General features: G+C 37.7%; 3 protein-coding genes and 1 long non-coding RNA gene across 18 annotated transcripts; 2 read left to right on the top strand and 2 right to left on the bottom strand.

The window, feature by feature from the left end:
- Positions 1–5775: 5775 nt before the first annotated feature.
- On the bottom strand, positions 5776–30461 carry LOC106059644 (toll-like receptor 3). 4 transcript variants are annotated; one of them, XM_056003923.1, is made up of 5 exons: positions 30296–30461; positions 29677–29819; positions 24516–27016; positions 17737–17906; positions 5776–6479 (listed from the first exon to the last, which is right to left on the bottom strand). In XM_056003923.1, exons 3-5 carry the CDS (start codon positions 26577–26579, stop codon positions 5981–5983), a joined length of 2733 nt encoding a protein of 910 aa, XP_055859898.1. In that variant the 5' UTR covers positions 26580–27016; positions 29677–29819; positions 30296–30461; the 3' UTR covers positions 5776–5980. The 4 variants fall into 4 exon arrangements, with proteins under 4 accessions (XP_055859898.1, XP_055859897.1, XP_055859899.1 ...); XM_056003922.1 differs by lacking the exon at positions 29677–29819; XM_056003924.1 differs by lacking the exons at positions 29677–29819; positions 30296–30461 and adding an exon at positions 30033–30236.
- A 2244-nt stretch (positions 30462–32705) lies between these two features.
- On the bottom strand, positions 32706–36014 carry LOC129921797 (uncharacterized). Its single transcript, XR_008773777.1, has 3 exons — positions 35873–36014; positions 33017–33956; positions 32706–32919 (listed from the first exon to the last, which is right to left on the bottom strand). It is a non-coding gene; the product is annotated as an uncharacterized LOC129921797 (long non-coding RNA).
- An 8928-nt stretch (positions 36015–44942) lies between these two features.
- On the top strand, positions 44943–68582 carry LOC106079208 (alpha-L-iduronidase-like). 6 transcript variants are annotated; one of them, XR_008773687.1, is made up of 21 exons: positions 44943–45468; positions 47351–47798; positions 49681–49769; positions 50323–50487; positions 51596–51739; positions 52334–52524; positions 53645–53740; positions 53891–53988; positions 54750–54863; positions 55621–55724; positions 57596–57674; positions 59446–59695; positions 61289–61379; positions 61967–62073; positions 63325–63449; positions 63826–63957; positions 64239–64315; positions 65828–65934; positions 66910–67254; positions 67867–67912; positions 68030–68582. XR_008773687.1 is itself a non-coding variant. In XM_056004190.1 (19 exons), exons 4-19 carry the CDS (start codon positions 50357–50359, stop codon positions 67014–67016), a joined length of 1953 nt encoding a protein of 650 aa, XP_055860165.1. In that variant the 5' UTR covers positions 44943–45468; positions 47351–47798; positions 49681–49769; positions 50323–50356; the 3' UTR covers positions 67017–67462. The 6 variants fall into 6 exon arrangements, 4 of the variants coding, with proteins under 4 accessions (XP_055860165.1, XP_055860167.1, XP_055860166.1 ...); XR_008773688.1 differs by lacking the exon at positions 67867–67912 and having other exon boundaries at positions 68030–68581; XM_056004190.1 differs by lacking the exons at positions 67867–67912; positions 68030–68582 and having other exon boundaries at positions 66910–67462.
- Positions 68583–83498: 14916 nt separating this feature from the next.
- LOC106074612 (beta-1,3-galactosyltransferase 1-like) lies at positions 83499–138779 on the top strand. Of its 7 annotated transcripts, none has more exons than XM_056003869.1 (3): positions 83499–83696; positions 100540–100772; positions 131261–138779. In XM_056003869.1, exons 2-3 carry the CDS (start codon positions 100708–100710, stop codon positions 132423–132425), a joined length of 1230 nt encoding a protein of 409 aa, XP_055859844.1. In that variant the 5' UTR covers positions 83499–83696; positions 100540–100707; the 3' UTR covers positions 132426–138779. The 7 variants fall into 7 exon arrangements, with proteins under 7 accessions (XP_055859844.1, XP_055859842.1, XP_055859845.1 ...); XM_056003867.1 differs by lacking the exon at positions 83499–83696 and adding an exon at positions 94486–94809; XM_056003870.1 differs by lacking the exon at positions 83499–83696 and adding an exon at positions 96147–96688.
- Positions 138780–139067: the final 288 nt, after the last annotated feature.

Here is a 139067-nt window from a genome sequence, read left to right as displayed (position 1 = left end):
ACTCAACTTTCATAGTTCAAAATTCAATTTTCTTAATTCAAAACTCAACTTTCTTAGTTCAAAACTCAACTTTCTTAGTTCAAAACTCAACTTTCTTAGTTCAAAACTCAACTTTCTTAGTTCAAAACTCAACTTCCTTAGTTCAAAATTCAACTTTCTTAGTTCAAAACTCAACTTTTTTAGTTCAAAACTCAACTTTCTTAGTAGAAAGCTCAACTTTCTTAGTTCAAAGCTCAACTTTCTTGGTTCAAAGCTCAACTTTCTTAGTTCAAAACTCAACTTTCTTAGTTCAAAACTCAAATTTCTTAGTTCAAAACGCAACTTCCTTAGTTCAAAACTCAACTTTCTTAGTTCAAAACTCAACTTTTTTAGTTCAAAACTCAACTTCCTTAGTTGAAAGCTCAACTTTCTTAGTTCAAAGCTCAACTTTCTTAGTTCAAAGCTCAACTTTCTTAGTTCAAAACTTTCTTTGCTCAAAACTCCACTTTCTTAATTGAAAATTCAACTTTCTTTTTGCTCAAAACTCAACTTTCTTAATTGAAAATTCAACTTTCTTTGCTCAAAACTCAACTTTCTTTGCTCAAAACTTTCTTTGCTCAAAACTCCACTTTCTTAATTGAAAATTCAACTTTCTTTTTGCTCAAAACTCAACTTTCTTAATTGAAAATTCAACTTTCTTTGCTCAAAACTCAACTTTCTTAATTGAAAATTCAACTTTCTTTGCTCAAAACTCAACTTTCTTTGCTCAAAAACTCAACTTTCTCTGCTCAAAACTCAACTTTCTTTGCTCAAAACTCAACTTTCTCTGCTCAAAACTCAACTTTCTTTGCTCAAAACTCAACTTCTCTGCTCAAAACTCAACTTTCTCTGCTCAAAACTCAACTTTCTCTGCTCAAAAGGCTAAAACGTACTGGAGAAAAGATTGACGTTTTCACCACCTGATGTTCCTCCTCCGCCAGCGATCCACATACCGGCACATTGCTAGGTACGCCTCTGAGATCAAGTTTCTGGAAAATCTAAACCAATGGAAACTCCACTAGTCTATCTAAAAAATTGTCCTGTCTGGGATGAATCCAAGCAATTTGTTTCATCTCTATTACCAATGGCTCATATCCCTAGACACAAGCTAGAGGTGAAACCAAAGGCTGAGCACACCAGGGAAAATCTTTCATTTTCTTTCTCTATACCTTATCTACCGTGTGAATATCCGCTATAATATGGCTCCTAAGGAAACGATTTGTGGATTGTGACTAGTGTTCTGGGGGTCTCTCTTCTATCACCGCCAGTGAAATTAATTCGATTCCATTTGACAACTTTTGTTTTGGTTCCCCATTTGGTTTGACATTGTTTCCTGCAACTAAACGTCAAGCTCAGCAGGAGATTGTTTTGAGACTTCAACATTTAAAGGTAGATAAATGCAATTACAAATTAACTGTAGGTTAGTGAATTAAAACCCGATTACCTCCCTTACCCAGCACGGCGGTTCTTATTTCACATTAAAAGTCACATGATGTCTTCCAAAATTACATTAGCCTTGTTTTATCAAAAGAAATCGCTCGTGCAAAAGATTTGCCGGGCATGTCCTTTGAAAGATGAAATCCCACATACCAAGAGATGAAATGACATGAAAGCCGATACGAGGAAAGCTCAAACAGGGATGCTTTATTATAACTTGGCGACACACCTTCATGGAGGACATCAGAGCACTGGACACCAGGTTGCCAGCGACAGATTTTACCGCCCAATGCTTCGAACGTCACGGGGGTATCTACGTAGAGTAAGTAACCTTCCTGTTTACTAGCTTTCCATTCTTTCAAAAGTTATTTTGAACATTTCCGCCAATAACAGAATGTAAGTGTGTTTCTCTAATGAGAGAGTAGTCTATCAATTACTTATGTAAGAGATGTCCTTAGTGAAGGTACACATTAATTATGTTCACTATCAAAGAAATGATTCAACAACATATTTCTTTTCGAAAAAAAAACACAAGGGAAAAAGAAAAGAAACAATTAAAAAGCATACTAGAACTTGAGTAGCCAATAACATTCATCCAAGGAGATACAAAAAAATAACCAGGCCATACTGGTTAGACCAGCGGTTCTCAACCGTTTAGGCTCGGCGACCCCTTTTTACAATCCCCCACTCTGTCGCGAACCCCCCCCCCCCCCGCAAACACATATACAGCAATAGAAGAATGGACAAAAACAATCCATTTTTTCGATGGTCTTAGGCTACCCCTGGCAAATCGTCGATCGACCCCCAAAGGGATCGCGACCAACAGGTTGAGAACCCCTGGGTTAGACTTTTTAGGTCATACCGAGAAAATGTCAAAATCCAGTACGTATAATGTCTCAAGAAAAGCGTAAAGTTTAATTATACACTACCTTCTAGAAGATTCCACGATGTGAAGGGATTTAATAAGAAAGAGACGTTTTTTTTAATTTTTTTACTGGTTCCAGATGTTTTTATTTGAAATCCTATTTATAGCGAGACAGGCTTATATCAGGGGGGTTATCCAGTGGCGTAGCTAGGGTGGGGGTAGGGAGGGTCCAAATTAGAAAATTCCTCTGGGTCCGCACTTGAAGGGTCCCCCAAATAAGTGTCTGAAATATTTTTTTACAATAAATATTAAACCATTGCCTTTCATATTGTTATGCAAATTAGATAACATTCTGCATGTATTCCACTTATTAGGCTTATATATTTACTAAGTACATTATCTCATGTCATGGTGTCGAATGTCAAAATGCAGGGGCCACAAAAAAAGAGGCCAAGCCCTCCAGGCCCCCCAGATCCTATTTCACGTGGATAAGCAGACCGAGTTGTGACCTAGATATTTTGCCACAACCATTAAGTTGTACTTATCAAACAAAGGTTTCACTTGTAGTGTTTTAGTTCCTCCATGACTGAAAATCAATTGAAGGTCACGACTTAAAAAATCTGGGACATGCGTTACATAATGACAAGATGTTAAAAAGAACAACAATGTATCCAATGATTTGAAGTAGTCTCACCCAAGTAGCCACTTCACTCAGACATCTAGACCTATGTGAGAGGTAAACAAACTGGGCTTAATACCATGGGACGAACATTTCTGCACTGATACTGATAAGTTTTGTTAAATTTGTGGGGAAAAAAAAGGCTCTAAATAAACGTTTACTGTCGATCGAACGGAAAAAGAGTGCGGCCCTAAAGGGCTGTTAAAGCAAAGCAAGGTTCGTCAAATTCAAACAACAACTCTTTGTTACACATTATCTATAGATACACTTCTAAACCACGTTTTAAGCATAACATGTGTATCATACGGAGTACGGAGTTAGCACACACCTACAAGCTCAAATAGGTACAGAAAGGAGGACAAAGACTTACAAAGGAGGACAAAGACTTAAGAAAGAGAAACTTAAAACAAGCCAAATATAAAAATACGTTACTCATATACGGGAAATAACTGCAAATTTACAGCCATATCTCTCAGTACTGTAAAACTTATTTCCAATTTTCTATATCAACAAAATTTATTAATTACCACTAATTCATTAATTAATTCGTTTTTCTATGTATTCATTTTTTTTTCGGTCATCGACAATGCAAAGTTTCAAGTTGATCCGAGACTCGAAGTGGGAGAAAGAACGTGTCTACCGAGAAGACAAGAGAGTGACTTTATATAAACTTCGACTAAACAAACAATGCCGTGATTAATATAAGGAAAAACAATTGATAGAATTCCGTAAATACTTGACATTTCTCATTTTCAATAATAAAGTTAGATTCTACGTTATAATATAACAGCAACCAGCCATCTAGTTGTCTGATAGGTCTAGAACCGAGACCAATATTCCCAGAAGGCCTGAACACTGACCTGCAACGTCACAATCTGTGGGCGGTTTAGGCCAATAGCTCGCCGCCACGTGACAGGTCTGTACGGCGTGTCAACAAGCTATTGGTCTCCCAGCCTTCTATGAGGATTGGTCTCGAACTAACTCCTCACCAAATTAGCGCTGTCCCACTGAGCCCAATGCAATGTACTCAGTGGGACTTTTGTTTGACCTCATTTATTGCGCCACAAATACAGTCGTTCTAGATAGCAAACTAAAACACCGAAATTCTATTAAAATCTCAACAAAACGAACATGAAATAGGCGGTGGATCAACAATACAATTTAATTCAAATAATCAAAATCTAAAAAAAAAACATACAGTATTTACAATTGCAATTAATAGGGGTAAGACTAATAATGCTGTAGAGCATGGTAATAATATTTTATCTAAAAATGTATAAAAATATAAACTTTCTTAAAATATGTAAATGTAAAGGGAATTTTCAGAATAAAATTAATCACAGCAATGTATCCTTTCTTTGCATTGTTATAAAGCATGTCGTGTACACACAAAGGTCATTTCTGTAAACAAGACAAGATATTAAAAGAGAACAAAGAAGAGAAAGCGTTATGGAGAAACAAAATAAAACAAATATGAAGATTTTGAGACATTTTGAAACGAAATGAAAACTTTCCAAGGACGCCTTATTGAAAGATCACAGCTGCATAATACAAATTAGAAATTATATTCTATAGAGCAATATATATACATACTTCTTAAAACGAGATAGTTTAATCAATGCTTCTATATATTGTACACCGGATACACCAACAAGTCTTTTGATTCAATAGAAGCTACATCATAGGATAACAAAATCCCACCCTCATAAAATAAAAGTCCAGATAGAGATTCAACAGTATTTTTTACCTTAAACCAAAAAAAAAAACAAACAAAAAAAAAAAAACAATGCCATTTTGGTTACATGTCAGACATACAGTGTACTGCTTGGTAAACTATGATATATCAATCTATTGTTTTTAGTCCCTGATTCCTGGCGTTGTAGGTTGCCATGGCAACTGCTGGCAGTCAGAGCTCTGAGATACAAGTCGTCAACAGTAGTCAAGTATGTTGACAGAAGGCCAAACCCCTTTCTATAATTATCACACCAGCGCCATATTTTGTTTGATCCCTATCTTCATGTCTCATAGTGGGTTCAGACCACTGTCTATTTCAACAAAGTAAGCAAACTGATTTGTTTTTACGCTTATTATTTGATTGGCACCTCAATTCGACCATGTTAGTATCAACCTCAACGGATGGGCAACATTTCCTCTAAAAGTCTGGGAAATCTTAAATCTGATTTCACAAGCTGGCAGGTCTAAAGACTATCTCGAAATTGGGCTATCAACAGTTATCTATTCTGCTGTGATGACGTCATTTCGATGATTTACTAAATTGAGTATACTCTCTAATCATTGCTCCCTATGTATTGGATTAAGCAAGTTCCCAGACAGCTTAGCAACACTTAAAGAGAGTAGGGATACTATAAATTAGGATTTAAATGAATGACTAGTGACTAGGTCATAGAACAAACATGGTGGACATTGTGGTCCTACTTTTGAAGGAGCTCTTTGTTTAGAAGTGACTTCAACAAGCAGCTGGTGTGTGATAGGTGTAGCTGTGAGTTTGAACTTTTTTATCATGTTAGTCATCCAATACACAACATCATTACAGTGATTCAAGTGGACATGTTTTAGACATCATTTCATGTGTGTTAAGTGCTAGGTGAAGAAATATTGGATGGTTATGTTTCACTCTAGAGCTCAACAAATAACAACCCCAGATCAGGGCCGACTTACGGATATACAACAAAACTGTGCGGCTGCCCAGGGCTTCAGCCTTGAAGGCTTTTTAGGGGGGACTCCAGATTTGCAATATACATATATATATATATATATATATATATATATATTTAAAAACAAAACATGCCAACAAAATATTAGAAAATAAGTGAAAGAATTTATAATCAATTGCCAAGTCCTTCATTTCTTTCTTCTCACATACTACGGTGAAGAGAGGTCCCCCCACAAAAATCCTGCCAGGGCATACATTCTAGCCCCATCCCTGATGTTTGTATCTATTAACAATACACTAACACAGTTTAAAGCCGCATAACAGACGTCTGCTCGTCCAGTTCGTCTGATTCTAAGATTGGAACCCTTTCCCTCTGGTCTTCTCTCACAAATTCCAAATTGCTGCTGCCATAAGCCGTGGACGGCATTTCGCTTTGCAGACGCCTGAAATTCCTGGCGTTGGTAGCTTGATTTGTTTTAGGCACCTGTTCGCTCATCTGGCGAGCTAGAGGTCGCCGGTTTGGTGGTCCTGCCTGAATTGACCCTTGAACCGAAGTCTGCGTCGCGATCTGGCGAAAGTTTTTTTGTTCTTCCGGCATCAAGTTTTTCAAACTGTCGTGCAGACGTTTCCAGAATTCCTCCATTTGTTGGTTGATATACTTTTCATCTGCGCATGCGTAAGGATCAGGAAGCATGAGGAACGTGTGGGAGTTATGCAGTGCGTACATGGCTGAACGCATATCACGTGACTCAATCTCGTCCATTTGAACCACCAGTAGCGACGGCAGATCATGGGTTATGACATGCCTGAGGATGAGAGGAAGAAATAGCAAACAGAGGTAATTAAAAAACAGTAATAACAAACACAATAAATACAATGTCGTGAACAAACTTTTTGATTTGTTTATTTTATATATAGCTATATACAAATAGGCTACCAATTATCAAAAATGTGTTATTATGTTGTTGTTGGGTTGTTGTTGTTTTTTTTGTCATAGTTACAGTTACCAGACGTTCGACAGATGTGTCCTCCTTTTTAGGGTCGTATTCTTCGTCCATCTATCTATCCATCTATCGATCTATCTATCTATCTATCTATCAATCTATCTATCCATCTAACTATAGTTTGTATTTTTATTTATCAATCAACCCATCTGTCTATCTTTCTATTCTATCACATTCTGTAACAAACGCGATTATTTCGATGCAGTCCTAAATCATTTCTATTATACGAACGTGAAGTCGGTCCTTCTATTATACAAACGTGAAGTCGGTCCTTCTATTATACAAACGTGAAGTCGGTCCTTCTATTATACAAACATGAAGTCGGTCCTTCTATTATACAAACGTGAAGTCGGTCCTTCTATTATACAAACGTGAAGTCGGTCCTTCTATTATACAAACGTGAAGTCGGTCCTTCTATTATACAAACATGAAGTCGGTCCTTCTATTATACAAACGTGAAATCGGTCTTTCTGTTATACAAACGTGAAGTCGGTCCTTCTATTATACAAACGTGAAGTCGGTCCTTCTATTATACAAACGTGAAGTCGGTCCTTCTATTATACAAACGTGAAGTCGGTGTGACGAATAACCTAATTTTAATGCACCACAAAACATTAAAGTAACAAACTCGACTAGCTTTCTTCTCTATGAATACAGCACTTTTATTTCCTCTCTAGTTTCTACCTCACAACCTACACTAACAGGCCTAGCCGCTCTACTGACTTCTGCATTCCTGACCTCTCGCTACCCGCTAGGCTGACCCATTCAACCGCTGGACAGGTACAGAACAGGGGCGTAACTTAAGGGTGACACTCATGCTCCGCGACATACACACACACACACCAAGATCCTTTCACAACATTCCCCCCACCTTTCAGAAGCTGTTGGTACAACAGCACATCAAACTATCCTAAAACTAACATTTTAACTATCCTATGAAAGTGATTTATAAAATAGGAACAAATTTCAGATAAAGTATGAATCACACAATAAAGGAGAATAAGGATACAAGAAAAGATACGCATAAAAATTAAAGGACATAGAACATAAGGAAGCAATTCATGAAAGAGTAATAAGAAATAAATGTAATAATAAGAATTAGAATAATCATAATAACATCAATGAAATCAGCTCTTGACGACATTCATGTTTTTCGTTCAGAGCGACTTCCATGTGAATATGTGCGGGTCGTCCATGAAAGTTAATGCACATTGAAAATCCCCGTCAATGTTGTTATACACAATGTACCTATGGAGTCTTGACGTTCAAGTTGGAAGTCATAGAGTTTTCATTTGTTGCTGTCTGGGTTATCAGGAGATACTGTTCAACAATAGTTAAAATGAAATTTGTTGTTGTTAAAGTCATTGTTTATATGTAGAGTTGTGTGTAAGTTGACATGGAATGATATAGCAAAATTAAGCAGTTACCTTTCCTCTTTATAAAAAAAAGTGAACTTTTATTTTATTTCTCCCACCCAGAGTTGAACATTCAGACACTTACCGTGGACATCATGAACTTATTTAGTTACACTTAGACTTTGGAGGGTGGAGAAGAACACGAACTTACCGTCCAGGGACTGTTCTAGACATTCCGCGACAATGTGTCTGCAATAACGTTTCCCTTGCCAGGCACCGGTACCACTTGAAACGTAAAGCCCTGAAGACTCAGAGCCCAACGTGTCAGTTTTGCACTGGTCATCTTCTTAGTATTTAATGCTATAAGAGGTGCATGGTCAGTGTGCAGAACAAATGGTGCCCCTGCTAAGTATTTGGAAAACTTATTGATGGCCCACACAATTGCCAAACATTCCCTTTCTATTACTGCATACCTTTTTTCTGTTTCCGACAGTTTTCTGCTGGAATATAATACTGGATGTAAATCACCATGTACTTCCTGCATAAGGCAGGCTCCTAAGCCAATGGATGAGGCATCAGTAAAAAGGGTGAAAGGCTTTGATACATCAGGCAATTTCAAAATAGGTTCCATCTGAAAGGCCTGTCTCAAGTTCTGCAAGGCCTGCTCACATTCATCATTCCATGTGAGCTTCTTGGATGTCCTGAGCTCTGTGTCTGTGTTTCTCCCGTAAGTCTTTGTTCTCGTTAAAGAAGTGATAGGTTCCAACAAAGACGCGAAATTTGGGATAAACTTCCTATAATAGTTGCAAAGACCTATCAAAGCTCGCACTTCTTTAAGTGATGTAGGCGTCTTCAGCTCTAAAATTTTCTGCACCGTTCCATGGACAGGTTTTAATTGACCTTTACCAACGACGTGCCCTAAAAATTGGATTTCGCCCATTCCAACCTCTGTCTTACTGGGTCTGGCCGTCAAACCATGCTGTCTCAATAACAATAGCAGGGATTGTATGCCCTCTACATGCTCCTCCCAACTGTTGTGGAATAAGCAGATGTCATCCAAATAAGCTACAACATCTGTACGACCCTCAAGCACTCTTCGAACTAGTTTGTTGAAAGTGGACGGTGCATTGGAGAGGCCAAAGCTCATGTAGTTCCAATGGTAGAGTCCAAACGGCGTGATGAAGGCGGTGAGTAGCTTCGCTCTTTCTGTAAGGGGTATCTGATAATATCCCCGAGACAAATCTAACTTGCTGAAAATTCTTGCTTGTGCTAACTTAACAAACAAATCTTCTGGATTTGGCATGGGTTCACAATCTGGCACTGTTACTTTGTTGAGGTGACGGTAATCTACGCATAATCTTATCTCGTCCTTATTTTTTTTTCTTACAATAATAATTGGTGCTGAGTAGGGTGAGTCCGATCTCTCGATGATTCCTTCTTCCAGTAGCTCATGTATTTCCTTTAGCACTGCATCTCTGTGATGTAATGGGATGTCATATGGCCGCAACTTAATCGGTTTTGTCGACGTTAACTTTATGTCATGTCTAATTGTCGTTGTTCTTCCTGGTGTAGGAGTTAATATGTCTTTAAAAGACTCTAACACCTCCAGTATTTTCATTCTAACTCCATGTGGTGCAGCTCCTATTTTGACATCATGCCAGTCTTCTTTTTCTCTTGGGAGTAGCGGTAATTCTGGACCTACGTCATCTCCATCATTTTCTTCACAAAGAAATGCACACGCTATTTGAGCTATGCCACTTGTCAATGCCGATTCAGTTGTACCATTGTCGTTGGCCAGTTCTAATTCGCAAGGTCGTAGGTGAAAATCACTAAGAATATTTGAGTGAAAAATTTTTCTTTTCCCTCTAATTTCAACTTCATAATCCACATTGGATATCCTTTTCGTGACTGCAAAAGGCCCTTGCCATGCTAGTTGCAATTTATTTGTTTTTGAAGGGAGAAGAACCCTAACTTGTTGCCCGGCTTTAAAAGGTCTTAATTTTCGACCTCTGTTGACTCTTTGTCTAACTAGTTCCCCCCTTTCTTCTAGGGCCGCTCTCGCTGCCTGACATGCAGTGACGATTCTGCTTCGGAGATCTATCACTTTCTCGTACGTGGTGCGGCTGTCGGGGTCAATGTTCTGTTTGTACACCAAAGTTTTCAGAATGTCTATAGGGCCCCTAGGCTTTGCTCCATATACTAGCTCAAAGGGTGAAAATCCTGTGGAAGTTTGCGGTATTTCTCGATACGCAAACAAAACGCAAGGAAGAAGTAGATCCCAGTTTTCTGGTTTCTCGGACGACACCTTACTCAGTATACTTTTGATTGTTCCATTCAGTCTTTCACAGATCCCATTGCTCTGAGGGCAATATGGTGAGGTAAATACTTGATGAATTCCTAGTGTGCCAGTTATTTGCTTGGTTAGTTCTGCTACGAACTGGGGTCCTCTGTCTGAGAGAATGGTATCTGGGAGCCCCGTTCTAGCGAACAACATAATCAATGCCGACGTGATATCATCAGCAGTTGTGGACTTCAGAGGAATAACTTCTGGCCACCTGGTAGCGAGATCAACTACTGTGAGAATGTATCGATGGCCCCTGGCTGACATTGGGTTCATTGGTCCCACTATATCAATGGCTATTTTCTCAAAGGGTTTCTCCGCTAGATCTGTTCGCTGTAATGGAGCCTGTCTTGGTGGTCGTTTGTCTTTGAGCATACAAACCTGACATGACCTAACATAATTTGTTACATCCTTAGTCATATTGGGCCAGTAGAAGGCTGTCTGGATTCTTTGTTTTGTCTTTAATATACCCAAATGACCTGCGACTGACAAGTCATGGGCTTGATGCAAAATTTGGGGTCTATATTTTTGTGGCGCCACAAGCTGTATTAGCTCCCCCTTTGTATCTGTATATTTCCGTACCAACGTGTTGTTCTTGATCAGAAAGGAATGTTCCGTTTTTTTCGACTTCACCACTGATTTCTCTATGGCAAATTTAAATATTTTCTCTAGTGACAGATCGGACCTCTGCCCTTCTTGAAACTCCTCTGGCGACCACATTTGACCCTCACTATGAGACTCCCGAATCACACTGCCATTTTCTTCTAGAGACATATCTGTTGCGTTCTCCATTATGCCGTGGTCACTAATCAAAGTTTTTGCTTCAGTCTCCTCTCTCTGTCTTTGTCTAGCTTGTTGTATGGTCTCCATTAATAGGACTTCTTCTCTGCACCATTTGTTGATTTCACCTTTTCCCAAATGTGGCATTCGTGAATGTATGTTACCTATGATCAAATCATATGGGCCATCTTTAAAAACTACAGCCATCACCTCTCCTTTCACATACGGTGTATTTACAATCACTTTAGCCACCGGCCAGCTGTACCTTTGTCCTCCAAAGACCTCAACCTGCTTCCAGGTCCCTGTATATTGGTCTTTCTCGACAAATGTATCTCTGACTGCGATTAGTGTTGCTCCCGTATCCCTGATAGTCAAGGCTCTCTTCTCTCCTACAAGCGTAGTGAAACAAGTAACTTCCCCATCACCCTTGTTAAGCACTGCAACATAGGCTCTGTTATTGTAATCTGATCTGTACCCCGCTTGTTGATGCAGGCCTCCTCTTCCTCCCCTATTTCTCTGTCGACTATTGTTACAGTTTCTGGCTATATGTCCGTACGTGCCACATTCAAAACAGCGCCTTGATTCTATAGTGGACAGACTCCTAGGCCTCATGCCATCATTCTGTTGCCTAAGTGTGGGTCGAGAACGCTGCCCCACTTGTATATTCGATACATTTCTAGTGGCAAATACAATGTCAGGTTGCTCAGTCTGGCAAGTTACTCGTTTGTCCGGATGAGCAGCCATATACCTTTGACACAGTTCTGTCAAACTTTTGAGATCTCGGGGTTGTCTTTCTTGTATAAATCCAAATAATTGTCCGTCACACAAAGTTAGTACTCTGTCTATTAAGAGGAACTCTTTGAGCTTACTAAAAGTTTTGTCTAGACCGGTCGCGTCAAACCATTTATCGAATGTCGTTGTCAGATCATTAACAAAAACTTTAAAATCCTGTCCGTCTTTGGGTTTCGTAGCGTAGTATCTTCGTCTGTAACCGTCTTCTGTAAAGTCGTAGAATTCCAGTAAAGTCTTTTTTAATGTCTTATAATCTTTCATGCCTGATTCAGTCAGGGTCTGACATGCATCTAGCCCTTTACCCCCTATTAATGTCAGTAGTTGCGGTCCCCAAAGTTCCTGTCGGGTGTCTGTGGATATCGCTATGGTCTCAAATCTACGTATATAAGAATCTAGGTTATCTATTTGTTCGTCAAATTTGGGAATTTTTTCAAATAGTCGGCTACTACGTCCTAGCATGTCCGTCTTATTTCTTTCTTCTCCTGGCATGTCTGTATTACTTCCCTCTTTACTTACTGTTTTTTCACTAGTTCCTTGTTGGCCTTTTAGTTTTTCTAAATTCAGTTTATGCTCATTTTCCAATTTAATTTTTTCTAACTGCTGCTTCCTATCCGCCTCTGCTTCTCTTTCTTTTCTATCCGCCTCTGCTTCTCTTTCTTTTCTTTCCGCCTCTGCTTCTCTTTCTTTTCTATCCGCCTCTGCTTCTCTTTCTTTTCTTTCCGCCTCTGCTTGCTTATCTTTCCTATCTGCCTCACGTTTTGCTCGTTCACTTTCCTGGTCTAGGCAATTCTGCACCCACTGGTCAAGCTCTGTTCCCGATAACCCTCTTCTCTCTCCCAACGCATAATATCTTTCTACTTACTCAACTTCACTAATAGTTTTCTCCATGTCAACACCGCCACACACCTCAAAGCTAAAATAAAAATGATTGAACTAGTAACCTGGCAATGGAAATACTTACCCACTACAAGGGCTACAGCAATACGTCCTTTACACTATTCTACAGCTAATTGGGAGTTGATTTTTTTAGATGAAATAAGGAACGATAAAATAGGTACTGTCAAACTTTCATCCATATAGACACAGGGCAAAAATAAACAGATTTTATGTTAGCGATCTAGAAGATTAGAGTAAACAGAATGTATGCACAACCCTGTCACATCTAATATATAAGTATTTATGATCAAAAGAGAGTCTTGCGCTTGATACGACAATGCGCCCTTTACCCTAGGACACTCTCTACTGACAATAAACACACACTAGAACAAGCTATACAATAAAACAATCAACATCTACACATCATACATTAAAACTATTAGCTGAATGTTCAACTCAATACTCAAAACCCCCAAATATTAACGTTAATTTTGAAAACGAGGAAAGGTAAGCTACTTAGCTGCTGGATGTTTCAATGTTGCTGTCTCTCCTCCTTGAACACACACACACAGTTGTCAATGTGTCCGAGGAACTCACACTGGTCTAAATGGTTGCAGCTTGAATCTGTCTACGTTTCACCCACACGGAAATGGAAATATTGTCTTAGATGTCAGACACTGCTTTAGTTAAAGTGTCTTCTAGGTTGCATTGATGACGTCACTATGCAGTCCAATGTTAACGATGTACGATGTACTACAATTGCAACTCTAAGAGGTAGACTAATGTAGACTAATGCTTTTTTCTGCTATATATCATTGAAACTATACCGAACTCCTGCCACAAGATAGGCCTATTCGTTAGTCAGATACGTATGGATATGAGATACAGTGTATTCAAAGTACCGGTATGTCACAGGCAGGTATCAAGACTTGCTAGAATGGGTGTGACAACTAGCGGTGTAATAAAGCCAGATATTAATTCCTGACGTGCCGAACAAGGCGACCGTTATACACTATAAATACCAACAGTGGACACTGTAGGGCTGAATCGAACTGCTGCTCCACCAAACATGTGACGACTAACCTAATTTTAATGCACCACAAAACATTAAAGTAACAAACTCGACTAGCTTTCTTCTCTATGAATACAGCACCTTTATTTCCTCTCTAGTTTCTACCTCACAACCTACACTAACAGGCCTAGCCGCTCTACTGACTTCTGCATTCCTGACCTCTCGCTACCCGCTAGGCTGACCCATTCAACCGCTGGACAGGTACAGAACAGGGGCGTAACTTAAGGGTGACACTCATGCTCCGCGACATACACACACACACCAAGATCCTTTCACAACAGTCGGTCCTTCTATTATACAAACGTGAAGTCGGTCCTTCTATTATACAAACGTGAAGTCGGTCCTTCTATTATACAAACGTGAAGTCGGTCCTTCTATTATACAAACGTGAAGTCGGTCCTTCTATTATACAAACGTGAAGTCGGTCCTTCTATTATACAAACGTGAAGTCGGTCCTTCTATTATACAAACGTGAAGTCGGTCCTTCTATTATACAAACGTTAAGTCGGTCCTTCTATTATACAAACGTTAAGTCGGTCCTTCTATTATAAAAACGTGAAGTCGGTCCTTCTATTATACAAACGTGAAGTCGGTCCTTCTATTATACAAACGTGAAGTCGGTCCTTCTATTATACAAACGTGAAGTCAGTCCTTTTATTATACAAACGTGAAGTCGGTCCTTCTATTATACAAACGTGAAGTCGGTCCTTCTATTATACAAACGTGAAGTCGGTCCTTCTATTATACAAACGTGAAGTCGGTCCTTCTATTATACAAATGTGAAGTCGGTCCTTCTATTATACAAACGTGAAGTCGGTCCTTCTATTATACAAACGTGAAGTCGGTCCTTCTATAAATTCAGAGACATGGAGAGTCACCAAAACAAATATGGAAAAGCTCCAGACATTTGTTAACAGATGCCTACGCCAGATACTTGGAATCAGGTGGCCAGAAAAGATTACTGTCAATTTGTGGGGGAGAACTAGACAAAAGCCCATAGCCCAAGACATCAAAAAGCGAAAGTGGAGCTGGATAAGACACACCCTACGAAAACTAGCTACAAATGTTGCAAGGCAGGCACTTGATTGGAATCCACAAGGAAAGAGGAAAGTGGGCAGACCCAAGCAAACCTGAAAGAGGTCAGTCATCAGTCAAGCTGATACTGGAATGACATGGGAGCAGATGAAGAAAGCTGCTCAGAACTGAGTTGGGTGGAGAGCTGTGGTTGCGGTCCTATGCTCCTCTGGGAGTGCACAGGATTAAGAAGAAGACATATATCGTTTTCTCTAACGACACTCAACAGCTACGAGGCTACTATATAAAACAAATATCAGAACAACGTAATCCTTTCCCATTTGAAGTGCTAGAGGGATATATGATGGTATTATAATGTCCAGGTAACTTTAACTATTGCCTAACAAGGAGAGGGTATGGAATTAACAAATGGAACAAATCATTTAAAAATAAATTTAAAAAAACAATCATTTCGTACTTTATGTTCGAATATATAGTAATAAGACATTTCTACCATTGCATGTGGGGGCGGATATATGAAAAAGGGACACTACCAACATTCAGTTCTAAGAAACGTGCAATATAATTGTTATTTCCTCTAAGTTCCAACTATAAGACATATACCTATAAAGATACATTTTTAAAATAATAATAATAAATACAATAATCAGTGAGGCGATATTTAGCAAATATTTACAAATGTTAATGTCACGCAGCAAGAGTCAATGTCTCGCAGCAAGAGTCAATGTCTCGCAGCAAGAGTCATTGTGCCCAATTCCTGCTAGATTAATTAGATAAGGAAAATTCAAAAGAAATGATGACTCGTGGTTGGAGATTCGGTGTGTTGAAGTGCTACCTTGAACCATGACCCATTAATGCCAAACTAGGTCAAGTACGTCATTTCAACAAAAATACTACCATAACGTGAAGAATCCAAAGATAAGTCGCGAGTGAAGTGGAGGTCAAAGGTCTTGTTACATGAAGACCGAAAGACAAAGGAGAGGCTGCCGGCAGGAAGTTATCAGTCCATCGAGTTTTATTCCCCCCCTTGCCAACGATATGAAAAACAAAATCAAACGATATCTACATTGTGAGCTCAAAATAAATTGCTTAATCCGGATTAACTTGGAACGGGTCTGTCCGGATAGCCGAATGCAGAATATTATAAACGGTCCATTTCAACAACAATAGATACTGTCGCATATTTTGTACGAGTTTCCCCAACTTCGAGTTAAAAGGGGCGTGTCTGGATGTCCACTCAAACTGTATCTGGGTTACACTGAAGGAGTGCACCACGCTAAAGGAGTGCACCACGCTGAAGGAGGGCATCACGCTGAAGAAATGAAGGAGTGCACCACGCTGAAGAAATGAAGGAGTGCACCACGCTGAAGGAATGAAGGAGGGCACCACACTGAAGGAGTGCACCACGCTGAAGGAAGGCACCACACTGAAGGAGTGCACCACGCTGAAGGAGGGCACCACGCTGAAGGAGTGCACCACGCTGAAGGAAGGCACCACACTGAAGGAGTGCACCACGCTGAAGGAGGGCACCACACTGAAGGAGTGCACCACGCTGAAGGAAGGCACCACACTGAAGGAGTGCACCACGCTGAAGGAGGGCACCACGCTGAAGGAGTGCACCACGCTGAAGGAAGGTACCACACTGAAGGAGTGCACCACGCTGAAGGAGGGCACCACGCTGAAGGAGTGCACCACGCTGAAGGAGGGCACCACGCTGAAGGAGGGCACCACGCTGAAGGAAGGCACCACACTGAAGGAGTGCACCACTCTGAAGGAGGGCACCACGCTGAAGGAGTGCACCACGCTGAAGGAGTGCACCACGCTGAAGGAAGGCACCACGCTGAAGGAGTGCACCACGCTGAAGGAGTGCACCACGCTGAAGGAGTGCACCACGCTGAAGGAGGGCACCACGCTGAAGGAAGGCACCACACTGAAGGAAGGCACCACGCTGAAGGAGGGCACCACGCTGATACAGTGAGCTACGTAACGCACTGGTCAGCTTGTACTCTACAATATTCTTCACAGGTTGCCGTCTCCTCCTAGTAACTCTTGTTTCTTTGAGCCAAGGTTTACAAGGAGGGCACATTTCTGTCATGCACTCATTAGAATTGGGTTCACTCAGTGAAATAAAGAGAATCATTTAGCTGGAATGTGTGGCTGAGAGGCCAAAACCGCTTGGCTACAACCGTGTCATCTAACAAGGGGGCTCGAGTTCGAATCCCGACTCGTGCAGAGTTGATACCCCCTTCCCCCACCGATCCAAAAAGAGATTGGACCATAGCGCAGAGAGAAAGCTTTAAGCACCTAGAGATGCGCTATATCAAAGCACGAGACCACTAGGTCACCTAGGTCCTTGTACTAGACTTAGAGTATATTAGTTTTAGGTCCTTTTTTTCATAAACCTTCTCCTCAAGGTAGCATCCATTTGAATATGTAGTAGCCAAATCGAGATACTGGTCCCCAGGATACTCTTTAAAGACAAATGGTTTAAAGGGCCGCCTGCTTCGGAAACCACTGCGCAATTCATCTGATATATAGGACGGACTGGTTATATGAACCCTCCAGTATTAACAATGAAAAAGACAAATAATTCTGCCACTGTCTAGACTAAGTAATCTTACAATTAACTGACGTCCCATCCACAAACACACACACAAAATAGGTGTATGTCCTAATCCTTTCAATTCTTTAAAAGCTAGAACTTCGGCAACAGTCCAACAGTCAGCAATTTTAAACCTTGTCAAGGGCAGTAACAAGGAAATGCTAATGTTAACAATGTAAATTAATGACACAAATGTCCTCTCTTACGATTGGCATAACTTGAGTTCGAAATTGCACCATGAACTTTTGGCAAACTCCGAGCTGATGACCGCCATGATTCGTTTGCTGCTGTTCATGCAGTCCACCATGTTGTCCACTATGAACGCACCAGGCCGGAAGTCTCGCCCGTGGATGCAGGCCTTAAGTTTCCATTTTGTCTGTGGACAGAGAGAGTGCTGAGTCAATTGGGATAATATAAACAGTTAATATAGTTTTGAGTCATATTGGAAGATAATAGATAGACGGATGGAGATTTGCCTTTATCTTTGTGTCTTTCAGAGTAATTTATTAATTTGTGTTTTTTTTGACAATTTTGTATTTGAAGATTATGGTTCAGTGTTTTATGTATTATTGCTACTTTACTTTTGAGTCTTCTGTCCTGAAGTGTCTCTTAGTTCAGTGTTTTCTTGAGTTGAGGGGTCACAAACAGAGGATGCGTATTGGTCTAACCAAAGTTAAACAACATTTTACTTTTATGTTCCTGTTTCATTTGTAAACATTTCTTAATATCAACCTTGATGCTTTGTGTACACTTTTAAATGATGGGAGTTTGCTATTTATCATAGGATGGGTGGATGTTGATAGTTTGCTATTTATCATAGGATGATTGGATGTTTACAGTTTGCTATTTATCATAGGATGGGTGGATGTTGATAGTTTGCTATTTATCATAGGATGGGTGGATATTTACAGTTTGCTATTTATCATAGGATGGGTGGATGTTGATAGTTTGCTATTTATCATAGGATGGGTGGATATTGATAGTTTGCTATTTATCATAGGATGGGTGGATGTTTACAGTTTGCTATTTATCATAGGATGGGTGGATATTGATAGTTTGCTATTTATCATAGGATGGGTGGATGTTGATAGTTTGCTATTTATCATAGGATGGGTGGATGTTGATAGTTTGCTATTTATCATAGGATGGGTGGATATTGATAGTTTGCTATTTATCATAGGATGGGTGGATGTTGATAGTTTGCTATTTATCATAGGATGGGTGGATATTGATAGTTTGCTATTTATCATAGGATGGGTGGATGTTTACAGTTTGCTATTTATCATAGGATGGGTGGATATTGATAGTTTGCTATTTATCATAGGATGGGTGGATGTTGATAGTTTGCTATTTATCATAGGATGGGTGGATATTGATAGTTTGCTATTTATCACAGGATGGGTGGATATTGATAGTTTGCTATTTATCATAGAATGGGTGGATGTTGATAGTTTGCTATTTATCATAGGATGGGTGGATGTTGATAGTTTGCTATTTATCATAGGATGATTGGATGTTTACAGTTTGCTATTTATCATAGGATGGGTGGATGTTGATAGTTTGCTATTTATCATAGGATGGGTGGATATTTACAGTTTGCTATTTATCATAGGATGGGTGGATGTTGATAGTTTGCTATTTATCATAGGATGGGTGGATATTGATAGTTTGCTATTTATCATAGGATGGGTGGATGTTTACAGTTTGCTATTTATCATAGGATGGGTGGATGTTTACAGTTTGCTATTTATCATAGGATGGGTGGATATTGATAGTTTGCTATTTATCATAGGATGGGTGGATGTTGATAGTTTGCTATTTATCATAGGATGGGTGGATGTTGATAGTTTGCTATTTATCATAGGATGGGTGGATATTGATAGTTTGCTATTTATCATAGGATGGGTGGATATTGATAGTTTGCTATTTATCATATGATGGGTGGATGTTTACAGTTTGCTATTTATCATAGGATGGGTGGATATTGATAGTTTGCTATTTATCATAGGATGGGTGGATGTTGATAGTTTGCTATTTATCATAGGATGGGTGGATATTGATAGTTTGCTATTTATCACAGGATGGGTGGATATTGATAGTTTGCTATTTATCATAGAATGGGTGGATGTTGATAGTTTGCTATTTATCATAGGATGGGTGGATGTTGATAGTTTGCTATTTATCATAGGATGGGTGGATATTGATAGTTTGCTATTTATCATAGGATGGGTGGATATTGATAGTTTGCTATTTATCATAGGATGGGTGGATATTGATAGTTTGCTATTTATCATAGGATGGGTGGATATTGATAGTTTGCTATTTATCATAGGATGGGTGGATATTGATAGTTTGCTATTTATCATAGGATGGGTGGATGTTTACAGTTTGCTATTTATCATAGGATGGGTGGATATTGATAGTTTGCTATTTATCATAGGATGGGTGGATGTTGATAGTTTGCTATTTATCATAGGATGGGTGGATGTTTACAGTTTGCTATTTATCATAGGATGGGTGGATATTGATAGTTTGCTATTTATCATAGGATGGGTGGATATTGATAGTTTACTATTTATCATAGGATGGGTGGATGGATGAATAGGGAAAAAAGGAAAGAATGAGAGACTGAAGGAGAAGAGTGAAAATATTCCTTGTGTCTGGTGTTTTTAGTGTTAGAGATGTTATTGTCTAAGAGTTCTCTATCTGTCACCTGTACAGCTCAACACACATACAGACACACACACACACACATAGTGATGTTATTGAAATTAGATTTTTGTTTTAAAAGAGTGCCCGTATGTGTTATTAATAAGTTATGCTTAGAATTATAACTTCTGGAGATAGTCCATGCAATCTCCACTTCTATGAAGAGATGTCGCGGGTAAATGGAGTAGACGACATGTTGCTGGGTGTTATGATGTAACCATGGTTAAATGTGCTCGGATGGTTTGGTTGCGTATTATTATTATAGCTTTTATATAGCGCTACTTTCATACTTATAGCATGCTCAGGGCGCTTTGGTCCAATCTCATTTGTGAACCAGGGGGGGGGGGAAGGGGTATCTAGGAGTTGGTTTTCCGTGCTGCCTTGAGGCGCTCAGTAAACACAACTCTGCCCGAGTCGGGTGTCGAACCTCGAGCCCCTTTCTAGGTAGCCAAGACAAGCCAAGTTCAAGCGCACTTAGTCTCTCGACCACGCGTAGGCTGAATAGTGTTTCTGGTGTAACCATGAGGAAAGAAGGGCGGATGTTTTCGGTTGTGTAGGCTGAAGAGTTTCACGAAGTGGTCTGTCATAGTTCAAGCTATAGTTTTAACTAGCTGGTTGGAGCTATAGTTGTACTAGCTGGTTGGAGCTATAGTTGTACTAGCTGGTTGGAGCTATAGTTGTACTAGCTGGTTGGAGCTATAGTTGTACTAGCTGGTTGGAGCTATAGTTGTACTAGCTGGTTGGAGCTATAGTTGTACTAGCTGATTGGAGCTACAGTTGTACTAGCTGATTGGAGCTACAGTTGTACTAGCTGGTTGGAGCTACAGTTCTACTAGCTGGTTGGAGTTATAGTTGTACTAGCTGGTTGGAGCTACAGTTGTACTAGCTGGTTGGAGCTATAGTTGTACTAGCTGGTTGGAGCTATAGTTGTACTAGCTGATTGGAGCTACAGTTGTACTAGCTGGTTGGAGCTACAGTTGTACTAGCTGGTTGGAGCTATAGTTGTACTAGCTGGTTGGAGCTACAGTTGTACTAGCTGGTTGGAGCTACAGTTGTACTAGCTGGTTGGAGCTATAGTTGTACTAGCTGGTTGGAGCTACAGTTGTACTAGCTGGTTGGAGCTATAGTTGTACTAGCTGGTTGAAGCTACAGTTGTACTAGCTGGTTGGAGCTATAGTAGTACTAGCTGGTTGGAGCTACAGTTGTACTAGCTGGTTGGAGCTATAGTAGTACTAGCTGGTTGGAGTTATAGTTGTACTAGCTGGTTGCAGCTACAAACCAAAGACTGAATAATGAACACACTAAACTGTAAGACGTTTATTCTATTTTTACAAAGCTTAGATCAACTCTGTCTGGCAGTGTATTGTACACATTTTGTACACGTTATTTCTCCACTTCCCATTTTCGGATCGAGTTGAAACTTTGCACAATTATTCATCGTTCTTAAAAAAAACAACATGAACCCTTTTTTAAAAAAAATTAAACAATTATTTAATTAAATAGTGGGAGTAAATTAATTTTTGTATGATAAAAAAGAAGAAAATCTTACAATATTGAGAGATTCTGCTGTAAATGTGTAGTTTTTCTCGTTAGTTTTTTTAATAGTATTTGTATATTTTGCTTGTTTGTTTCTTTTGCCTCCTGACAATGGTAAAAAGAGATGCACGTTTTCAAGGGGGGAATTACTTTGTAGGTGTGTTTGTGTGTGACTGTGAGTGTGTTTGTGTGTGACTGTGAGTGTGTTTGTGTATGTACAAAACCAACGCCGGATTTTTGTAAACCAGATCTTCTCAACTAGATCTCAATGTCAAGCTTAAACTGTGCCAAATGTACGCACGAATAAATCACACTTTAGACATATGTAACATTAGAATGTCATAGTTCATCTGTGTGTCTAAATTTAGAAAAACGAAGTCACGTGGAACCTAAACACAAACTTTGTATCCTAAAAATAGGCCGTTAAGAGACAGTCTCTCTCTCGATTACAGGTTCTCCGCAGATGTGCGGTACATTCACTTTGGCTCTTGTCTCATTAGTCATAAGGCCAATGTGACATAATACGAACTAAGGACACAGTCTATGTACTTAGTAGTACAGATGTTTTATAATCTTTAGTCACTGGCTAACTGTACTGCCATCAAATGATCAAGAAATGTTTCGAAACTAACTTTGAACAAGTTGTGTTGTATGCTCTGCCTAACGTATGACATTGTTGGGTAACTATCTACTATCTACACATTGGGACACGCCAGACACAGTAGGTCTGAGAATGGACACGACATTAACACTGGACATTAGTGAAAATTATGCACATGAAAATTTCAAGGCTAAATATGAATTAATTATTATAGCTTTTATATAGCGCTACTTTCATGCTTATAGCATGCTCAGAGCGCTTTGGTCCAATCTCATTTGTGGACCGGTGGGGGGGGGGGAGGGGGTATCTAGGAGTTGGTTTTCCGTGCTGCCTTTAGGCGCTCAGTAAACGCAACTCTGCCCGAGTCGGGTGTCGAACCTCGAGCCCCCTTCTAGGTAGCCAAGACAAGCTAAGGTCAAGCGCACTTAGCCTCTCGACCACGCTTCCCACGCTTCAGATTGTTGTGGCTCTTCCGCCGTGTCAAATGCAAACAATGAAATAAACAGGAGGTATCCTTCAAACACCGGCGAAATGCCAAAACAATCAAGATAGGTAGTCGACACTAGTGTTAAAATAGGAAACACTTTTTAATCCTCAATAAGGGACCCGTCAAATGTCCTTGGTTACTAGCCGTCTGCATATAACTTCTTATTGTCACTACCCTAATGAAAAGCGTCTTGTTGATAGAGCGTTCTTACTTTTTAACAAACTTTACGTCATTTGTAACTAAGTAAAACTTTCCCCTTTTCCCCGAAACAAATACCTAATTCCTAATCATGTCATAACAATATACATTAATTCTTTAATTGTAGATATAGACTAGTATTCTAGTCTATCCTAGACAATAAACTAAATTTTACTGCAAATACTGATTATATCAGCAAAAAAGGGCAGCAAAGATTACGATTACTAAGAAAACTATCCTCGTTTAATGTTAGAGTAAAGGCCTTGGCTATGTTTTATCACGCTCACATCTGCAATATTTTAAGTTTCAATATCACTGCCTGGTATGGCAATCTGAGCATTAAAAATAAACTTTATAGAATCCTAAATGCTGCTGGTAAAATCATTAGCAAAAAACAAATCCCATTTGGGCAGTTGTTTGAGACAAACATCTATAAAAAAGCTAACAAGATTCTCGATATAAAAAATCACCCTTTGTGTCAGGATTTTTTTTATTTTACCATCACAAAAGAGATACAAGACACCGATAACAAAGACAAACAGACACAAACACTCTTTTGTTCCCCTAGCAATCAAATCATTAAACAGGAACAATCTGATATAAACATTGTCACATGTAAATTATGAGTGAGTCTGGTGTGAATGTACACTTTGGTTTCTTATAGTTATAATGTTTTTTGTTTGGTGTAATGCACAAATTGTAAGACAAATTATATGGTCATATAGACTAGACCTAAATTTCTGATTTAGAACTATTTAAGATCTAGTCTAGTCTCTAGATCTACTTCTAGATCTAGAATCTAGATGTAATCTATAGTAGATTTACGTAAAAATATAAGCAAAGCATATAAAGTTCAATAAAATAGAAGCAACTTTTAATTTACTCAAATATTGCATAATATCGGTATGAAATAAAATACACAGAAAGACACAAAGATAAACTCGTCCCATATGCTAGGACAAATTTGTACAAATACTCCTTCTTCCCTAGTGCTATTAGAGCATGGAATGGGTTGCCTGAGCTAGCCAGGAAAACCAGTGACTTGGCAGAATTTAGGTCATTGGTTAATATGCATGCCTAAATTTATGACGCGTAGTACGTAATCATCTTCTTTTTTGAAGTAACGTCTGTATTATATAAGATAAGATCGGTACACTACGCCATGTTTTTTTTAATTAAATAATTTTAATGATAGGCCTTAGAAGACGATGCGCAAAATTGTCCTAAACATTAATGCCCTACAATCGGACATTCCCGAACGCGATAGTCCTTTCAAGAACGCGATAGTCCTTTCAAAACCGATGTTGGCAGTATAGTTATCAATGTGGTCAAGCTAAATTTAATTATTTTATTTTTTTACTTTGACAAATGTGACCAACGAGCTAGTATTTTTTTCCCACTCGGAAAACAACAACAACAACAACAGAAGTTACTCTCAGTAACGCCCAACTTACCTCAACAACACTCAAAAGACATTTCTCCACCCAGTCACTGTCTTCGTTAGAGTAAATAATAAAGATGTCAAACTTGAATTCTCCCTGCATCCTGACATTGTCCCTGAGAGACGCCTTTCTTTCATACAGCATCAGCCTGATTTGCCATCGGTAGCGGAAGAGAGCAGCGAATAGGAGGAACGCGAATAGGAAAATGGAGAGGCAGACCACAAAGATGATGTATGTTGAGCGGCTGAAGTAGCACGCCTGAAGGCTCTCCTTGTAGTCCTGCACTCGCACGTTGTGGATGTCTGAGCAGATGTACGAATCGTTGTGATCGAAAACGCGGGAGCCGTTGGACTTGAGCCACGACTGGAACCACAGAAGGTCACAGTTGCAGAGGAACATATTGTGGCTGAGGTCAATTTCGATCAACCGGGCGATGGTTTCCGGGGAAAAAGAAGTTTCCCTGACCAACGATATTTGATTGTTCTGGAGGTTCAGTCTTCGAAGGGAGATCATTCTGTCGAAAGCAGCATCGGGGATAGCCTGGATTTTATTGTTGTATATAAACAAACTTTGAAGTTTGGTCAATTTATTTAAGGCTGACACCGGGATGGCGGTCAGGCCACTGTCACTCATGTACAGATGCTCTACGTTGGCTGTGAAATTGAAGATCTCCTCAAGAACTTCCACAGGAGTCGATCCGATTCTATTGTGATCGATGTAAAGATCTCTGAGCTTGTGAGCGCCTTCAAACATACTCCTGCTAATGTTGCCATGCCCAAAGCTGATGTTGTTTCTATTCAGGTAGAGAGTTGACAAGCTCGGGGCACCGAACGAGCCGCTTTCTATTATTTGAATCGGGTTCGCCATTTTCTTCATGTCTATTCGTGTAAGCCTCGTCAGCGAGGCAAAAATCTTGCTCGGGATTCGAGTGATGTTGTTCTGCGCAAAGGACAAGACATTCATTTGAGATACACAGAGATCCACACTTTCGGGAAGTTGCACTATTTGATTGCTGTCTAGATACAACTGAGACAGCGAAGGAAAAAAGGACGGACTGGAGCCCTCGTTCTCCTCAATTCGAGGCTCGCGGGTCATGGAGATAGTTGAATTTGCGCGGCAAGTCTTTGGGAAGTCGGTGATGTTGTTGTTTCGCAGGTCCAGCTGGGTCAAGGTCGGGATGTACGCAGAAGTGATGCCGTTGATGTTACAACACCTGCAACTTAGAAGCTGGATGTTTTTCAGTGTAGACATCTCTCCCAGATCCAGCTGCTGGAGGAAATTAAAGTCCATCACAATTTGTTTCGTGGTTATGTTGGTGAAGGTTTTGAAAACGCTCAGTCCGTCCAGGTGAACGCCGATGAGGTCTAGTCGATAGTAGGGGGCGAATCTCAAGATGTTTATCAAGTTTCGTGAGTTCAGAGAGTTTGAATTGAGAATGAGATACTCGAGATTTTTCAACTTTGAAAACGTTTGAGCAGAGACTGTAGTCAGAGCGTTGTTTGAGAAATCCAACACACGAATGTTAGAAACATTAGCAAAGAAGCTTTCCTGCAGGAACTTAGCGTTATTGTTTGCAAAGTACAAACACACGCTCCCTGCAGGCAGTTTTGGAATATATGCTAAGTTTGGAATGTTCTTCTTTCCGGAACAATTAACTAGACCCCCGGAGCAGTAACACTTAGAATTTCCAATTTGGACGCAGGGTGTTTTGTTGTAAGGTTTGAGGTCGCAGTATTTCTTGAGAATGTTAGCGCTGCTCGGGGGGTTAATTTTTAAGTCACAAGGGGCCGTGCTGGGCAATCGTTTGGCGGTAACGCCTTCCAAATCTGGGACAAAGTTTTGAGTTGAAGATGACATGCTTTCGTTTCTGTTTGACTCACTCACCGGCTCATCCGACGCAAGCGTGTTTCCTGTCCTAGACATCTTCGAGTCAGAGTGGATGTCGACTAATGCCGCCGCTCGCCTTGACGTGTTTGCACGATCGATCTCAGTCTGATCAAGAATAGACATATGGATCGAACCGCTGGCCTCCAGGCTATGCAGTAATAAATGCATAACAACTAAGACTGAATACATACTTAAAACTAACGTGACTTGCACAGATCCATTAAGAACAGCACAGAATCCTTCACAATGAATTAGAATTCACAACTTATAACGTGAACCAAACATTCGAATCTGTGAACCATGCTGTGTATCTCCAACATGGTCCTGCGTATTGTACTTTTAAGTTCACAGTTCGTCACGGACAGCAGACTTGTGTTAATCACCGCAACCTCCCACGCTGTCTGTTAAAAGCCATGCTGCGTACAGTGATGGGGCGTGCTGGGACAAGAAAGAAAGCCATCCTCGGTTTTCCCGCTACGTTTTTCCCCCCTCCTCTGCAGTTCAACTTTGCTTTAAAAACGTGTGTCTGACGAAGTTAAAAGTAGATTGAAATCTAGATCTAGATCTAGTGCTGAAGAAGTCGAGTCACTGCTCTGATAACGGGTTGTTGCCTGATAGACATTCACCTGTAGTGAAAGGAGAGAAACATAATCTTTAACTTACATCTACATCTATTCAAAACTATCTCTACTTCAAGCTCCCGTGGGGGTTGGGGTATCAAAACATGGCGGAATGGGGGATGTTAGCTCTACTAAGAAAAAGGGAGGGAGCTCTAGTTATGACGGTTTACTTCAGCGGTTCTGTAGAGCGTCCCCAGCCCCCTTTTTTTTTTTTTACAAATATAACCTTTGGATGATGCGACGTTCCGACTAAGGGAAGTCATTCTTGTTTTTTTTTATCAAGGACAAAAAAATAATAATATTTGCATTGTAATTATACTTTATGACTGGCATTAATTAATTAATGCAATCAGGGAGATAACCCAAAAAAAGGGGAGGGGGAGAGATGGCAAATTTTATTTTTAAGGAGTCAATTGAAAAATTGTAATGTTTGTTTTTTTTAAATCCATCTTTGACTATCACTCGGTTGAAATGACATCATTATTACTTATTCTCACATCTGTCACTTGACTTTCGTCGTAGTGGGTGCCGTGACAGTTCGTCGTATTGGGTGCTGTGACAGTTCGTCGTATAGAGAGGGGGGCGGCCCATTTTTGTGTGTAGAAATCACAGGTTTTTTTTTATACGTAATTAGTTACATGTCTATATGATAAAAGTTAATTATTGAAATATATTTAAACCAATCTTTATATTATATTGTTCCCCTTCTGGTATCTTGGCCGCTTCTGTGGCGGGGGGGGGGGGGAATAGCATCTAGTGCCCTCCCCGCTCTAGACTTTTAGAAAAGGTGGGGGGCGGTCCAATATTTAAGCAAAAATCATAGTGCGTGAACAAAATTAGTTGAGAATCTTTATAATAGCTAGATTAGATTTTTCGTCAAAAAAAAATTTTTTTTTTTTACAAATTTATTGCTACGTTATGTAAATTCTGTCATACTGACTACAACAATTGCAAAAATAATGCTTACTTTTTTAGCGGCCCAGAAAGGGGAAAAGAAGCTATTAGTTTTGTGTGAAATGTCTGTCCGTCTGTCCATCCGTCCCGTTTAGATCTCGTAAACTAGATAAGATAGTGAAAATCCGACATCATGATATTTTAGACTATTCAAAGTTCTGATGCAACGGCTTTTTTTTTTCTGAAAGCGAAAAATCTAATTTTTTAAATCACTTATGCAAGCAGTTTTTTTTCATAAAATTACACCACTTTTACAACTATTCACTATTAAACACTCACACTTTAGGCTGTTTAATAGGAGAGACAGATGTCGTTCATATTCTTAACACATTTATGCAAACGGTTGTAGATTTTTTGTCAACATTTTTTTAAATATTTGTATGGTTAAATTATGAAAGTTCTGTTATACTAAGTACAAAACTTCTAATATACATATACTTACACTACTTGTATCTCTATTGTCACTCACACTTCAGTATCGTCCAATGCTCCCCCAGACAGAGTGAGTTGATATAAGCTTTGTAAATATATCTTATCGCACAGAAATTATTGTTGTTGGCCTAGATGTACTACAAACTAAATTACATGACTGATCCGAAACTAATTGACTTACCTGCCTACACTTCTTATAAGCTTTATTTTTTTTTTTTTTATATTTTTTGTTTTTTGTTTTTCTTGTTTTTAAATGATATTTCAAATTTTGCTTGTTTGATATTTTGAATTTCCGGACTATATGTTATAGCGGAAGGAGCGTGTTTGCTGATCAACGCACTGCGGCCATAGACTCTTCAGAGGGAGACAATTTTGTTTTTTTTTAAAGTACTATTGGGTAGACAAAATGTCCAGCATGGAGTATGCTTTAAGTAAAAAGCTCCCCTTTCAGACCTTTTGATCTGTAGGGCAGATGATGTAAGTATGATGTAAAGGTCATCTGTTTCTGTGGCTGACGGTTAACGAGGATGTCATGTAGCCAGCACAACGACCAACCGCCTTTACTTTTCCCCAACTAATGTCAGGTACCCAGTAGAGCTGGGTGGACCCAGTAACTTATTTTCTTATTAATTAATTTAAATCTTTATTGCATTTCCTGCTTTTTTTTTTTTTACAAAGCTTAAACTCGTCTGTCTGTTTAGTCAAAAGTTTGTACATTTCTCCGACACCCAATCTCGACTGAGTATGCTGATAAAAGTCTTTGTGTGTTAGAAATACAACGCTTCATATAGTTCAGTTTTACAACCTCGGCTTTTCTGTTTTGTTTCATTAAAAAAAGTTTAGGCCCATAGACATATCTATATATCTGTGTCTATGTTTAGGTCCTAGATTAACTTTTTAAGTTTATTTTGTTTTGTTTTCTTCTCTCCCCCCCCCCCCCCAATTTTTGTCCTTCTATACATGCGCAAGTGCATAGATAGCCCTACGACTCAAGATATATTTGAATAGATACGAATAAAGTGACACTGTAGCTTTGTCCACAATTTGTTTTTACGCTAGGCTTAGGATTAGACTCAGTTTATTTACATGTCTATTTCTCTATAGTTAGCTCACCTGAAGTGTAGAAACATTTCTTTTTCTAGAAAGAATCGAAGTTCCCATTCTTTTAGTTCTACTTACATTTAAAATCTTTAATTTAATTTATAAAAGAAAAGTTTTTAAAAGGTTCATAATTACAGATGTATGTATCGAAAGATACAATGTAATACTTTTGTACTTACAGAAGAATGGCTGCCTGGTCGTGCGGTTTGCTCGCTGGACTGTCGTTCGGATTTATCGACGGTCGAGGGTTCAAACCCTGCCCGCTCCCATCCCCCCGTCGTCCTGCGGGAGGTTTGGACTAGGAAGTAAACTATCTTCAACTCTGAAGGAACATCCGAATTATGTAAAACATTTTACAAACATTTTTTTTTACAAGAAGTGTTATCATTCTAACATACACTTTCATGCAGATAATAATATATTCTGTATGTTAATCATTGACAATCTCTAGTTCTTATAATTTTCTTTCTGTTTCTCTCAAACCCTTTTAAGGTTGTGAAATCATATAACAGATGAATGAAGCAAGCTGACAGACCTAATACTTGAACGGTGAAATCATATAACAGAAGAATGAAAAAAGCTGATAGACCTATTTCTTGAACGACAACCTCTTGACTATCTATGGAAATTCTTTTTCTCTTACAGGTCTATCATTAGTCATTTTTTTTTATTCCGAAAATTTTGAACATATAACATATCTGTCTGTCTGTCTGTCAGTCAGTCACTGTCTGTCTGTCTGTCTATAATTATTTATATGTCACGCATTAAAAAATACAGGTATAAAGTATATACACGTACATAAGCTTATTTTTTTTATCCACAGGTCACATTTTTATTCCAACGTTTTGAATGTTACAAACTTTCTGCTGCAGCTAATGAAAAACAACGCCCAGCCAGCGATTAAACCAAAATCGTTTTCTAAAAGAAATAGTTTGGCTGTAACACATTTGTACACTATTCACACGAGCGCCCTTGACAACAGCTGTGCTTTACTGTTTTTTTTCACAAGCACACCTTTGTCGAGTGGTTCTCAAAGTTGTCGTTTTATTATGCTTGATTTATTCAAGAGAAAAGTTACAGCCAGGGCTTCGGTTTAAAGAATTAGTAAACGCCCATATTAATCTTCTGAATTGGGCATAATTGGGGTTGTTATGTATGAACTAATATAAATGTATAAATACCGGTACTTAAAAAAAAAATCTTGGTAGTGTGGTAGAAGACTATATGCATTAACCTTGGTCGTGTGGTAGAAGACTATATGCATTAACCTTGGTAGTGTGGTAGAAGACTATATGCATTAACCTTGGTCGTGTGGTAGAAGACTATATGCATTAACCTTGGTAGTGTGGTAGAAGACTATATGCATTAACCTTGGTAGTGTGGTAGAAGACTATATGCATTAACCTTGGTAGTGTGGTAGAAGACTATATGCATTAACCTTGGTAGTGTGGTAGAAGACTATATGCATTAACCTTGGTAGTGTGGTAGAAGACTATATGCGTTAACCTTGGTAGTGTGGTAGAAGACTATATGCGTTAACCTTGGTCGTGTGGTAGAAGACTATATGCGTTAACCTTGGTAGTGTGGTAGAAGACTATATGCGTTAACCTTGGTAGTGTGGTAGAAGACTATATGCGTTAACCTTGGTAGTGTGGTAGAAGACTATACGCATTAACCTTGGTCGTGTGGTATGTGCACTAGACTGTCCCATCGAACCCTGCCATCCAGCCGTCCTTTGGGAGGTTTTTGCTACTATATAATAATATTCAAACTGAAGTAACATCATTTAAAAAAAAAAACCAACAACTTCAGGCTGTCGTCTTGATGGTTTCTCTGCCGTTTTTCAGGAGATTAGGATTCTATTAGACCAATGTAGATCTAGGAATGTCTGAAGATTACATGACATTGGACATTGCTTAATCAGGACTATGAAATCCGTACAAAAAGTTGTACTTTCTTCGCCCCCAGATTTGTTGAGCACTATTTACTAAGTTCTGAGAACAGCAGAGAACATTACAAGACAGGCTCTAGACTGGAACCCACGGGGGAAGAAGAGAAACGATGGGAGAACAAAACAAACATGAAGGACATCGGTAGACCAAAGATGACAGGATGGACATTGACCCAGCTGAAGGGAATTGCCCAGTACATGACATTGACCCATCTGAAGGGAATTGCCCAGTACAGGACATTGACCCAGCTGAAGGGAATTGCCCAGTACAGGACATTGACCCATCTGAAGGGAATTGCCCAGTACAGGACATTGACCCACGTTAAGGGAATTGCCTGAAACAGGACATTGACCCATCTTAAGAGAATTGCACAGATTCTAATGTGCTCTATTGCAAGTCAAAAGGATTCAGTCATGTCAAATCTGACCTCTTCAGAACTAAAAGATTTCCAGTTCCAACCAATCATATCATCTTGTGTTCTGTCTTCTCCTTACCACCAGAGATATGCATGCTGTATCTTTTATTGTCAACAATTTCACGATGTTGAACAATGCAATCGAATGAATTACAATGATCAATGTTTTGCAGAAATTCCGTTTATCATAAACAGTTTTTAATACAGCGAGGTTTTACTTTCTGCTGTATTGGATACTGATCTGAAATTAGTCTACAACTTAGAGATCTACATCTATAGCTTGAGCAGCATACTTTGGAAAGCTTTTGTCTTATATATCGCAGATGTAAGTGTAGACCCGCCTTAAATTGTGTTTTATAGCTTTAGGGCGTAGTGGCTGATGGGACCGTGGTGGCTGATGGCGCCGTGGTGGCTGATGGGATCGTGGTGGCTAATGGCGCCATGGTGGCTGATGGGACAGTGGTGGCTGATGGGACCGTGGTGGCTGATGGCGCCGTTGTGGCTGATGGCGCCGTTGTGGCTGACGGGACTGTGGTGGCTGATGGGACATTGGTGGCCGATGGGACCGTGGTGGCTGACGGGACCGTGGTGGCTGATGACGCCGTAGTGGCTGATGAATCCGTGGTGGCTGATGGCGACGTGGTGGCTGATGGGACCGTAGTGGATGATGGGACCGTGGTGGCTGATGGCGCCGTGGTGGCTGAAGGGACTGTGGTGGCTGATGGGACATTGATGGCTGATGGGACCTGTCAGGGTTATGTTAAGGCCTTAGCTCGTTTGCCCGGGCCCCTGACATTTAACCAGGCACCTTCGTGCTTACAATAAATAAATGACTCACTGGTAACAATGTAAATATTTAATGATATAAATATAAGTATGATGACAAACTAATGGAGTAATGACATTGAACATTTTAAGACTGTGAATTTATTAATTAAATAATAATTCTACCCCTTGCTGTCCCACAACGTACACATTAATGTTCGAAAACACAACACACTCTGACACTGCTGTCTTTAGTCACCAGCGTAGACTTCCAATCCCAAGCTAACTCCCTGTAAAGACAAAGTAAAGACAAACTAGAAAGGTCTAGTAGACTATCACTATGGCATCGAAACAACTGCGAAACGCAGTTGTGCCTTAGATACTCACCCTAAACAGGGGAACACAGAAAAATCTCAACAAACGTTACACCAGCAGAACAAAAACACTCCATTAACTTACAAGCAAGGCAACAAAAAGAAAGTGCGTTCAAAAATAGTGCACTTAATACACATTGGTGCTAGAATGCCATAATCTACGCACCGACATTCCCCCTCTCCCCCCAAACTGGTTCTTACAAAGTATGGACCAGTTTCCGTACCTCAAACTGAAAGAAAAGTAAGAAGATATCATTGCAGCTACAAGGTAAGCACATCCATCTAGGAAAATTCATCCGCATTAACATCACTCTTCCAAACATAACAACTTAGAAGAAAAATTACCAATAACACTTTTTACCAAAGTATCCACATTACACTATGAACCATTCACAAAATCACAATCTACCAAACAATCAAATTTAAAATGCATAATCAGCAAATTAATGTCAATAATACTAAATGCAACATAATATCATCTAACATAAAGTGCAAACATTTTCAAACAACAATGTATACATTGGAACCATAAAATGCATAAGACATGTATAAAAACAATACATAAGTATGAAGCTCATGTAGCTGCGTATTTGAAAGTCTATAGCAATCTTGAACACAGATCAGCAAGCAGATTGTCCTCCCCTTTGACATGAACAACATCAAAGGAATAATCCTGCAACATCAGCGCCCATCTTGTAATACGTGCATTGGTAAAGTTAGTGCTTCCAAGGTAAGATAAAGCCTTGTGGTCAGTCTGGAGATGAAATTTTTTTCCGGCCAGATACCTGTCCAATTGTTTTTATTGCATATACAATGGCCAATCCTTCCCGTTCAATGATAGAATACTTCTGCTCCCGAGGCAACAACTTACGGCTCACAAATTTTATAGGATGCAACATACCATTCACACACTGGCTAAGAATGCCAGAGATCCCTTTGTCTGAGGCATCAGTCTGGAGATAAAACGGTAGAGAAAAATCATGCAATCGAAGAATAGGATACTTACACAGACAGGCCTGCACTCTCTTCAATGCCTTCGCACACTCACAGCTCCAGTCTACTCTCGTGGATTTTAAACGACGTAAGAATGCCTTAAAAGGAAAAACTAAATCCACGTATCTACCAATAAACTTTTACTCCCATAACTAACAGATATGGTTCCGATACTTTAAATAACAAAGTATATACTCAACTTACTTTAAGTATATATAAAGATATAAGTGGAATGGAAAAAAAAATTTCGTCTAGAATATTGATTACATCAACATCTAAATATACCAACACCATTCATCCATAGGTCTCGATATTTAAACAACCCAATATGGATTTACCAGAGTACCCTAGTTATCATCACGTTATCCCCGCGTGCTTATACGATGAGGAACAACCACAATATTCCTACCTCCAAATTTTGACTTGTCCAAATATTTAACTGCTCTCGCAACGTCTGCCAGATTCCTGAACCTAACATGACCTACACCCATTGACTTCCCATTCGCCATCAAAACCTCCACAAATCCCACCAAACCAACATCTCTAAACCTATCCTTTAACTTCTGCCAGTTAACATTATATGGTAAATTTCTAACTGTCACTGTGTAACGATCCGGAATCAGCTTATAGTCACGACGACTCTTGGACTCGCGACGGCCCTCTAGTCATCTATCACTTGGCCTCTGCTCATGTGCTCTGACCACAGTATTACAATCGTCTTCCCTATCAGTTGAATTAATCGGGTAAGTGTTTGGAACCCTATCCCCACAACTGAAGCAAGCGATCTCCATCCTTTTGCCCCCAGGACTCCGATTCATCACAGGCTCACTACACGCTGCCGCAACATACACTTTGTCTTCCTTAGCAAGCGACACGCCCGCACTAGCAACCTTAAAACCTTCAATAACATCAATCATATCATCAACGGTGCCTTTCTTACTTATTATAAGTTGCTTGTACACATCACCGGACACATTCTCAAGTATTCTATCTTTCACCAGCAACTCTTTCACTTCTTCCACAGTCTTGCCTACTTCAGCCATTTTCAACCAATTGTCCAACGCATTTCGCAGCTCTGTGACAAAACCCCTAAAATCATTCTGTCGTGGTTTTACCCGGTGGAACCTCTTGCGGCAGGTTTCCGCGTTTATATCCGCATGTCGGAGTAATACGGTCCTCACTTCCTCATAATTTTCATTCAAAAACAGACTGTCACGCAGCATACAGTTTCTTAGAAAGGTAGTTAGTTTATAGGACAGGAGCAATGACCATTCCTTTCTATCGATCTTGCATCTTGTTGCGACGGCCTCAAAGTGTGTTAAATATGCCATCAGGTCATCGTCTTCCTTCATTCCCTGGAAGCTCTTGTCAAGTTTATCTAAAACATTTCTAGGCCGCACCTCTGCCTGTGTTGCCGTCCCAGCCGCTGTTGCTGACTTTTCCTTCATTCTTTCTAGTTCCATCTCCTCTTTCCTCTTGAGTTCCTCCCTGGCATCTCTTTCTTTCCACCTCTCGTGTTCCTCACGCTTGGCCTTCTCCTCACGTTCAAATCTGGCCTTCTCCTCTGCCTTCAATCTTTCCTCTCTCTCAAATCTAGCCTTTTCTCGTTCAAAATCCTCTTTCTTGGCTTTTTCATAATCTTCTTTCTGCTCAGCCACATACCTCTCTAACCTTTCACCTTCGTATCCCAGAGAACGACCATCACTTATAAACTGGGCAGTAATTGTCAACCTAGTTTCCATGGTAAATACAATGTACACTACTTGGCTGTATTATATTTAAATTATATACAATATGGGAACCAAAAAAATTCTACTAATTGTACAAGAGATCAACTAAAGCCTAGAGCCTGCGGTTAAATGGCAAAGAAAGAAACCTATCTGTGCAGTATCCCACGTCGGAGGAAAGTGCCTCACTCAGGCCACAGCGTCGAAATATAGTTGCCACAGGACAATCCAACACAATACTAGTAGCCTCAGACTTCAGTAGTTACCAACAGCCACTTTACACTCACGTTCGCTTGTTGCCGGGAGCGAGAAGACACTCGTTCGAAGGTGAAGCACAATATAGAAAACAAGAAAATACAAATGTGTTTCAATCTTGCAATACAATAGTTATATAGTATATAGTACAGTATAGTTATAGTGTTATATCACTTATATCACAAAGGATGTATTTATTGTATTTATCTGCTACTTTCGATATACATCGTTGCCAATGGTACACAATTCAATATTAGTACAGTAGATTGTGATGCAATACTATGTAAACAATTATTAGATTGTAGACACTGCTGCTACATAATCAAGTAACTAAAACTTATATAATGATTGAAATTATAGTTCTGTGACTGGTAGTCACAGCCGGACTCGAGCCCCCAACTGTCAGGGTTATGTTAAGGCCTTAGCTCGTTTGCCCGGGCCCCTGACATTTAACCAGGCACCTTCGTGCTTACAATAAATAAATGACTCACTGGTAACAATGTAAATATTTAATGATATAAATATAAGTATGATGACAAACTAATGGAGTAATGACATTGAACATTTTAAGACTGTGAATTTATTAATTAAATAATAATTCTACCCCTTGCTGTCCCACAACGTACACATTAATGTTCGAAAACACAACACACTCTGACACTGCTGTCTTTAGTCACCAGCGTAGACTTCCAATCCCAAGCTAACTCCCTGTAAAGACAAAGTAAAGACAAACTAGAAAGGTCTAGTAGACTATCACTATGGCATCGAAACAACTGCGAAACGCAGTTGTGCCTTAGATACTCACCCTAAACAGGGGAACACAGAAAAATCTCAACAAACGTTACACCAGCAGAACAAAAACACTCCATTAACTTACAAGCAAGGCAACAAAAAGAAAGTGCGTTCAAAAATAGTGCACTTAATACACATTGGTGCTAGAATGCCATAATCTACGCACCGACAGGACCGTGGTGGCTGATGACGCCGTAGTGGCTGATGAAGCCGTGTTGGGACCGTAGTGGCTGATGAAGCCGTGTTGGGACCGTAGTGGCTGATGAAGCCGTGTTGGGACCGTAGTGGCTGATGGGACAGTGGTGGCTGATAACGCCGTAGTGGCTGATGGCGCCGTGGTGGCTGACGGGATCGTGGTGGCTGATGGACGGTGTTGTCTGATGGCGCCGTGGTGGCTGGTGAGACATTGGTGGCTGATGGGACCGTGGGTGGCTGATGGCGCTGTGGTGGCTAAGTGGTAAAGCGCTTGGCTTCCGAAGCGAGAGGCCTCGGATTCGAATTTCAGTGAAGCTTTGATTCCTCAATTCGGGTACCTGACTTTGCTTTGGGGAAAGTAAGGTGGTTGGGGTTAGAGTTAAGGTTGTGCTGGCCACATGACACGCTCGTTAACCGCCGGCCATTGGGGTCTTACGTTGACTTTTTTGTAAGAACCACCTATTGCATCACGTGAACGACAGATGGAGATGGCTCAGTTAATTACCTGACTTGACCTTGAGATGAAACGAAGTGCAGGTGGGTTCGCCCTCTCTCTCTCTCTCTCTCAGTCTCTCTGTCTCTCTCTCTCTCTGTCTCTCTCTCGCTCTGTCTCTCTCTTTCTGTCTCTCTCTCGCTCTGTCTCTCTCTTTCTGTCTCTCTATCTCTCTCTCTCTCTGTCTCTGAGTCTCTCTCTGTCTGAACCCAAATATTATTTTCCTAGTCGCTTTTTTCCAACCTTTACTCAATCGGATATTTTTCTAGTTAAATAAATTTGGGACTATAACTAACAATTTATGCCTGAATCCTACAAATGCAAATTTAAGTCATTGGTTAATATGCATGACTAAATGCATGACGCGTAGGACGTAATCATCTTCTTTTTTGAAGTAACGTCTGTGTTATATAAGATAAGATAAGAGTAGAATCTAATTGTTCCGCTTAATTTCTTCTCCCACTTCCGAAATTATTTGTTTAGAGCTTTGAGTTATACTTCTGTAACAAAACAAAGTTACAAACACGCCTATTGAACAAAATGTATCACTTACAAATAAGCTTTTTTTAAATTATTATTTTTCGAATTTTTTTTTTTTTTTTTTTTGGCTTTTTCCTCAAAGCCTTAATCTAAATCTGTGGGGTATCTTATCTTTTCAAGGAACAAATCGGTTGTATTTGCAATGTAGTAAGGGCCTATAAATTCATATTAGAATATTTTTCAAGTAAAACATTATTCAAATGGTTCTTAAAAATTAGATATTTTTAGAGCGTTTAAACATCTTTTTGTTGATGTCTTATGCTGACCAAAACAAGCCGACTACAAGATAATATTACGATAAACACACCTAATAAAGATATACTTAATTTACTTGTGTCTCGATACAAACAAACGATACACGAACTGCAAATAAACACTACATCTATAGAACAAGTGAAGGCATAGAAATAAACACTACATCTATAGAACAAGTGAAGGCATAGAAATAAACACTACATCAATAGAACAAGTGAAGGCATAGAAATAAACACTACATCAATAGAACAAGTGAAGGCATAGAAATAAACACTACATCAATAGAACAAGTGAAGGCATAGAAATAAACACTACATCAATAGAACAAGTGAAGGCATAGAAATAAACACTACATCAATAGAACAAGTGAAGGCATAGAAATAAACACTACATCAATAGAACAAGTGAAGGCATAGAAATAAACACTACATCAATAGAACAAGTGAAGGCATAGAAATAAACACTACATCAATAGAACAAGTAAAGGCATAGAAATAAACACTACATCTATAGAACAAGTGAAGGCATAGAAATAAACACTACATCAATAGAACAAGTGAAGGCATATAAATAAACACAACATCTATAGAACAAGTGAAGGCATATAAATAAACACTACATCTATAGAACAAGTGAAGGCATAGAAATAAACACTACATCAATAGAACAAGTGAAGGCATAGAAATAAACACTACATCAATAGAACAAGTGAAGGCATATAAATAAACACTACATCAATAGAACAAGTGAAGGCATAGAAATAAACACTACATCAATAGAACAAGTGAAGGCATAGAAATAAACACAACATCTATAGAACAAGTGAAGGCATAGAAATAAACACTACATCAATAGAACAAGTGAAGGCATCTAAATAAACACTACATCTATAGAACAAGTGAAGGCATCTAAATAAACACTACATCTATAGAACAAGTGAAGGCATCTAAAGGCGTTATCATTGATAACAAGCTATCGTGGAGAAAAGCCCAGTGACTTTTTTTTCTATACAAACTCAATAACTTTAAACTAAACAAGAAGATCCTTGAGACATTTTACGTCGCGACTATATAAAATCTGCTAACGTACGGAATAACTTGTTGGCAAGGCAACGCTTCATCTAAACTATTGCTCCTTCTAGAAAAATCATTAAAAGGGCATCAAAAATTACACTCACAACATTACCACATTTAAAGGAATTTTTTGGAACAAAAGTGTCCAAGAAAAATCGAAAAAATCTTGGAAGACAACGGCCACCCGCTCCATCAGAACTACGTCAGGTCGTCGCGAAGGGGCGACTGCTGTCAATCAAAACAAGAACAGAGCGGTACAAAAACTCGTTCGTACCTCACTCGGTCAGACTATATCAAAGCCACTCGTTCATCAGGAAACATGAAAAGTACCAAGTTGCCTGTGTGTAGTCGCTGAATGAACTCTTTATGTTGTGTTGTCTGTATATGAGAAAAGAGTCCTTGTAATCACAATAAATTCCCATAAGGATCAATAAAGCAGTCTTAGTCTTATTGTCATCAGGATCGGCATTCGCCCACGTTACTTTATGTTACTTAATTTGACCTGCCTTTTTAATAGGATGAATAATGAGCTGTAGATGTCATAAGAATGCGTTTCTGAAAGTGAAGTATGCACTAAAATATATAAAGTGCTTTTTGTAAAAAAAAAAATAGGTGCCGGTAGTCAGTGATGGATTGCCTAACTTTCAACTGCTTATAAATCAATAATAAACGTTAAAAAAAAAAACAAGAAAAGTAATAACAATATATGCTGTATGCGCTTTTATGCATAGTGTTAGGAGTTACTGGCCGTTAGGGTTAAGGTTTGGAAAGAAAATCGCCCCCCACCCCTCCAAAGCTCTGGATCGCTAGTGTCTCTATCTGTAGACTGATGCTTACGTCACTGCATCACATTGCCGTGCGTGTGGTAGCTCTATGGCGTGCAACTACAGAAGTCTTACAACGCTTATACCAACTCTGTCTGTCTGGTACAAAGTTTGTTAACGTTATCTCGCCCACACCCAATCTCTTAATCAAGCTGAACTTTTGCACAAAACAAGAATCAATAAAATAAAAATAACCAATTAGTTAACTAACAATTGGTAATCAATTATTTTGATTGGTATCGAACAAGGGAAAGAAATTGTACCTGACAGATGTGGTGGTATAAGTTAAATTAGTCCCCTTTATACTTCGCTTTAAAGTTTGAAACTAACACTAGGTAACTATAAAATCTTCTAATTTCATAACTAATTCTCTGGTACAATGATTAGTGCACTGACTTGAGGAGGCTTTAGCCTTCAAGTTCAAATCCAGGTCGTTCAACTTTTTTTTTTTAAATGCATTTAATAAGCGATCACGGAAACATTCACACAGATAACCCCTTAGTTCTCCCCAACCTATTTTCCAACTGATCCAGACAAGTAATAGGATCATAGCGTATGAAATTGCGCTAAACAAAAAACAATTGGTACAAATATTTATTTACAGATTTATTATTGTTAGTCTAGATCTATTACAAATTTAATACATGGCTGATCCAAACTCATTGATACAACTATGCTTAATATAAGCTTTGTATTTTTTTTAAAGTATTTTTTGCATTTTCTCAACACATTAATTTTTAATAATATTGTGAAAAATTGCACGAACAAAAGAAATGTGATATTACTTGTGATATTATTGATGTTATGGAGTGTTTAGATTTGGTTGTGTGGGCCTGAGAGTTTCTGATGAACCCACGAGGTAGTCTGTCGTAATTCAAGTACGGTTAATGAATGATGGTGTGAAAGTTGAAGAGAGGAAGTAGAACTACAAGCAAGAGACATGAGACAGAAAAGATCTGTGTATTTTTAGTGAGTTGTTTCTTGTTTAAATTATCATTCCATTTGTCATGATACAAATAACTACTTTCAAGTTGAAATTTATAAATAAAAGTTATAGTTTTATTTTAAAACAAGCATGTTTGTGTTTATTTCAATTTCTAGAGTAAGTATTTAATACGCCTACATCTGTGGAGTTGCACTAGCTCTTTGGAGCTACTAACCAACAAGCGAGTAGGCCTATCAATAGGTGAGTATGGTGGCCTTCAGTCTTAGAATGACTATGATCATGTTTTGTCACGTGACTATAGAGCCCTACTTCGGAGAGATATTTCCATCCATATGTAACACATGTTAAGGTGACATTAGCTTTGGTGGTAGTCAGTGGTAGAAGAGCCAAGACATTTTTCGTTTGTCACGCTTTTCTTCCAGAGCAGACGCCAATGCTTTTTCGCTGTCCATAGATTTCTTGGTCAGCATCTCTCTCCAATTAGTGCGGCTATATCTTCCCTGTGTGGTGTATAACTATTTAATACGCAGGGAAACCCTGTCATAGGGTGTTGTGTGTGTTATCATAGATGAAATAAAACTGCTATTTATAGCAGTCTGAACGTAAGCCTGCAATAATTCAAATACTGACATTAGCTATTGCAACTTATAGTCAAGTTGAAGACAACTTTATGACTGGATCAATTCTCAATTGTGTATAAGCCCACTTGATCTCTCGACTTGTAAAATAAAGTTGGAATATTGTGATGTGAATGGCTTCAAGCTTTGTTCGTTGACACGCAAACGAGAAACGATCAGAGGGTCTCAAACTCTACATTTTTGTTTCTATTGTTTGTCCACTAATTTGATTTGACACAATGGACATGTTTGTTGATTCTCTCAGAACCCCTGGGAATGTTTCCCGTTTTTTTAATTACCAAGCTTAGATTAACTCATTCCGCCTGTTTGCATGGTTCAAATCTTTGAGCCTACATGTTATTTCTCCCACTTCTCTTTCTCGGATCAAGTTAAAACTTTGCACAAGTCTCAACATAGCAGAACTCTAAAACTCGTCCATTAGCCTAACTCGAAGTCTTTACTATGATTCAAGAGGTTATACAGTCAAACGAAACGCTACGGAAATCGCGCTATATGAATTTATTTTATTTGTTGATTTAGATATAGATACAGTAAGGTGTTAATTCCTTGCGTTTTTTTTTTTGTTGTCTTTTTCTATTTTATTTGGGTGGGGGCACCTAATTCACTTGCCTAGGGCCTCCAATTACCTCATCCATCCCTGACTAAACACAGACGTCTTGGTTCTTCTAGGTATTCCATGGCATGCAAATATACTCTTCATTGCATCGATGATATCTGATGTAGTTTCCTGTGACACTTCTTTGACATCAATAAACTTTGAGAAGTAGTCAACTAGAAGAACGTACCCTTTCCCCTCAAAGTTAAACAGATCACACCCAACCATGCTGTATGGAAGGTCTGATGTCTTGGTAGGCATTAGCGGTTCTGACACATTTTGATTCTGATGTTCAGCACGCCTGCTACACTCCCTACCTGTCACTTCAACGTCTGCCTGGCCAAAACATATGGCCTGACTTCAAGTGGAGTCTCGCTTCTTGTGTCTGGCCAAAACATATGGCCTGACTTCCATTGGAGTCTCGCTTCTTGTGTCTGGCCAAAACATATGGCCTGACTTCCATTGGAGTCTCGCTTCTTGTGTCTGGCCAAAACATATGGCTTGACTTCAAGTGGAGTCTCGCTTCTTGTGTCTGGCCAAAACATATGGCCTGACTTCAAGTGGAGTCTCGCTTCTTGTGTCTGGCCAAAACATATGGCCTGACTTCAAGTGGAGTCTCGCTTCTTGTGTCTGGCCAAAACATATGGCCTGACTTCCATTGGAGTCTCGCTTCTTGTGTCTGGCCAAAACATATGGCTTGACTTCAAGTGGAGTCTCGCTTCTTGTGTCTGGCCAAAACATATGGCCTGACTTCAAGTGGAGTCTCGCTTCTTGTGTCTGGCCAAAACATATGGCCTGACTTCAAGTGGAGTCTCGCTTCTTGTGTCTGGCCAAAACATATGGCCTGACTTCAAGTGGAGTCTCGCTTCTTGTGTCTGGCCAAAACATATGGCCTGACTTCCATTGGAGTCTCGCTTCTTGTTTCTGGCCAAAACATATGGCCTGACTTCCATTGGAGTCTCGCTTCTTGTGTCTGGCCAAAACATATGGCTTGACTTCAAGTGGAGTCTCGCTTCTTGTGTCTGGCCAAAACATATGGCCTGACTTCAAGTGGAGTCTCGCTTCTTGTGTCTGGCCAAAACATATGGCCTGACTTCCATTGGAGTCTCGCTTCTTGTGTCTGGCCAACCAGTCATAATTACTTCTCGCTTGTACAGTCTTGAATTTCACTGTTTTTCGAATCACTTACAGAGTAACAAAGATCATATGTGTAAATTTGTCTGAGTATCAGTTCCTTGTAGTAGTCCTAAGCATTCTGCTGTGTCACCACTCAAAATGTTCTTTTGATCAAGGTCTACAACCTCAAAACTTGCTTTCACTTTCTTGTGTATTAATTCTTCAAAGGTAGCACCACTGCTCCCAAAGTGTTAATGACGTAATTAGAGTAAGACTTGAGTGACTGCTGAGTAAGAAAGTTTTACTTTGTCTTTGAGCTTTTCAAACTCTGACTTGACAAGAATGTTACATCTTGCACCAGTGTCGATACGAAAAATTAATGTCTTGCCATGCACGACTAGTTTTACAGTCTACTTGTCTTCAACGACATTGATGTTCTCAATATTACCCTTTTTATACTGGCTACTAGCAGTGCTAACAGGTATAATATTTTCATCACTGTGGCTGTCACTTTCTACCAGATTAACGTTGTCTTTTTCTGCACATTTGAAACCAGTGGTTTTTCTTTTTTTGCAGAAATTGCATGTTGTTCCTAGTGCTGGACATTTTGCTTTTTCGTGGGACTCACCGCATTTATTACATAATTGATCTGAGTTGTCTTTAACATTAAGACTTCCGATTGAGTACATTGTGTGACTGTCTCTTGATTTGCTAGAACTTCTTGGCCCCTAAACATTTTCACTTGGCTTTGCGACATCTCATATTGTCCAATTTCTATAGTCTTGCTAAGGGTCAACTTCTGTCCCTGATCAAGTAGTCTTTAATTGTACCTTTTCGTGTATGACTCCACTAATGATCAAATCAATGAGCATATCGTCTGGATTGTCATACTCACAGTCCATAATGAGAAGCTTTAGGTCTTTAACAAAGTTGTCAAAACTTTCTCCTTCCACCTGCTTGCTCTGCTGTGCTCTAAATCTAGACACTCTTTTATTTTGTCTTGGCCTTATGTAGTCTTCTATTTTCTTTAATAGTAATTGCGGTTCTCCATCTTCACTCTCGGTAATATTTAGAGTTTTGTAAACTTCACGGCCTTGTTGACCTATCCACATTCCCAGCCATCCGGCTTTTTGTTTACTATCGGCACCAGATAACGGTCCTTTTGAAACATAGTTCACCTGCTGTTGAAACCTTTAAAAACTTTTAATTGGCCTATAGATCTAGATCTTTTAGATTCCAATTCAAGATTGGTTGCTCAGAATAAAAAGAAGCCATTATTAGATTAATAAAAAAAACTTTGTCTGGACAGCTTTTTAAGTTTTACTCTGACACCATGTAGAATATTAATGTTACACAAATAACAAACTAGTGTTTAAGAGGGAAGACATATTAGGAACTCCATTTATTACGTAAACACAAGCGGTGTTGCACTGACGCGCTAGTGTGCAAATGTACATATAATACCAATATCTTACAGTGAGCGAGGTTTTTAAAAAGTTTTTTTTTACTTTCGTGATGGCGACTGTGGTTCTTCAGGTCTCTAGCTTGTAGTGGCTTCACAATTCTGAAAAGTCCGATCTTGCTGGTAATGCGTATTCTGCTAGATCCCCAGTTGTTATTCAGCTGATGGAAGGCTACCCTAGCTTTATTGATCTGCACGTTCCTCCAAGGTTGTCCATTCTACTGTCAAGCTTAATGAAGTTTCCCCACCTCTCACGTTTCCAAAATGTGCAGGTCTGAGTATAACAGAGACAGACATCATCAAGTAAAGATGGAACTTCAGTGGTTTCGAATGAGCGCATTGGAGAAGTACAAAATGCCTTCTAAAATGTAGATCTATACCCATATTCGAAGAAGCATTGTTAACATTAATTCAAGAGTACACAACCAGTGTTATTATTTTACGAAATCTATGTTATGTATTGTTGGAGTAATCTCCTCTGATTGTTTTTGTTTTGATTTCGTCCAGAGTTTAAGAGGTCGGCCAATTAACCGTGACCGTGTTCTACGTTTTAATCTAGAAGTAGTAAAAGTGTACCGTGTTTCACTGTTTGCTTGCTTTTCTTGTTATTAACAACCAGGCACAGTTATCTAGAATAGAATAAATTCGAAATGATTAATATTCTTTTGTCAATCTAAAATACTGGTCTGAACACAATCACTTTGAATCACAAACAATCTCTGGCATTTTTTTTAGTAATTTACGTCTCCAGAGTCCAGAGACGATATTTTTAAAATATAAAATAGATTTAAATAGTTCTATCATCTACTACTTTACTAGATTCTACTACTAGACTCTAATACTACTAATAGTAATACTCTATGTCTATATTCGTATAATATAAATATATCTTTTCTTTTCCCTTCGAGGCCTTTGCAATGCAACTTCTTGTGGGACTAAAGAGTAAATAAAAGAGGCCAATCCTTGATAAAGTAGGCCTATTTGATTCAATATCTAGTTGACATTACAACATAAAATTACTCACTAAATCTAGATCTATATTATAATATAATTGTATAATAGATGAGGTATCACCACAAACACAAAGCTAGAGATCTATCGAGCTGTCATCCTCCCTACATTGCTCTATGCCTCAGAAACGAGGACAGTGTACAGAAAAACATAAATAAACTGAACTACTTCCACATGACATGTCTAAGAAAAATACTGAATTCTGAATGTCAAATGGCAAGACAAAATACCAGATACTGAAGTCCTTTGAAGAGCGGGTCTGCAAAGCATCCACACAATCCTGATGCAGTCCCAGCTGCGATGGGCAGGACACGTCTGCAGAATGGAAGGCGCCGCATTAATAAACGACTCTTGTAAGGCCAACTAAGCAAAGGAAAGCGCTCACAAGGCGGTCAAAGAAAGCACTTCAGGTACACCCTCAAAGCTTCTCTGAAGACGTTCAGCATAGACCCAGCCACCTGGGAGACAGATGCACATGACAGAGCATCATGGTGTCCTGCTGTGAAAACTGGCGCACAGGTTGCTGAGGAAAAGACAACAACGCCAGAGAAGAAAAGCAAGGCCATTGACACTAGCTCCAGCTGGAATAACATTCCAGGCTCACATAGTTCTCACCAGCCACATGAGGAGGCATAAAACCCCAGTGCAAAGCCCCCCCCCCCCCCGATGACAAAGTGGTCATCATCAATCCACGATAGACAAACTATATAAATAGAATCTAGACTATAAATATAAGTAATATAGGCTATATACTATATACTTATACTAGATTGGAGGGGTGGTAAATCGCTTGGCTTCTGAACTGGGGGTCCTTTGGGGAGTTTCTTTTTGCGCCAAACTGAGGTTTTTACATAGCATTTAAGCCTTACATTTTAAGGCTAAGAACAGGGCCGTATTTAAGGGAGGGCAGTCAGGGCTATTGCCCCAGAGCCTCTACAACAGAGGGGCCTCCACAAAAAATATCAGAATTTTGGGGTCAGAAATTTTTAAATTTTTGATATTTTGAAACATTTGTTTAGCATTTTTACTGACAACACTTTAAATGTTACCGTTAGCAACACTGTTGTGATTAAGAAGTGTCAACTTGTAGCATGCTCATAATATATAAATGCAGCTCTGGATTTATGGCAGTGCATCAACCCAGGGCCTTACCCTCCAAAAACTCAAAAATATACATTTTGTAACTAAAATAATCATTTTAATATTTTGTAAAAGAATTATAATGAAATTATATATAAAAGTACTATATTTATTTTCTTCTAGAGTATGGTATACTTTCAGATATAAGTATTATTAATAATACATGGATTTTTATTAAACTTTCTAAAAATGTTTAGGGGCCTCCTCAAAACTTCTACCCCTGGGCCTCTACCTACTTAAATCTGGCCCTGGCTAACAATATACATAAACAGTAATTTCTACCTATTTACAGGGGTCATAAAATTTAGTCATACTGGATGTGATTCTTCTATCAGAGGAAATACTGCACTTTCTAAACATGAACAAAGTTCCTCTTGCAGTGTGGACGTACACTGGTAACTTCGATAGGACAAACAGTTCATTGAGATTCTTAATCATCGAAAAGGAGGAAATTTTGGGATATGCAAATTGGAATTTTTAAAAACTCAGGAAGCACTGGGGCCCCTTAATGTCCATACGAAGTCTATGAAATGAATGATTTGCTGAAATCATTTCTCAGCTGATCAACATTTGTTCATCATCAGTTCCAGCTAACATCTTTTGTTATCAACCAGTTTAAGCCAATAAATGTTGTTACCAAACAATAGACACACTTGTCGTTCAGCTGAATCAGCACGTGGTTGTTTCAGATCATCAGTTTAAGAAAAATGCATGAATACAGTAGTATTATATATTTTAAGGTAAATATTTAATTTATAATCTGTATTGCATATGTTTTAGTAGATGTTTTGTTTTATTAATATTGACATAATGAAATGCTAATTTATAGAATGTACATAGTTTTTAAGATAATTTTTTTCTTAAATATAAGTTTTATTTTTTTATTACTTTGTGACGGTCATTTGTATTTGAGTGTTTTGATGTGAAGATGTCTTAATGTTGCGATGAGATTGTGTTGATCAGACATTGGGTTTCTGATATTTTAATTTAGTGTAGATTTCTATTTTTTTAAATTACTGAACACTCAAATAAGATCGTTATGCTGGAGATTCAAATACAAACTATTAATTCAAACAATGAAGATCCTTCAACAATAAATACAAAGCTTTAATTCTGGAACTAGGAATCACTTGAATAAAATACACACTGTACAATAAAATGAAACAAGTTAACTATCTTCATTCAAGCTCATAACTACAACTAGATCTAACTATGGTTCTGGTTCTAAAACTCAAAATACAACTGACATTTCTTTGTCCTTCTCAAACTGATTTTTATTTTATTAACCTCTCTCTGCATTTGGGAACAAACCACGCCTATCACCTGCTAAATCTTGGCTGCTCCTTTTATGGTCATTGAATTTCCAAGAAAGCATGCTTGCTGCAAGAGCTTGTCGACAATCAATCTTGACCTTGCTATGGAGATGATTGTAGAGAACTAAAAATAAACTTAGCCTCTTTATTCACATTCTTTTCTTATTCCTTTGTTTTCCTATTACTTTGTTTTCTCCTTACTTTGATTTTCCAATTTAATGTTGTTATTTTGTACATATTGGAACTCTAACGCAATGAATTCCAGTTGACAACTTCTCTTTATTTCCAAGTTGCATGCAAATTTGAAGTGGTCACATGCTTAATGTTATATTCAGTTAGACATGTCTATGAAAGTAAAAATTTACAAATAGTTATTTTTTTTAATTTATCTCAATCTACTTTTACCATTTACTCCCCTGGTTAAACAACAGTGATGTGTCAAAATGTTTATTTACTACAATTCATCTTTTAAGAATGTCAATCATCATTTGAATGCTAAAAATAATGGATTTAAGTATAATTAATATTCATGACAACTCCGTGTAATATATTATGTCAGTAGTAAACCACTCATAATGATGCAATCTACAATTTTCAAAAGGTTTGAATTACATTGGTAAATTAGTTCTCCTCAAGAGCAGTTGGTCTGTAGTGACAGATAGTGAAACATTCACCTTTTCTTTTCTTAGAAAAGTTACTAGTTTTTAAACATACAAATCATTAAATAAACATTCCAACCTTCACCAAGAATAGAACTTGAGATTAAATTCAATTTGTGAAGTTAAGGAAATGAATCTAAAATTAGTCTTGCCATTTCAAAACCTTTACAGATTTTGTATTTCATTCTCTCCATTTATTTAGTAAAGACAAAGTCTGATTCAACCTAACAGTCAAATAATTATACATTATATTGTGTTACATTCGTGTTACCTTTAAATACTTTTGCTAAATTTTAAAAAATATTTGCTCTTCATTGTTTCAACTGAGTAATAATGTTTGGCTCTTTGTTTTCTTTAATATTACTTTAATTTTGCTTCAATTTAAAGTCTTTTCAATTTAGAGACTCTTCAAGATTAGAGTCTCTTGTATTAAGAGACTCTTCTATTCAGAAGCTAAACAGTTTTCATTCTGGCATTCATTTGCATTAACCTAAGATGAAATGAATGAAAGTTGGCGTACATGTTATCTTTAAAAAAGCAGATACAAAATTGGGTTATGGCAACTTGAGATGTTGTACTAATAACTTGTTCCCATTTCATTTGCAGTAGGACTAAAAATAAAGTCTAATTGTGTTTATCTTTCTCTAAAGCATGTGATAACAAAGGTCAGTTGAAAGTTTTGGCCCAGGTACCAGATGCAGAACTCAAGTGTTTGATAGCTCATATGGAATCTTTTATCGTAAGTTTTAAGTATAAAAAACATCAACAGCTTTGACCATTTGTAAGTTGTTGTTTTTTTGCCAAGTCTATTGATAATATAAGGATAAGAATGACATACTTTGTGTTAATGTAATAAAAGAACTTGCAATGTTAGGCTCACTATATCCAGAACTTTACTTTGTGTATTCTATTCATGAAATTGTTGACACTTATTACAAATGTCATTATAATAAATTATAAAGTTTAAAAATAAATATCTCAGCTCTCTTTAAGTCCACAGTATGAAATGTGTCAATTGAAAATAAAAGTAAGTAGAGTACTGGGTACCCTTCCCATTCCTATAGGGCAGATGTTAGTTAAGAAAAAGAAATTCTTCTCAGGACTTTAATTAAGCAACAAAGTTTATTTTTTTAAATTCTAATTTGACAATGTTTTAAATAATTATTTTCAAAATAAATCAATTTAAAAAAATGTATATATATAAATGTATTTTTTTATCTTTACACATATATTTCTCATGTGTTACATATAAAATGTAACTCATGTTTATAGTTTTTTTTCTAATTATTTAGGTGTGTTAAAATAAGGTTTCTGATAACAACTGAAATGGCACCTACAGTTTTTTTTCTGATGCTTCAACTTTGTTTGGTAATGACCCAGTCTGAGTTGAACATCTTTATCAACTCTTCTGATGTAAGAGGTCAGCTGACACAGTTTTGGAGGAATACTGGCTTCTGGTAAGTTACATAAGACTAAACTTTGTCATTTTTAAATAATCCTTTCACCAGTAGTCTCACAGACTTGCTGATCTCCGTCTCGACAGGTCTGGGAAACCACAAATTCTCGACCTGTATGGCAACATTTATGCACTACACAAGACAGCAGGGTTTCTGTCCAGGGCTTTTGCAAGAGAGGATTTGAGCCTCTCAAGCCCTCACTCAAATGGAGTTTGATGATGATGATAGTCTCACAGTTAAACTTTCTTCTAGTAGCCTCACAGTTAAACTTTCTTCTAGTAGTCTCACAGCTAAACTTTCTTCTAGTAGTCTCACAGTTAAACTTTCTTCTAGTAGTCTCACAGTTAAACTTTCTTCTAGTAGTCTCACAGTTAAACATTCCTCTAGTAGTCTCATGGCTAAAGACATTATGCTAGCCTGAAAAAGTCTAATTATTTTTTCATTGCAGTAGACACAGGTAACATTATTATCTCCCCAAATGGTTCAAAATCACAACACCTCAGAAACTTTCATTTTTTTCAATATAGAAATATAACAGGACTTCTAAACTTTTTTTCTCTGTGTACAGTCTTTGAAAAATAAAATAATCTTCACATAGAGTAATTTTTTTCTATTTAATTAATTTATGCATTCATTGCATTTCCTGCTTTTTTTTTTTTTACAAAGCTTTAATCAACTCACTCTGTCTATTTGTCTGTCTGTCTGGCCAAAAGTTTGTACACATTATTTCTCTGAGACCCAATCTCGGAACATGCTGAAATTTTGCACATTATTTCTTTTTTCTGACAACACAAGAATTAATATAAAAAAACAACAATTAGTTACTTAACTATTGGTAATAAATTACTTTATTTGCTATCTCAAACATGGGAAAGAAGTGGGTTATAAGCTGAATTAGCCCCCTTTCCAAGAGAAATCAATAGTACTTGACTGAAGTGGTGATATAAGCTGAATTAGTCCCCTTTATGGATTGTTTTATTACAAATATAATTCTATGACTTATCCAAACTAATTGATACACTTTATCTTTGTTTATTAAAAAAAAAGTATTTTTTTGTGTATTTTGGTTGTTTTAGTCCTAGATTGACTTATTATTTTTCCATTCTAGTCCTCCTGCACCTCATTCAGAGGCAGCCAACTATGACTTAAGTTTTGACATGCAACAGAACTTAGCCTATATAGGGGCTGTTCCATTTAGTGGAATCACTCATGTCAGAGTCCACTGGCTTTTCGAACTTGTTCATGTTGAAAGGTAAGAAACTGAGAGGTTTACACTCAAATCCATTGCAGCCAAAAAAAAAAAGAATAAAAAATTTGTTATCTTTTAATTAACAAATAATTAAAATATTATATATCAATATGGAGATTCCATAAAAACTTTTCATTTACTATAAGACCTAGGTTTAGTCAATGTTATTTTAAGTTACAAATTTATTTGAGACATACAACAATGAGGATAGTAATTTGAATCTGCAAGTTCTTAGTAAGGTTTGATTTGGAAGTATTGTTTTATTATGTCCATGGGACAAGGATAAACAATTGGCTTGTTTAAGTTACTGCCTGGTCGTGCGGTTTGTGCGCTGGACTGTCGTTTGGATTTATCGACGGTGAAGGGTTCAAACCCTGCCCGCTCCCATCCCCTGTCGTCCTGCGGGAGGTTTGGACTAGGAAGTAAACTATCTTCAACTCTGAAGGAACATCCGAAACATGTAAAACAAAAATTTTACTACTGGTGATCATGTTTTTACATTTCACTGACATATTATGTATGTATCTTTGACTTATTGTTAATAAACTTTCTCCCTTGCTTACTTGAAGTAAAAAAAATTTTTTTATTTATCTTCAGTATTGCAGTCAATGGCCCAGTTTATAATTTCACTGAACTAGATAAATTTGTGTCACTTATCCATGAGAATGAGCTGTACTTGATTTTTGAACTGATGGGGAATCCATCTGGTGTCTACACTGATATGGAAAATAAAACCCAAGTCTATTGGTGGAGAGATCTAGTAGCACAGACTGCTCAAAGATATATCAGTAAGTCTTTGGCTGAAGTTTATTTTGTAAATACCTTTTTTTTTTCCAAATCCTGTTCATTTGATATAGCAAAGTTTTTGAACTCTTTTCTAAACCTTTAATAAAACTTTTCAATTGATTTTAAACTCTTCAATCTGTTTCAAACTGTTCCATCTGTTTTAAACTCTTCCATCAAAGTGATGTCAAAGTGATGTGTTAAAGAGTTGTCTAATTTGACAAATACTTCATTGTTTAATTTCTTTAGTCAATTGTTAACTTCTCCTGCAAATCTTGCAAAAGGTCATGCTGAGCTAGCCTGTTCCTATAGTTGATAGTTGTTGTTTTTTTTATTTAAGTAGCAAAATAACAGGCTGACATTAATGCCCTTAAATTTTGAGTGAAACATCCCATTCACAAGATTTATATCTAGAGCTATTGGCTTGGTAAGCTTGGCCCTCTACTACTCAATTATCCTCATGTCCTTTTTTTGCTAGAAATGTACACAAAATGGAAGATGTAGGGCTTGCATACAGGAATTTATTGCCCATTATTTTATATGATAGAAAAAGTGTATATTTTCTATTAATAGTGTAAGATACCCATTTATGTTTGTGTCGACTTTCTGTTTTGACTTACTATTGTAGTATGCTAACAAAATTAAAAATTGTGATCATCTTGAAATTTGATTTGTATCTTTAAGCTGGTAATTGTACACACATCGTCTTCTTTTTTGAAGTAACGTCTGTATTATATAAGATAAGAAGGTAAGACATCTAACTGTCTGTCCTCTATTCAAATTCAGAAAAGTCCAATTCACATTTTAAACTTGTAGCATCTCTGGTGGATACCTAACACTAGTTCTACAGTTGGAGAAAGTAAAGACAGTTTGTTGTGGTGCTGGCACATCATGTGGTGCTGGCCACATCACACCCTTTTTAATATATAGCCATTGAAATGGATGACCTTTACATCATCTGCCTCATAAATCACAAGGTCGGAAAGGGCAACTTTACTTTCTTTCCCCATTGGTTTGAGTAATCTAATTAATTACAACACTGTTTTTTTAATATTTGTATTGATATTTAATTTTAAAAAAAAACAACACAAAAACTTGATATGCTAAAATTATGTTAATGTCAAGCTCAGTATGGTGTTGACTATGTCAGAGAGTGGAAGTTTGAGACTTGGAATGAGCCTGACTGTCATGACTTTGATCAACTGACTATGACAGTCCAAGGTAAAATATGTTTTTTTGTTGTTAATTTGTTGTTTACATTTAGATTAACTTCTCACTTATGTTGGTTGAATATGTGATCAGAAAGTACAATAAGTTTAATCTATTGCAATCAATACCATGACAATACAAGTTGTTTAATGAATGTCCCAGGTTTCCTGAACTACTATGATGCTTGCTCTGAAGGATTGAAACTTGCAGACTCATCACTAGTATTTGGAGGACCAGGAGATGGCTGTGGCTTGTTAAGAGTTTGTTCAAACCATTACTTTCCTCCAAACCATTACTTTCCTCCAAACCCTTACTTTCCTCCAAACCCTTACTTTCGTTCAAACTGTTACTTTCATTCAAACCATTACTTTTGTTCAAATTGTTACTTGAAATAATATATTGCAATCTTATTGTTGTTACCTTCTCAGTAAGTTTGTTTTTTTCAAGTCAAATAGCCTTTGAGAGCACACAAACCATCTTAATATAATACTGTCAGATAGATACTGTAAATGGGGTGTGTGGTGGCTGAGTGGTAAAGAGTTTAGCTTCAGAATCGAGTAGTCTCAAGTTTGAATCAGAGATTTTGAACTTAGGGGTACCTGACAAGCGCTGGGGGACGTACATAAGCATAACCCTAACCCTGTTTCCATAGATCACAAGTTTTGAAAAGGATACTTTAACTTTACTTTAACTAGATACAATAAGACCCACACTATTGGAAACACTGCACTCATCCTTAATTTCCAGAATCAAAGACATTGCCTATATATAGTAAAACCCACACTAATGTAATCATGTCACAAATAATGTCCTTATTGCAATCATATTGTTGAGAAAACTCAGCTCAAAATGAATTTTACTATTTTTTACTCTTTAATATCTTATCTATTTCCCATAACAATTAATATAAAAATTATTACATTTGGCTAACCTTACATCGCTTCCATACTATACAATTTTAATTGAAATAGTTAAAAGGTGTGGTGTTGAAATATTATACTGTCTTTTTTCTGTCCTACAGGACTCCAGAGATGCTCTGTATGCAGAAGCTTTATTTAACCACACAGTTCGAGGAATAAATTACTTTACTGGAGAAACTAAAGTTAGAATAGATTTCATTTCATTACATGAAAAAGTAAGAAGCTTATTTATTTTTTTAAAAAACGTAACTAAATAGTTTGTGGAGGCATTATGGCTGCCCCATAGATCGCCAGGTTTAAAAGAGAAACATTACTTTTTTTTATACTCTTAGATAGTTTCAAACCAGTGGGAATAAGCTTTTGCTGTCTATAAAAGTTGTCCTAACTGGCATGCATCTCAAATAGTTTCTGACAACCAAATTCAACAACAATCTAATCTATTGGCTTTAAGCCCAGCCACATGGTCTTTACTTTCAGGTGTAGGGTTGAATATTTAATGCTTCAAAAACTGATAATCTAGGAAATGGGTGGTCACTCTGATTCCATGTTTCTGTGTGGTGCTTAGGCTTCAGGAATCAACTGAGTTAAAATCACTTTGGCATTGAGACAACCAACTATGGTTTTATTCTGCCAGCTCCTGCAACAACTTAGGTGCAAAATGTAATTCTAAATATTTCAGAGAGGGACTTTTGCATATCAGCAGCTCATGGTCCCTTTAAAACCTTGGAATGCTATTTAGAGAGAAAACTTTCTAGGTGCAGCCATGTGCATCTGCTGTCGTGAGCTATACATATATTTTATTATATTTATTATTTGTAATATTCATGTTAGATTTGTTAAAAGTGCTTATAAAATAAATTACAATAAAGAAAGATAAATTATAATGCAATAGGCATCAAAGATAATGGTACTGGTACTAAGTTATATCTGACAAAAACGTTTATATTTTATTTATTTAAAACAATTATTTAGGGACAAGGTGGCACAGCATTGTCTATCTTAACTGAAGAGATTGTTGCTGTTGATGCTATAAATTTGAAGTATCCAGAACTGAATGGCAAACCTTTTTATAATGAGTGAGTGTTTGATCTTTTACCAACTTTATTGTTCTTGTTGTCTCCCTTATTAATGATGCTATTGTTAAAAAAAAAGTCTTATTCAAAATTGTTGGTGAAGCTCTTGGACACTTTTATTAATTTACTAGCAGCTTAATTTTTAGGCAATGTGTGTGAGCTCTTAGCTTCAGGATCTTTTTTAGCCTTAGATATGATGCACTTTTGCCCTGTGATCCACATTTGCCCTGTGATCTACTTTTGCCCTGTGATCTACATTTACCCTGTGATCCACATTTGCCCTGTGATCTACTTTTGCCCTGTGATCTACTTTTGCCCTGTGATCCACATTTGCCCTGTGATCTACTTTTGCCCTGTGATCTACATTTTCCAATGCATGTGTGTATGAACCTCTGAGATGTAGATTTCCCCTTTGAAAGGAAGGACCCAAGTTAGATGGATTTAGTAGAAAAAGACTATTGCTTAGATTTTCTGGCATTTTTTGTGGCCTTTTTTTTTAAATACCAAGAAATTAAAAAAAAAAAAACTTTGAGCAAATGTTGCTAGAAATTTTCAATGATAATATATGTTTGTATGATTGATACTGAATCTAAAAAATTATTGTATTTTCATAAAACTTAATGAAAGTCATAGAAATTGAAATGATGGATATAAAAAAACAACAACTTAAGGAATTGAAATACTTACTTTTGAGACTTGTGCAGTGCTCTTGCCACTGGGTATTAATGGTATTATTAAGGAATGAATATTTAGTATTTATTTATTACATTTTAAAATCAAATTAATGGACTTCTAATTGCAAAAATGCCTGTTTTAATTCTTAACAAATTGCCAGCTACATTTAAAACTTGTTGCATAGATTTGCTGGTATTGTCAAAAGTATAACTTGCATAGAACTGCTCGCTATATATTAAACATGCTTAAAATCTATTTGTATGGCTTTATATTAATAATCCTTTAGTTTATATTTTGTACAAAGAAATGATCGCGACAAAAAACTGGACAGTATTAATTTCCTCCCCCTCTTAGAGCAAAATACAATCTTCCAGCTAGTAACAGGACCTATGTCTTATAATTAAGATAAGATAATTTTTATTGGTCCAATCAAATTCAGTTTGACTACAGATGATCACCTCAGCAAATAAATATGACACACCCATACCCTCTGTAGAAACTGCGCCCATCCCTATGAAACTGTCAATCATATCCTATTTGAATAGTGCATTTCAGTCCTCGTTAAGTACTCTGTATGACAGTGCTGAACAACTGAAGAAAACAGCATGTTTTTTTTTTCTGGCGCAGACTGCAAAAGGGGCAAAACGCTGGCTAGAAGAAGAAGAATATTTTGAATAATTCACTTTGTAACTCAGTAGAATGAATGGAAGACTTTATTTTATTTAGTTTCATACGTAACATTAGGCCTCCTTTCTTTGACTAAATTTTGAAATAGTTAATTTAACATTCAGGAGGTGTTGTGGCTGAGTGGTAAAGTACTTCGCTTCCAAACTGGGAGTACCAGGTTTGAATCCTGGTTAAGACTGGGGTTTTTAATTTCGGGATCTTTGGTTTTCCCTGAGTCCGCCCAGTTCTAATGAATACCTGACATTAGTTGAGAAAAAGTAAAGGCTGCTTGTCATTGTGCTGGCCACATGACACCCTTGTTAACCGTGAACCGCAGAAACAGATGACCTTTACTTCATCTGCCCTACAGATCACAAGGTCTGAGAGGGGAACTTTGACTAATATAAAATTGATTTTAGTTTTGGTAGAACTTCAATTTTCTATTAACCCTGCAAAAGAGTGCATTGGTTATGTATTTTAGTTTTAGGATGTTGTAGACATTTGACTTACATAAATATGTTGCATATTCCCAGTGAAGCAGATCCTTTGGTTGGTTGGAACAAATCTTTTACATGGAGGGCAGACGTGACTTATGCAGCCCTAGTGGTGAAGGTTAGGTTATACATTTTATTTAGACAGTCATCATAAAAACCAAACTTGTTCATCAATTTTAAAAAAACAAAACAAAAAGAACTTACTAATACTAAAAAAAACTAACCTTATGTGACAAAATAGCTAAAAAAAAAAAACTAACCTTGTGTGACAAAATAGCTAAAAAAAAACTAACCTTATGTGACAAAATAGCTAAAAAAAAACTAACCTTATGTGACAAAATAGCTAAAAAAAATAAAAAAAAACTAACCTTGTGTGACAAAATAGCTAAAAAAAAACTAACCTTGTGTGACAAAATAGCTAAAAAAAAAACTAACCTTATGTGACAAAATAGCTAAAAAAAAAACAACTAACCTTGTGTGACAAAATAGCTAAAAAAAAACAACTAACCTTGTGTGACAAAAAGAACTTACTAATAGCTAAATAATCCTAACCTTGTGTGACCTTGTGTCTAGATGGTCAACATATGTTTAAATTTTACCAACATGGCCAGTGCCTCCATCTTTGTTCTCATAGATGATAAATAGAAATTTGAGGCTGTGTCTGTGATCAGGGTAATTAAAAACAAAGAAGTACATAGAAGACACTTATGTTTAGTCTAGTACATAGAAGACACTTATGTTTAGTCTAGCTCTAGCTCCATCAGAGGCACATTGAAGAAATGAAGACAATAACATAGTTAATGAATGAAAATTAACAAACATCTTTTTAAAGATCTTTACTTATTTTTAGCCACCTTGGAAAGAGGAATATTAGTTTTTGCATGGTCTTTCTGTCTGTAGGCCTGTATGTGATCACATAAAGTAGGAAAGATTTTCTTTTCTGAAAGCAAAACATTTAATTTTGAAAATTACATATGCTAGCAGTTTTTTTCATAAAATTACACCATTTTTACAACTATTTTTCACTTTTAGTAGTAGAAAATAACTATATGAGACTCTGTTGATAAGGGAGGTAATTTTCCTGTACATCGAAAAAAAATCTATGCAAATGGTTTTGTTGTTTTCTAAAATAATGTAATAAAAAATTGTGTATTACTATTAAAAGACAGGCATTCATTTTATACAAGTGGATGCAATGCACAATACATAAAATATACATAGACATTTAACCAAAAGGAAAAGTTTCTTCCTTTAGACCTTGAATGAGAGATTAGCTCATTTAGATTATCATTCAGTTACATCAGTTTTTGTAATTTATAAGATAAGATAATAGTAGTATTAAATCTCTAAATCTTGTGGTATCATGTCATCAGTCTGCATAACAATACAATAGTATTGGCAACACTTTTTGATACATCCATGTCTCTTCTTTTTTGTATATTGAAACCTGGCTAAGTGGACCACTTCATGGGGCCGATTTTGAGTTTGTATTTCCACGCAAACTATCTTTGTAACCTTGTTTAACTATGTCATACTTTATAAACATACTTTGTTTTTCAGGAGCTGAAATGCCATCTTAACATATGTTTTAATTTGTTTTCTTCCATGGGTACTGGCTAATTTTAGTATAATGGTCTATGATTTAGATGCATTAATGATGCATCAATGAGTCTTACCTTTTGAAAACTTTGAGAAGCATTGTCACTCTAAAGTATGCTACTAGCACAACCTTTTTTAGTAGTCCATGACTGAGATGTTATCTGTCCATTTCAATTTAGGAAAAGCTCTTATTGAGACTATAAGTCTATGTCAGTAATAGCTCAGGATAAATATGTAAGCCAATAAATACATTATTATTTAAGATCTTTACTCTTGACAATCCTCTCTAGATCATCAGCCAACATCAAAATATGTTGAAGGCTCGTGACAACCCACTGATAGCAAACTATGCATTGCTTAGTAACGACAACGGGTTTCTCAGTTACTTTCCCAATCAGTTCACACAGCGTACTCTACTGGCAAGGTTTCAGATGAACCTCACTCAGCCTCACTATGTGACATTTGTCAGGAAACCTGTTTACATGGTGATGGGCATGTTGGCACTGCTCGGGGAAAGACAGCTCCATGTGGATATTTCAAGTATGATTACTTTATTCAGTAGTTAAGGCTATAAGGTAATTTTTTTTTATCTTTGAAAAGTAAAGAACTAATATGTAGGCTTCTTTGAAGCTGAAACTACTGACCTGTATAGGCTGTTATTGATGCCAGGGGAAACAACACTGTCTTTAGTGAGTTTTTTTTTTCCTGTTACTTCTTCATACTGTTACGAATCTCCCTATCCAGGCTCGCTGCAAATGGTACCAAACGACACCACCAACTTAAAGAACTTGACAACTCTGGGCTTCGAAATAACGTAATAGTTTAATGTCAATAAATAACAGCCAAACACTGTACAATTGGCAGCACGTAACACAAGACTGTACAAATATCTCTCCGCCGTATCAACTCTTGCCTGGTTTCTCTGTCTTGTCTCGGACTTGTACTGAGCCGTTGTAACGAACTGTAGATCGGAAAGTTGTGTCTCTCTCGTCTCTGATACCTTCACTCTTTATATAGGGTCCCTACTGGCCTTCTCGAACCGGACAGAACGCCGCTCGACGTTTCCAGGTGGTCAGATGACTAAAACTCTCGTGACGCTCCTGAGCTCTGTTCACGAACCGCCGTGTTGACACTCGACTCGGCTGACCATCGTAACTCGTCACGGTTGACCGCTCGTCTAGCGCTGGCCTGGGGCGATTTGCGTCGGCTGACTACACTCACACCACTACCCCCATCTGTGCCACCACCAGGTTTATAACAATACACTCTGTTTGCCTCTAACACTTTGGTCTATACTTTTCTTCACCTATCCCTTAGTCTGTTGAACCGTTGGGGCACCTCACAAGATCTGTTGACCGTCTTTCTCCATTCCTCACTTTACCTTCGATAGAATTTTATTCAATGACAGGCCTGTACATTCTTTTGTCTAAAATTGCTAATTGAGTAACTAGTAAATTTGTGCGCACAATTTCATGGAAACATGAAATATTATTGACAGGTTTAATTTTTTACAAAGCTTATATCAACTCACTCTGTCTGGTAAAAAGTTTGAACATGTTTTTTTTCTCCCATTCCCATTCTTCGAACAAGTTAAAACTTTGCACAATTATTTATTGAACCTGACAAGACATGAATCAATCAGAAAAATTAAACAATCCATTAATTAATTGTTGGTGATTAATTACTTTGTTTCATTTTAAAATAAGGGTAATAAATACTACTTTATGAGCAATGCAGATATATATTAGGACAACCATATATATATGGATTTAGTCCCATTATTATATTTTGACTTTTTTTTCTCCCACTTCCAATTCTCGAATCAAGTTGAAATTTTGCATAATTATTCAGTCTATAACAATGCATGAATCAATCCAAAAATTAACCAATTAGTTATTCATTTAGTACTAATTTATTAATATGGCAGTACTTAGCGGTTCCTTCCCTTAGATAAGCTTTGCTTTTAAAAAGTATTCTTTTATCTATTAATTGCGTGTTCAAAAATAAAAATGTTAAAAAAATAATAGTAAATCACTATTTTTAATTTAATGTTTTACCTATTTTAATCACAAATTGTGAGCTAAATTTATGTGATACAGTTTTTTTTTTATGTTTTCTTTTTCCTTTTTCAAGTGACTCCTTCCACAACTGTTAGTAATACCAGTGACTATGGATGCATTTCTACTGTCCATGAGCCAAATATCACAGTGAATTCATCTGACAGGTCAGATCTCTGCAAACTTAAATGTTCCTTTTTATGCTATACTTCAGTCACTGTAAACATGCTTTTCCTTGAGATTAAATAAAATTTGTCAAGTTAAGGAAATAAATCTAAATATTAGTCTTGTTAGTTTCTCAACCTTAACTAATTTTGTATTTCATTTTCTCCAATTATTTAGCCTATACAAAGTCTGATTCAACCTAACAATTAGATAGTTATACATTATATTGTTTTTGTAAAAAAAAATTACATGTTTCGGATATTCCTTCAGATTCTGAATTTAATTACATCCTAGTCCAAACCTCCAGCAGGGCAATTGAGGATGGTAGGGGGAAAGGTTGGAATCAGGGACATTTGTGACCACCGAACATCAGTCCAGAGCACATACCACTCAACCAGGCATTCATGTTACCTTTGTTTTTTTTTACTACATATTAGATATTTGTACACTATTTGCACTCCATAGTTTTAACTGAGTGATAATGTTTGTCTTTTTTTTTTTTTAACATTAGTTTAATTTTGCTTTTTGTTGGTTTTAATTTAGCTGTGTCAAAATATACTTTTCAAAACAAATCATATACCATCTGCAGTTGGCAACAAACTGTTTTGATCTATGGAGCTCCAGATATCAATGCAACTGTCACTTACGCTGATTTAAATTTACAGTGGTACTTGATCCCACCACCAGGAGTTACAAGTAATCTCTCTTCTTAGTCAAAATAATTATTTTCAAGTCTTAAAGGGAAATACAATGGTTTTTTAAATTTGAGTTATTGACATATTTAAATTCTGCGTAAAAAGTTGTAATAGTTAACATTTTTTATTTAAATGCTTAGAAACATTTTTTATTTAAATGCTTAGAAACATTTTTTATTTAAATGCTTAGAAACATTTTTTATTTAAATGCTTAGAAACATTTTTTATTTAAATGCTTAGAAACATTTTTTATTTAAATGCTTAGAAACATTAATAAATTAATCAGTAAATTCTTGACATCTCAAAAAAAACGGGGTTCTTTGAGATTTTGTTTTTAGGTTAGGCATACATCACTTCCCTCAACAATACTGAAAGGGAAACTAGATTTGACCAATCGTATCGCTTCATTCTTACAGTAGCTGTTAGGCTTAGTGACGGCCTAGTCAAGCGCTATTGTACAGTTATATATAGATAGATAGATTTAAAAGCATTAGGACAACCAACTCGAGAAAAAAAGTAACATTTTCATCTAAGCCCCTCCCTGTCCAAAGAAGTAAATAGATCACAGGTCTGACTGATTTGAACAAAATGGTCAGTGTAAGCCTAGTCTAGACTATGTGTAGTCAGTCATGACAAGACAACCAAGCGATAGTGTTTGTTGTGTGTTGAGTGGTCAGGCGAGAAGATACACACTGCCGTGGTTAGTCTAGCATGTTAATCTCCTTTAACACGCATTTTTTTCTTTGATTACAAGATCTAGATCTAACTGCTTAGACAAAGATATATTTCTTTTACAAGAATGTAAACGTTACTGTATGGTTTTCCTTATACAGTAAGTCAATAGATTAAATTAATAGGCATGTGTGACGTTACATAGAAACCCGGTGAAATAAAACCTGAAATCACTTGAATAACTTCTTTGTGAACAAAACTAAATATAATTTTTATTTCAATGTATAAACAAATTCATCTTGAGGTGAAATGAAATAAACTGAGTATATTAAACAAATCTGACAATAAAAATATGTCTGTACACTCTGGCCTCCTGGAGTTGTCTGGCCTGCTTTACCCAGCTTACGACAGTGCCACTTATCTTGCATCATTGTACATGACTTATTTTAAATTAATGTTTTCTCTATATACAACTAACTAAAGTATATAAAGTTCTTTATATTACCCTTTTATTCGTTTGTTTATATGTCATATTTTAAAATGATTTTGCTCTACATCCATCAATATTTTCTCTATTTAGGTTTAAAACTCAAGTTTTACTACCTCTACAATGGTGGATCTAATCCATATGATGCTTGGGTTGGCCTGTTCAACAGCACTGCTTATCCAACATTAAAACAATTTGCTTATCTCAGAGATCTGGAGGTGAGTATCACTGTTGTTTTACCTACAAGTCTGAACTAGTCCCTAGGCAGATTAGTTCTTTATTTAGTTTCAAGTCATATTCTTACTGATTGATTTGAAGTTTACAAATTAAATGACATTGAAAAATTAATTTCATAAAATAATATAAAAAAGAAATGTCTGTATAAATATTGTGCATTAAATACTAGACTATTGGTATTTCAACTAACTTTATTTTGAATGTTAATTAAATGTCTCTATAAATATTGTGCATTAAATGTATTGCAACTAACTTTTAAAAAAATGTTAATTGCAATGCTAATAGAGGTGTTTTGGCTTTGGGTTAAGTAAATTAACTATTTGATTTCTAAATGTTTCCTTTATATTTGCTTTACAGGATCCCTATGACTCTATCATGGATGTTAAAGTAACTGCTGGCTATATTCTACTTCCACCCAGATTTCAAGTCTTGGAGCCACATATTATATTGATGCATCTTTGTTCTAAACCTCTTCTTCCACCAGAAAAGGTCAATTATTGATACTCACATCAAATCCAAAACATTAATGTTTAAAACAAATATATTTGTGTTTTTTCCTAAAGTGGGGAGCACTTATCTGTTGACAACTTTGACCCTGAGCTGAAAAATTTGAAATAATTGGATGTTTTATATTAAGTATGCTGAATAGAGCAGCTTTTGATTGGAGAAATGATGATCATTGTATTTGCTTTTATTTTAATATGTACTTAAGATAATATCAAATAATTATTGCTTACATTTAAAAAAAAGAACCCTGTTTACTGTCACAGGTCATCAAGTTGAAGTGTATGAACATCACACAAGGACAAGTTCTTATTGTATGGAGTGACTCAAACATTCACACAAAGTAGGTCTTAGTTTGCTTTGATCTTAACATTCATACAAGGTCTTAGTCTGGTGTGATCTTAACATTCACACAAAGTCTTAGTCTGGTGTGATCTTTACATTCACACAAAGTCTTAGTTTAGTGTGATCTTAACATTCATACAAAATCTTAGTCTGGTGTGATCTTAACATTCACACAAAGTCGTAGTCTAGTGTGATCTTAACATTCATACAAAATCTTAGTCTGGTGTGATCTTAACATTCACACAAAGTCGTAGTCTAGTGTGATCTTAACATTCATACAAAATCTTAGTCTGGTGTGATGTTAACATTCACACAAAGTCGTAGTCTAGTGTGATCTTAACATTCATACAAAATCTTAGTCTGGTGTGATCTTGACATTCATACAAAGTTTTAGACTGGTGTGATCTTAACATTCATACCAAGTAAGTCCCTATTTGGTGTGATCTTAACATTCATAAAAAGCCTTTGACTGGTGTGATCTTAACATTCCTACAAAGTCTTAGGCTGGTGTGATCTTAACATTTCTACAGTCTTAGTCTGATGTGATCTTAACATTCATACAAAGTCTTAGGTGTGATCTTAACATTCATACCAATTTTTTTTAATTCAAAGTGGTAGGAAATATGGGGTCACTCATTCAAAGAGTTAGAATTACACTTCATTGGCCTTCCTGTTTCGAACACAACATTGTGCTGTGAAGAAAGTTTGTGCCTTAGAGTATTAACCTTTTTTTTTTTATTCTAGAAAAAACATCAAACGAACATACCATAGCAATCTAAGGGAGAGAAACTTAGGCGAGTTAAAGGAAAACCAAAATAGATTGATAGAAGGTTCAAACTCATGCCTTCAGGCACTGTTATTGTATCTCAATTGCATACAGATTTTCTGAGTTTTTTTTTTTGAAATGGCTGGAAAATGTTTTACTGGATATTTATCTTATAGAGCTTCTCCTTCGTGTTGGAAGATGAGCACATTTCTCATTTCCTATGGGCTCGAAGATGACTGTAGTCCAATCCTTGCTTTAAAAAGCTGGCCGCATACGTGGCATGGGTGGGTTAGGTCAGTTACAGATAGGCCTGCTTCTTCTATCAACTTTTTGTTGGTTCAGCGCTCTTTCGCCCAGGCCACTCTTCTTGTTTCAAATCTTGAGACTCCGAGACTCACAGCTTCATGCCATGTGGAGCGATCGAGAGCTAGTGCTTCCCAGCCATGAATGTCTGTGTCTGGTATGTGGTCGGACAACACACCTTATGGATACTCCTTAGACAGCGTAGATGGAAGGAGTTTAACTTTTTGGTGTGGCGGGAATATAGGGTCCAGGACTCTGATGCATATAGGAGTGACGGGAGAACTACAGCACTGTAGACTTTCGGTTTTGTGAATATGCTGAGTCCTCTCCGTTGCCACACTTGTTATTGAAGTCTGCCAAAAGCAGCACTGGCACGAGCAACACGGAAGTCAACCTCATTATTTCATGTTTCATTTTATCTTTATGTTCTTCTTATCTCAGGTGTCTAGCTAGGTATGATGTTGAACTTTCACTGAATGGACCCTCAGGTCCTTTTACAAAAATCAATCCCAGACATTCAGTCGTCACTGCATTTATTTATGAAACAGGTAAGAATTTGATCCCCTGTTGTACACTAAGGCTGCAGAGTTAGCAACAATGTTACCATTAACATACTCAACAAAGAATCAGTACCCTAAATATTTCATTTTATCTACATATACAACTACTCCAACTTAGCCTGTGTCTTGAATCTCAACAAAAAAAACATTCCTGATCTACATCAAGTTTCTAACTGAAGGCATAAAACTGTTTGCTACCTTTCAAGAGGGTCTTGAGTTTGAATCTTGATATAGATCAGGAATTTTTTTTATTGAGATTTGAGTTGATCTGTGTTTGCTGAGTACCCAAAGGCAGCATGGAAACCTCCTTCCATAGACCCTAGTACCCAAAGGCAGCATGAAAGCCTTTTTCTATAGACCCTAGTACCCAAAGGCAGCATGAAAGCCTTCTTCCATAGACCCTAGTACCCAAAGGCAGCATGGAAACCTCCTTCAAAGACCCTAGTATCCAAAGGCAGCATGAAAGCCTTCTTCCATAGACCCTAGTACCCAAAGGCAGCATGGAAGCCTTCTTTCATAGACCCTAGTACCCAAAGGCAGCATGGAAGCCTTCTTTCATAGACCCTAGTACCCAAAGGCAGCATGGAAGCCTTGACCCTATTTCCCCAAATAGCACTACATCATGTAAGATGCACTATTTAAAAAAAAAAATCTAATTTGTGAAATGTAAAAAAAAAACAAAGAAGAACAAAAAAAACAACACAGCACTAAAAATTGGGAACAACTCTATAAAAAAAAACAACCCAATAATACATATTTATAATCTGTTCTGTTTTTGGAGGGAATGATGTCCACCTAATTTTTATTTCTACTTTTAAAAGAAATACCAGACCATATTTTGGGTGCTTCGAAGATGATACTTATCTTTAAACACAACCAAAAGTTATTACTAAAGGGACATAAGATACTTATCTTAAACACAACCAAAAGTTATTACTAAAGGGACATAAATCTATTCTCCAGACTCTGAAAGTAAAGTTGAAGGTTATTACAGAGTGAGAGCAGTAGATTATTGGAACAGAGGGGGAGACTACTCTGACCCTGTACAGTACAAAGTACAGAAAAGATGAGATTACTTCCTGATATGTTTTTAGATGGAATATGAATTGATGTTTGTTACAAAGACACAATTATTTGTTTATATATTTATCATTTGTACATAACTAAAACATTTCCAATCCAGTATTTCTAATTTATATTGTTATTTTAAAATGGGCTCAACTGTCAAAAGTTCCTCTGACTGGAAGAGATACAAAAGGCAGATGGAGTATTAAGCTCACCCATTCCATTGGACCAGTAGGTTCATAAGTATGTTATATAACTAATACAATTACCATATCATAACAATGTTCATATGACATGTTTAACTTGTAGGGAGATTTAATTAGATGATTTAGTAAGATTCCAATATTTCTTAATGTTAACCTAATTTAAAGATGAGGCTGCTGAGTGATTCATGATTTGTACAGCTTCATAATTATAAATGTAAAATGTAATAAAAAAAAAAAAAAACATATTTTTAAAACATTCTTGTTGTATTTTTACAAAACTTGTATCAACTCACTCTGTGTATTTGTCTGTCTGGTCAAAAGTTTGTACATGTTATTTATCCCACACCCTTTCTTTGATGAGGTTGAAACTTTAAACAATTATTTATTGTACCTAACAAAACATGAATCAAATTTTAAATAATGTACCAATTAGTCAATTAATTATATTCTGCTTGTTTTAAAATGTGTTTCACATAAGGTCAAGGTCTTATTTTTCTCATTTTGATACATTTTCAAAAAAAGTAAATAAATTTAAAAATGGTAACAAAAGCTGATAAGGAGATCAAAGTCAGGTTTTGAGGACTTGTAATTTAAACACACACACACACACACAATGATGCCATTGTAATTCTGTATACTCCTTGACCAGATTTGTCACTATGGTGCTGTGAGACGGACTGGCTTCTTACACCAAAGTAATAGAATATTGACATTTAAAAGTCATATTATTTGTAGATGTTTGCATAATACATAGAGCAATAAAAACAACACAATATACAGAAATTTTACAAAGAGAATTAAATGTATTGCAGGAATGGGAATCAAATTGGAGCATGTCTTTCCACCCAGAAAGTGGCAACTATTAAGAGTAACAAAGAAAAAACAAACTCAGACTAAAAACTCAAAAATACCTAGGTGTTGAAAGAAATGAAAAACTATCATGGAATCAACTGTGACTCGTCAAAATAGCGCGAAATTTCCCGACAAAAAAGCGCAAGACAAAATAGCGCGGACTTGTATATGATGTGTACATGATTTTTAGTAATTTAATTTCCTGGGCATCATTTTTGTTGATGTCTTTATCTTTTCAATATTAATAGATCTGAAAGTAGGCCATATTTGCAGAGAACGAGAGTACTTTAAATTTTATATCATTCCCCTTTTTCACCTTTTATTAAAATGCATACCTATATTGTCAATGTACGGAAGCAAGTCTGTGATGGAATGTCTACGTGACATTTCCTACAATTTAACTTTGTGAAAGTTTGTGTGTATGTGCGTAAATTTGACAAGTATCTTTGCATGTTTTCGAAGTACACTTTTATAATGTAAATAAATGCTATATTTTGAAATTATTCATTTTTACCTTATTATGATTTTTGCTTATTTATGTTTTAAGATATTTAAAGTGTTTCCTGCAAAATGACTGAAAAAAATATGATAACATTAAAACAAAAAAAAAATATTGGCTCTATTCATATTTTACGATATCTAAAGTTTTTCTTTCAAAATGACTAAAATATTTTTTTTTCTGCGCTGTTTTGTCGGCGCTATTTTGTTCGCGCTATTTTGACGGGGTACCGGAATCAACATATTGATGAAATTATTTAAAAAATCAAACAAGGCATTAAGGTTGATTTAATTTGGAATGATCAAAGTAAATGATGTTCAGTTATCAACTATTCACATTTGTAGAGTGATCTATTCTGTAGAGTTGTGTATTGTTAAACAAGAGACAATGGTTTCGTGGCTTCATTTTCAATTTTAATATTTAGTGAATTCTAGTTAGTTCAAGATATCTGTCATTTGAAACGATTGTGAACAGCGTTTGACCAAAATTTAGTTCAAGAAATTCTCTTAAATTACATTCACTTCTAATAGCCCGACAGTCGATTCTAAAAGACTTCTTATAAATTACTCTTAATTACAGATAGTTCTTAGAAGAATAAGAAAATTGCATTCACTTTTAACTCTTTCTCTCCTAATTGATGATATCATCGTCGATTTGACCTCATTAAACTAAATTAATGTTTAATTTTATAAACTTCATTTTGTATTATATAAAAAGCATGCATTCTACTTTAATTCTAGACCAAATAAAACATTTTCTGATAACAAACGACAAAGCTATTGAAACTTAATCATAACAGGGGAGTGAAATGGTAATGGGCAAAATGACGAATTCCATCGAAACGTGGAAAAATAATTAAGCCTACGGAGAGAAAGAGTTAATGGCTCCCATTCGATTTTAAAATCTTATAAATTACAGATGGTCCTTCAAAGTAGAAAATTACATCCTTCGTGTATCTATGTCATGTGTCAATCTATCGTGCATGTTAATTAAAGACTTAAACTATGCTAAGTCATTGGTTTTCCTGGCTGATTCAGGCAACCCGTTCCAAGCCCTAATAGCTCTAGAGAAAAAGTGGGCACTAATAGGATCGTATGATTAGCATTTTTTAAAAGATCAATTTAGGTTTGTAGTGCCCTAGACACAGTGACTAAAGTTCTGTGCTGATAAACGGCGATATTGAGAAAAAGATATCACTGGAAAGTAGGCCAGTCTATCAAATTAGATAAATCATTGAAACTACGTAAAATTTCAGCTTGATCCGAGATTGGGTGTCGGAGAAATAACATGTACACATTTTTTGTCCAGACCAACAGACAGAGTGAGCTATTTATAGATTCCCCCCCCCCAACCTAGGTCATGAAATGTACTTTCGTTTTCTATGCACTGATGTATGTAAACCATGTAAGGGCAGTCACTGCTGCGTATTCAATATTTGGTTTTTGGCAATATAGTGTAGCATCCATAACATCGTGGTGGTCCATATTCAGTGGCGTAGCAAGCTACCCGTGGGCCCGGGTTCAAGAATATCTTGGTGGCCCCCCCCCCTCCAACCAATAAGACAAATTTAGTGTGTGATAAATTTAATGGGTAATCTAAATGTAAAGACATTCCAATGTAAAGATCGTACCTTTTAAAATAAAAAAAAAGTAATAATGTCATAACGTTTGATTCAGTTAGGACTGCATAAAAGTAATAATGTTTTAAAAGTCAATGTTTTTACAACTTCTTAACAGAGTTAAACGACTTTAAAATGTCTCAAATGAACAAACAAATGTTCTACCTAAGTTGTGGGCCCCAACTGGCCATGAGTCATGGGCCCAAGTGTAATGAATTCCTTCGTGCCATGGTTGCTACGCCACAGCTGTGGGCTCCTATTGGTCGTGGGCCCTGATTCATTTAAACCCCTTCGCGCCATGGTTGCTACGCCACAGCTGTGGGCTCCTATTGGTCGAGGGCCCTGATTCATTAAACCCCTTCGCGCCATGGTTGCTACCACACAGCTGTGGGCTCCTATTGGTCGAGGGCCCTGGTTCATTAAACCCCTTCGCGCCATGGATGCTACGCTACTGACTAGGAGGCTACTGCGCAGACTGTGACGTTGGTCTCCAGGATCCGTGCAGGAGAAAGAGACAGGGGCAGAAAAAGAAAGTCCATAGTAGCCAAGTATTAATGTCTCAGGATTTACTATATTCTAGTTCTGGAATCACATAGGTTAAAGAAAACACCTTATAATATTGTAATAACTTAAGTGAGGCAACTCAACGAGGCACATATATCTTTATTTACAGGAAATCACAAGTTCATAAAACATCATCTTTCTTAGGCACAGTCTTTTCACTTCGGCTCTCAACTTGGGCGGAAATCGTTCTCCTCTTCTCTTCCTAATGTTGACATCCTTCTCAGTCTAGTTTATCACAGTGCGTACCTTCTAGCTTAGATGGCGGTGCGCATGGCGGAGTTATAACATTGCCCCCTTCTTAGAGCTTTTCGTCCCGAAAAGAAACAGTGCAGTGGAGCTTTGACAGTTCAGGTGGAGGTCGATCCGTGGGAACCACAGACGTTAGGGTGTCTGTTGCCCACAAAGCCATCTGCACAGTTTCCCGTGGTCGTCGCTTCCTCTTCTTCCAGTTGGCAAGTCTACGCTTGAGGCGATATCGTGGTCGCTGCTTCGACCTCATGACGATAGTCGCTGATGCCAGCCAGTTGACACATGGAGAGTTAGTGGAGATCAGGGTTGCCAGCCACGTAACACAAATGGATGTTGTGGCGATCACCGTAGATTCCAGGGTTGTTGTTCTAAGACGCTGAGTCAGCGGACCTTTTCCATGGACGTGTCGTGACACAGTTGTAGGCCCACAGCTAGCCACTGTTTCAAGCACATAGTCTTTCTCAGCTTCATCTGTAAGGTATGCCCATGAAGCATCCTTGTAATGTTCATCCACCACTACATCAGGTTTCGCTGGGATTAATTCACCACCGTTCAAGTCACTCTCACTGATGTTGGCAGAAGTACACATTTCTGTCAAGTTCAGATCTTGTAGCTGGGTTTCTTGGCATGGGCACTGTCCCCGCAGGACGCCGCATATACAGTTCATGTCAATCGTCTGGATGCAATTGCCAAGTATGGAGTTCTCTCTTATGCCGCTGCCAAAGTCAAATTCGTTGTTTCTGCCTCGGCCATTGTTGGAGCCCGTATTCGCAATTTCACCCGACGACATCCAAGGCAAGGAATCAGAAACGGTCTTGAGGCTTTCATGGTTTGAGTTCTTATCAAAGGTACTGACAGATAAACAGAGGTTTTTAAGGTCCTTAGCAGCCAGCTTGGACGCAGACCCAACGTTGTCTTGATCTGTCCGGCTCGTTGCAGGTATACCAGGAACAAAAGTTTCAGGCTCATAACAGACTTCTCTAGTTTCTTCATTTGTTTCTTTTCTTTCAATTCTATATATCCCATTGATATCGCCGCAGCATTCGTTGTCACGTTTCTCGCCATGAAAGTCATCCCCGCCAGACTAGCCCACAACACAGTCACAGACAGCGCTCCAATCCCCAGCGCCTCCATCACCACTGTTTCTGCAGCCACAGTCCTGACCAGGTAACTACTCCTTCCCTAACGAGTTTATTCCTCCTTTTGCTTGCGATACAATTTTATCACTTTGGTCTATTTGGCCTTCTACTTGCAATACACTTTCATCAGCTTTGTTCAACATTATGTTCCTGTTCATGTTCAGTTGTTCATCAAATGCATCCAAAAGTTCTGGATCTTGCCAATGAACTCAATAATCCCAAGTTCAATTTCAAATGTGTAGGTCTCCGGATCTTCTTCTTCATTGATCAGAGCTTGCCTCAGACGAGCCGTGAGCGTTTCCCTGCTACCGAGGGATTTTAAACCTCGGTCCCGAAGCTCTTGTCTTAGCTCTTTAATTGAGAGCTGATGTAATAGCTTCAAATATGTCATTGTAATCAAAGCCTACCTCCTCTCGTTGAGTTACACTTCTGACACCAATTGTAATAACTTAAGTGAGGCAACTCAACGAGGCACATATATCTTTATTTACACGACATCACGAGTTCATAAAACATCATCTTTCTTAGGCACAGTCTTTTCACTTCGGCTCTCAACTTGGGCGGAAATCGTTCTCACTTCTCTTCCTAATGTTGACATCCTTCTCAGTCTAGTTTATCACAGTGCGCACCTTCTAGCTTAGATGTCGGTGCGCTTGGCATGGTTATAACAATATTATTATTATTATTTTTGTTTACATATTATAGTCCCTACTTTGCTAACTTGATATATTAATAAACATCAACTAACTTCTATTTAATCATTTTCAATTTTGGTAGTTAAAACCTAGTTCTAGATCAATATATCAATTTCAAATATGTGTCCGGAGTGTGAGATAAGAGTTGATACAATTATTGACTATTGTGTTTCTTTACTTTATCGTCCTCTCTGATATTAGCTTTATATCTTATGCTATAAAGTAGAAGTAAGGCGTCTGTATGTATATCCCGCATACATAGAAATCTAAACCGTTTGACCAATCTTCATAAAAATTGACATAAATGTTCCTTGGTACTAACAGGAACCGTATGTATTGTAGCCCTAAAACAAACCTAAGACCCTCAAAAAAAAAAGTTGCCAACTCTAAGAAAGTGTTACTATTTTATGGATCAAGGCCATGTTTACCATGTTTAGATCGAAAGGATCTAGATCTAGATCTAATTTTTAAAAGCACAGATAGTTTTTTTTTTACTTTGACACATTAAAATATAAAATATAGTCTATTGATTTCATTATTTATTGAAATTAGCCTTCAAATTTGTGTTTCAAAAGCATTTTTACCTACATTCGTTCCTTATATCTGCGAATTTAGACGTCCTGACGTACTTTATAATCCCACTCGTTTAACAAATCGGGTAAACCCGTTTAAATTGTACTTTATATCCTATTCATCTCGCGCTCCTTTCGTTTTTAATAGATAACGGGTAAACCCATTTTCGCAAAACTACTTTTATTTTCGTGGCGAAAGAGAAAAACTTGAAAGGATCATTAGCTATGTTTAACATAAATCTAAATGCAACCAATCCAATAGATTAGTAAACACAAACTAAGGCCCGCATGTCCGGCTAGTACATTATATTAGTCGAAGTAGTGAGAACCACTGTAACCAACAAGAGATGGTATCAAGGTCTTGACAGCAAACACAAACTCTATTATGTTATCTTGTAGGTTAGACTTTCAAACAAACTTCGAATGTATGGTATTGAGGTCATACGATGAGAATGAGTGGGCATTGGCATCGTATTGATTTGAAAATCAACCACCGCAAGAAAAGAAACAAACACACTTCGAATGGAAGGTTTTTAGGGCATACGATGAGAATGAGTGGGCATTGGCATCGTATTGGTTTGAAAATCAACCACCGCAAGAAAAGAAACAAACACACTTCGAATGGAAGGTTTTTAGGGCATACGATGAGAATGAGTGGGCATTGGCATCGTATTGATTTGAAAATCAACCACCGCAAGAAAAGAAACAAACAAACAAACTTCGAATGGATGGTTTTGAGGTCATGCGATGAGAATGAATGGGCATTGGCATCGTATTAGTTTCAAAATCAACCACCGCAAGAAAAGAAACTAACAAACTTCTAATGGATGGTTTTGAGGTCATACGATGAGAATGAGTAGGCATTGGCATCGTATTGATCTGAAAATCAACCACCGCAAGAAAAGAAACAAACAAAAAACAAACAAACTTCGAATGGATGGTTTTGAGGTCATACGATGAGAATGAGTGGGCATTGGCATCGTATTAATTTTAAAAATCAACCACCGCTGGAATCCGCTGTCAGAATAATTTAAATCGGCACACTCTGAACCTCCAAGAAAACATTTAACATAGTGCTGTAACTCAGCCAACAGCGAGCCCAAAGAACCTTAACGAAAGGGATATATCCAGTTTAATAATAGAGCAATAGTAATGCGATAACAAATGTACCACTAGAGTAACCAATAATAGCAGCACTTCTTTCTTGTTTACATCCTAGATCTCATTATCGGCCATCTTTGACTTCCTCTGTCTTTTAGCGTGTCTCTGTCCTGTGTCTCATGGGGCATAGTCTCACACCTAATGACAGTGCGCAATGTAGAGACATAACACTATATATTTGATTTGTCCTTGACAAAAAGTGTTTAGTATAAGGATCGAACCTAGGACTTGTGTGTCATTAGCGAGATCATCAACAACCAGTCATTCAAATAAGTGCAGCATTTTATTTTGAAATAAATGATTCAGTCTTTAGTCTTTTACAATACCTAGATCTGCATGGGGCTAAAATGTTGTTTCTATAATCTATTTTATTTCTTTTCTCTTCTGAAGCATATAGTCAAATTTGAGTTAGTGATTTTGCAGATTTTCACCTTATGACCTCATGACCAATCTACCCGCTGTCTCGCGCCTCCCAGCCCCATCCCACCCCCTAGGTGGTGTCGGTGATAACGTTTAGGAGCTTAGCGTGTAGGACAAAAGTATGGTTGCAACCTAAAGCTAACGAGTTACTCCTGCCCGAGGAAGAAGGACAACTCAGAATTCAAACCTCTGCTGCTTCCAGATAAATATGATTTTTAGATCAAGGCATATTTGATATGAGACACTGTCCGCGCTTTTTTTTTTCCTCGGCGCTATTTTAAAGACATCATTTTGTCAGCGCTACTTTGTTGCACGAAACTTTGGCATGTAACCTCATTTCAGTTATGTGTGCTTCTTAAAACAAGATTAATTCTAGGCAGTGCTATTTATTATACAAGTCTATCTTTGTTCGTCCAACCTCGGTATGAGCATAAAAAGAAACACATAATGTTGCTGTCTCTTTGTTTCAAGTCTAAAACTATAAAATCATAGAGGTCATGTTCACGTCGGATCTATTCAGACAAGAGTTAGCAGGCAGGATCTTTTGCTTTGATTGTAAACTATCGCAGCAGGGCCGGATTTAAGGGAAGGCAGAATAGAGACTCTTTGCGTAGAAGACTCGACGACCATTGTCCCTGTAATTAAACGTTTTAACGGTTTACTACAGCGATATCCAGGTCTTTCGAGAGCGTCTGAAAAGCTGTGCGGACTCGCATGTGTGTTATTACACTTGATTGGAGCATAACAATTTATCCAATGTGAAAGCAGCCTGGGTGATAGCACAAGAATTAGAGAATGAATTAGACATAGCTTAGGCGACCATAAAGGCAGGCTACACAAGTAAATATCGATATCACACTAGTAGTGAGCCAGTGGCGTAGCAAGGTACCCGTGGGCCTGGGTTCAAGAACATCTTGTTGGGCCTGCCTCCAACCAATAAAACAAATTTAGTTTGAGAATGAAAGAATAATCTTAATGTAAAGACATTCCCATGTAAAGATCGTACTTTTTTTTTTTAAATAAGTAATTATGTCCTGATTCAGTTAGGACTGCATAAAAGTAATAATGTCTTAAAGTTAATGTTTTTACAACTTCTTAACAGAGTTAAACGACAAAAAAGTGTTTCTTAAGAACTAACAAATGCTCTTCCTAAGTTCTAATGTGGGACCCAACCCCCATCTGGCCAAGAATCATTGGGCCAAGTGTATTGATCTCCTTCGCGCCATGGATGCTACGCCACTTTCCATATTGCAAGCCTCTCCCCCTATATATGTTTTAATAAAATATACATTATAAATATAAGAAAATAAAAAAAATGAAATCAATAATTAAATAATAATAATTAAATTAACAATCTATTTCTTTCTTTACAATATGTTAAGGGTATTTATAGTGAAGACTAAAGCTGGTAGAGGCCAGCCTACTACCTCCACTTACTAACATCCGACACTAACATACATTCTATAAAGAATTTCAAATAGATGTAGAATACATCATGCACATAGACGGTCTCATAGACCTATCTATATATTATATCTAGACTGGAAACCGGAAACAAATTCTTATCCGCGATTGATCGATTCATAGATATCGATATATAGATTTTTATGTACGTAACTCTTTTTCAAGTTCTAAAGGAAGTCGCCCCAATCAATCTTTTCTGTCTTAGAAGGGTAATGATCTTTAGTTTTCAAAGTTTAGAAATAATGCAAAATCATTTCTCGGATTTTCTTTAGAATGGGTTATAAATCACAGAACTATATATTCACACTAATATATGAAACAAAGCCATTTCCTGTTAGTTTCCATTGTGTGGTGAAATAGTTACTATTTGTTTATGTTTGTGTAACGTCGTGAGAATGTGTTCACAACATTGATCTAGTGTGCTACTGTCCAAGTCTCTTTCGTCAGTTCATGTGTCGTTCTAGTTTAATAAAGCCTTGTTTTAGGTTACTCTTCAGTGTTCCTTTATTTCTTATTACAATTTATTAAACTAGAAATTTTCAATTCCATGGATCTATGTGCCTCACGTATCTTTTTTGGATTTTCGTTCAACACTATTCTCAGTCTGTAAGTAAAAGTAGTAATACAAATGGAACGTCTATTTAGGCCAAAAGAGCTGGACATAGAGCCTAGCTCGCCATCGGCTGCCGAGAAGTGGCTGCACTGGCTCAGAACATTTGAGAATTTCATCTCCTCAGTCTCTCACTGCGAGATTGACAAAAAGAAATTACTGGAAAACTACGTTTCTTCGAGCGTATTTCAGTACATAAGTGAGTGTACCACGTTCGATGAATCAATCAAAGTTCTACAAAATGTCTACGTGAAGCCTAAAAGCGAAATTTTTGCACGGCACATGATAACTCTTTGTCGACAAGAGAACGGACAAACCGTTGACTCCTTCCTACTTAAGCTTAAAAGTATGGCCAAAGACTGTGACTTCAAAGCGGTCACCGCTGAAGAACACAGAGATATCTTCGTAAGAGACGCCTTCATTACTGGACTGGCTTCAAACAGCATTAGGCTGCGACTCTTAGAGAAATCTACTCTAACTCTACAGTGCGCCTATGAAGAGGCAAGACAACTTGAATATGCCCATAACCATGCCATGGCGTATAACATCCACTCTGAAATTCCCTGTGGAGCTAGCGCCGACGAGGAGAGCCTTTCTCCAACGACAAAAGTAGAACACGAGGTGAGTGCGGCGACTAGTAAAAGATGTTTCTTTTGTGGAAACAGCCCACATCAACGCTTTAGATGTCCGGCCCGTGACGCTACATGCAACCTGTGCGGTAAGAGGGGCCATTTCCAGAAAGTCTGTAGATCGACCAGACAGACACTCAAATCTATAACCTCAGCCATAGTGAAAGCAGATGATGAGACGTCTCGGACTACAACTGTTGGATCTTCCTGGGCATCGACACCAGTGTCCGGTCTTACTAAATCTACTATTTCAATACTCGTCAATGGAGTACCATTGAAGGCTCTCGTAGATACGGGGAGCAGTGAAAGCTATATATCTTCTTCAATTGCTAAAAGGTACAAATGGAAATTAGAAACGTCCAGAAACAGAATCTACATGGCCTCTACACATCTTTCTCGCACTACTCACGGCCATATTTTCGCTAAAATAAAGTACAAAGATGAACAATATGAAAGTGTTAAGCTCTCACTACTAGATGGACTAGTATCTGATGTAATCTTAGGGCTAGATTTCATCAGCCAGCACGAAAAACTGATGATCCCATTTGAAGGAAAACGAAGCACTCTCCAGGTCTGTACGCTGAAAGCTGCACGAGTTGAAGCCCCTCGCCTCTTCGCTAATCTGGCTCCTAACTGCCATCCCATAGCCACTAAATCTAGAAAATATTCTATGCCTGACTCCAAATTCATTCAAACTGAAATCAAGAGACTTCTATCTGACAAAATTATTGAGCCTTCCACGTCCCCGTGGCGAGCCCAGATAATTGTAACAACGAATGAAAGGCACAAAAAGAGAATGGTTATCGACTATAGCCAAACCATCAATCGATTCACTTACCTCGACGCGTATCCCGTGCCAAAAGTTGATGAACTGGTGCAGGAAATATCTAAATACTCAATGTACAGTACATTTGACCTCAAAAGCGCTTACCACCAGATACCTATCAGGGATGATGAAAAGCAGTACACGGCGTTCGAGGCTGGCGGAAAGCTTTATCAGTTTTGCCGCATTCCTTTTGGAGTGACAAACGGAGTCGCCGCATTTCAAAGGACGATCAACACAATAATTGAGGAGGCAGGGCTACAGGACACGTTCGCTTACGTGGATAACGTTACCATCTGCGGACTTGACTCCATTAGCCACGACCAGAATCTACAGAGATTTGTCAATGCCGCTAAAAAGTACGGTATCACCTTCAACAATGATAAAAGTGCTATTGCGACTAATAAAGTATGCCTCCTAGGCTACGAAATCTCACAAGGGCAATTAAGACCAGATCCCGAAAGATTTCAAGCATTGAGAAATCTACCTCCACCACAAGACATGAAATCACAAAAGCGGGTGATTGGACTACTGTCCTATTATTCTCAATGGATCCCAAATTTCTCCAACAAGATCCATTTATTGGTAAACAACAAAGCCTTTCCTCCCCCTGAACAAGTACAACAAGCTTTTAAACAGCTAAAACACGAGCTTGAAAACGCTGCTGTGTCGACGATAGACTACAATCGACCACTAACAGTCGAAACAGATGCCTCTGACATCGCGATTGCCGCCACTCTTAATCAAGACGGCCGTCCTGTCGCCTTCTTTTCAAGAACACTCAACAATAGTGAACGCAGACACTCAGCAGTCGAAAAGGAAGCATACGCTATCGTAGAAGCCCTGAGAAAATGGCAACATTACCTTATCAGTAGACCCTTCACATTGGTTACAGATCAACGCTCAGTGTCTTTTATGTTTGACCAGCAGAACAAGGGCAAGATCAAAAACGAAAAGATTCAAAGATGGCGACTGGAGCTTAGTTGTTTCCAATATGACGTCGTATATCGACCCGGGAAACAAAACGCTGCGGCGGATACCTTTTCAAGGAACCACTTTGCGTCAGCAATGACTGGAGAAGACCTCAAACTGTTACACAACAACCTCTGTCACCCAGGGGTCACGAGACTCCTCCATTACGTTCGGACTAAGAACTTACCTTTTTCCTGCGAGGACGTCCGCAAAGTGGTAAACCAATGTAAAACTTGCGCTGAACTGAAGCCTAGATTCTTCAAACAGTTTTCAGGCACCCTCATCAAGGCTACCCAACCATTTCAGAGAGTAAGCATTGATTTTAAGGGGCCACTCCCATCTGCTACTCACAACAAATACTTATTAACAATGGTCGATGAGTACTCACGCTTCCCATTTGCCTACCCATGTCCCGATATGTCCTCATCTACTGTCATAAAGTGTTTAAATCAGCTGTTTTCCTTAGTTGGGATGCCAGAGTACGTCCATTCTGACAGAGGTACGTCCTTTATGTCGAGGGAGGTGCAATCCTTTCTGCACGAGAGGGGAATAGCTACAAGTAGAACAACAGCTTTTAATCTTTCAGGCAACGGACAAATTGAACGACTAAACAAAACTCTATGGAACGCTGTTACTTTAGCACTGAAAGACCTCGATCTCCCGATCTCGAGATGGGAGCTTGTCTTGAACCAGGCCCTATACTCGATTAGATCATTACTATCTACGGCAACAAACGAAACTCCACATGAGAGAGTTTTCCGGTTCAACCGGAAATCCTCCTTCGGGATATCTATCCCCACTTGGCTATCTAGCCCAGGTCGAGTGTTGCTGAGAAGAGAGAACCGATCTTCAAAGTATGATCCTCTCACGGAGGAAGTCGACCTGCTGATGTGTAACCCCCAATATGCCGTCGTGCGGTTGCCCAGCGGTAAAGAGGAGACGGTCTCTCTAAGACGCTTGGCTCCCACCCCCTCCCCATCCACAACAACAAGTGAACCTTCGTTCTTCCCTCTGGGCGAGGATAATGAATATCCTCCAGAAACTCAAAACACGGAAGTACCAGTAAACACCCCTACGGTGATACAAGAAAGGAAAGAACCCCTGGTAGGCTCTGAGGACCTCCGAGCGCTTCCTCTTGAAAATACTCCACTTGACGCTCAGGAACTCACTAGTGACTCCCAAACTGTAGAACAGGATAGTCAACCCCGTTACAACTTAAGAGAGAGAAGAACCAGACCGAACTATAGAGTCTATTGTTGTTTCTCTATTGTTCTACCTATGTTCTACATAAACTGGCATTGTTCATCTCTTGCTACTGATACTAGAGTTTACTTTTCACTTACTTACGTGCATGTTTACTTACTACTCTATTTGTTAATATTTAAAACAGAAACTAGTAATTGTTTATAAGTCATACAACAGATACTGGTTTTTAGGTTTCTTTGTATCACCATTTATTAATGTTTACAAGAGAAATTAATATTTCGACACTGTTTATTGATCTATTGTATTACATGCACTGGCATTCTCTTTTTATTTATGCTATTGGCCTACTATATTACTATACTTGCTATTTTAATTCTAGGCGGGGTGAATGTGGTGAAATAGTTACTATTTGTTTATGTTTGTGTAACGTCGTGAGAATGTGTTCACAACATTGATCTAGTGTGCTACTGTCCAAGTCTCTTTCGTCAGTTCATGTGTCGTTCTAGTTTAATAAAGCCTTGTTTTAGGTTACTCTTCAGTGTTCCTTTATTTCTTATTACACATTGAGATAATGTTTCCAAAATCCTAGATCGAAATAATTCATGTCTAATGATTTTAATCATCGTATGCACATTTAAATAGATTGATTACCTAGAACTTTCTAGATTATGTTTCTAAAAATTGCAAAATAATAATTATGAGACGAGAGTACTCTTATTCTTTGTTCAATTATTAGATCTAGAAATTAAATTATATGTTACATAGGTCAGGGTTAAAAAAAACTTATAGCTACTTTACAAAACAACGCCTTGTTTCAACTTTAAAAAAATAATTTATAACATTTTTTGTAGTTTTAAAAGATCTCCATGTCCAGTCTAGATACAATATATACAAGGCTATGGTCATGCACATCCTTAAAAAAAAAAAGCTTTAGGGCCTGTAAACTCAAGTAACGTATACTTATAATGCTGAGAGAGTAGTGCACCTTGGACCAAAGTGTTTTCTTTTGCGGCATTTTACGCGTTCTTCTTCAAAGATATGCTTTGCGTATATGCAAGTCAGCGGCGTCACTAAAGGGATGCGTGCCGCACCGAGTGATTCCGACTCTAGTGACGCCACTGGGGCAAGCCTCTAGTTTAACGTTTAAAATTGTTTTGATTTATGTTTGTGTTTTTTAAATTTTTTTAAATATTTTTTTTTGCAATTGTAAACATGTTCTTTTACCGCTTAACCCTTTCCTCCCTAAAATACTCAAGACTCGATACTCACTGAGCACCTCTGACACCGAGTTTAGTAACCCATCTCTTATCACATTGACCTGTTTAAACATAGATTACACACAGCTAGGATGGTTTAAACAAGATAACATATATCCACCCAGAGAGATATGAATAAATCATACTGTTGGGTCTAATAAATAATCTTTTTCAGAGTCGGCACATGGCATAGGCGAGGGGCTACGCGCTTCGAAGTTACGCTAGGCAATAATTTCAACATTTTGTAAACTTTACTTTTGAAAAGCTCCTTTCAGCGGAGGTTGTAATAACCTATATTTATTAACAAAATTCCAGGTTGCATCTGGGTTTGCGTAGTCACGTGAAACACTGCACTCATCCTCAATCTTTGGAGTTGTTTAAGTTCCTAGTAGATATCAATCTTAAGACATTTAAAAGGAGGGATGTGATAACTATAAAAGGAAGGATGTGATAACAACTTTAAAAGGAAGGATGTGCTAATATGTTTATATTGCGTCATTGTTTGTTGTTAATGTTTTTGTGAGAAAGTACTTGAACGGATGTGACGTACTAAAAGGGTAGTCTTCAATGTCTACTTGTATCAACACAAAGTCTCTGTTTATTAATTATTATTTTTAATGTCTACAGTAATTTTTTTTTATTTCTCTGGGACAACAGAACACTTACTTTTATTACATGACATTTTTAAAATATAAATTTGACAGTTTTGTGTCCATTTTTTTTATACAAAACTTACATCAACTCATTCTTCCTGTCTGTCTGGTAAAAAGTTTGTACACGTTATTTCTCCCACACCTAATCTTGGATCAAGGTGAGATTTCGCACACTTATTTCTTTTACTTGACAAAACAAGAATCAATAATAAAAAAAAAATTAGCCAATTAATTAATTAACTATTGGTAATAAATTATTTTGTTTGGCATCTCGAACAAGAGAGAGAAGCTTTACTTGAATGATGTGGTAGTATAAGTTGAATTAGTCCTCTTTATACTTTGTAGAGAGAAAAGTTTGAAACTAGCAATATTTTTGTTTTTACCTAAGCACTTGCCTGGCACATTGATTAGTATATAGAGTTGAGGAGGATTTAGCCATTGATTTCGAATTCAGGTCGTTCAATTTTTTTTATTAATGTATTTAAAAAGCGATCACGGTAACATTCACAGCGATGTCCCCTTCTCTCTCCCCCACCCTTTCCCAATTGGTCCAGACAAGTGCTAGGATCATAACGTATTAAGAAAACTAAATGCAAGCAATTGTGCTAAACAAAAACAATTGGTAAAAATATCTCTAATCGCACAGATTTATTATTGTTAGTCTAGATTCTAGATCTATTACGAATTTATCTACATGACTGATCCAAAATAATTGATATATCTACTTTTTAAAGTATTTCTTTTATATTTTTTGATGTTTATAGAATATAAGAGGGCCTCGCAAAATATACTTAGCTCATATAAAATTTAGATCTTGCGCCGCCACCGTTCTTGTTGATAACTTGGTTAGAAGTGGTACCGTAAATAGTTTATTACTGGTGTTATCACTTAGACATTGATGTAGTGTCAATCCCAATAACATAATCCGTTGCTTTAAACGTGAATAAATCAACAAATATTTCAAATGCAAATAAACACCTTGCTGACACCTGGATAAAATCTGAATGCTTACTGAAGACGGCTTAGGAAGTCCTATGTGGATTATACCAGTGCTGCTTGACTGAACCACAGAGTGTCTGGGAACGAATTACTTCAAGGTAAGGAACAGTGCCAGAATAAAAGCACTACAGCGACAGCGCAGTTGTCTAGTGCCTCATCCTCACAGGGGCCACAACAAACTAAAATTTAATACTTTAATAATGATTATTATCATCTCATCTCTGCCTGTGGTCCCGTCTGGTGGGGCATAGGCCACCAAGCATCTTCCTCCATAGTGTCCAGAGAGCCAGACGTCTCAGTTCTGTGGGAGTCTCCCCTACTGTCTTGCCCATCTGCATGGCATCTGCTTCCAAATCCCGGCGCCATGTATTCCTGGGCCGTCCCCTCTTCCTCTTTCCTTGGGAGTTCCAGGTTAGGGCTTGCCTTGTTGTGTTGGAGGCAGACTTGCAAAGGGTGTGACCTATACATATCCAGCGTCTCTGAAGGATATCTACTTCAATGGGCTAATAGATAGATAGATAGAGATAGATATATATTCATTCAAATGAGACAAAGACAGTGATAGTGTCCAAATAAAGCACAATAAATAATGGAACCCGAATTTTCAGTTTTGTTCCCTTTCTTTCATTTTGTCATCCTAAAATAGTGTCCAGTAGTGTCCAGTGGCATCTCGATTGTCCATGTCATTGTCATGAGTGGTAGAAGCTTTTTTCTTTTTATCACTCTTGAGCTTTCCTATCTATTTTTAGCTCTCCTACACGCTTCCACCGACTTTTATATTAAATGCTGTAGGGCCTAAAAGCGTAGCAGACACTTAGAATATATTGACCTTGACATATTTTATTTTCGTGACCATTTAGTAACAGAAGCTAATGAATAGACCTACCACAGACCTAGATCTAGATCTCTAATCTACCACAGACTTAGATCTCTAATCTACCACAGACCTACCTCTAGATCTTTAACCTACCACAGACCTAGATCTTTAAACCTACCACAGACCTAGATCTCTAACCCTACCACAGACCTAGATCTCTAACCCTACCACAGACCTAGATCTAGATCTCTAATCTACCACAGACCTAGATCTCTAATCTACCACAGACCTAGATCTCTAACCCTACCACAGATCTAGATCTCTAACCCTACCACAGACCTAGATCTCTAGCCTACCACAGACCTAGATCTCTAACCCTACCACAGACCTAGATCTCTAACCCTACCACAGACCTAGATCTCTAAACCTACCACAGACCTAGATCTCTAACCCTACCACAGATCTAGATCTCTAACCCTACCACAAACCTAGATCTCTAGCCTACCACAGACCTAGATCTCTAACCCTACTACAGACCTAGATCTCTAACCCTACCACAGACCTAGATCTCTAACCCTACCACAGACCCAGATCTCTAACCCTACCACAGACGAGACCTAGATCTCTAACCCTACCACAGACCTAGATCTCTAACCTACCACAGACCTAGATCTCTAACCCTACCACAGACCTAGATCTCTAACCCTACCACAGACCTAGATCTCTAACCTACCACAGACCTAGATCTCTAACCCTACCACAGACCTAGATCTCTAACCCTACCACAGACCTAGATCTTTAACCCAAACCTAAACCAAAGTATATGACGTCTATGAAAGATGTAATAGAAGAGCGCACCAGATGTTTTTTCGGTCACTATGACCTTAATTGTTGTGACTAATGACTAACCTCGCCATGTGTTAATGAACAGTTAAACGCCAACACTTCCAATTTGTTCTGTTTTTTGTTTTTTTTTTTTGAGAGAGAGTTTATGGCATTCTTATTGCTTACTACAGCTATTTGTTCCCGTATAAGAAATAAAGTAGGCTATATTAAAAAAAAAAAAAAAGAATTCACTAATATTTCCAGATTGACAATAAAATATAGATAAACCCAGATTAATAAATATTCATAACCTTTAATACTTACTTTAGGCCTATTCATGGTCTTCAGAACCGATTTTTTATAGGCCTACGTAATGTATATAGGCTATATCAATTAATTCTGAACAATATACAAATGTAACATAAATTCCATGATTATGATTAGGGGCGGACTGGGTATCAAAATCGGCCCGAGCATAACCATATTAACGCGGCCCACAAATGAATGGCGTCATATCATGGGCGTTTTTCGGTGGGGGGATTTTTTCTACCCCCCCCCCTCTGCAATATATATGTATGTAATTAATCTTCATTACATTCTGACTTTTCATTCTTTCGGGCTTTTTGTTTAGCCTAGAGTAGGTTCTTCTTTTAATTAGTGGAAAGACAGTACACACCACCAAGATCAGCTAGGCAGTCTGCTCCCCCAGCTGGGTCCGAAGCATTTTTTCCGTTATTTTAAGCTTTAAAAAAATGCATATTTTGAGGTAGCCTATCTACAGTGCAATAAGCTTGCTACTCTTCCGCAAAAAATTCATAAACCAAATCTGCTATTCACTGCACTTAATTAATGGAGTCCAGCGACTGGTAGAAAATGTGTAACTAGTTTTGCTTTAGTTTTTGTATTGGAGGGGGGGGGGATAACCACAAAACTCCTTGTGGCTACGCTTAGGAAATTCGGTGATTGTAGTTTACTTAAGTTGGCTGGACTGGGGCATTAAGTAAAGTGTCCTTTTCAGACTATGAGATCTGAGGCAAGTGATGATTTGAATTCCCCCCCCCTTTCTCCCGGCTACGCCCAGGTGTTATATTATAGGTGTAAGCCTAATTCTCTTCAAAATATATACAGTTTGATAACTCATCGAAAACTGGATGTATGCTTGCGTAGGATTAAATAATGTATTTATATTTTATTTTTTATTTCATTTTACATTGCATGTAGTCTGAAAACTATAAACACTACAATAGCAGCCTTAATGAATTTGAAACTTTTTTGGTATTACTTATAGACTACAGACGTTTCTTCGAAAAATAAGATAGTTACGTCCTACGCATTTCATGTGTCAATCTAGTCATGCATGTTGATCTGTGACATAAAATATGCTAAGTCATTGGTTTTCCTGGCTGACTCAGGCAACCCATTCCATTAAAAGAAGAGAATGCAGAACGGTTAGAGAGGCACTTACAAGTACATTCTCAAAAACGCGAATTGTATATGAATATATCATGACCCTTTATTGAAAATATAAATCTCCTTTCATTAAATATCGGATGTGACAGCGCTATAAGCCTATAAATTATCATAATTATTATAAGAATTTCCATCATTAATGACTTCATACTAAGCATACTAAGCATAAGTTTGCCATTAATTATAATAGTAAAAAAGAAATGATTTAGATCTAGATTTGTCTTTTTCTGTCTTCAAAATCTTATGAATCACAGACGCTCCTTCAAAAGAGAAGTTATTTACGTCCGTTGCGTATTCTCGTGTCCTTGAGTGCGTGATAGAATTGTTCAGTAGTGGGAACCTAGTGATTATGAGCCTAGTGTTCGGTCTGTCAGTCTTCTGTCTTCTACCTGTCCGTCTGTCTTCTACCTGTCTGTCTGTTTTCCAACTGTCCGTCTGTCTTCTACCTGTCTGTCTGTTTTCCAACTGTCTGTCTGTCTTTTACCTGTTTTTCTGTCTGTGGCTACTACTGTCTGTCTGTCTTCTGCCTGTTCGTCTGTCTTCTACCTGTCTGTCTGTTTTCCAACTGTCTGTCTTCTACCTGTTTTTCTGTCTGTGGCTACTACTGTCTGTCTGTCTTCTACCTTTCTGTCTGTGTCTTTCTTCTACCTGTCTGTCTATGTCTTCTACTATCTGTCTTCTAGATGTCTGTCTTCTACCTGTCTGTCTGTCTGTGTCTTCTACTGTCTGTCTTCTACCTGTCTGTCTGTCTTCTTCCTGTCTGTCTTCTACCTGTCTGTCTTCTACCTGTCCGTCTGTCTTCTTCCTGTCTGTCTTCTACCTATCTGTCTGTCTGTCTTCTACCTGTCTGTCTTCTACCTGTCTGTCTGTCTTCTTCCTGTCTTCTACCTATCTGTCTGTCTTTTCTTCTACCTGTCTGTCTTCTACCTGTCTGTCTGTCTTCTACCTGTCTGTCTTCTACCTGTCTGTCTGTCTTCTACCTGTCTGTCTTCTACCTGTCTGTCTTCTACCTGTCTGTCTGTCTTCTACCTGTCTGTCTGTCTTCTGTCTGTCTGTCTTCTACCTGTCTGTCTTCTACCTGTCTGTCTTCTTCCTGTCTGTCTTCTACCTATCTTTCTACCTGTCTGTCTTCTACCTGTCTGTCTGTTCAAATAAGGGGCCTAGGATGTTGTATTGACGCATGCGTGGAACCCTAAGTTGTGGACGTGTTTTGCGTGCATGTGCATGGCCTGTCTGAAGCTGGACTCTGTTTTTATAATTGATGCATGTCGTTGTAGTCTGTGGGTGGTGAGTGTCAGTCCCCTCCCCCTCTACACTTAAGATTCATGTTTGGACTCAAAATAGATTCACGAGAACCTCCGAGAAAACGTTCATAAAATAAAAATGCTTTAAATTAACATACATTTTTTTTCTGCCCACCCCTATTGTTATTCATTTAGTGCGCACTATAGGCCAGGGCAGATATACATATACCATAGACTGGCCAAGAAAAAAAAGGTTTATTGTTTGTTTGTATTTAAAATTCATATTGTAAAAGTAAAACATTTTTTTTGTCCGTGAGGATGTAACCGTAGAACACCGAAATCGGAGAATGTCGACTTACCTTGTCGCTTGGTGTCTACATTACTCTCTACCTACATGAATATTAATGTTCGATAAGTTGACGTACTGAAAGTCATTATGTTCATCCTAGATAGAACTTTGGTGATACATCTGTCACTTTCTGTGGTGCATTAATGAGTAGCCTATAATTATAACAAAGTCTACCAATACAGTATGTAAATTTTCAAATTAAGCATAAATCTCTATTAATAGATTAGAAAGTGTTGTCAAACTTTTTAAGTGAGTAGAGAAGCCGAACCGAATTAGCTTCTATATGTGGATCCTTTCATTAAATATCGGATGGGACAGCGATGTAAGCCTATAAATTATCAATGACTTCATACTAAGCATAAGTTTGCCATTAATTATAATAGTAAAAAAAAATGATTTAGATCTAGATTTGTCTTTTTAAAATTAAATAATATTTTTTTTTGTAAGCCTCAAGTGTAGTATTTTTAGATCGATGTTATTAAAATAAACAAAAAGGAAACTTACTTTTTCTGTACAAATCTCATATTGAGCTGTGAATAAGTTGAGTGGTTTGCAATTTCGTGGCTGTGTGTGTTAAAGTTAATTCCCGTTAAGTAGGGACCTAGTGTTGAAGAGCTTCTTTTTCCTCGTTCTCATTTTTATGTTGGAACCTTTAGATGACTATAGACCAATACATGAGATGAATTGCACAGTGGTTTCCAAATCAGGAAGCTCTCCGTATAGTTTTCTTTCTATTGGGGTGTTTTGGGGTCAGTGTATTGTACGGGCCTCTTGGTAATGAGAGCAGTTTTGAAGGACATGTTGTCTCATTCTGTTGTGTCCGGTTCTGAGTCGTAAGATTAGAGTATATAATGGGCATCATCTTTCTTGTGATTCGCATGAGAGCGTGTCCATTTCTCATTTATGTTATTTACTATTAGTTTCTTCATTTCTTCTGGATAGAGTGCAATTTAATTGTAAATTTGTTCTCCCACTCTTGGCGAGTGTGTCAGCCTTCTCATTTCCTTGTAGTTCTATATGTGTTGGTATCTGTTGTATCCGTTAAAGAGCTAATTGTCGCCCCAATTGTTTTTCTGCGTTGTATCAATGTTTTCTAACTTAACCTCTCTCATCCCTCTTTTTCGTTAACTGCCAATGGAACGATGAAAAGACGGAGGAGGGAAGGCGCAAAAACAAAATGGAGTGTCATCAAACGTATATGCTGACCAGCAAAATAATTAGGCCAAACACAACCTCGAAGACACCAAAGAAGTGTTGAAGTTAATGCCTCTCGTGCATAGCAAAAAGTAGGGTCTAACGTTTTGCAAATGATAATACGTAGGCTACAGTGTATAGTGTACATTTTTTTTATTCTTGTTGAATTTCAAACAAAATTAGGAGTAATAAATAATTTTTTTTAAAAAAAGGAAACGTGTTCTGGCATCTGTGTCTCGCTGCTGTATTTTTTTTTTAAAGTTGTCTGCATTGAAAAAAAATATTTTTTTCTTTGGTCGCGACCAGACCGGCCCATTTGGTACACGCCCACCGGGCATTTGCCCGTATAGCCAGTCCGCCCCTGGATATAATATTTGATATTTTAAGTTTTTGGCACACCGGCACAATTTAGGCCATGTCGTTCCCATAGTCCCTCAAGGGTTATCCCCCCTTCAGATCTCAAGATCTATATTTTTTGTTACAGTTAATTCCATGGACAATAGTCTATGTTCCTATATTTGGGACGATGAATTCAACTGTCATGAAGTGCGGTGAGCAATCTAAAGGATCATGAACAATATACAATTTCTTGATAATGTTGACCGCTTGACCTTGCTGTACAGTTTAATTTAAAGCTACATTATCAGCTAGACAGATACACAGATCTTTGTTATTGATAAAATTCAAATTTAAACCAATAAAAATAATAATTAATATGTATTGCTGGAACACGCTGGAAATGTTGTTGTTGTTGTTTTGCGTGTTCCTCGTCTCTTACTACGGATCTGATGTTTCATATAGGAATTTGTTGTTCTATGAAGTAGTCCCTCAAACATTAAATATTAGTTAATTTGCCTTAAGTATCATTGTAAAAGATTTTGGCGAAGAGCAGTTTCTCGTGTATTTCTTGATCTTTCATGTGTTGCTCAAATATTGGGTTCGCGAACTGTTTTCACCAACAGGAGAAGGGGCGAAGGTGAGTAACTGGTGGCTTAAGGTTTGCAGCCCACCTAGCCAAAGGAAAACAGAATTCAAACCTCTGCTGCCATGCATGCAAGGTTTGGTGGGTCAACCCTGGGGAAAAATATGGAGCCGACGACCATTATATGCAGTTTTCAGCTTTAATGCTACATCTCATCCCATTGATGTGCCCTTGAACTGTAGTGTTACTTAAAAAATTCGTTTCATAATATCAGATGTAGATTATTGTGAAATAGTTTTAACACTACTTCAACAGCTGGTAAAATCAATGTTTTTTCTATAGTGTTTTACGTATTTTGTTATAAGTAAAGAGATATTGTAAGACGCTCACAAACCATCATCTTCTCTATATGATGTCGAAGAGAGATGTTGTGGATCTATTCTGAACTTTATCTTTGAGTTTTCGAAATTTTTTCACACCTTTATCTTTTTATCAGGGTAGCCTCGTCTCAAATAATCCTCCAGTGTAATTAGTTTCATATGGTCATAAAAAGGCACTTAGACAGCCCCTGTTTGACAAGGAAAGAAGGAATCCCAATTTTAAGTAATGAACGCTGTACAGTATAGATTATTGTGTTCAACATTAGTTACATATTGAAGGATTTAAGCTATTTAAAGTATTTATTTATTATCTATTTATAAGTGTATGAAATAGTTAAATTAACGGGGTGTGAAAATTAAAGTCATGACTTGCTTAAATGAAATCCACTATCGTAGACCCCCATGGACATCTCATAGACCCCCAATTTATTTTTTCACTTTCGTAGACCCCTTGGAAGTCTTCGTAGACCCCTGGGGGTCTATATAGACCACTTTGGGAATCACTGGCGTAGATGATACATGAATCAAGGAAAAAAACAACAATGACTCAATGAACTACTGGTAATTCATTATTTGGTTTTATATCAACAAAGTGGATTAATCCTTCGTTATTCTCGGATGTGAATAAATATGAAGTATTTTGTACCCTAAGATAGCTGCACATGTTACTTCTCCGCGAGGGTTGTGGCCGTCTGCGTGCGAAATTAAAACATGTCGCCCCTATTTTTTTAGAAAAAAAAAACTCATTAAGACTGAGCTGGACGCTGTGACCTAAAACGCTCTTTGATTTAAATCCATTTTGTTCCATCCCTTTTTCCGATCCTATTTGCATCGTTGTCGTAACCCCATGACCTCTAAGATGTTTTTTTGTTGTTTTTTTTTCAATTTTAACTTTGCATTTTTTAAAAAGAATGTAATGAAAAAGAAAAGAAACTTAGTCTTAATTATAACACAATTTTTAGGTTTCATTTATTTTTTTAACACTATGTAAAGAATCCAAATTTAGGTAATGAAATATCACTAAAATGATTCAGTTTCTATGGACAGTTGTTTTATTCCGAAATAGTGTTGCGTACATAAATTTTGAGCGCTGTAAAAGTTTCTTCCTGGAGATAGAATTGAAAATGCGGCAGGTTTTCGTTCAAGTCGGCAAAGGGTTTGATTCCGGGCAAGACTCGGCGTTAAGCGTCTTCTGGCCTTTTTCTCTTAGTAAGAAGAGAGAATGAAAAAAAAAGAAAGGCTAATATTGATGTGTTTTCTTTCAGAACGCATTATTCATCCTAATAAAAAAGTCGAGGGTCATATTAAATCTAATTATAAAGAGGCAGCCCTGGCCAATAGTAGGCCTATTATGCGAGGGAATTCTATGTAGGCCTACATATTGCGCACGGACGTCTGTAATGGGCTAGATCTTTTAAAATATATTCTTCCTGTTAAGTAAGAAGTCTCTGCCGTGGAGGTTTGTTTTTTTTCCACACCAAAGTCGTCCCTATAAAGAAGTGCAATAGACAGAAGAAACTCGACCATTCTGAGACCAAAAAAAACCAGAAGAATCACACTAGCGGAGACATTTTAAAATGTTTTCTTCAAAACGTTTTCACCCATATTTTTGCATACGCGCCTCGCAAAAAGCGGTCTATATTTAACAAGGTTCTTATAAGAAGATAAAACAGCGTCTCCTACTTAAAGATATTCTAATTTCTATACATGTAATTTAATATTATTTAGATAAATTACACTGAAAATAAAAAAACATTTTTTCACACACCCCCTTTCCTTGTTGGTCGTTGGCTTGTCGCTCCAAACAGCTAGTACAACTGAACCAATGTAGGCTTTTTATATTTTTAATAAATACACTTTAAATAACTTTAAAAAACTTCTTATGTGAACATAAACTCAATATAGCCTAACTGTTATTACAATATTCACAGATTTTACTTGAGCTAGAGACCTAATATTTATGAAATAAACTGATATTTAAACGAAATCTAGTTAACCACAAAACAACGTCTTTACTCTTTCATGTCTCAAGATTGTCTGTCGTTTCACTAATTTAATCCTCCTCAATGCATAACCACCAATCAATCGCTTAACCTCTTCTTACCGTCGCCTAGGAAACACACACACTTTATAACACCCCTTTTTGTCAAGAAGTTGCTCCCCCCTCCCCCCATGGGGGACCCAAAGTTTTAGAAACGCTGCATTAAAGATACAGATGATCAATAATGCAAAACAGAATAATCTAAATAATAATCAAATACGGAATACTTGCACAATTTAAAAAAAAAAATTAAATACTGTTAATTATAATTAAATGGTTAAGTCGTTCTAATATTAGATATTTATAAAAAAAAAACTGATTTTACTACGAAAAGAAGATAATTAAAATGTATTTTAAACTAGAACACAAAAGAACTTAATGTAGATCTACATCTACACTCTATAATCGGCCAAAAATATTCCACTCTCAACAAACAGCCATTTCAAATAAAAGTGACAATGTTTTAAAATTGACTTTCTAATTACTAGATCTACTTCCATGGAGGGCTATTCGACTCGAATTTTCCCGGGTTGTTTGTAATATTTGTTTCAAGGCCAGGAGAGAGTTGGCGCCAATGGAAGAACCCGTGGGAATCCCTGGCGCGCTTTTTTTTTTTTTTAAGTTTCCAAAATAACTTTTTATTGTACGAATATATTCCACTTTTTCAAAGAATAATGAAATCATTAAAATTGTTAAAAATATATAAGTAATTTTTGTTATTATTAAACCAAAAATCTATTTTAAAAAAAAGGAATAGAATAATGATTTGGCCGCACCTTACATTCGGCCGCCTGCGTGCAATGCACAAATGGTAGCGGCGGCCCTGCTTCTCCCACACTCAGTATCGGATCAAGTTGAAAGTTTAAACAATTATTTATTGTATATACATATTGTACATAGACTTACTTAGACTTAGATCCTTCGACTTACTTAAGATGACCAGACAGGCGGGGCAGTCCCGTTTCGGACCGTCTGTCACGCTTTTCATATAAAGTCCGGGCGGGACAGTCAATGTCCCGCTTTCATCCAAAACGATGATCAATGTCATGCTTTTGATTTAAAGTCTTTCTTAGTCTTTGGACTAACAACTTAAAAGTACCACCTTTCAGCGTTTCCTTCTTGGTCCTTATTTCATGTCCCCTACTTCGCAGACTTTATTTTGCACCATCCTGCCTTCTGCTTGGAAACTGGCGTCAGGACGTTTTCTTTTGACTTCTGATGTGTTGCTGATTCTGTTAATCAAACCTCTCTCGATCCTGAGCAGTTTTGAGGTTAAAACCTCAATTCAATAATATGGTTTTGAGGTTAACCCCCCCCCCCCCCCCCAAATATTCCAATAAAAAAATTATTATTAGTCAACATTAAAAATAGATCTAGATCAAGACCTATAGACATTTATTGTATAATAATCACACTAGGCCATGTTAACTCTTTTTTTTTTTTAATGACGCGAGTCCGGTCCTCCATCATAGAGATAGAGATCTAGCTAGACTGCTAGACTGACGACCTACATTGCATAATTATCAAGACGACCTTGCCATACTGAATCTATACTCCTATCTTGTCAGGCACGCTTAGTGTGTGGAGGCAGACCAAAAAAAAAAACCTGGACAACTCTTGGCATCGGTCCTTGTTCGCGAGGTCTCTCACCCTTCTTCACACTATCGAGCGTGCTTCGGCCTACACACTGATGGCGTGCTATTCTTGGCATCGCATGCCAGTGTTAGAAAACAAAAACAAAACACAGAAGGCTCTTGTCTCCTTCCAAAAAAAAGAGAAAGTGGATTGTATGATGCTAGGTTATGGCTAGAATTTAGAGATGAACAATATAAAATGTTATAATTAGGCCTATACTATGTGAATGTGTGCAGACATTTCGATGTCAGGATTTAATTACTTTTTTGACTGTATTGATTATTGTAACTTGTTCTTAGCACACTGCGGGGATATTTACTGTTCAAATTTTGGTGTAAGTGATGATGTTAATAAATTTTAATCTAGTCACTCAAAAATATAGATTTTAGAGAGGCCTCTAGTCTAGTAGATCTAGATCTAGACCTTTTCTAATTCTTCTAGAGCTTAGATCTATTCCAGATTATTATTTATAATAGATTATTAGATAGATCTAGTATTCTAGATCTGTATAATTATATAGAGAGAATATATTCTTTAGTTTTAGTAATAATACCCATGGCCATGTCTCATTGTCTAAGTCTAAGATTCTAAAGATCTGTATAGAATCTAGTCTGGCATTTTACGTCTCGAGACTCGAGAGACGAATGTTTCCCTATAAAAATAATAATATTATATTATTATTAATTATATATTATTAATAAATAAATAATATATATTAGATCTGTATAATATAATATATAGAATTACTAGATTTAACTATAATAGATCTAGTCTAATATACTATGCATAGAGAGACTAGATCTAGATCTAGTAGCATATTAGACTAATCAGAGTATTAGAGTCTAGTATTAGTTTAGATTATAATAAAGTCAATCTAGATCTAGAGTCTAGAATATATTGACTATAGGTCTAGTGTTATCTAGATTATTCCAGATTCTCTACAGTCTAGATCTAGAATCTAGTAGACCTAGAATAACTAGATCTAGAATTCTAGATTGAAATATAAATATATACAATTATATAATCAAGACCTATATTATATTTAGATAAATAAAATATATCAAGATCTAAACCGAGGCCTAGGAAATGTTTTATGGTGTGTAGGCCCTATACGTAGGCCTAGAATTCACTTATATACTTATTTATTTATTATTCTACTATCTAGATCTCTACTATATTATTCTATGTAGAATGTATAGTAGGATAGTATGCACACCAACATTTTCAACAACAACAAAAAATCAGTCGTTGAGGTAGATTACATATATATAGATCTATATAGATCTACCATTTAAAAATAAAATTTTAAAGCCACACAGTGGAAGGTAATACGGTAATAACAGGGACAGATTATTACTTTCTTTTTTTAACGTGGTTAAATTATGGGTAGATCAAATCTCTTTATAGATCTATACGTAGTATTATCTAGATTTCTTTTTTTAAATATACTTTAATATTAAGACTCCAGAATCAAACTTCTATGAGTCTTTAGTAGATTTAAATCTATATTTTTTGAAGAGCAGTCCCACACAGTCACAGTGAAAATTGTTTATATGTAGGCCTACAATGTTTAGGGCAGTTTTTTTCAAGTAGGGCCTAGTTCTTGTAACACACAATCAGGCCTAGCCGAATACAGTTTGGGAAACACTGGTTTAGGACAATACACTATTGTCAGTGAAATTGATATGTTAAGCCCATAGTACGCATAGTCTTTAGATCTATCTAAATTCGCGTTGATTAGTTGTGAGTGGCTTTCTATCTACACACTTGCATTTACTTGCAATGCTGCTGACAGCTGAGCCGGCCTTTGATAATGGACCTCATTCACCAAAACAACGGTCACGTGATAATATTGATAAAACAACGAAAAAAAAATTGTCACGTGATAATCATTGTTGATTAAAATTAGATCGTACTTTGTAATACTTGTATAGAGGAGATAGAGAAGCACGTGACTCTATGTTGTTTGTTTACGATTGGTGAATGAGGTCCATATAGTAATGTGAATTTGGTGTTCCCAAATGAATTAGAAAAAATAAAAAATAGCGAAATAAATAAAATAATAACATTTTTTTTAAATCTAGTGTACTTCAACAATAACATTGAGGACAAGTTTCGCTATTTCTTTAAATCGGAGGCCATAGGCGACTGCCTAGTTTGCCTATGCCTAAGGCCGGTCCTGCTAGCAACGGTATTGACTCATATGGATATAGGTATATTTAATCTGATGAAGGTAAAAAAAAAAATAGTTGGTACCATCATCATAATCGATGGCGACGATTTTACGGTGTGTGTATTTACTGCGGAATTTGTATTCAGGATTTAAATATACTTTGTGTAAGTGATAAGAAAATAGGCCTGTCTAAGAACAGCAGGATTTGCCTCTGACTAAACAAGGCTAGCTGATTGGCCCAAACGATGCAGCCTGACTATGTAAACAACTCTACTGTAGCAAGAAGGAAGGTTTATCCTCAAAACGAAAGTGAGACAGTGTTTCTCAAACAATTTCATTCGCACTCACCTTAGCTAGCTAGGGCTAGTGTACTTAAGAAGCGCTGTAGGCTCTCAGTGTGAGGTCCGGAAGGGCTTTTAGAAATCTTAATGTACCGGTACTGAAAAAGAAAAGAAACACAATTGACCGGTTATATATTGGATTATTTTTACAATATGTTTCGAATGCACATTTACATATAATGCTCATTAATGCTTGTCCATTTATTCAATTTTTTTCTCCGCGAAATATTGTTTTGTAGATTATTTTATAGTGTTAAGAATTCCTGCGGTCTGAGCGAACGTTTTCTTTAGTGAAGAACGAAATAAGTAAAAAAAAAAAAGGTTTTAAAAAGTAAAAAAGAATGGGGGCGGCCTGATGTTGGAGTGTTTTCTTCCACGCTATGCATTCTAGTAAAAAAAAAAAAATCAGAACAATTTATAAATAAAAAGAAGAAGATAGCACTGGGCAATACTATTATATATTCAAGTTACATACAGCGTACGTACGTCTGTAATGGGGGGAGGGGGGGTGATCGTTTTAAGATCGTCTTCAAGACGTTTTGTCGCGGGACTTTTTATTTTTGGTTGTCAACATAACGATGCACAATAGTTGGCAGAAGTTCGAACATTCTAACATAGGAAAGTCTAACATAGGAAAGTCTAACACAGGAAAGTCTAACATAGGAAAGTCTTACACAGGAGAGTCTAACACAGGAAAATCTAACATAGGAAAGTCTTACACAGGAGAGTCTAACATAGGAAAGTCTAACATAGGAAAGTCTAACACAGGAAAGTCTAACATAGGAAAGTCTTACACAGGAGAGTCTAACACAGGAAAATCTAACATAGGAAAGTCTTACACAGGAGAGTCTAACATAGGAAAGTCTTACACAGGAAAGTCTAACACAGGAAAGTCTTACACAGGAGAGTCTAAACAGGAAAGTCTAACATAGGAAAGTCTAACACAGGAAAGTCTTACACAGGAGAGTCTAAACAGGAAAGTCTTACACAGGAAAGTCTAACACAGGAAAGTCTTACATAGGAAAGTCGAGACGTTTTGAAATCTATACATTTTTTAAAGTCCTTGTAATATTTCCGTCTGTTAATTATTATTATTTATGCCTTTTTACTAGGTTATCATCAAACATGGATGGATGAATACAATAAAATTAAAACTTTTTCGTTAGTCGCCCAGCTCCCCCCCCCCCCCCCATTTTTTTTTGTTGAGAGGCTCATAGTTTGAGAAACGCTGGATAAGAGAAAGTAATTGGCGTGTTTGGGTCAGCAGAGTTTCGCGTGTTGTGTGCTGCCGGTGTGTTCCTCATTATTCAAGTACTGTCAGAGACACTGTTTAACTGCGTTCTCCACTTGCCTGTTCGTAATGAAAACATTTCCTTTGGATGGTGAGAAACTAAGTCTGTGCTAGATCTACGTGTAGGGATTACTTTCAAAACAAGCCAGTGAAATGACAGTCTGATTATTGGGAAGCGAAGACAATTGGCTTTCTAATTTATACGTTTTCTATCCATTGGCTATAGGGGCCTACTTTATTATTGTTTCTTTATTTACACTCGTCACCAAATAATATCGTATGCACTTTCTAGCTAGATCCATTATAGATAATTTGGTTGGGATAGTCGGGTGGAATGTGTGTGTGGGGGGGGGGGGGACGAACGAAACCATTTTGCCTTTTTCGGTTTAAAAAACAACAAAGAGTTAAATAATAATACATTTAAAACTTTGAAAGTTGATCAGGCATGTTGTGTTTTAGAAAATCTTTCTTACAATTCTCATAAGGTGAACAAAAGTAATTTATATCGAAACTGATGAAGTCGTTTTAATGTTTGTCATTGGTTCAGTATGGCTTGTATGATGCGAACAAACAAACAAAAGATCTAGATTCTAGAACAAAGAATTATATGTACTATAAATATATCAAATTTTGCGTAGGTATGTTCAATATCTACAGCAATTATGTTCTAATCATTACAGCAATTATGGTGTAATCAATACAGCAATGGACCTCATTCACCAATCGTAAACAAACAACATTTAGCCACGTGATTCTCTATCTCTTCTATACAAATTACGTAATCCATAAAGGCTGTCACGTGAAACGATATTTTCATTGTTTTATCAATATTATCACATGGTTAAATGTTGTTTGTCTACGATTGGTGAATGAGGTCCATTATGGTCTTTAATCAATACATGTAAGCATACAGATGAATCCCACGTGGGGATCGACATCCGGTCTTGGGAATCCAATTGTGGGTTAAGGAGCCCATGGATGTGATTAATTGGTTAATTTTTTTTAATTGATTCGTGCTTTGCTAGGGACAATGAATAATTGTGCACAGTTTAAACTTGACCATAAATGGGAAGTGGGATAAATAACATGTACAAAATTTGCATTAGACTGATAGACGGAGTGAGTTGATATAAGTTTTTTTATTTCGGGATCTTTTGGGCGCCTCTGAGTCCACCCAGCTCTATTGGGTACCAGTCATTAGTTGTGGGAAAAGTAAAGGTGGCCACATGACACCCTCGTTAACCGTTGGCCACATAAACAGATGGCATTTACATCATCTGAAATATAGACCCCCATTGTCTGAAAGGGGAACTTTACTTTTTCTATTATATGTGCTCATTACAATCAGAACTATTAATTCGATCGTTGAATCACTTCTATGTCCACTGCTGCTTGTAAAGCTCTTCGCCTATCGAGACGCCGTGCTGTGTTGTTAAAAATAAAACTATTTTAAATTAAATGCAAGCAGTCTGTGGGCCGTTTCTTCAAAATTATACTTTTAATTTATCCAGTTCGAATTCACTGTGTACTGGGATTTTGAGTCAGGGTTTTTTAGGAAGCCCCAGACACCCAACTCCAATTGGTACCTTACATATGTTGGGAAGTAATTCGGTTGGTCCTTTTGCTGGCCCCTTGGCACCTTAGTTAACCTTCGGCCATATAGACAAATGAGGTTTCCCCATAGATCGCAAGGTCTGAAAGGGGGATCTTTACTTTACTAACCGTGTAACAATGTTGACAGGAGGCGAGGTGGCTGACCTGGGGTCCTGGCTTCGAATCTCGGTGAAGACTGGGATTTTGAATTTCGGGATTTTTAGGGCGCCCCTGGGTCCACCCAACTCTAATGGGTACCTGACTTTCATTTGGGGAAAGTAAAGGCGGTTGGTCGTTGTACTGGCCACATAACACCCTGCTTGTTAACCGTTGGCCATAGAAACAGTTGACCTTAACATCATCTGCCCTATAGATCGCAAGATCTGAAAGGGGAACTTGACTTTTAACAATGTTGACATGTACTTTAAACTTTATTATGTAACTATGATGTCGTTAGGGTAATAATCATATCCTTTACATTGTAACAGTCGTATATGGTGGACATTTATACTGTTTACCTGTAACAACCATACCATTGAATGTAACAGCCCCCCAAGGTTTACCTTTTGTAGTGTTCAAGCGCCGAGTCATCGAGTTTCGTTTGTTTACGTTTCAGAGTCAAAGTTAAAAGTCACGTGACGTTATTTATCTATTTCTTGTATACAGGTCGCACTGGAGAGTCCAGACGAGCATCTGTGTAAGAAGTCAAAGTTGGACTAGAACTACATGGTGTCTGGTGCTGGTCTGTGTGTTCGAGGTGGTCGTGTAGGGTAGATATCGATCTATTAACAGTGAGTGGTGGAGACTCTTTCCTGGATTATTTCTGTCCTCACAATGGATATTGCAGGCTCCAAACAGAGTTTGATAGATGTCGAGATTACTACTGTGAATAAAACAAAGTGAGTGGTTGTTTTTTTTAATTGTTGCTATTTTTAGAGACCCAAAGAATAGGAAGTTAAAACTTTACATGCGTTGCCACCTATTGCTCAAAACAGGCAAAGTAAAGGTACAACATGTTGTGTATAACATGCTGCCACATAAATAGACGTGTTACACTCGAGGACTGCATGGGAAAGGGGGGGGGGGATTGGGAGTAAAAAAAATATGATTGATTTGGACTCTTCCCTTCTTGACAAAGTTGGCCAACTTAATGGAGGGAGGACAGATAGGCGTTGTTGAATGTGGTTTCCATTGAATATGGCGCTCATTGAATGGTGTGACTATTGTACTACGTGGTGTCCTGGTCTCTACGTGAAAGAGTCGGGGAGCCTCAATGGGAGAAACAATACATTGAATTCGCGCTGATCATGTGGTTAGGCCAATAATAGAATATGCATCCTCTGTTTGGTACCCCTCAACTCAAGAAAACATTAAGAAGCTCAAACAGACACAACATAGAGCAGTGAGATTCATAACAAATATATATATATATTCTATTATTGGCCTAACTAAGGTTAAATAACATTTTTAGTTTTATGTTCTTATTTGATTTATAGAAATTTCTTTCAATAAACCCTAATGCTTTGTTTGATTTTTTGATAGCTTCATCAATATGGGGATTCCATGACAGTTTTTCATTTATTATAACACCTAGGTATTTTGCGTTTTTAGTCTGTGTTACTGGTTTGCCATGAATAAGATAAGTGGAATTAATTTGTTTTAGTTTTTTTGTTACTCTTAACAACTGACATTTTTCTGGGTGGAAAGACATGCTCCAATTTGATTCCCATTTCTGTAATTCATCTAATTCTCTTTGTAAAATTTCTGTATCTTGTGTTGTTTTTATTGTTCTATATATTATGCAACTATCTGCAAATAATCTGACTTTTGTTCCTGAACTAATGCAATTTGGTAAATCGTTTACTGTATCGGTGTTGATTTAGAGCCATTTATTATTACAGTTTGTTCTCTCCCTATCAGAAAATCTTTAATCCACTGATGCAATGGACCATCAATGCCAAAATATTTTAATTTTTTAAGCAAACTATGGTGGTGAACTTTATCAAAAGCTTTGGAAAAATCTAGTAAGATAGCATCTATTTGTTCACTGTTGTCTAAACCTTTTGAAAAATCATTAATTAGTCCTATTAGTTGTGTTTCACATGATCTATATTTCCTAAAGCCATGTTGGTATGGAGTAAGGACATTATGTTTGTCTAAGTGGCTTATGATATTGCTACATATTATGTGTTCTAGGATTTTACATGTGATGCTGGTAAGTGATACTGATCTGTAGTTTCCTGGGTCCGATGTTTCTCCTTTTTTAAATAGAGGGGTGACATTAGCTTCTTTGCAGTCCCTTGGTACTCTGCCCTGGTTAAGAGATGCCTGAAAAAGTATTTTGAACACTGGTGCTAGCTCATTGCTTAGTTCTTTGAGTAATCTAGCTGGAATACCATCAGGTCCAGACGCTTTATTAGGTTTGATGTTGGCTAATAGTTTTTGGATTCCCTTTGATTTGATTTGATATTAGCTATAGTTTATATATCATAATTATACATTGGAGAATGGTTTAGTTTATCATTTGATAACTGTTGGATCCCCAGATCTTGTCGTTTGCTGGTTTTTACATAGCTGTTACGCGCGCACCGTAGTGTAAATGTGAAATGGTGCGAATGCCTGTTGAAAGAAGTGAGTGGACCAAATGGATGGCTGCCTGGTCGTGGGGTTTGCACGCTGGACTGTCGTTCAGATTTATCTATGGTCCCGGGTTCAAACGCTGCCCGCTCCCATCCCCCGTCGTCCTGCGGGAGGTTTGGACTAGGAAGTAAACTATCTTCAACTCTGAAGGAACATCCGAAACATGTAAAACATTTTACAAAACATTTTACAAAACAAAAATGGAGGACTAGAAACTAAATAGTGTTGACAGTGTTCATGAAGAATATATTAATTATAAACTATGACGTTTTGTGTTGGTGTAGTGTTCAAAGAGTCTCATCCTAGAACAAAACGTAACAATAGCTAATATCAAATCACTCGGTCTGTCTGGTAAAAAAAATTTGTACACGCTATTTCTTCCACACCCAATCTCGGATCAAGCTGACATTTTGCATAATTATTTCTTTTATCTGACAACACAAGTATCAATTTAAAAAAATAATCAGTTAGTTAACTATTGGTAATTAATTATTTTATTGGCCTAAATTCTACCGATGTGCCTAAACTCAAACTCAAACTCAAACTCTGGTATCTCAAACAACGGAAAGAATTAGTATTCGACGGAAGTGGTAGTTTAAGCTGAATTAGTCCCCTTTGTAGGTCGTCGCTTGAGTCTTAGCGAACACAACATGAAAAATAGGATGAGACTATAGAAACTTAGCCTCCCCACTAGCAGAGGGGTTACCGTGTTGGCTTGAGAAGCCTGAGAAAGCTTTAGCCATGAGTTCGCATTCAAATTATTTCCCATTTCTTTTTTTTTTTTGTTTGTATGAATGCATTTTATTGTTAGTGTAGGTATATTACACATTTAATGACATGACTGATCCACACTAATGGTACAACTACGCTTAGTAAAAGCTTGTTTTTTAAGTATATTTTATATTTTCTTATTTCTGCTGTTTACACATAATTTGTTTCAAAAGCGTTTTTATATAAATGATCTTTAATTTTACTATGCAATCTTAATTCTGTATGTAATTGCTGGCCTCCCTCAGTCGTAGGCCGACTATGGTTCATCTCATCTCGAACACTTATTCATTTGACTGTGGAGCCCTATTTTGGAGAGACACTCCCGTGGCTGTCGCTTTGGTGGTAGAGGAGCCGGCCATAACTGCCACTTCCCGTGTTTGGCCGACGCCAAAGGCGAAGCTGGAGTGTCCTCTCCAGTTTTTTTGGGGTTAGGGATTTGAATAAGCGAGATGAAAGCCTGGGCATTGTTTAGGGGCGACATCGTCCTGTGCGTAATCATTCCTTTCAAAACGCCCTACTCCTTTTCCCCCTCTTCTTTGAAAGTGGAGTGAAACTCAACTCATGTGGTGGGGGTATGCAGACGTGGGGTAGGGAGTGCAGACCCCAACAGTTGACACCCATCAAAGTGATAAAAGGGCAGGGAAAGAATAAAAAATCGGCTCTTATCTTACAGCTGTGTATTATACAAGAATGTAGGTAGTTAGTGCTTTCTATTATCTTTAGGGCTTGACTTCCAAACTGATAGGACTTGAGTTTGAGTCCCCGGTGAACCGAGGGGGTCTCGAGTTCGAATCCCACTGAAAACTGGGACTTAGATCTTAGGGAATTTGAGACGCCCTGAGTTCAAACAACTCCAATGGGTAACGTTGGGAACAAGTAAAGGCGGTTGGTCGTTGTGCTGGCCTCATAAAAACAGTCAACCAAAGAAACAGATGAGCTTTACATCTACAATGAGGTCCGGTAGGGAAACGGCGCCGGTGAACGTTGGAAAGGATTTTAGTCAACGAACAGGCGTGGACAGGTAGCTCTTCACCCGTAGTCCTGTTTCCAGCACTATGATCACGGGCGAATCGTACCTTATGTCACTGCGCCTTGGTCCTGGATCCGCTCGCTATAAGCGGCTGAAGGGAACGCTAACCACGGGTATTGACCTCATATTCCTATAGGCCTACTGTAACCACCATAATTGCATGTAAGGGCCGCCACTCATATTGCTCTCATTATGACGGACCTCTTCGTGGAACGGCGTGGCGGACTTTTTAGAAATGGGTCACCGGGCTATTCGGTCCATCCCCACCACGAGTGAGTTTAAAAAAAAAAGCTCACCCAAGAAAGCCCGGAAAAGGCCTTGTTCGCTACCCTTTCTTAGCCTATCTAATACACTATTAGATGTTTCCAGAGAGCCGCTGGAATTTCCGGCTCTTTACGTCATCTGCATCCATTGATCGCAATGTCTGAAAAAAAAAAAGGGGGGGGGGGGTCTTTTACGTACTTTTATGTTTTAAATGAAAGAATAAAATAAGGGCACTTTTATTTTTCACAACTCATTCCATCTATATGGTTTAAATATTTTGTACACGTTATTTCTCCCACTTCCCATTCTCGGATCAAGTTGAAACTTTGCAGTTATTCATTGACCCTAGCAAAACACGAATCAATGAAAAAAAAACCCACAATTATTTCATTAATTTCATTAATTAATGAAAGTTAATTAATTTTGGTTTGATATAGAAAGTGGAAATAAATCTTACAGTATTTATATATGTGGCTGTGTACAGTTCTTTCTATTATATAAGCTTTGTTTTTTTTTTAATTAATTTTAGATTTTGATTTTTTTTTTAATAATGGTCATGAGCGACATCATTAGCTAATCTCACTGGGTGACTACAGCCCTAGCGATGCTCCTGATTCATCTTCTATACAACGAAGTCCACCCCAATGGGAAGTCACGCGTTTGTCCCTCTTCAAAGGGGTTCCACGACAATTCGTTCACCGACAAATCGTGACGACTTTTCCTTCACAGACAAATTGTTCACAGACGAATCGTTCACTGGATAGTAATATATTGTTAATATTATATATTATCCGCAGAGTGATCTTTCCTTTACTCCTTACTACTCGTTTAAACTGTTGAGGGTAGAAGAGAATTATATATATAGATTCTCGTCGCGTGTTTAATTTATTTACATTAAAATTTGTGTAGTTATTATTTTCAAAAAAAAAAAACTTGCTAGAGATCGAGCCTAATCCGAGTTTCTTTAATTTTTTAATGTTTTTTTGTTGTTGTTGTTAATATTTTGTTAATGACTATGTGATAAAAATTATACTCAAAAGAAAAAAAAGTGATCTTACAATCTAGCTGAAAAATTTAAATGGGCCCTCACTTTATTATAGGTAACATCCAAAGATGACAATTAAAAAAAACAACTTTCACCAATGTTTTGCAAACGCATTGATGAATGTAAAAAATAATGATTGATCAATGAACCATTTCTCCTTTTATAAGTAATATTTCCCTGTCCGATTAAGTTTTATTACTTCTAGAGCCGCCATTCTGTCTAGCACTCAACTAGGTGTTAACTAGAGTATCCAGCTGAATGGGTAGATAAAAAGGGGGGGGGGGTATAGGTAGAGGAAGGCCCTAAAGAGGGTTAACCATAACGGCATGATGAAATAGGTATGTTAATGAAACATCTGGACCGCTATTAAGAAGATCAGCCAATATGGGTTAGGGCGAACAAGACTACATGATGGACGTGTGATGGACGTGAGTGTACAAGAAGGCTTACACGTTGAAAGTAAACATATTACCTACAATAAAGTCTGTCAACGAATTGGCAGCAAACGATTAGTCTCGTGAACGGTTTGTCGTGAATCAACTGTCGGTGAGCAAGTTGTCTGTGAGCGAATTGTCGGGTGAACGAACTGTCTGGTGAACGAATTGTCGCGTGAACGAAAAGTCGTGAACGATTTGTCGGTGAACGAAATGTCAGTGAACGAATTGTCGTGTCGCCCTTCGAGGTTTGCCTATCTTGAAAACAGGTGTTACACACATCTCGGACTGTAACACTGCTGACCTGCGCTCTAATTGACATGTGAGATTTCCTTCCGTCTCGTTCTCTGTTCATCTCTGGCGCGCACAAATAAACAAAAGTATCACGACCACGTTGAAATCATCAAAGGAAAATTACATATTTAGATCTGATAAGGGAACAAACCTCAACATTTAAATGTAACGAAAGTCCCCCTTCCCCCCTTTTTTTTTAACGATTCCTGACATCGACATGAAAGTATTGATTGGTGTTTGTTTGTATTGCTAAAAGAGCATGGGATCCATTTGATGCGGAGTTCGTTAAGTCCGATGATTAAATCTAATTTATTTAACTCCCTTTTTTTTTCTGTCACTGATAAAAAATCTTTTTTTTTTTTTTTTACCCCTATCAGTCTCTGACTGTACTGTAGGTCACGTTCTAACAGTCATGAGCTAGTCTATTTATAGACTCAGTTTGGGTTAAAGGAAATGCGAACGTGTTAGATAAAAACGCATATATGCAAGGGTCAGCGAGGGAAAGGTTTGGAATTGCAGTGGTGCATGACCTGAAGGTCAACGAATGATGTAACTTTCTTCCCTCCTCCTCCCCTCCCATAGGGTCTGTCTCGGCTTTCGGTTGGCCCTATGTGTACACACCAAGAGGTTGACAGGTTGAGTCCATTACTCAGCAGAAGATGTGCAAAGAAATTCTCCGTGTATGTAGATTTAGAGGCTCGCGTAACTCAAAAACTGTATCGGCGCTACCCTCGCTTGGTGTTTTCCCACCATATATGGGGTATTTTCGTATGATTTAATAATTACTTAACTTTTTTTTTTCAGTATGAATGTGACCTATTGCATGAATTGCCGTTCTTCTATTTACATATGAGAGTTGTGTGTTAACTTATTCAGTGTATTAAAGCCGTTTTATACGGACATCGTTTTAGATTTAGTGTTTTAATCAATCTAAGCATTAGTTATCAAAAACATAATTTTTTTGTACAAGATAACAAAGAGAGTTTGTGTTTTCACACACATTCAGAGGCGGCACCTGAACCATGATCTCCTGTAATATTCAGTTGGCTGTCTGGAAGTCAACATTTTCTCATCGCTTTACCGATGATGACATTATTGCTGCCAGCCTTGAAAACGACCCAAGGAATGATGAGCAATTGGATGAGACATCTGTCTCTTGTCTCTTGTGTGTTTTAAAACAGACTGTACATCTAGGCGGGGAAAGGGGGCTCGCATACATAATTTTCAAAATAAAAGTTTTCAGAAGATAAAAAGTAGCCGTAGCGCCTTAACTTTGCAAACCACAAATGGGTCTCATTTCACCAATCGTAAACAAACAACATTTAGTCACGTGATAAAATTGATAAAACGACGGGAAAAAAAACTGTCACGTGATAGCCATTGTGTATTAAAAAATTAGATCGTAATTTGTGAAGAAGAGATAGAGAATCACGTGGCTAAATGTTGTTTGTTTACGATTGGTGAATGAGGTCCATTGTGGTGAAAACTGAAGCTGTCATAGTTTTTGATATTTAAACGAGCAGACGGATATACACACGGCTGGTTGTGGTATGCGCTTTGGACTGTCGCTCCATGATTCCGTTGGTTCTGGGTTCAAACACAGCCCGGCCTCCTGCGGAACATCCAAAACTTGTCAGACAAAACCACGGCTATAAGATATGTACCTTTAGCATCAACTCTTCAATCTACGTAAAATACATTATTTCTTCTTAAAATATAACCCAACTATTACAAGATTAGTTTCAGATCTTTTCCTTACAAATGTGTAAACCTTGTATTGTGTTTATTGAAAAGGTTGATGTTGTTAGCACGTAATAGGCTTAAGCTGTGATGTAATCGTCTGCTCTGGTCGTTAAATGTAGAGTAATGTCCCCTTGTTGATGCAGATTTAGATTCAATAGAAATAAATTAATCGATGAAAAAAACAAAAACTTTGATTAACTTAAATGTAATTTATAAATAAGAAGTGGATGTCAAGTCTGGCAGACCAGAAGATAAATGTCCCTCCATTGATAATGACTAGCCTAACAATAATAAATGTCTGCGATTGGAAATAATTGCATTTTTTCTTTATCGCAACTTTCATGTTTATAGCATGTTCATTCCACTATGTTCAATTCACTTCTGTGGACTAGTCGGGAGGGGGAGGGGGGGCGGGGCCATCTGGGAGAAGGTTTCCGTGCTGCCTTTTCAAAAATAATGTTAAAATAAAAAGTGGCTGAGTCTGAATTCGAACTCGAGGTCTCGAGCCTCCACGCTAGCCACTGAGCTATGCAAGTACCTATAACAAGCACAATACAAAGAAAAACTATTTAAAAAAAAACAAAGCTTATATTAAGTGTTTCAAGTAGTCTGGATCAGTCATGTAATTAAATTTCTAATAAGCCTCAGACGACACTCTATAAAGGGGACTAATTTAGCTTATACCACCACATCAATCAAGTACTTTTTCTTTCCCTTGTTTGAGATACCAAACAAAGTAATTTATTACTAATAGTTAATTAACTCATTGGTTACTTTTTAAAAAAATATATTGATTATTGTGTTGTCAGGTTGTCAGGAAAAAGAAATAATTTTGCAAAATTTTAGCTTGATCCGAGATTGAGTGTCGGAGAAATTATGTGTAAAAGCTATTGGTCAGACAGTCTCAAATTTATAGCCAAAGGACTAATTCTCTAAAGTCACTAAATAAAACTTAATCAATTACGACTAATTGATGAAACTAGTCGACCCACGGCGTATGCTCGCCGCTATTTTGCAGAGCCGGCCTTAGGACACTGCTACCTATGCGACCGCAGTGGGCCCCGCACTTTCATAGAACCTGCTATAATTCCAGGTGTAAATTATTAAATGAAACCCCTTTTATAATTTTTGTAATGCTGAGTACCCCTACCCCCATTTTAATTTATTAACAGAACATAATAAATGGGTATTTAAAAAATCAGCATAGTTACAGTCTGCACCACGTACCCCCTCCAAAGTCTTCCTGTATCCCTGGGGGTACGCGTACCCCACTTTGGGAAACACTGGACCAGACAGATGGAGTGACAGTAAGCTGGAAAAAAAAATGCACCAAGTATTATAAGTGTCGTGTCAAACCACTCAGGAGTACACCCTCCTATATACACAATGGAAATCAAGTCCTAGTAATGGTCTAGTAAACCACATAGCTCTACGGGTTATTTAGATACGTTTAAGAGAGTAATTTAAAACTGTAATAATAAATATCTAGAATTAAATAACTCCCAAGTCGCCTTTGACTATGAAATAAATAAAATGCGGGAAGTGGCATCAGCAGTAGTTTTGCATACCATTCTCGTTATCTGGGGAGAACTAGATAGGCTAAGTACGAGAGCTAGCGGGGTCCCTGCAGGGTACCTTGGGTGACCTTTTTTTAAAAAATCTTACTCGGGGTGGGGTATGAACAAACACCCAGCTGCCTAGTCCGATAAGTCCGCCACGCCGTTCCATAGAAGGGACCGTAAGAGCTGGCTGCTGGAATGGCGGTCCCTTGACGTATATGTGGCGGTAACAGTAGAGTAATATGAGATAACTAGTTGACCGGCGGCGTAGCATACACCGCTATTTTGCAGGGCCAACCTTAGGTGACCGCAGTGGGCTCGCACTTATGCGACCGAAGTGGGCCCCGCACTTTCATAGGACACGCGCTAATTCTAGGTGTATAAATTATTAAATTAAACTATTGAATAACTTATAACAGATTTCCCGCTGCCTCCTGTCGATTTACCACGAGCTCCTGGAAATCTCCTGAAATTGCAAAATATACGAAAAAGTCCCAGAAATATCCGGAAATTATTAAAATCTTTAGAAAACTCATACAAATCTCATGAAATATATAGACAAAAATTGTCATTTTGGGGTGTCATTCAATATGGAAAATGCCAATCCTAGGCGCGATTAAAAAAAAACGGCATTATCCCGTAATTTTGGAATCTGGTGAAAGAAGCTTCTTGCGCTTCAAACTAATGAAAAATTACTTAAGTTCAACAATTCTCGTAGATAGATTGAAACATTTGGTAATTCTTGCTATTGAGCGTGATCTATGTAGGAAATATAATTTGTATGTTATACTGTATGACTTCGCTACACGCAAAGCTCGTTAAGAAGTTCTGTACGTAGAAAAGAATGAATAAAATGAAAAGACGAATTTATTTTCTAATACAAACTCTTAAATTTCACTTATTATCCGTATCCCTACCCAAACTTGGCCCCGCGAAAATCCGTTTCGCATACGGCCCCACAACGGTTGAGTCCGCCTCTGCTTTTTAGTGACGGGTGAATACAGAGTAGATTACTTGTTCTCCACCCCCACTCTTTTTTCGCCGATACGTGAGGTAGAAATTAAAAAAAAAGAGTGATCTTTCTTGGTCACAACGGTCCGGCCCTGCTATTTTGTGAAAACTTGTTCTCCCCCCCCCCCTCTTGTTTTTCGTGGTGTGACTATCCGCAGAAATAAGAGAGTGATCTTTCCTTTACTTCTTCTTCTCGTCCATACTCTTGAGTGACGAAGAGAATTATATGTATAGAACATTCGCCCGTAGCCAAACCAACCTTCGGTCGCTAATAGCGAGCGAGTCCTTTTCCGATGGCTGTTTGTTTTGTAAATATCACGACCGGTCCGGATAACTTTATGGTCGATGGTATGGTTGAATTCTCAGACAGGGCTGGGAGCAAAGTCCATGCCTGACTATCGTAAGAAATCCTTTCGGGTAGCCTAACGGGATAATGGCGCTAGGGCCATTGGAGGCGACCGATACGAGTAAAGTCGAATTCAAATAATAATATATGGTGAATGAAATATAATGCATTTATTGCACCGAGACTATTCGTTATAGACGATTGGTCTCGACTGCACTGACCTGGGCACCGCCTAGCAGCAACGCAGTGCCTAACCAAGCTAACTAACCATTAGACATGTGAGCTGTAGCATTCGCCAGCATTCACTTGCCACCTAGACGTCGTCACATACTCCAGCCCAGCACCACCCCCTATCTCGCCTCGTTTTCACCAACACTTTGAACAGAACCGACGCAGACAGTCGTTAGGCATATTTTCGACAAGCGATGGCGCTATTTCAACTGTATATCTCTCAACACTTTGAACAGAACCGACGCAGACAGTCGTTAGGCATATTTTCGACAAGCGATGGCGCTATTTCAACTGTATATCTCTCAACACTTTGAATCTCATACAATTGTCTGGGCCCAAAAGAGGCGTAGCTAGGGATTTGGGGGCCCGGGGGATTGGGGGGCCCCTTGCATTTTGACAAGCGATATTATTACATGAGATAATGTACTTACTAAATATATAACCCTACATTCAAATTGGTAAAGTATATCAGTAAAAATAACAAGAAATAATCATTAAGAATCTTTTAATGAATAATATCGTTGTTTATTGGCGAAATAATGCACAAGTGACAAATCTCAATTCACATCGCTTCACGTCGTGCTTTCTGTGCATCAAAGGCATCTATAACATCATCTACATCGATATTGTCTAGTATTTGTGACTCCACTAACATTAAAGCCATGCTAAGCCTTTTTTGCGTGATTGTACTCCTGAGATAGTTTTTGATTAACTTGAGCTTTGAGAATGATCTCTCTCATGACACAATAGAAGTGGACTGAATTAACAGTATTGCAAGGTTTGAGCACACATCATTACCATATGAAGCCAGCTTCCTCAATATATCGATTGGTGATCGTGGCACTGGTTTGTTGATGAAAAGTGCTCGTTCATCAATGACACTGAACACGCGATTTGCCTGTATTTCATCAAACAGGAAAAAAGTAACACAAATTTTCATCAGCATGTCATCATCCATAGACTTCAAGATGTGTCTTGGTTCAAGAAGAAACTCAAAGGTGTCCACATGGTTTTCCAGCCTTTGGAATCTGTCCTTCGTCTCCATATGAAATCTGTCCAGCACTTCTGTCTCAAAACGTTTGAATTGCAGTTCTATTGACATTCCTACATCAGAACTTGACTCCCCATCAAGTCTTTTCTTTCTTCTGGTTATTTTGATTACATGAAATCCGTGGCATTCACTACCTTCTTTTGCTTTTTTCGATGGATTGAGTGATCAGTTTCGTCCATTTCTCATCATTTTGCAGAAAGCATGAAAGGGTTTTAATTTCTTCAGCAGCTTCCCGTTTGTGCAGTCCAGACGTTTGTAGTTTCTTCTGAACTATATTAATTCGGCGCAGGAGATTTGACCAGAATTCCAGATAACAAAGCAAAAAATTCATAATTTTCCACTGCATGAAGAAGATTCTATGCACTTCTTCTAGTGTCCATTCGATCAGCTGTTGATTCAGAAAGTTTCTCCAACAGCTTGATGATTTTGTCCAGATGCTAGAAAACTGCAAAGTAGCTTCTTCTCTTGTGGACCACCTTGTATTACTCTCCTTTTTTAAACTCCAGGCTCCAGCTTCTTTCAGTTTGGCCTATCTCTGTGGTGAATCGGAAAAAAAAGTTTGAACAATTCATGTACAGTTCAGAATGAAGAGCTGCCAGGTTCAGAGAGTGACTATCACAGTTCAGAAATGTTGCCTTTGGGTTTATGTCTAAGAGACGTTTCTGCAGGTCAGACAGACGACCACTCATTATGGCTGTGTTTACCTTAGGTTTGACTTCTGCACAGATCAAAGTCCAGTCCAATGTCTTTAAGAGTTTTCAGAACAAGTTCTTCATAATATTGTCCATCAGGTTTCAAAATTTTAAAGTAACCAATGAATGACTCTTTTATTTCGAAATTATCACCATCCAAGAAACGAACTATTAGGGAGACCTGCTCTTGATGAGAAACATCTGGGGTGGAATCAAGCATCAAAGAAAAGTAACAAACTTGCTTGACTATTCCAACAATTGATTCCCTAACTTTATTGCCCATCAAGTTTATGAACTCATTTTGAATTTCTGGTGTCAAATAATGTGTCTTCCCATATTCGATTCAATGTAAGTGGTGTTTCGTAACTTCATCACATTCTGCAAAAAATTTCAAAGATGTTAGGAAGTTCCCAGGATTGGGTCAATTCAGTTTTTCGTTGTGACCACGTAAGCTTGAGTTTGTTTTTGTTAAGTACTTAATAACTGCTACTACACGCTTCAGAATGTCTCTCCAATACTGCTGGTTTTTTTTTATTTTGCGCATGAAACATAATCTCAGGTTTCTTTCATTTGGTGAAACCAACTGCAGATTTACTTAATGCACTGATGCCTCAGAAAACAGTACACATGCAAAACAAAGCAGACATCCTAAATGTGAAGAGAAAAAGAGCCAAGATCGGTTGTAAATTTCTCCTGTTGGACGCTTTCTAGTGAACCATGATGTCAAACTTCGTGATTTATTTTGGGTAAACTCTACTGGAAACAAATACCGTTCATCTTTTCTTTTTGGAAAAATAAACTACCATTTAACACAATCTTTGCTCGCAGTTCCTCGGATAAAATTCCAGGCTGGGTATATCCGAAGTCTTTGTACTTAATTACAAGTTCTTCCACTTCTGGAGAAAGTGATTTTGGAAGACCATCACTTGACTCATCATCGAATACTTCAGTTGTTTTTATTCTCTGACTGTGGTAAAAAGTATTCCCCCTGGAGTCTCTTCAGCACTACTTCTCTCATCAAGAGACATTTTCACTTCTTCAACTGCTGTATCTTTGTATGAATCATCTGAATAGTGATACTTTTATTCGACACGTTCACGGTCTCCTTTGTTTTTAGTGCTATTATCAGGTTTCTTCTTAAATGATAAGGTTGATGAAATAAACTACCCTAAACTACTACTTCCTGAGAGTAACACGGCACTAATCAGCGCTACTCCTTGAAATTGAGAGTAACCCCGCACGGAAAGAGTTAATAATCTGTGTTGAATAAAGCAACAAGATCACTAACTTATATAACAACATGAAAAGTAAGATTACATGACGTAATATTAAATTGTTTAAAAACAAATTTCGGACACTCATTTGGGGGACCCCCTCAAGTGGGAGCCCGGAAGGATCTTCAAATTCTCCCCCCCCCCTCCTCTCCTACCATAGTATTGTTGCTGTTCGGGCTCCATCGAATTTCTTGGATGTCATGAAAAAAAAATAATGAATCAAAATAGCTTGACGAATTAGACATGAAAATATACAACGTCGAAATAAAACCATACCCCCGCCATCGATGTTTGCAGTTCAATCAAAGTCAATATATTTTATATCACTTTTAGGTGAATCTCGCGGTGTTGTAGGCAAACGCTAGGGACATTCAAGAGTATTGGATAGAAAAAAAGTAATAATGTCGTCTTAAAAGGAGTTTTATAGCAGTTTAATATTTTATTCTAGATCAAAATCTATCGATAATTTTAATGACATACAAGTTTATTGCGACAACTATGAGATTTTAAATGTCAGTATTACTAAAACATGTTGAAGTTTGAAGGATTTACACGTGGCTGTAACAGCGAACTCTTCTGTTCATATAACTATATACATAGCTTCAAAGAAAACTCTACTCCCAGCACACATTGTTTGTTTCCCTGGAGAGAATTTATATTTGTTTCAGTTTCAGTGACCGACGGTCTGTCACGTGTCCAGCACAACGCCCAACCACCTTGACTTCCCCAACGTAAATCCGGTGGCCAGTAGAGGTGGACTAAGGGGTGTCCTCAAAATGCTAAAATTTGAAATCCCAATGGTATCCTGGATTTAAACTCGAGACTCCTCTGTTCGAAGCTAACTGCTTTGACACTCGACCATCACCATCATGAACTCTGTCGATAGGTGTAGCACATGATTCAGGAACTCAGACACTTCAATGTATTCTGGATCTCTGCACATAAACGAAAAAACAATTTTTAGTTGCTAAGAATGTAGATCTGGACTCTACACCTATCAATTGCGGGGCCCTATGCGGAACGGATTGCGCGGGGCCCAGTCTGGGTGGGATAAGGATAATAAGTGAAAATTAAGATTTTGTATTAGAAAATAAATGTGTCTTTGCCCACTAAAAAAAGTAAAATTCCCCTTTCAGACCTTGTGGTCTATAAGGCAGATGATGTAAAGGTCGTCTGTTTCTGTGGCCTACGGTTAACGAGGGTGTCATGTGGCCAGCACAACTTTTCCCCAACTAATGTCAGGCATCCATTATAGCTGGGTGGACTCAGAGGCACCGACAAAAAAAAAATATTAAAAAATCCAAGTCTTCACCAGGATTCCAACCGGAAATCAAGCGCTTTACCGCTCAGCCATCGCTTCTCCATTAGTGGACGTTAAAAAAATATTTCCTCAAATCAATAAAAAGACTATCCAATTAGACAATTGCTAGCTAATTATTTTGATTAACAGCAACAAGGGAAACTAATGCATCAATATTTACAGATATGGCTAAATCTGTTGGGTTTAGTCCCCTTAAATAATTGTTGACGCTACTTCTCCCTCACTCATTCTCAGATCAAGCTGATATTTTAAACGATTATTTATTGTACCTAACATCAATTAGTCAATTATTGGTAATTAATTATTTTGTTTGATATCGAATAGGGGAAATAACGTGTACGTTATTGGTAGATATAACATTAAGGACGGAGTTCTTCCCCTTTAAATAAGCTTTGTTGTTGTTTTTAAACAGGATTTTGTGTATATTTTGCTTGTTACTCATGCGTTTTCTGAGAAAGTTTGCCATCCATCTTGCCAGCGCGACCTCCATGCTATTCTCCACACATTCAGTCTGTTGATTTAGTTTCCAATGTGTCCATATCACCTGATTCTATCATCTTAAACTTTGCTATGAGAGTCCTCCACTGTGTGTTTTCTAATTACCTCTTATCACCTACTCGGTCTAGTATCGTCTCAAATACCAGGCGTCCTTGAAGACGTCCCCATCAAAACAGTTCACTACACACACACACACACACATTCACAAGCACTGGCGGATCCAGAACTTTGGAGTGGGGGGGGGGGCGATTTTTTTCCAAACCCTAACCCTAACGCCCAGTAAACCCTAACCCTATGCATAAATGCATATATATATATATATATATATATATATATATATATATATATATATATATATATATATATATATATATATATATATATATATATTCGATATATGAGAATAAAAATAAGACTGTTTCTCAATCTTTGGCAAAAAAAAAAAACAGTCACGTTGAGGCCTTTCTCTTGCAAGCTTGGGGTCTTTGAAAGCGCTGTAAGTTTTATCGGTGGGGTTAGGGGCGAAACGAATTCTCGTGACATATACAGCTCATTGATTATCAGTGGAGTTCGGGGCGAAGACCCGACACCAAAAGCGTTTTCTTGCATTTTTCACGGCTGAAACTCATTCTCCTGACATCTACAGCTCATTGTTTATCAGTGGAGTTCGGGGCGAAGCCCCGACGCCAAAAGCGTTTTCTTGCATTTTTCACGGCTGAAACTCATTCTCCTGACATCTACAGCTCATTGTTTATCAGTGGGGTTCGGGGCGACGCCCCCACGCCAAAAGCGTTTTCTTGCATTTTTCACTGCAGAAACGCATTCTCCTGACATCTACAGCTCATTGTTTATCAGTGGGGTTCGGGGCGACGCCCCGACACCAAAAGCGTTTTCTTGCATTTTTCACGGCTGAAACTCATTCTCCTGACATCTACAGCTCATTGTTTATCAGTGGAGTTCGGGGCGAAGCCCCGACGCCAAAAGCGTTTTCTTGCATTTTTCACGGCTGAAACTCATTCTCCTGACATCTACAGCTCATTGTTTATCAGTGGGGTTCGGGGCGACGCCCCGACGACGAAAGCGTTTTCTTGCATTTTTCACGGCTGAAACGCATTCTCCTGACATCTACAGCTTATTACTTATTAGTGGGGTTCGGGGCGAAGCCCCGACGACAAAAGCGTTTTCTTGCATTTTTCACGGCTGAAACTCATTCTCCTGACATCTACAACTCATTGTTTATCAGTGGGGTTCGGGGCGACGCCCCCACGCCAAAAGCGTTTTCTTGCATTTTTCACTGCAGAAACGCATTCTCCTGACATCTACAGCTCATTGTTTATCAGTGGGGTTCGGGGCGACGCCCCGACGACGAAAGCGTTTTCTTGCATTTTTCACGGCTGAAACGCATTCTCCTGACATCTACTACCAAATATTTAAATTTTTACTACCTTTACTATTTTAACTGTGAATAGACCTTGATTTTAATTATATGACTGTATAGAATCTGGCCCTTGTTGTTTAGAGAGAGAGTAGTCCTTAAGGGACTGCAGGCACGACATGGCCTAAATTGTGCCGATGTGCCTCAAATCAACAAACAAACAATCCTGACATCTACAGCTTATTACTTATTAGTGGGGTTCGGGGCGAAGCCCCGACGACAAAAGCGTTTTCTTGCATTTTTCACTGCAGAAACGAATTCTCGTGACATCTACAGCTCATTGTTTATCAGTGGGGTTCGGGTCGAAGCCCCGACGCTAAAAGCGTTTTTGGCATTCTTTACTGCAGTAACGCATTCTCCTGACCTACAGCTCATTATTCATTCTATTATAAAGGACCTTTTGAATAATGTGGAAATATATGCTAATATGAATTTATAGTCCCTTAATACATTGCAAATACAACCGATTTGTTCTTTGAAAAGATAAGATACCCAACATATTTAGATTAAGGCTTTGAGGACCTCCGCCGAAAAAAAAAAATTCGATTAATAATATTCAATAAAATGTAAGCATAAATTGTGAGTTATAGTCCTAAATTTATTTAACTAGAAAAATATGAGATAGAGTAAGGTTGGAAAAAGTCGACTAGGAAAAGATTATCTGGCTTTTGAACTCATCTCAACCGTGACTGTTATATTGAAAAATTTCGTTTAAATTATAAATTTTCCAAAGCAAAGTCTTTCTTAAAATAGTTATGATAAATTCATGTGAAATTACACAAACTCTGTCTGGAAAGGGGAAGGGCGGTAAAATGAAAACGATTGATCCTCGCTCCTTTTTATAATTTCTGCTAATGATTGCATTTTGCATAAAAGAATAGAGGTTGGGCGACTCGATATAAGAATTTACTTTATAGCATATATAGTGACAGATTTTTTTAATTTTGTAATTTCTTACTATAATACAAAAAGAAAAAGTATTGGTTTGTCCGATGGGGGGAAGGGGATTGCATGTATCGCACTTCCACCTGTTTATATTATATAGATATTCGACAAATTTTGTTCACATACTATGATTTCTCCATAAAAGTAGGACCGCCCCCCCCCACCCAAAGGGTTTAGATGGGAAGGGCAGTAGAGGTATTCGCTCCTCCCCTTCCAATCGGCCAAAGATGAACGACATAATATGAAGACCGGTTAAATACCAATAACAAGTTTTAATCACATAGATATTTAATTGATTCTGTTAGCAAGCTGTGATTTCCGCAAATAAATAGGACCGCCAGTGGGGGGGGGGCGATTTGATGCCATCGCCCCCTCCAGACCCCGCAAATCGGCCAAAATACTAGAAAGGGGGGGGGGCGAAATAATCTAAAAATAGGTTGAAATATAAATAATTAGTAGATATTATTAACATAAGTAATAAATTCGTATACAAATTGTGTGAATTCTATACTAAAATTCGTCCTCCCTCGGCCGAGTGGGGGGGGGGGGCGATCGCCCCTACCGCCGCCCCCCCCCCCCCCTGGATCCGCCAGTGTTCACAAGACGTGCTCTGGTCACTAGAGTGAAGCTTTGAGATGGGGAGTTGTTAACGTCAAACTACTGTCCATGTCAACCAAGGGGAGTAAGTGTCTTTTGTCTGATAGGAGGCAATCCATCGGGAAGTAAGCGGATGTGATTTTAAGATCACATACCACTCGTGTTGATGTGAAGACCACGTCTCCAAAAAAAAGTCTTAGTTTATTTAAGTGTGTGTGTTTCTAATTCACTTTTGGAGGACATAAAGTGTTTGAAGTTCATATCACACATTTGTTTGTAGATCATTATGTTCATTTCTCTTGTAGATCTAGAATGTTTTATTCAGATCAACATGTTCGTGTCTGTCGTAGATCTAGAATGTTGTATGTAGATATAGATCAACATGTTCATGTCTGTCGTAGATCTAGAATGTTGTATGTAGATATAGATCAACATGTTGGTGTCTGTCGTAGATCTAGAATGTTGTATGTAGATATAGATCAACATGTTCATGTCTGTCGTAGATCTAGAATGTTGTATGTAGATATAGATCAACATGTTCATGTCTGTCGTAGATCTAGAATGTTGTATGTAGATATAGATCAACATGTTCATGTCTGTCGTAGATCTAGAATGTTGTATGTAGATATAGATCAACATGTTGGTGTCTGTCGTAGATCTAGAATGTTGTATGTAGATATAGATCAACATGTTCATGTCTGTCGTAGATCTAGAATGTTGTATGTAGATATAGATCAACATGTTCATGTCTGTCGTAGATCTAGAATGTTGTATGTAGATATAGATCAACATGTTGGTGTCTGTCGTATATTTTGTGTCGTGATATAATGTTTTGTCTCTTTAAAAATAAAAAAAAAAATTGACTTTCAGCTGAAATGAGAAATAGCGCATCATTACCTGACTCATTTGAATAGCTGATCGCAAACAAGATTTCGGTTTTGTGACTGGCGATGTCCTTAACTTCTGCCAGGACTTCTTTTAGTTTCATTTACCCGTCAAACCCCCCATACCCCCCGTCTTTTAAAAAAAAAAACAACTTGAAGCATTAAATATTTGGTTCTATGTAAGTAACAATCGATCAGCTCAGTTAATGTAAAGTATCATGCTTTTTGAAAACATATTTTTAGATGGAGTCTTCTCTTATGAAGAGAATGTTAGTCGAGCTTCTAATTCTTTTTGTGCCTTGCGATGCTTTAATATTGCATGGAGTCGTTCCTGTCAGCTGGCATAAACAATTTCTCACATTAGTCCAGCTCACTTCTTTATAAGACGGGGCGTACATTCTTCAGGAATGTCTATTTATTCAACTCATTACTGAATAGAAAGAAACATTTGAGCCGAGTGCGGGAATATCCGCTGAAAGCGTGTTCAAAATAACACAAATTTATTTTTAAGATGATTATATTTTGACATTTTATAACAGTCAAGGCAGAGTTTTCGCTGTGTGATCAATTAGGTAGTAATTGTTTTCCCAAAGTTGCACGGAAACTATCAAGTTTCTTGGACAATTGTTTTCGATCTCCGTGTTGACCCATGAAGATTTTGCAAGCTAATAAGAGAAATCTTAAATAGCGTTATTTCTTCATTTGTTTTGGTCATGGTCAGAACGTGTCCTCGCGTTTATTACAAGAAGCTTAGTGCTGAGAATAGTCTCATATAAACTATGTATATGTACTCCCATACCCCCCTCTCTCTCAGTCTCTCTCTCTCTCTCTCTCTCTCTCTCTCTGTCGCTGTCTCTCTCTTTATCTGTAACAGGTATTATCATTGTCTCTCTCTCTCTCACTCTCTCTATCTCTGTCTCTCTCTCTTTGTCTGCAACACGTATTATCATTGTCTGATCCTCCCTACCTTTATTGATCGAGAGGTTAAATATGCTTGAACTTGGCTTGGCTACCTATGAGGTACCCGACACCTGAGATGAACTCCAATTGGTAACAAGACTGGAAGGATTAGTCCTCCCGTAGAGCCTTGGCGAGAAACTCAATTGTTAGGCGTAGTGCCTGTACCCGACACCCGACTCGAGCAGAGTTGTGTTTACTGAGCCCCTAAAGGCAGCACGGAAAACCTTCACCCAGATTAGCGCCACCCCCCACCCCCCAAAACTGTTCCACAAATGAGATTGGACCAAAGCGTTCTGAGCATGCTATAAGCATGGAAGTAGTGCTATATAAAAGCTATAATTCTAATAATAATTGATATTAGTATTTATTAAGTTTAGATGTTGTTTGGTCAAAAATTCATTGAATACATTTCGTCTAGAATGTCGAAAAGGAAAGACTTTACTTTCGTATCAATATTGACTCGTTAGTTTTCATGTGATTTGATCTTCCCCCGTGGTTTACAATAAGTTTACTGAAGAATCGTTTTCAATGCAATCTCTTTGACATTTGTTTGTGGCTTTTTGTTTTGTGCACAAGAGTTGTTCATTCAGTGTGTATCTTCAGTTTTATATTACTGTTCAAGCCGAGGCAAACATTTAAGAAGCAAAAACAAACAAACAAAAACGACAACACATAGTTCAGAGGTCAAAGCTGAGTATTCTCGAGTGGGATAGGCAAATCGTTGTCGTTTATGCAGTGCAGATTGAAATGGTGAATTCAGCGTTTATCATGTCACTCGATCCGGATCTGTGCGACAGTGTCATAGTGCTGGGTCACAGCCTGAAACCTATGTCCGTGTTGTGCTGGTGTTTATTATCTGACTGGTTTCTTTTAACCAAAACAAAACACACATTTCTTGGAAGTGTATGGCCATGTTTGGTTTGTGTGAGCTTTCATTAGGTCACGACGTCTCTGGCCTGCTATTATCTAGTGCAGTAAAACTAAGTAGACGGTTTAGGACCAGGGTGCCGGAGCCCTATGCGAAACGGATTGCGCGGGGCCCAGTCTGGGTAGGTATAAGGATAATAAGTGAAAATTAGGATTTTGTATTAGAAAATAAATACGTCCTCGCATTTTTGTCATTCTTTACTAAGTACAATGAATGGCATCCCATATGACAGTTTTGTTTATTTTTCAGGAGATTTCCATGAGCTCGTGGACAATCAGGAGGCCGCGGGAACCCTGTAATATGTTATAATGGTATTAATGTAATAATATACACCTAGAATTAGCACGGGGGCTATGAAAGTGCGGGGCCCACTGCGGCCGCGTAGGTTGCACTGCCATAAGACAGGCCCTGTCTAGGACTACAGGATATAAATAGCTTGTCAAAACGAGACAATGCGCTTTGAAGATTTATTTTTTATTTAAGGAGGGACATAAAGTTAGTTCATGTCTTTTTAATGTGTCTTGGTGTTATTTTATGGGTTAATCTTGAAAGGTGCAGATAATCCTTTCAGACATATTGCGATCTATACGGGCAGTGGATGTATGGTTCCATTGTTTCTAGGGGGGGGGGGTCATGTGGCCAGCACAACGTTCAACCGCTTTTACACCTTTAACGTATATCTGGCCACCATTAGAGTTGGGAAAACTTAGGGGGGTTGTACAAATCCGGAAGTTCAAAATCCCAGTCTTTCTCGAGACCTTTTACCATTCCTAGCTAACCCTTGTGGCCGGTAGTGCCTATTTTCTGACCAGTTTAATACTGTCCTCAACTGCCAAACGATGAAGCTAAGGGCTGTTTTAACATTTCACACTCCGTTCTTCACAACTGCCTATACCATGATCTACGTTTGTCAGTTGTATGTGCAATATAATTAGATAATCTAGTTGACGCTTTGCTATTCTTTTAGACCTGTGTTTCTCAACCATTGGGGCGACGTGCTAACAATGGGCGTTTCTTCTTCTTACCGTGACATGCAATAAGACGAACATGAAACATTCATTTGAAGAAAACAATATGTATCCGCCAATGCTGTTCTGCCAGTCTTTTCTAACTTTAAAAATGGACGATTTCTTCCTAGCGCCGTACCATCGTTTGGCAGACGCCATCCGTGTGACCAAAATAGGTCAGCGACAAGATGTCTTGCTTGCCATGATGATGATCTTATGACAGTTAAACAATTGAGCATTTTGACACAAAGAACAAGTGCGCTACAAAGGTAGTCAAATAAAATGTATGCAAATAACATGGGCATTGAAACATTGATTAGTGAGGTACTTCCTCTACACGTGCCGCGACTATCTGTTTGCACTTCAGTATCGACCCTTGTCGCCCCTTTACATTATTTGATTTTGTAACTTTTTTTTTGTTACTTGGAGTAATAGTCCAGTGTTACTTCAGACTTTCTAGGGAGTTTAGGAAGAGGGGAGAAAAAAAAGGTGGAGGCAGGGGCGAACGTAATTTTCTTTTCGCCAGAGAAAAAAAAAGTTTGAGAACCACTGAGCTACAGTAATTAAGTCATGTCTCTAATCAAGCTAAAAATCGTTTAGTGAGAAGCTTAACCAGCCGAATTAAGTTATGTATTTTTGCAATCACTGCAACCCGGAGAGTCTTCGTTGTGGCTCCGATGTTTGGTTTTAGCCAGTGTTCGATGTTTAGTTAGGGTTTAGTCTGTGCTACCCCTCAGAGGTGGACATTAAAAAAACAACAACTCACAGCTCTGTTGGTGGATAAAGTAACGGAATAATTATTTTCCTCGCTTCAACACTGGAGACATAGTCGCTCGAGACACGTGTGAGGTACAACTTTTTATGTGATACCTTACGTAGTTTCAAAAACATATTACTTTTTTTTACTTACTTGCCCAAATCTTAAAACAGCTTTAGAAAATCTACATATCTACACTTACCTAAATAAATCATAGTTTCAACTTGTTATTTTAGTATGGAAACTAGTCAGCATAGCACCACCAAATTCTTTCTTAATATACATGTAGCTGATACATGTAATCAAAAATGTATCCGTTACATCACTTTATTACACACCCAAAAGTGGAACAAGGAATCTTTACTTATGCAATCATGATAGGGTTCAAATTATTGTAGTTCTTAGCGATCTCCCATTCTGTTTGTAATTTCGTTCCCTCCATCCGCCTCTGATGATGTGTGGTCGGTGCCAACTGGACTAGATCTATATGTAGAAGACTAGATCTCATGCATCCTACTTTTCTCACTATGAATGTTTCACCGCATACTGTCACATTCATCACAAAACTCTTCTCTTGGTCAACATTTTTTTGTACAAAGCTTATATCAACTCACTCTGTCTGTCTGTCTGGCCAAAAGTTTTTACACGTTATTTCTCCGACACCCAATTTCGGATCAAGCTGAAATTTTGCACAATTATTTCTTTTACCTGACAACACAAGAATCAATAAAAACAAGGTTACAAATACAGTTTGTGTGAAACTCAACTCAAAATCGGCCCCCCGAAGTGGTCCACCCAGGCAGGTAAAAGGCAGGTTTCAATATTTTCAGAAAGAACATCAGAATGAAATTCTATCAAAGACAAATGAGATAGAAGAATGGAGAAAAAAAGTGCCCCAGCGGTACAGCAGACAAAAGGATAGGTGAAAGTGAATGTGAAGTTAGATGTGAACCTGGCCTAACTGATGTCTTAAAATTAATATCTAATTGATCTAATTGTCTTGTAAAGGATCAATGTCTCATTTAAATTCCTAAAGTTAAATGTTCTATTCTATTCTATTAATAGTGAATCTTTGCAAAAGTGGTGTATTTTAATGAAAAAAAAAAGCTTGCATAATTTTGAATTCTTGAAAAAAGTGTTCAGTTTATTTATAACGACTGCCTCTCTTTTTATTAAGAATCAAGTCTAACACTTCAAGTGGACATTTCGTGACGTTGTATACATCTCCACCACTGCTTCTATTTGTAACACACTTCACATCACTTGACAAGATGTAACCCAATTGGTCTCTTACTATTTGATGATCTAGAAGGAAGAATAACCAAGCTTCTATCAACTCCCTCTGTCTGGGTGGAGTGGTGTTTACGTGATTTCCCCCACTTCTCATACTTGGATCAAGTTGAAACTTTGCACAATTATTCATTGTCGAGGACATCACATACATCAGTTCAATAATCAACCAATTAGTGAATCAGTTAGTCGTAATTAATTATGTTTTATATAGTAACTTGCTTAGCTAAGTGGGTATAAGCCATGTGTAGACTAATAGCTAGTTAGCTAAAAAAATGGTAAACTATGGATTTTTAGACAATATAACCTTTTATTTTTAAAGCTCAATGGCTAGCACGCCGGTCTTCCATCCTGGAGGTTCAAAACCTTGAGTTCCATCTCAGACGCGAGCAACTTTATTTTTGTTATTGCTTTTGAAAGGGCAGCACGAAAACCTTCTCCCTTGCCCCCTCCCCCAGCTGTTTCCAATAGCACACATTTATTACTGTTAGTCTAGACTAGAGCTAGACAGATGTATTCAAAATAATTGATGCAATTTCACTCACTATAAGCTTTGTTTTTAAAACAGTATTTTTGATATATATTCTTCATGAGTTTGAACACCAAGTAATGGAACGATCATTCTTTTATTTCTGCAAGTCGGACGGACTAGAGTTATCCAACGTAATTTTAGCGGCGAAAAAAAAAGAGGGGTGGGGGAGAACAAGTAGTTTTCACCCATCACTAAATAGCAGGGCCGGAATAAACCATTGTGACCAAGAAGTCATGGAAAGAGAACAAGTAATCTACTCTGTATTCACCGGTCACTAAATAGCAGGGCCCAATGCGATACGGATTACGCGGGGCCAAGTTTGGGTAGGGATACTGATAACAAGTGAAAATTAATAGTTTGTATTAAAAAATAAATTCGTCTTGGCATTTTATTCATTCTTTACTACGTACAGAATTACTTTACGAGCCTTGCGAGTAGCGAATTCATACAGTATATCATAAAATTTTTATTTCCTACATAGATCATGCAAGAATTACCAAATGTTTTAATCAAGAATTACCAAATGTTTTAATCTATCTACGAGAATTGTTGACCTCATTAGTTTGAGGCGCGAGAAGCTTCTTTCACCTGATTCCACAATTACGGGTGTTGCATAATGCCGTTTTTTTTTAATCGCGCGTAGGATTGTTTTCCATATTGAATGACACTTCAAAATGACAATTTTTGTCTATATTGTTATAACTCTGCCATGCGCATCGCCATCTAAGCTAGAAGGTACGCACTGTGATAAACTAGACTGAGAAGGATGTCAACATTAAGAAGGGAACGATTTCCGCCCAAGTTGAGAGCCGAAGTGAAAAGACTGTGCCTAAGAAAGATGTTGTTTTGTGTATCTGTGATGTCGTGTAAATAAACATATATGTGCCTCGTTGAGTTGCCTCACTTAAGTTATTACCATATATATCAGGAGATTTGTATGAGTTTCAAAAGATTGCAATAAATTCCACATATTTCCAGTACTTTTTCCGTATATTTTGCAATTTCAGGAGATTTCCAGGCGCTCCTGGTAAATCAGGAGGCCGCGGGAAATCTGTTATAAGTTATAAAATGGTTTAATTTAATAATTTATACACCTAGAATTAGCGCGGGTCCTATGAAAGTGCGGGGCACACTGCGGCCGCCTAGGTTGCAGTGGCCTAAGTCCGGCCCTGCAAAATAGCTGTGTATGCTACGCCACCGGTCGACTAGTTTTTGATATTTTATTTGTTAAACAATTTTGTAGATCTGATACAAACGGTGAGACAATAGTTTATCGCAGCCATATTATGCAAGTGTTGCCCCACCTCAAGTAGAACACACACACACAAAATATTGTAACTTGGTAAATACGGAAGCCGATAGCCAACACGACTACGAAAGAAAGTTTTCTCGTAGTTTGTAGACGACAGAAAGAGAACCTAAACCGACCACCGGCAGACAACGGTTATGTCTGCGCTAGAGTTGGCAAAATATGTTTATCACAGCCAGGTCTGCGTAGCAATGTGAAATACTGCAGTCCTCCTTTATCTTCAGACACAAATGTACTAACTGTTTGTATGTTATCGATGTGCTAAGTGTTTGTATATAATTATAATCTGTACTAAATGAGACCTTTATACGTACGGAGTGGACGAAGACTAAATAGAGATAAACCTATGAAGTAGTTTGGCTGTTTTTTAGCGGCCCCCGAAGGGGAAAAGACGCTATTAGTTTTGTGTGAAATGTCTGTCCGTCCGTCCCGTTTAGATCTCCATCCATCCATCCATCCCAGTGGCGCTACAGCCCATGGAGGGCTCTGGCCTGCTTTAACACATCCTTCCATTCAGATCTCTCCTGGGCCTTTCGTCTCCACGCCCTAACCCCAAGCTGCTTCAGATCTGCTTCCACGTCATCTATCCATCGCATTCGGGGTCTGCCTTTGGGTCGCCTGCCTTTTGGTTTTTGCCTGTATACGATTTTCGCCCCTCTATTGTCTGACATTCTTTCAAGGTGACCTGCCCAACGTAGTCTGTTCTTTTTTATTTCGTTCACTATTGGTGGGTCTTCATATAATTGATATAACTCATGGTTAGTGCGTGTCCTCCACCCTGTTTCATCCTGTATGGCACCATAGATCCGTTTAGATCTCATAAACTATAAAAGATTGTGAAAATCCGACACCACAATATTTTAGATCATTCAAAGGTCTGATGCAGCGGCTACTTTTTTCTTTTCTGAAAGCGACAAATCTAATTTTTTAAATCACGTATGCAAGCAGCTTTTTTTCAAAAAAATACACCACTTTTACAACTATTAACTATTAAACACTCTAACACTTCAGGCTTTTTATTAGGGGAGACTACAGGTTCCCATATTTTTAACACATTTATGAAAACGGTTGTAGATTTTTTGTCAAAAATTTTTGTTTTTATATTTGTATTGTTAAGTTATGTAAGTTCTGTTATACTAAGTACTAAGTACACACGAACAAATGTTTACTATTTTTGAAAGTAAAAAAATCTAATTAGTATGCATTATAAGTCAGACATAATTTAAGTTATATATTAATCTTGTAAACTGCATTTTCTTATCTCACTTCCATCTGCCATCCCCTAATATGTCGGAAGTTTTAATTTTGTATTGAGGATTCAAAAAAGAGATTGAGCCTTTTCAAAACAATTAGATCAATTATAAGACATCAGTTAGGCCAGGTTCACTTGTAACTTTATATTCACTTTCACCTCTTCTTTGATCTGCTGGACCGCTGGAGTACTACGCAGGATCTGTCAACCTTCTATCTCCGTTCTTATCTATCATTTGTCTTTAATATAATTTCACTAGGATGTTCTTTCTGAAAATTTTGAAGCCTGCCTGGGTGAACCACTTCGGGGGCCGATTTTGAGTTTGTGTTTCCACACAAACTGTCTTTGTAACCTTGTTAGCGCCCCCGAAATGTCTGTCCGTCCGTCCCGTTTAGATCTCGTAAACTAGAAAAGATATTGAAAATCCGACTTCACAATATTTTAGACCATTCAAAGTTCTGATGCCACGGCTACTTTTTTTTTTCCCGAAAGCGAAAATTCTAATTTTTAAAATCAATTATGCAAGCAGTTTTTTAAAGAGAAAAAGCTAATTAGTGTGCATTGTATGTTAGACCTAATTTAAAACGAATAGTAATCTTATAAACTTCATTTTCGTGAACATTTTTTTTCTATATAGCGGAAATTTGTTAATTTTTTTTTTTTGAGGATTCGACTATGAGATTAAGCCTTTTCAAAACAATTACCTTATTTATTCCGAACCGAGGGTACGGGTTCGAATCCTGGTGAAGACTGGGATTTTCAACTTCTGAGTCTACCCAGCTCTAATGGGTACCTGACATTAGTTGGGGAAAAGTAAAGGCAGTTGGTCGTTGTGCTGGCTGCATTACACCATCGGTAACCGTAGGCCACAAAAACAGATGAACTTTACATCATCTGCCCTATAGACCACAAACTAGTTAGGCCAGGTTCACATCTAACTTTACATTCACTTTCACCTATCCTTTGATCTGCGGGACGGTTGGGGCACTACACAAGATCTGTTAACCTTCTTTCTCCATTCTTATCTCTCATTTGTCTTTGATATAATTTCATTCGGATGTTCTTTCTGAAAATATTGAAGCCTACCTGGGTGGACCACTGGTCGTGCGGTTTGCGCGCTGGACTGTCGTTCGGATTTATCGACGGTCGAAGGTTCAAACCCTGCCTGCTCCCATCCCCCGTCGTCCTGCGGGAGGTTTGGACTAGGAAGTAAACTATCTTCAACTCTGAAGGATTATCCGAATTATGTAAAACATTTTACTTCGGGGGCCGATTTTGAGTTTGTGTTTCCACACAAACTGTCTTTTGTAACCTTGTTTTTATCTACTTAGCTCGTGCACCGGAACTTCCCGATCAGATGTATCGAAACCAACATCCGGTCGAGTGTCTCTCCGTTACAAGAAAAATAACTCTTGAGATTGAAATGAATAAGAAATGTAACAAGTTGCCGGAAATACGTTTGTCTATGTGGTGACGTTGTGCATCAGAGCACCAACCTGGCAGCTTCAATTTTACCTGAAATTGTCGTCCCAGTATGCTATCAAATTTATTTTCTTTATAGAACTACTAGCACTACATACCGGCTACGCCCGTTGATTTATTCCAAGGGTATATGTCGTGCATCTTGGCCGGGACAACCCCCCCCCCCCCACATACACACACACACACCTATTTTTTTTTTTAAACTTCCAATAAATGGGTCTCCTTTTCACTTACACTTTTTAGCCCGTGAATTATAGTATCTGATATATTGAAACGTCATGCTCTCTCTTTGTGTCTCTCTCTGTCTCTCTCTCTCTTTGTCTCTGTCTTTCTCTTTCTCTCTCTCTCTCTCTCTCTCTCTCTCTCTCTCTCTCTGGAACTTCCTTTTTGTTTTTCCACCATGCGCATAGTTCTGTTCTCTGACATAGACATAGTTCTGTTCTCTGACATAGACATAGTTCTGTTCTCTGACATAGACATAGTTCTGTTCTCTGACATAGACATAGTTCTGTTCTCTGACATAGACATAGTTCTGTTCTCTGACATAGACATAGTTCTGTTCTCTGACATAGACATAGTTCTGTTCTCTGACATAGACATAGTTCTGTTCTCTGACATAGACATAGTTCTGTTCTCTGACATAGACATAGTTCTGTTCTCTGACATAGACATAGTTCTGTTCTCTGACATAGACATAGTTCTGTTCTCTGACATAGACATAGTTCTGTTCTCTGACATAGACATAGTTCTGTTCTCTGACATAGGATTTGATTTGGAACGACCCATTTAATCCCCCCCCCTTTTGCACACACATACACGCACACGTTTAGTAAGTTTTAGTATCAGTTGTACTTTTCCAGTCCTCCCCCGCCCTCTGGGCTCTGGTCAGCAACAAAAATGTTAGTTCCACGTACAATCTCTGGCTTTTCTTCATCTCTGGCTTTTCTTCCTCTCTGGCTTTTCTTCCTCTCTGGCTTTTCTTCCTCTCTGGCTTTTCTTCCTCTCTGGCTTTTTTCGGCTTCTCAATTTAATATCGAAATCAATATATCTTTTGTTGTCTTTCGACCGGAACCACCACACGTACACACAGACGCGCGCGCTTTAACAATTTTCGACCCTTTTTTATGATTATAACATCCCTCACACTTTTGGGCTCCTCAAGTTCATCGACCACACACTTTCCGCTCTTGAACACCTCTGGTTGGTTGCAACCTTCAATCATAAGGCAATCAATAGACGGTATGAAAGCTACGCACATCTTTTATAAGACAATAACTTTCAGAACTAAAGGTAAAGCACTCATGCTTTCACTCCCGCCTGAAACTATGGCCGACTAGTTCGATTTTATCTCGCGCGGAGAGTTCAAGGCCATTCAAAGCGCGATTGTGCTACTGCTCCTCTGCGTACACTCATTGCTAGAATTGCTGACAGGTTTGTTGCTTTTGTTTTTTATTTTGGTAATTGATGCTTCTATAATGATGAAATGGTTCTATATCTTAATGTCCTTCTTATAGTTTGCCGCGTTTTTCTCTCAAACGTACGGGCCAAAGCGGTACTTGTATCGATGGTCAGCAAGCTCCCCCAGAAAAGCAACATTTTTCACTATGTTCAAGAACATTATAAATTAGTTAGACTTACATTTGAATAGTTTGCTTATTTTTAACGCTCTGTTTATGTCTGTTTAATGTTCTCATAGCGACTTGAGCCTATATTGTGTTTCGTAACAACGCCATATAAATTAAATGATCTAGTGTTAGTGTCTCTTTTTTTGTATACAACTAATTCGTGTTCTTTGTTTTCTCTAGGAGAATGTCCACATTGAGCAGTGCATTGAAAAACAACGCTGTCAAGCTAGCCGTGGGCTTAGCTTTTATTGGCGTCAACATTCTTTTGTACAAACAGTCCACCCACATCGCCATTGCCCAGTTCCTTGGTTATCCTTCGTCCGAAGATAGTAATATCCGTCTTTTGATGTCAAGCAACTACACTAACAGCTCCAGCGAGAGTAAAACTGTCGTGAAGGAAGGGCTTCATTTTTCTTTGACCCCGCCACCTTCGTTGCCGCCTTTGTCGCCCTCCTCGCCTGCTCTTTTGAAAAAGTTGGCATTCCTGCGCGAGCCAGTCATTAACCCCCACCCTTACAACTATACATTGTTCCCGAGCGTGAGCTGCTCCAAGCAACCCGTAGAGCTGGCCATCTGCGTTCCCATCAGCCGAGACAACTTCATGGGCAGGCAAACCATCCGTGAAACGTGGGGGAGCTACGCCAACTCCACCGCCAACAAAGCCGTCTTAGTTTTCTTCATCGGCTCTGAGCTCCAGACATCGGACTCGCCCAGCGCGACGCAGCGTCGGATCGACGAAGAGTCCAAGCTGTTCGGGGATATCCTTCAAGAATCTTACATCGACCACTACAACAACCTCAGCTTAAAGTCCGTCTCCATACTCAAGTGGGTGGCATCCTACTGCTCTGAAAGCAGGTACGTCCTCAAGGCAGACGACGACATGTACGTGAACATTCCACTTCTTGCCAAAACCTTGCCTAAACTGTCACTCTCTTCCCCACAGTCCGCGTTCGTTGTTGGTTCCGTTCAGTACGGAGCAAGACCCATCAGAAGCAGGAGTTCTAAATGGTACACTCCGCACAGCGTGTTCAAAGGAAGCGTATATCCAAATTACGCTTCGGGGACTGCCTACGCTATGACGACTGAAGCCGCCCAGATTCTTTATGAAGCTTCTCTCAGGGTGCCGTTGTTTTGGCTTGAGGATATCTACATAACCGGACTATGTACCGCGAAATCTAATGTTTTGGTCATGAACAGTAATTTATTCACGTACGATAAGCCTGACGCCTCGGGGTGTTCATTCCGGGCACATATCTCGGGTCACCGGTACAAACTGGAAGAGATTCGTTTGATTCACAGAGAGTTGTATGACCCCAATACTGTTTGTGAAAAATCAGGAACTTGAAGAGCATCTAAATAATAAAACTGCAATTGGAGAACTAATGAACTCTCACAATAAGGAAGTAACAATTTTTGTTTGTTACAGCGCATCTCTAACAATCTGATTTTTTTCCCTGGGCGAATGAAATTACGCTACTATTCCAAAAGTATTCATCATGTTAGAGTTAATTGAAAATTGTGGATATCTTTTTATGGTGAAAGTAAATCCCCCCTTATATGATGTTAAATACTTGATGTGAACCAGATTTGATCCTGGACTCTCAAGATTCCGTCTTCCAGCTATTTTGATCTTTACTGCGAGACCAGATCGGAAATTCTAAAAGCTGAGTCCGAAATGGAAACATGCCCCACTCCATGTCTCCATCTCAAGCATACAACTGAATAATGGATGATATCACCAAAGATCATGTCGACATTTTCAAAATAGATTTGGATGCCGCAAAGCTCTCTCTTTCTCTCTCTCTCTCACACACACAAACACACACTCACTAATCCACACGAAAGTCAGCCTATCTGAATCTTCTGCTTTCTTTGTGCCATGCAAACAATACTCATGTATTACCAACTGGTGGCCAGCTCGTCTTTCACAACTACGTGTCTTGTGCCAATGTTCACGTCTACAAACCAAGAATGGTGGAACGCCTTTTTTTTTGTTTTCTCCATTTCTGCATTAGTGTTTTCATTCATGGATAGATGTGAAGAAATGATGACATTGTGAATAGATGTTCACACATTGAAAACTTTAAAGGCCTGTACATAATGTCACATGGCATAATAGTCAACTGATGTCCCTTCCAACAAACTCATAAACTTGTTCTTCCGTCCTCAGGGGCATCACCAGTTGTAGAAATACGAGAAGTCCATGAGATTATTGAACGAGATTAATAGGACATTTGGAATCATCCAAGCCCCATTGGTTCATCGACCAATCGATGTATTGAAAAGGTTTCCTTGACCAATCATTCTCATCATTATTGTCTCATTCATTTTTTTTGACCAATCATTGTGAATACTCTTTGTCTCATCTTTTTGACCAATGATATGATAGTGTGTGTGTTTTTTCCCTCTCACTTTATCACTTTGTCTGAATATTTTTTTAAAAATCATATTATGTTTTCTTTTGAAACATTCTTAAATTATGTTTACTCTAAAAATCAATCGAGAAATTTACTTAGAAATGGATTTTTTTTAAAGTCTGGAAAACATTTTTTTTTATTTAAGGCTGGTAAACATTTTTTTAAGCCATCTTTGTGAAGAAGTGTATTTTTGTTTAGCTGCTTGGATGTGAAGTGATTTTGTTACTTAAACCAGTCAATGCTATTTTTTGATGGAGTTAACTAGCCGCTAGAATCAAGCATGCCACGTTTGTAATGCATATAAAAATAGTAAGACGAATGTGTTCCAAGGTAGCATGCAATGTTTCATATGGCTACACTTTGCTAGTTAAGCTAATACGCCTGAAAATAAAGTCAATGATGCCAAATTATATAGATATATATATATGGGGGGGGGGGGTGTTGGCTAAGCCGTAAAACGCTTGGCTTTTGTAACGAGGGGTCTTGAGTTGAATCCCAAAGAAAACTGAAATGTAGATCCTGGGGATTTGTTGAAATTCCATTAGTCCGCCCAACTCTTATGGATACCTCACATACGATGTATTTATATATAAATAGATCTAAATCGCTGTGTTAGCCACATGAAACCACCTTTAACCTTGGTAAATAGAAACATATATCTTACCGTATAAGGATGTAGATATAACTAGAGGTACGTGGAGCTAGACACACAAATATATTTCTCTCGCACTTGCTCCAATACGAACAAACTGCCTCTGTTCTTTCTGATCCATGTATAAGATGTATCCATCTGATGTCACTTTTACAAACACCTATCTCAGCATTGCACCACCACCAAGCAAGCTCTGCATCAATGTCTCTATATATATTTGTCTATTTGACATGACCAGGCCAGTGCAGTTTAACTTTTATCAGAAATGCATAATTAACCAGTGTATTAGCTTGCGCCAGAATGCCTTCTTTAATACGGCGTCTTTCCATGGTGTATATTATATAAGTATAATGTCTAGTTCATCCACTTCTGGCATCCCTGAAACGATTACTTTGTGCTCCCTTCCCTTCCGTTAGCTGACTGTAAAGTTTTGTGTTTTTTTGGAGTGCTAGAGAGTTATCCTTTATTATTGCAATTGAGACTGCATTAGAATTGTGTGTATTGTAGTAAATCACTCAACGAAAGGAGGTAATAATAGAGGATGTATTTATTTACAGTTATAAAATACACAGTGAGACATGGACTTCAGCTATCAAGCCACAGGGAGTCTTGTCTTAAGTTCTACAAGTCCTTTTCTACCTAAACATTAGTACAGGCCACCGACACACTTCTCAGTGTCGCTCCAGGTCGTCAATACAGTTCACTGGTAGCACGAAGGACAGCTCTTAGTCCCAGACAGCTCAGACTCCCATAACCTGCAAACATAGACATATATATATAGACTGGACGATAAAGAACAAATTATTATCGGAAATATTTGGGAAAAGATAAGTGTGTAGATCCACATCACAAACCTATATATATTTGCCTATGTCTATGATTATAAAACAAAGACAAAATATTGGGAATTGGGCAGTTTTGTACTTTTCAAAACTAAAGATCAAAGGTATATATTGGCTGAAATGTTAGTCCTAGAATTTATAGCTCAATCGCCGCCATTTTTTTTTCACATAGATATAGTACATAAAACATATTGACTCCCCCCAAATAAAAATAACTTCCTACTTCCAGTCTATATTTATTTATGTCTATGCCTGCAAATCACTTCAGCCGGATCTAAAACAGTCCTTCCTCTAGAATCAATATGTCGTCTATTCCTCCTGTTGAACGGTGTGCTGGTGCGCACCATCAGTGTCGGCCCGGGAGCAGGGTTATACCTGTATACTTTGCAGGATCGCCTTTTGAAAGACGCTTAAATCAGGGAAATGGATATCAATAACGAGTCACAAACAACGCAAAAATCTATGCTATTGTTGCTCATATTTTGGACCATCTAAAACTGTCACAGACCTTGGCATTGTATTGTAGACTAGTATTTTAGTTGTCTTAATCTCTTCGTCATTTTCCCTAACCGGATATGAACTCAGACGTGTTTCCTTCCCTTTCAGTTTAGGAGTAGGTCTTCCAAGGGACGTAAATGGAATAACATATTTTGAATTTATCTGCTTGCAATCTCATCATAAAATATATTGTGCAAATAAATCCTTTACAACTGTTACCTTACGAGTCAAGCTGGGTTTAAAACTTTAAATGAAAAGGTAGTCTTATGGTAACCAACTACCGGTATTATTTACATTTAATTTATAATGTATTTTTAATGAAACAAAAAATAGTGTGGGTAATATGCCATAGATTACTGCTACGCCCTACGGTATTGTGTTTTGGACGTATGCACTGGGGAACGACTACCATAAACATAGAGGGGCATTAAATGTTATTATTTACATTCACTAGTCTACATGTAAGCCTCATTGCTCTATTTCTCTCAACCATTTTATGCATTTGTTTAAATTTTTATTTTAACTAAACACAATTTTTAATCAAGTAGATGAAACTAATTTTATTTCATGAATATTTTTTGTAAGCGTTTTTTTTTTTTTTTTTTTTGAGTGAAAAACTCATGACGAATATCGGGTAACACAATAGTACTAGATGTCATCTATACTTTCTTGAAATTTTGCATTCATCATAATGTACTAAGTCTGACATTGAGATGAATGTGCTTTAATCGTAATACTCGGGACCAAAATATTTTATTTTAGCATGGTTTCCAGTAGTCGTGAGCAGATATCGTGGCTACGTTGTATAATCCAACAACCGGTGATTGTTCCTAGTAAAAATCTCTGGAACCACTTTGGAACGCAAACTTTAAATTCAAAGAGCTAGCTTTTTTTTTTTCTCTAGACAAATGCCCACAGGGAATATTGAAGCCGCTGAGGTTGGATTCTCCATTGGCCTAAACATTTTCTTGCTCGTCATTTTATATGAGCCCCTTGACGGAATAGTTACCACTGGCTTAGACGTTCCTAGCTTTTATTTCATGACTATTTGAAGACAAAATTGCATGTACATCTAGTAGATATGATCTAGATCACAGACCTAGATATTGCCTACGTTGTTTTTTTATTTTGGAAAAAAAAGGGGTGGGGAGCATGTTATTTGAAATGCTTTCTTTCTGGTCGTGCTTTAATTGTACATGATTTCTATCTTGCAATGATACATTTAGAGTATTTTTGAAACCCTGTGTAAGCTGTGTGTGTCGCACGGTTCTCTAGTTCTTGGAGAAAGTTTTCCTTTTAATTGTCTTCCATTGGAATATTTGTTTGTTTGTTGTTGCTTTATTTTTGAAATTATAAATCCTATTTCTATAAATATCGTTAATGTATCATTTCATATGTACACAATATTTCGTTCATGTACCGGTACAAACTGGAAATCAAAAAAGCAGAATTATGTGCCCCTATTTTTTTTATTTATTTTTGGATGCTGCATTTATTTTAAAGCAATACACTGTTCTACTTGCCCCATTGTTATTTATGTATCGTTTCATGTTGCCTTGTTGAAACAGTTGTCTGTGTCTATTGCCCTAAAAAGGTCATGCACATACAATAGCTTTGTCTTAGTCAAAAATGCACATATCATATTCCTATGCTAGGACCAATCCATTGAAGTTCTAGTTACAACTTTTGCTATTAGAGCATGGAACTGTCTTTTTATCAGCCAGGAACACATATGACTTGTTAGAGTGAGTTCAAATCTCTAGGTTAACACGTGGATACGACTTAGGACATACTGTATAATAAAAGATAATAGTTTTAATGAGCTTTTGTAATTAATAAGATAAGAAGATAATAATAAAGCAGGCGATCATCTTTCTATAAGTGCTTGTTGACCAACTGAAATAAATTTGTTTAAGAGATTGTTTTTTTCTCCTAATGAAATCCCCATTTCCTTTTTACATTCTGTTGAAGCAGACAATTCCAACGGACCGTAATAACATTGTTCATAGGAACGTCCATTTGTAACGTCAATAGAAGTTACTTTCTGAGATCTTCATCGATCTTCCCTGCGGTCTACACGCGTCCATAAGTCAGCCTCTTGGTTGTCGCCCTTCTCTTCCAGCATTTATATTCCCGTATATTTATAAGATAATCGAATATGTCATGTGTGGCATTTCTAAGATTGAAGATCATGCAACTTTTCAGAATTCGGAAATCCGACAACAATAGATAGACATGTTTTCAAGCTACATGAAGTTATTCCCTTTTCCCAGGCTATATTTATTGATGTCTATGTGTCAACGATGGTTATTTCAACACGCGTGGATAGACCCAGTGCTGAAAGATTAACATCACAAGTGAGGATCAATAGAAAACTAACCAAAGTCTTGAAGACTTCAATGTTAATTCTTAAAGACTTATTTGTGTATAGCATTGCTTTAGTATAGCGCAACTTATGGCATGCTTAGTTCTCTATAATCCAATCCCTTTTAAGATCCATTCGGGAGAGGGGGACCTCAGCAAACACAACTCTGCTCGAGTCAGGATTCGATCTCGAGCCCCCTTATTAGGTGGCCAAGAGGTTTTGATCTCTTTGCTATACATCCGGCATTTCTCCTGTAGTTCCAATCAAACACCCTTACAACGTCCGACTTTTACTTTTGACCTTTGAACCAACAATAGGGCGGACTTGACAAAGTTACATATGTGAATCAAAGCTACAATACTAGGTCTCGGATCAAGCTATGGCTTAGGACCCACGCTTGCTTGGAGGCGAGAAGAAAAAAAAATGTTCCAGGAATTGCAATTATTATGAAGAATGGCCTTACGTTGATTACAAAGTGCCCCATATCTCAAATAGCCTAGGGCCTTATCAAGTCTTAAATCCGGCCCTGCTCATACTCACTACTGGCCGTCTGATTGTTCTCTCCCAGTACGACTCTTCAATAAAACTGAAGGATACATTAAAATAAGTACTGAAACATTCAGTTCAATGTAACACTGCTATTGGTAAAGTAGCTGTCATGCACGAGCTGTCAAATTAAAAATCTTACTAAAATACTTAGAATGATGCAAAGAGAAATATTCCAATACTCATTTATTGTTATATTTTGTTCTTGAACTAGTTAGTGTCTGGCTTGAAACTATCTGACTGTGATTGAACATTGAAGTTATATAAAGTTTGTTAATGTGAACACTTCCGTGTAGTATTATTAAGTATTTTTTCTTTGTTCTGTGAAATAAATGTACATTTGTAAACACCAAATAAACTTTTATTATTGATGCTACAATTATCTTTGTAACATTATTATATACCATGCTGTATTTCACTTTTTCTCTAGCCTTGGAAAAGTTACTTGAATCAGCGGTTATATTAGTCTAATCTATATAGATATGTCAGAATGTATATACCACCCTGTCTCCCTTCTCTATATGGTCTATATTACGACAGAATTAAGTCTCCTCTGCATATCGGACGCCAAGAGCACGAGTGTTGGTTATGAATAGTATGGAGTTTATTCTGTGGTCCAAGAATTTAAAAAGTCACTGGCAGGTGAACCGTGTTGCGATGTAAGCTA

This window comes from Biomphalaria glabrata, chromosome 11, assembly GCF_947242115.1.
Source record: "Biomphalaria glabrata chromosome 11, xgBioGlab47.1, whole genome shotgun sequence".
Taxonomy (NCBI): domain Eukaryota; kingdom Metazoa; phylum Mollusca; class Gastropoda; family Planorbidae; genus Biomphalaria; species Biomphalaria glabrata.
This window is presented reverse-complemented; position numbering and strand designations above follow the sequence as displayed.

What these genes read in the sequence shown, in the direction of transcription:
- LOC106059644 (XM_056003923.1), bottom strand. Translation starts at nt 26,579, where the DNA reads ATGTATTCAGTCTTAGTTGTTATGCATTTATTACTGCATAGCCTGGAG. An exon ending in GTCTTTTGAGTGTTGTTGAG is followed by an intron (nt 17,907 to 24,515) that starts GTAAGTTGGGCG and finishes CTCTGTCCACAG; the next exon opens with ACAAAATGGAAACTTAAGGC. An exon ending in GAACTCAAGTTATGCCAATC is followed by an intron (nt 6,480 to 17,736) that starts GTAAGAGAGGAC and finishes TCTCATCCTCAG; the next exon opens with GCATGTCATAACCCATGATC.
- LOC106079208 (XM_056004190.1), top strand. Translation starts at nt 50,357, where the DNA reads ATGGCACCTACAGTTTTTTTTCTGATGCTTCAACTTTGTTTGGTAATG. An exon ending in GACTGCTCAAAGATATATCA is followed by an intron (nt 52,525 to 53,644) that starts GTAAGTCTTTGG and finishes GTTAATGTCAAG; the next exon opens with CTCAGTATGGTGTTGACTAT. An exon ending in CTTATCTCAGAGATCTGGAG is followed by an intron (nt 63,450 to 63,825) that starts GTGAGTATCACT and finishes TTTGCTTTACAG; the next exon opens with GATCCCTATGACTCTATCAT.
- LOC106074612 (XM_056003869.1), top strand. Translation starts at nt 100,708, where the DNA reads ATGGATATTGCAGGCTCCAAACAGAGTTTGATAGATGTCGAGATTACT. An exon ending in ACTACTGTGAATAAAACAAA is followed by an intron (nt 100,773 to 131,260) that starts GTGAGTGGTTGT and finishes TGTTTTCTCTAG; the next exon opens with GAGAATGTCCACATTGAGCA.